At 47.7% G+C, this 143,648-nt stretch overlaps 1 protein-coding gene across 2 annotated transcripts; it reads left to right on the plus strand.

Annotated features, from left to right (window-relative positions):
• The first annotated feature begins 15,506 nt into the window (after positions 1 to 15,506).
• On the plus strand, positions 15,507 to 96,071 carry SYNDIG1 (synapse differentiation inducing 1). 2 transcript variants are annotated; one of them, XM_074926655.1, is made up of 5 exons: positions 15,507 to 15,960; positions 29,129 to 29,698; positions 43,480 to 43,617; positions 84,461 to 84,582; positions 94,391 to 94,490. In XM_074926655.1, exons 2-4 carry the CDS (start codon positions 29,219 to 29,221, stop codon positions 84,578 to 84,580), a joined length of 738 nt encoding a protein of 245 aa, XP_074782756.1. In that variant the 5' UTR covers positions 15,507 to 15,960; positions 29,129 to 29,218; the 3' UTR covers positions 84,581 to 84,582; positions 94,391 to 94,490. The 2 variants fall into 2 exon arrangements, with proteins under 2 accessions (XP_074782756.1, XP_074782748.1); XM_074926647.1 differs by lacking the exon at positions 84,461 to 84,582 and having other exon boundaries at positions 94,391 to 96,071.
• Positions 96,072 to 143,648: the final 47,577 nt, after the last annotated feature.

Genomic DNA, 143,648 nt, shown 5'->3' on the forward strand with positions numbered 1-143,648 from the left:
GAGAAAATGAGTTGGCCCTTCCTCTTCTCCCTGTAGATAGTGTAATCAGATTGCAACTTCCCAGTTAGGCTCCCCTCAGAGATAACAGCCAACTACAAATGGAAAGTGTGCCAGGGAACTTCAAGCTCCAGCCCTGATACATGGTGCAAATTAAATGCAATCTCACATCACCAGCAGGACACGTGTTCTTTGAAGTGACCCTCAGCGTACAGACACACTAGTAATGGCAAAAGGTAGATGGGAAGGTCAGCAGCAAAATTTCCTCTACTTTCAGTAGCTCCGTGTTTCTACCTACCACAAATGCGACTTCCCAGAGATAGAAACATTAAACAATTGCACAGACAGTGGTGTTGGCTGCAGGGGCTGGGGAAGGTGAGGGTCTTTCCTCCTTGCAGCTCTGCAAAGGGCTGAAGTCTGCCAACACCTCTGTCTGGCCAGGGCACTTCTCCAGGCAGGATGCTGAGAAGAGCAAACATCTGTTCCCCAAGGCCTGACTGACAGACTCTGCCATCCATCACAGCTGAGATGCTGGACACACGGTTGGGTGTAATGGTTGGTCCTTCACATTTTGAATGGACTGTGAAGAGGCACAATAAAAAGCACGTTACTTTCTGGAAGAAAGGAGCTCTTCCCATCTCACGCAACAAAGCTGCTGTTTGCAACTCAGTCATGTTTGCTATGCCATTCTTTCTCCTTTCTGAGCCTCCTCAGTGGTTACTTCTGAAAATCTGGCAAGACATCAGCCAATCTCATCATGGTTACATAGTTTCATTTCTCTCCTTCCCTTTTCATTGAAAAATATGTGTAACCATTGTAGATAACTAAGCAAAATGTACTGCCAGTTGGACGGTATTGACAAGGGATGGTTGTTTTTTCTTCTCCACCTGGACTTTTTTACCAGCTGAACACCATTCTGACTTCACACAGGTTTGAAACACTCCTCAGCACACGTGAAGGTGATTTTGAAGACTCTTGCAACAGTGGGTCTCCTCCGTCCCAAGAGAAGTCCTGCAATGCTTTTTCCCACCCAGTAACGGTCCTAGTGGACTGAAGCACCTGCCACTTAAGTAAGTAAGCACCAGCTCTCTGAAGTGGGGAAATACCTGAGAAGACATTAAGAGGCCACTAATGTAAACACAAGTAACACAGTTGTCACTTCCCCATATTTGCTCAAGCCAGTCTTGGAGGGGAAGGACGGCAGCTGAACAGTTGAGACTTGGCCGCTGCACACTGCGGTGATTTACTGCTGCGACAGTGTGTGCCACACCACCATTCCGTCAAGGCCCACGGGGATGGGGAAGGCAGAGCTGGCAGCGTACAGGGCAAACGCTGCTGCAGCTCCAGTTTTAAATACAGGCTCTTAAGTTGTTACCAGCGCACAACGGGTTTACAAGCCACAGTGCCGCATTAGGAAAAAACATCTCTAATCTTATGTAACAAGTCCTGAGAGGCGTGTTGCCAAGTAAGCACAGTTTAAAATCAATCAGGCAATAGCATAAAACATTTAGCACTTGGCTGCATGTTTCCGCTTGCCCCTGCTCAGCAGCCATCCTGGGACAGACACGGGACCTGTGGGAAGGGCAGGAAGAGCAAGCCACCACTTTGACACAGCCTCCCATCCTCAGCCAGCTCCAAGGACCAACTAGACTCTCAACCTTGGCATTCAGCTTGACTTGGTCCAGCAGTGAGGACAAGTCCGTACCCATGCCAAACTGCTGTGACCACAGTTACAATGCTGTAACTGCTACTTCTCTGTGCTCCTGTATGCTTGCTGTACCCAAATACAGGGTCCCCTGGGAGCTACAGCTTTGTCTCAGTGGAAACTATCAGTCTGGAGCAGACTGGTGCCAGCATCCTACAGTCTGCTCATGGGCCAAATCGATTCCTGGAGTAATACATTCCCTCCTGCTGTCTGTTGGCAGCATGCAGCAGCATCTCAGCTGGACCCGGGGCTCCTGCAAAGCCTACCTGCACACATCAGGTCTGTGTTAGCAGTGAGGTGATTTTTACACTTCCTTCCTGAAGAAATATAAAGCTTTGAATAAATCTACCCTAAAAGAAAGTAGATTCTGACTAGATACAAGGAAGAAATTTTTTTATGATGAGGGCGGCAAAACACAGAATGCGCCCAGAGAGGTGGTAGATGCCCTATCCCTGGAAACATTCAAGGTCAGGTTGGACAGGGCTCTGACCAACCTGATCTAGTTGAAGATGTCCCTGAGTATTGCAGGGCTGTTGGACTAGATGACTTTAAAAGTCCCTTCCAACCCAAACCCAAGCCATTGCTTCATGGCTGAGGTCTGGGTGGAATCACAGAGGAGCCATGGGAAAAGCAAAGCACCTGGCAGTAGGCAGGGCTGGTGGCATGGGATATTGCCTCTTACTTACACACTTATTCACTGTTGCCTTCAGTGCCTAATGCACATTTTCCTCACAGATGGTGGAAGCAAGTACAGCTTTTATAACATAACTGAAGCCATGGCTCATTGTGGACATCCCTCCTCTGAGCTGCTACCGAGGGGGTGGAATTTCTGGCCCATGTTTGCCCTGCTGTAAAAGCACTGGGCAACAGCTTGACGAAGGAACATCAACTGCACAGAGCATCTGCTCTCCTGCATAGGTTTCTTACCACGTCTTCCTGGCTCAGAAAGGTAGACTTGCCCTGGTGGCAACAGCTGCTGAATTACAGCCCGATGGAGAAGGATCATGTGGGTCAGTGATCACCGGTGGGAGAACAACAAAACTTCTATCTTTCACCACCCCAGCATTCTAAATAGATCTTCCTGAAGCAAACATTGATATAAATTCCTGATCACCCCGGGGGCTCAGAAGACGTTAAGAACTATCCCATTTAGAGAGTGCGTATCAGCCCTTCTACTTCATGCTGTGATGTTCAAGAATGAAATCCTGTGTCCTAATGTTAACTTCTGCAGATGAACTTGCAAAGGTCCGAAAGCCCATGAAATATCTATGGCTGACCAGTGCATTAGAACAAAACCCCACAATGACAAAGATAGGGCTCAAATCAAGTTTCCACAAAGACTAAAGTAAAAGCTAAGTGAAGCACAGACTTTTTCTACAAAAGGCTGCTTCATAGCATTCATGTTCATCATGTCTGACTTGTAGACAATAGCTATCTCTGTCACTTCTTGGCAGTGGCTCCATATCAGTCCAGAGGCCAGATAGCTATCACCACTTTTGTGTTGAAGTGGCACCTGAAGATGGACTGAGTATATCTTGCACATAACAAATCTCCATCACTGCAGAAGTGACAGAGATGTATCCACTGGTGGGAAAGGTTATGTTACAGAAACTTCAGTTTTGTTGAACAACGGCGTGTGACACTGTTTCAGCAGAGCTACAAGCCTACGCTGTTGAATCAGCCACAGTCACACTTTGTGAGCTGCTTTGGAGAGGCGAGAGATCTGGCAAGACCCCAGCAGAGTGGAGGGGGGATGCTCTGAGATCACTGCCAAAGGCAAAGGTCTGCTTTTAGACTGCAGCAGCTGTCCTCCAATCACAGCTGTGTCTGCTCTGGGAAAGCAATGCCCAGTTTCTCCTGGCCAAAATTCAGCTGCTGCTGACTCGTAAACACCACCCAGAACAATCCAGTTTCACTGCTGGTTGATCAGCCATGCGTGCTGTATGTCCTACAGCTATTGACAGAGAGACACCAACAACTCAGCTGCCCTTTATATGCTGCTTTCACAGATAGGAAACTTGCTTTCAATTCCACGGGCAGAGAGGCAGCACACAAAGCAGCAGCAGCTTCAATAAACTGCTGTGTGTGATGCATGACCTTCACATGGATACAACAGCAAGACAGGAAGAACCCTTTGGGTTCATCATCACAAGAGCACAGGCAGGGTGCATCTTTGACTTGGGCTTACTCTTTACAGCCTGTGGCCTGGGTTTTAGAACAGGTATCAAGTAGCCCAAGAACCATCAGTGTCAGTATGATCTCACAAAAGATGTAAATAATGCAGATTTATCTGGAAAGTTGGTACAGCATCTGGAATCCACACACAAATGCTTTGTGACCACAGCTGTGTCTCACTTGGTCTCTTTCTTGAACTCAGACCGAGGTTCAAAAGTTGATGTACAAGAACAATTCATGCAGAACTTGCTGAGGTTCCTTTTGGGAAAATACTTACATTATCCTCAAGCAATGCTTCCTGGGCAAATGTCTGCCAGACAGCCTCTGAACAATTACTATGGCCAGACTCCCAGGGAAAGGTATATAGAGCATACATTGCAGCTAGGTATCACACATGAAGATCTATCAGATGTTATCCTCCCAATGTGATTATGTGGATCCAAGACACTGAAATGCTAGAGGAGCAACTGGATTAGGTTGGAGACACACCACAGAAGTTACTAATGGTATTTGCCAGTTATAAAGCAGCACAACTGTACTTAACTCATATTGCAAACCAGACAGCAAGACTTGAGGAATTTGACGTGTTGAACAGAGAGCAGCTTATGTTTCTGGATGATGCACACTTACTCATATTCAGCCCTGCTGAAGCTCACCAGCAGCACCAGCCCAAAGAGATGTTCCAACCAGTGGCAGAGGCCTTGTGGTTACTTCTCTCTATCTTGGTTATATCAAGCAGCCAACAATTTGTCTTCCCTAGTGATTACATTTAGAACAAAACTATACTGAAGGGTCATTGTGGAGCATACTGCAGACCCCCAGGTCCAAGTGAATGAAACAAACTAATGATCCTGCTCTACTATTGCCCTCAATAGGAGAAGGGTTTTTTCCTTGCAAGCAAGGAGTGCTAGCAAGTGATTTTTGGAGAATACTCCAGCTGATACATGAGACACTTGGAAAATCTGCGTTTGAAGAAGCCAAGGCGTGACATTCTCTAGCAGCAAAGCAGTAGTGGGAGGAGAAAGGCCCTCTCACACATACCAAAGGCACACACTCCATCACAGTGTGAATGCCTCAGTGGTTTTTAAGTTTGCCTTTTCTTAAAGCTTCAGATATTCACAGGGATGAAAGATAAGGATTTCCTCAGGATTTCTGCAAGATGTTTGAGTACCTTCTCATCCCACCTTTTTAATTTGGCCTAAAAATGAGCCCATTTGGTTCACAGTGCATCCCAGAGAATGATCCCACTGAAATTCCTCGGATGCTTCCAGAAAGACATGAAGTCATTATAATGATGAGAGCGGAGGTGTTCAGACAGAGAAGAAAAGTGGACAAAACATAAACCCCTTACTAAACCACCTGAAATCACAGTCTCTGCAGTCTGAATCCAAGTCTTTTGGCATATGGAACAATTAGAATATAGTCATACATCTGATTTCTGTGTAAATGTAAAGCCAACTGTTCTTATATTTTATGCTTTTCAAAAAGTAGGGTTAGGATAGAGTCATATGCCATAGGATCCTTAGGGTATTGCCTGATGAAAGTCAGCCTAATCTCAGGAGCCATGCCAATTCAACCCCAGCTGAAGCTGCTTTACATGAAGTGCAAATGTCTTCTTCCTTGACTTACTTGTAGGTGTGTTGTAGTTGGAAATTACAAGAGCTTGAAGCTATTGAATAGCACTAGCAGGCCCCAGGAATCTTTGACTGACCAGATCTGAGGTTAGAGCTGCGGTTGTACATACCAATTTGGATTCAGTAACTGCTTTGTCAACTGTCTTGAGCAGACTGTGCTGATTTCTGCATTTTATATGCTCAGCATAGGCTGCTGTAAGTTTTCCTCTTGCTGATCAGTAGAAAATTTCCCTATGGGACCTTGCTCTGCATTTCCCTGGAGTAAAGGAGATTTTTGAACTCAAAAAGAAAAAAATATTTTGTTTGTATATTATTACAGTTCATTATTTATGAAGCAATGACTGCTACAAATTCCAAAGCTTAAACTCTTTCTGCCTCCCTTTTGGTAAATGTTACACAAAAATGTAAGAAGGAGGAGTGTTACTGTCCCAGTGACTCCAGTAATTTGTAGAACAGGTAGATTACAAGAGGTGGATAAAGATGGCAGATTACCTGCCTGCAGGCAAGAGGCATTTAATGGAGACAAGTTATTTTGTAAGAAAGAATCTTCACTAATCAAGCACAGGAAAATTTACAAGACACCCATAAAAACTGGTATAGTGTATCGGTATTTTGTCAGTAGAATGAAAAAGAAAAAGAAAATCAGTTGTCTAGTATCAAAAAGCCAGACATTTGGAGTTCAGAAGTATTGGGTTATCGACCCAAAGCATCTTTAATTGGTTAGACCCACAAATGTGGGAAGAAGCTGCTACTTTGAAGTGGATGCATGTAAAACAAATCCAGGGCAATTTTTTTCCTATTAGTTTACAAAGCAGTAAGATTAAGAGGCTTCTGTTGTTTTATTTAGGCCAAAATGCCTGGGAATGAATTTCAAAGCTGTCTAAGAGCTTTGGACACCAGTGCCACTCAGATCAACAGAAAACCTTGTACAAACATCCGAGGCAACTTCTCTTTTGTTTGTTTTTAATAAGGAAAAAACTTACCTGGAACATCTTTTAAGTTGAATAAAGATTTTTTCATTTGCATCAGTATCTCACTGTACACAATATTTAGAAGAGCTTTGAAATATGGAAGGGTTCTTAATCAGAGGCTGTGATATTTCTTCTAAAAATATGCCCCAAACCTTGAACACTGCAGTTTTCCATTAATGATGTGAAAAGTTGGAACACCTAAACATTGTGGAGAGAGGTTCAATTTTTCTTTTAAAAGCAAAAGTTCTCAAGGAAAACAAACACCTGCTGAAAAGACAAAAACCCCAAACCACAAAAACCACTTTGCAGATCCAGGTTTTTCCACACCAGACATAATATTTATCCCTCACTGAACCTCTTCAATAAACCTATCCCATTGCCTCCTGCACCCATATAATCTGTCTCATCTGCAGTGTCTTTCAGCAAGATGCTCTACAGATCTGCAACCTGTTGTACAGAGAATCCCTTCCCTCTGTTTGGAAACTTGGCACTTCTTATCTTCATTTGATGTCAGCTACGGTAGTTAGAAATCAGCCTAATTATATGCCAAGACCCACCTTCTTTGCTCGCCTCTTGCCTGAAGGCTTAATCAGCGTATCTCCCCTTTTCTTCCACATGCCCACATAAAGGCATATTTTATTCCCTTCATATACAAGAAGGGCAGGCACAGTTTACATACTAGAAATGTGGTCCATTTCCCAGTAAGCTCCTTCTTTCAGCTTCAGTGGATTTTTCAGACAGGCCTTACTTAGATTGCCCAGGTGAGATTCTGGCTTTCCTCAAATCTCTTGTGCTCTGCAAGCCGTCACCCACTGAATAATGATGTGTCTGGCATCAAGACACCCACAGTTTGAAAGGGCCATGGTATCACTGCAGTCATCCACTTGATCGCTTCTCCTGTCCATGGGCCAGACCTGCCATTTGGGGCCATGATGTGAAAGGTGCTGTGGATCCGGGTGGAGTCATCCTGCTGCCACAGAGGTATGAGCACGTTGGGAACCAGGCTGGAAGATGGGCAAAAGGCAGCTGTGGCCTAGAGGGCTTGAAAGGGGAGGACAGGGTGATGAACTCTACATCAGCTCTTTTCCTGCACACATAATATAGCATTTCTGTCAAAATAGATCTGTGAGTATTTCTGATGACTTTGGTTATAAAAGGATATAGCAGTGGCTAAGTGTGCCCATTTGGAAGAAATCACTAGCATGTTATTAAATATTTAACCTTCCAAATTTAATTCGTTAAATCTGCTGGGAGGAGTTTCCAGATTGCTTGCAGTGTGCTTTGGGAGCAGTTCCAGGTCAGCAGGGACTTTAGCCCTGTTTACCCTTACTCTGGGGCAGAATGAACTACATATAGTGATGATGATTTTGATTTGGTTTTCAGCTCTCCCTTTTTAGAAACAATGGCTCAGCTCCCCAGCCGGTTGTAAATCCAAGGCTCTGCAGTGGAGCTATTCTGATTTACACCAGCTGAAGGCCTGGCCTCTAGTTCAGAAGAAATGGGCTGCCAGTTTAATTACTTCATTCCAGGTATGGCATTAATAATATGGGTATAAATTTAATGCTGCTAAGTAACAGCAATACAGAGGATTTTGTCACATGCATGACAATTAATGTGTGGTGCATGATATTTCTGCTTCTCCTGAGTTCCCTTTTAAATGATGCTCCTTGTGATTTGAATTTCAAAGAGTACTTCCCCTAGTATTTCTCATTATTGGTGGTGACTGTTTGCAGGAACAGCTCAGTGCTGCTTTGTTGGCTCATCACTTTTGATTCCATGCCCAGATGCTAAGGACAGAAGCATGCAATTAATTTGGAAGCACAACTCTTCACTGATTTCAGTTGGGAGATTTTCTTTGAACACCAAAGGCCTGATCTGTCCCTTACTACCTTTAATATTGTCTTTACATGGAAAATGCCTTCCTTTTCCACGATAGATCTCTTGTGAGAAAGGATCTCAAAACTCTGCTTGCCTATAAGAATATACAAAGACACCAGCAGAGAACCATAAGCTATAGATGAACCCTTCACTATCATGGGGAAAAAGAGAATTGATTTGGGGGACACTGATGAGGAAGGTGAAAAGGACAAGCAGTTTGGGATCCAGACCTCTTCCCATGGACAGGAACGACAAGAGAAAAAGTTGCCTTTTTTTTTTTTGAAGATCATGCCTTTTTTCCCTGGAATGATAGAGGTCTTTGTGGGTCCAGAGTTCGTGAAGAGCTTCCCTACCCATCCCCAGGTGCCGTGAGCCTGAAAGCTCTGTCTAGGTTAGGACAAGTGGACTATTCCCACCTCAAAAGCATCTCCACAGTCATGCCATGAGCTATGGCACTCTGAACACAGCATGCAAACGAGCCTCGGCTTCTCGCATTGCACAGGGAAACAGGGAATTGCCACAGCACCTCTAAGGTATTTGTTAGGACATCTTCTTTGTGAAAAACCTGTCCTTTCTCTCTAACAGATACTCCAAGGGAGGCAGGTAAGCACATGGAAATTAATAAGAATGATAAATTTATTTTCCTCTCTGCATTTTAAGGTGGCATCAGTTCATTCAATGAGCATTCCTGACAACTAGGTATTTATCAGCTAGACAGATGAATTCCTGTAGTGAATCTAGTGAAATGTTTGTGGGACAATTCATCAAGGAGTATTCAAGCCATGTCTTCTCAACCACACTACTTACTAACCATAATGTCCTATCATTTTGCCCTGTCTTCTCAAGTTTGCCCTTCTACAAGTTTTCATATCAGTCACCCTCCTCCCCACCTATGAAACCTGATCATTTCTCATGAAGCTATCTGTAACTTTCATCAGCCTCTCACTCTGTTATTACTCATGTTCAGCATCTTCTCTTGTCATGTGCAGCAGTTTCCCATGGTCCAGGTCCCAAACCTGAGGCGAGGTCCCGTCATCTGCCTGCATGACTTCACAGGCCTTGTCCTCTACAAGCTCTTGGCAGACATCCTGAGAAGCAGTGGGACTGCATCCTTGACACAGGAGCAGCAGCAGGAAACTGGAGGTGGGAATCGGAACTTCTCTTTAGTTTCAAGGCCTGTTAGTGCAGAAGGGAAAAGGCTTTTTAGTTTGTTCCTTGTCAACCCCAAAGCTCATTCCTAACATTACAGGACGAGCACTGACTAGTTTAAATTTGCAGGATGACGGAGAACTTGGAAACCATCATGTCCTTCATGCATAGCTGCTGTTGAGACTTCTAAGCTATGAGGTTTCACCCACACTATGTAGGGTGCAGACAGCAAGAAAAAGGCCTGGCACTCTCCTTAAATCACAGTTGCCAAGGTGGAAATCATGCCCATAGGGCTCAGCTCAGCTATACTATTGGGGTATCCTCCTGCCTCCAGCTACTGCTACAGAGAGGTATAGCTCTCCTGGATGTCTTGTGACAAGTCCACTGACACTGCCCAGATGACGCAGGGCTTCTCCACAGGCCTGGGAATCTCTGTTTAAGGGGCTGAACCAACCCAATGTGACAATCTGAAATTCATTTAATTTAACTTAATGTCTGCCCAGTTAAGCATCAACATGCCCATATAAATCTAGGTCCAAGACCTCCAGTGGGACTAGATGCTCCCTGCACTCCCTTCTTTTCCTGTCCTGGCTACTTAAAGTATCATGTCTTTATGATATGAAGGGAAAAGACTCTCTTGCCATGTTTATATACATGTCCCTACATACTGGGAGCCTGCGCAATACTGTAAGACAAATAGTAGGTCAATTTTCATGGCACTCAGCTCCAGAGAAGTACCTGACTTAAACAAAGCAGTTATGCTGAGGTTTCACAGTGGATGAGAAGGTATTTAATGGGAGATGCTGAACAACTCAGGAGTTCCCTAATCGTATCCAAGGGGAACCTTTATCATCTCAGATACCTGTCTGACTCCGTTCAAGGTCTGTAGCACCTAAATATGACTACCAATGACTGGTTCCTTCCCTTAGAAAAAGTCACAAGGTGGCCTTGGCATGTTTCCTGTCTGACAGATGGCCACATCTCAATTAGCACTAACCTATGCCTTTCCTGGCTACCTTGGAAGGCCAGCAACGCAAGGCAGCACAGAAATGATACAGTTCCCTCTCCCTTGGAGCCATCCATACTGGTCAAGGAGCTGCCTTAAGCATTGGTGCCAGTGCTTGCTATGAGGCTTCCTGGAAGAATCCCAAAAAGTTCAAACGTGAGAACTGCATGCAGTGAGACGACGCACAGATGGCAAAATAAAAGCAATGCAATTTTTTTCTCTGAGCTTCTGAGTCTCTCAGCTCCTGGACATATGAGAAACTAGGTCACTTTAGCTGAATTCACGCAACTTGTCTGGAGCAAAGGAGATACAGACAATCCCTTCCAGAGACTGGGCTAAGGACTTCGGTATGTAAAAAGATGGTCCTGTCCCACTTTTGCTAACAGGTCCTTCAAAATTAATTTAGTACCAGATGTAAAGTGCTACACCTTCTTTACTTCATCCTCCTAGCAGATGATATCTAGCAGACACACTTTCTTGGTGCATGTTAGTCAAGGAGTGTCAGTGATTGCATTTAGATTCTTCCTCTGTTGCAAGTCAGCATGCATGTCCAGTTTATAAGAGTAAAGAAGAGTTTAGAGCAATGAAACATTTGATTTTGAGCTAAGTTACATGGTTCACTCAGCCAAAAAATTATATATTTTACTTTTCCATTTGCCATAAATACAGAATAAGAAAAAAAAAATGCTCAGCTTGGGTTAACCCAAGCTTTCATTTTTATTCTGGTTTCAGAACCACAAGCAAAGAAATCAACACAAACTTCAACACCCACACAGATCAGCCATCTCAGCTAACCCTTTTTTTCTTTCTCAGAAAGTTAAAAGCACTCCTGGCAACACCTCTGGGGTCTGATCCAATTAAATGGAAAGATTCTTCTCGCCTTTGGCAGGAAGAGATTACAGATTTTGGGCTACTTCCTGATTGCTCTGTACCATCACTCTGAATTATAATCAAGCAAAATGTAGTTCAGACCACACCAGTACCTATGGTGCCAGGATTTTCGACAGACAGAACCCTTACGTGCTGACCTGCAAGCCAAAAGCCCTGCACACTTTGGAACACAGGGTCCTACAGCCCAGCCATGTCCTATAACCAATGAAGAATTCTTGTAGTCCTGTAGATCTCTTTGGTTTGTTTTTTGTTTTTGTTTTTGGGGTTTTTTTTGCCAGCTCATTGTCACTGTAAATAGCAGCTCTCAGCCCTTCTCTCCCAAAACCTTTCCAATCCCCTCCATTTCCTTCTGCTAGCTCTGCATCACAGCAAGATCACCCCACAGCCACACCCCCAAATTGTTAAGGCTGAATGCATCGACTGGGTTACCTTACTTGAACTGACAAGCATTGCCATGTTAACTGGGGTCGGTTCCCGTTGAGCTTGAGATGACCTCGGGGGACAGTCTACTACCCAGCTATTGCTTTAGAGGCATTACATGACATTTCGTTTCTATGCAATGAAGGATGCTAGTTCCTGGACAAATAAGGAGTCATCCACAGGGCCAGCAGGAACCTTTAGGAGAAAGCTTGTAATGAAAAATTTAAGCCAGGTTCTTCTGCTGGAAGAAGGGCTCTCTCTGGGTTTTCTTTGGTCATCTAGAAGGTCTGGGCTCCAATCTTGTGCTGGAAACAGTGAGAAGGAGCAGCACTTTGCCCTCTCTCCTTCTTCCTTCTCTGGTGATAGGTGGTGCTGCTGCTCTTCCTAGAGCCCAGGGATGCTTGCAGGACACTGTCTTTCCACTTTCCTACTCGGGGTGTCCTGGCCTGCAAGAGCATAAACCACACCAGAGACCCTCAGACTTTGTTTGGACAGCTGAGGAACCCAGCCTCCCACCAGCTCCCATAAGCATTTTAGCACATCAACAGATCTACCAGCTAACAATGTTCCCCAAATCCTGATGGCTACCAACAAAGCTCACCCTCACTTCCCGCAGCATTTGACATGTAGTTTCCAAACACGGACTCTTTCCTGCTCAGAGCAGCTGTCTCCAAGGGCTCTCACAGATTGACTGCTAATGGTGACACAGAGCATCCAGAGAACCAAAGAGCAGGTAGTCAGTCAGGACTCCGCAACTCTGATCAGGTGCTGTTACGTAGGGTGCTTCCATGAGGACAGCAGTCAGCTCCTTGGTGAGTGTAAGTCCTTGTAACAGCCCTGATCAGAGCAACCAGCAGTGAAATTATTTCCCTGAAGCTATAATGATATATGCCTGCGAAGTCCCATCCCTTTCTTAACTTCTGCAAAACCCATGTTCCAATAAAAGCTGGAAGTACATCTTAAAAGCTGGAAGTACATCTCTGGTAATTTCTGCTTCCAGGTGGCATTTCCTCTTTACATCCTGCCTGGATGGCTCCCAGATACCTAGTTCCTCACAGACAGCAGGAGATCACAGGAGCCACGGAGGCTCCCAGGCCAACCTGGGCTGTCCTGCACCCTCCCATCTCTCCCTTTTCTTCAGGCAGCCTTGCCTTCCATTCTTCCTCTTTGCAAGGGTTATTCTTGTTCTCACTGTTCACCAGGTCTTTGAACGGTAGCTGGGGAGCAATTACTCAGATACCCGTTCTCAAAGCAAGAAGGTGTCCCTGGCTGCTATGTAGTTTGTCCTAGCAGGTTTCTGGCATAAACTTAGAGTAGCAAGCAGCCGCAGTGAGCCTCTAACACTCATCAGACCCCGGCGAGGTGGACTTTTCTTCCTCTCCTGCCTTGTCCCTTTCAAATATCTCTTCATGCAGTGCTCTGTCACTGCAGTGCTTTGCACTTCTGTCTACACAGAAGCTTTCCTACTGAGGTGCATCTGCATCAGACCTGGAGGGATGAAAAGTGCCTTTAGAAACCGAAATGAAACGTTAGTTACCATTGCTAGACACATAGCATGAATCTCCCCGATTTCTTCCCACCCACAGCTCTTACCAAGAAGCTGTGAAATGTGTTTACCTGGTGTTGAAGAGGACTCTCAGTGATGCCCCTAGACATGAAGAGAAACCCCATATCACAGACTAGTCTGCTGCAATTCACCTCACCATAAGTCCCATTCTTTGGAAACCTTTCTCCAAAAATCAGCAGAGTTCCAGGTGGAAAATAAGAGCTGCAAATACCAGAATCGAATCAGACATAGTCATTTGCTTTCCAGCATCAGGAACAGGCCAATTCATGGTAAGCTTAGTGCAAATAGAGAAATGGCATGAGTAACACTAGTTAGAGCACTGGTAAGCTCCATCTTGGGTAGTTTTTGGCAAGAGAAGAGAAAAAAGGCGAAGTATGTCCTGGTCTGTAGCAACAGTTACAACCACTGTGGTTGTTGGATTGTGATTGCTCCACTACTTACATTTTCGTGGTTCTGCTGCAAAAATCAACTAAACCAATGAGGCCTGATTTCCTCATGGACACAAAGGCCCGTAGGCTTCCCGGACTGAATGAAGAATGTGCTTAGTTTGGTGCAGGGAGAATGGGAAAGGTGGAGGAAAAGTGTTAGATAAAATGGTTACTTACCTGATGTCACTGAACCTCACCTTGCTGACAACATGGAAAACACTTCATTTTAGAAGTGTCAGAAGGAAACAAACAGGCTCACAGGATGTGGCTGCGTGGAAGCCAGAAAATTTGACTTAATGACCCAGAAATCCCTTCCCCGTCCCATTCTGTATAAGCGCCACATTTTCTTTTAAGGAAAAACCAACAAATCCATTTGGAAATCTTGCCACATTTCCTCCCATTTCACAAATACTTGTGTTCACTGAGGAACTGTATTTTGCCAGGAATTCACCATCCATCCAAGCCAGCTGATCTCTCCAATCAGTAGCAGTAATGCCTGGCGAGAAGAATTTGCACTGCAGCAGCTAGAAGCCATTTGGTTGCAAGCCAGCCCCCCTACAGTTTTGTTCCTGTACAAGCAGAACAGAAAGACAATCTTTTTCCTAAAAGTCTTACTCAGTAAAGTCATAATGAATGTGGTTTACGGGCTTCTATTCCCAAGAAAGAAGTTAAAAGCACTTTGGAGAATCAGGGTGATCATAATTTGGGGCTATTTTTTCTGCTAATTATGTATTTATTCTCTCCCAGTGCCTATTACATTAAGGAAGAAACTGTTTTCTGTAAGACACAAAACCTCCGTGAAGTCCAGAGCCAGACAGAAATGAACAAGGGACCAGATATTTAGATGGAGAGAAAAATCTTCTGTGACTACTGCTAGAAAACACTGTAAACAAAGTTAGAGTTTGGAAGAGAACTAAAATGTTGTGAAAGAGGGGAAAATGGGGCTGGAGGGATTTCCTGCTGAAAATCCTCAAGACAGGCTCAAGTTAGTTAATGTGTGTTTTAAATCTGAACATTCTCCTCCAGCAAAGATTTGGCATGGGTTATTTTGGGAGCATGAATAACAAGTAATCAGCAAGCAGGGAGAGAAAACAGCCTTAACCCAGGGAGAGAGGTGGAGGCAACAAAAATGCACCAGGGCTCTAAGGCCTCGTCTCTCTCTCTCCCTGCAGCGGGAAAGGAAAGCAGTGATCTAAACCGGGCATGTGATCTTCTGACAGCATTTTGAGCCATGGATGTTGAAGCATCTAGAAAGAAGTGGCGACAGAGCAGCTTTTAGGCAAATGAGTTGGCTAGCAGGCCTGCTGGGGATGGGAAGAGGAATGAATGAGCCCTGCTTACCCCTTTTATGTAGTTATTAGGAAAGCAGGGAACACCCCCTCAATGCTGCAGCATGCAGCCCGGAGCGCTCGTCACTAAGCTAAAAAATACACCACACAAATAAAGTTCTCCGGACCTGCTGGAGCTTCCCCCTCACCTCGGGGAGCTGGCGCCCCAGGCTCCGTGCTCGCAGGTGCCGTGTGCGGCTGGGGAGCGGCACCGGGGCGCCCCTGCGGCAAGGCACGGCGCGGGGGGCAGCCTGCGAGGCGGCCGGGAGGAGCCGCTGCCCCTGGAGGGGCGCCGGGCTCCGGCGGCTGGGGAGCAGCAGAGACCGCCCGGCGGGGAGGAAGGCCCTGGGAGGAGGAGGAGGCGATGGGGGGCAGATCTGGGAGGATTTGGCCGTGCCGTACCCTCCTCGGAGCGGGGGGGAGCACACCAGGAGATGTGAGACTGCTCCCGCTGCAGGAGGAAAGTTGGCCGCGCTGCCACGCAGGGCTGGTTCTCCTGCCTCCCTCCGCCTGCCTCCCTCCCTCTCGCTCTCTCTCCCTCCTCCTCTTCTTCCTCCTCCTCCCCGCGAGTTGAGCGCACAGTGCAGCCAGGCGGTGCAGGCGGCGCAGCCCCGCCGGCCGCTTGCTTTGCCCGGACCCCGGCCCCAGCCTCAGCCCCGGCCCCGGCCCCGGCCCCGGCCCCGGTCCCCCGCTGCCGGGATGCTGCCGGTCTCCGCGCCCGGGCGCTGAGCCGCCGCCGGCCCGGGAGCACCCGCCGCCCCTCCTGCCGCCCCCGGCGGGAGCATCGCGCCGCGGGTCACCTTGCAGGGAGGTAAGTGACAGCCCCCCCCATCCCCTGCCCTGCCCTCCGGGGAGCGATGCAGCACATTCCGCCCCCCATCCTCCGGAGCGGGGCCGCCGGGCACGGAGCGGGGGCGGGGGGCAGCGCGGCTCCCGCAGCCGCGGCGGCGGCGGCTCTCGGGGGGGAGCCCCGGGACGTGGGGCCGCCCCCGGGCCGGGGCGGCAGGGAACCCGCCCCGGCGAGGCGCGGGGGGGCCGCCCGCAGCCGTGTTCCCCGGTGCCCTGCTGAGAGCCGCAGTTGGCATGCCCGGTCTTGAACGGCGCTCCTGGCGAGGGTCAGGGGAGGGATCGGGCTTTCCCAGTGCCCTGGCAAGATCTGGGTTGGGGACGCTGGAAGGGAACTGTGCAGGGTTTCTCCTTTTCCCTTCCCTTCCTTCCGCAGGAGGAATCCCCTCCAGCTCACCGTGGCAGAGCATCTTTTCTTCCCAGCGCCTGGCCACCCTGCCAGTCCGTGCAGCCCCGGGAAGGGGCAGAGGGGCTGTCCGGGGGTGCGCGGCCCTGGGCAGGCTCCGCGGCAGATTCTGAGCCGGGGGGCAGGCGGCAGGGAGTCTGGGCTCCTTGCAGCCACAGCTGCCCTCTCCCCTCACCATCCTGCTCAAGAGGCGCCGGACTGAATTTGTTTTCCTTCCCATCCTTTAGTTTGCGGGCAGTGACGGCTAAGTTGGGGAGAGGGATGGTTTAGGCGAGGAGGCAGGAGTGGCCCCTGCTATTCAGTGGCGGAGAGGGGTGACCTTGGGTAAGTCCCCCATGCCTGCCCAGTCCTGCTGGGTCAGGTGTCACTACAGCATCCCTCAAGGGGTCAAGGATCCCTTCAGTAGGAAGAGACTGGTAAATGCATTGAGACCTTTCTGGAATTGGCACTGCAGGAGCACCAGCCTTCCTGGAGCAGGACCGCTAGCGCTCGACACTCCAGAGTGCGCTGCAGGAGGAGAGGTGCAAGGGGCTGGCGGCGGCAGTGGGTTTTGTCCCCCCATTAGAACATGGAGCTACCTAGTGGCAGGAGTTGCTCTGGAGAGCAATCTGTTGAACTGTGTCTTCAAAATAACTGGAGGGGAAGCTACAGCCTCTGTGTGTAATGAGAGAAAGAAGCCAGGAAAAGATCTAAACTTTCCAGGGAGATTAAATATTCAAATCACAAATAATTAGACATTAATCCCTCGTAAACAGAGCATTAACAACAATTAAAAGATGCTTTGATATTCTTAAACCCGAGAAGATGAGTTAACTGGTACTTTCAGGGGGATTATTGTGTTTTATAAAATGCAGTCAGAGCAGAGAATGCACTTTTCTACATTCATGTATTTAAATGACTTGCTCTTAATTATAGTTAATGAGCTATCGTTTTCAAAGTAGCTGCATTTAGATGCTCTCCATATTAGTTTCAAACTACCTCACTCCAAAGAATAAGCCACTTACGGTTTTACTGGCCAAGGTGACATTTTATTGGCAGTTTGGTAACTACGGGTTATGCCAGCATGTATATAGGATAAATGCATTTGTAGGAATTAAATGAAGTTTCCTTTTATTAAGTGGGCACACAGACATCTCACGCCACTAGTGCCATAACGCTCTAGAATAAATCTCAAACGCGCAGGAAGGCTCTTCGTTATACAAATGCAGATGTAATGCAGCATTAGTGTATATAGGCACCACCACAATACATTTAACTTGATGAAGATTGATTTCTGGGTTTAAAATGCTTTTGCTTCTGAGGATAGTATTAAAGAAAAGATGCAACATAGTGGGTTAAAGTTCTTCGTCTTTCTACTGTAAATTCATATCTGCAGACAGCTATAAATGCTTCTGTCCCAGAGAGTTTTGAATACTGCCTATGTGGTTATTAAAATTGCAGATCACATATGGGACTTCCAAATTTTGTTTTCGTCACTTTGCAGACTTGACTTTTACAGGTTATTGTTTGTACAGTGCCATTAGGAAAAAATGGAGAAGAATTGCAGAGGTTCAAACAGGAGGAAAATACTCTGTGTTCAGTTTGACAGATGTGAATTCAAATGTGAATAGTGTCTGTGTGTGTGTGTGTGTGTGTATCTGCTCCTGTCTGAATACACATCCTCTGGCTATAAGATCAAATGTTTCTGAATACTCTTTCTCTAGTAAAACTTGGAAGCTACTTTGAAGGAATGAGATCACAGCAAAATGCTTCTCTTCAGTTGTAAATGTCTGTGACCCTGAGGATTCAGGTGGAACTGGTCCAACTTGTAGCACCTAAGGATCAAAAGATTTTGTGCTTTGAATTTGCTGTCATAATATCGGAAGAGTGGCAAGCTCTAGTTATTTTCATTACACCAGCAAAGACTGCGTTTTAAAATGATGGTGCAGTACGTGAGAAGTACGAGCCCATGCGTGCCTTCAGCACTCTTAAGTTTTATACGTGTCATCCCTGTACATGTGTACCTGTGTATATGTATCTATATAAAACCTGAATGTGTGAAGTTCCCTCATTAACCATCCACCCAAATCCATGCTGTAAAGTATTTCTGTCCTTAAGCTCTAAGACTTTCATTCACTGAGGCACCAGAAGAATTGACTGTTCATATCAAGTTGGCATAATTTGAGCAGAGGTTTAATGGGGTTTATGGGCTTTGATTGAGTGCTCAGACCCCTTAAAAATCCCCAGGGAGAATGAAGATCTCTGAAATGGTGCTTGCAAATGGATAATTTGCTTGGAAGACAATCATAGCAAAATCAGATTCATCTCCTTGAGGGGGGACCTGCCCATCCTAGGCCCCACGAGACATCCAGCCAGATGTTAGGTCCTGCAGGACAGATGTACTCAGCGTGCTTCTTCAGGACATCTCCTGCAGGATCTGCCTGCTACAGGCAGTGGCTGATCCAGTCCTCTCCCAGTGCATGGCGCCCCACGCCATCCACCCACCTTCCAGCTCCTCATCTGGTGCTCTCTGCAACAAAATCATCTCCCTTCTCCCCACTGCATGTGGCTTGCGAGATCACGGAGGCAATGTTGAGTCTATGTGCTGCCAGCCAAATGCCTCTGCCTCTCATACAGAAATCTCTGAGGTCTGATGTTCCTTTTCCTCCCAGAGGGAAGAGGTTATAGGATTTTTCTTCAGGCTCTGGCAATGCCCCAAGTCTGATGGGCCCCATTATTCATTTCAGCTCTGATTTCTGCAGGGAAGGGTGAGTATGGGGTTAAGAAAGGTCTGTAAAGGTCAATGTACACCCACCGATGCTACCTTTCAGTGTTTTGCCCGCTCTGCGTGCCTCCAGCTACCAGTATCACTATGTCTAAATCACTTGTTCTGTAAAGCTTTTGTCCCACAGCGCATTCCTGGCTCTGCAATTCTTCTAGAGCCTGATGAAGCAAGGCTGATTTTATTGCCCCAGCAGTGGCTGCTTAATCTAATCATCCTCGCCTTGATGAACTGGCACTAGCAATTTTACAGTATCACAGAAGTGTTTTTCTAACAAAGTGACTTACAACCCTGGGGTGCTTTGCTTGGGGCAGATGGTACGGAAACCTTCATTTTGCACTAAATCTGCACCACCAGGCTGTCCTCTCTTTATTTATCATTCCTGCTTCAGGAATAGCTCAGATGCTAGCCTCAAGCATAGCGCTGTTGTGTTACACACAGACCACTTGTGAGGCAGGTGTCTTGTCCTGCTTTTCTTCCTGCAGGCAATGTGGAAACAGGAGTAGAGCCAGATGAGCAGGGTGTACACAAGAACCAGGTTCTGTGGGGGCTTGGCTGCTCATCAGGAATGAGACTTGAGGGAGTTAGTAGGGCCAGTCCTGGAGCCACATCTGGGTGTTACTGTCTGTCGGCCAGCCTGGTGACAAGCACAGTTAAACAGGGGTTTTAGGTTGAAGGGAGGCACTGGAGTTAGCATGCAGGCAGACCAAGAGGGCCAGGTGATGCTGTGATGTTGATATTCCTGGATGAGCCTCTCAGTGTTCATTTAGATGCTCTGTTGTGTGCGGCAGGGACTTTGCTTTGCTGCAGGTTTCTACAGGGCAGAGCATCAGGTAGCTTCTAAGGTGGAGAATTTGAATTCTGTTGTAACACAAGGCAGAGGTTTTTTGTGGTAACCTAGTTCTTCCCAGACCTTTAAATCTAGATTGACACTCAGAAACTATCCAGACTCTCTGGCATAGCGACGAAGAAGACTGAAGCATTGTATCTTTTCACCTGAGAATGCGGCTTGTCTATAAACAGGCAGCAAAGCAAGCAGTTCAGCTGTGCAGAAGTTTTCACTCTGCAAAATATGAGTCATGGTTAAATCCACAAGAGCAGTAGTTCTGGCCCCAAACTCGGCATGGTAAATGTGGGTTTGAGTCAAGTTTTCCCCAGAAGCTGGAGCAGCTCTTGGGCAGAGCATAAGAGTGCTCTCCACTCTATGTAAGAGAGTTGTAGGACTCACTTTGCAAGAAGTTTTTCTCAGTGAGGGCACTCTGAACAATTAAGGATGCAATTATACACCCCAGAGAACAGCTGTATTCACTTGCTTCGAAGGTGAAAGGCAGCACAATCTTCTGCTCTTTGAGTTGGCAAATGGATCCTTCAGCCTGACCACACTGCTGAAGGTAGTGACCTGAGCTATTTCGTTATGTGTCTTTCTGTTTAGTATGTATGAATGTTAGTTTTATTGTGCTGGACATAATTGGAGAGTTTTACAGAACAGTTTTTCGGGATGGATGGAGGGAGAAGAAATGTCAGCTTAGCCTTCTGCTGGAAGAGATACGTCTTCTAAAGAAAGAATCACTCCTCATGACTCAATCTCCCCCGTTTGAAATGGGGGGCAGGGGGCTCAGAGGGTTATGATGAGGCTGGATACGTTTGGGGTTCTCAAATGGTCCTACTCTGTGGTATTAGAGGCCCTCTGAACAGCAGTGCTGCAAAAGGCCCCGGTGATACAAGCTGCTGTGAAGGCATCCTTTGCTGTGCCTGCTACTGGTAGCCAGGCTCGGAGCAGAGGGTATATATTTGCAGCCAGGAAAGAAGGAGAAGGCATGACAGAAGCCTGTGTTGGGGTTGTGCACAAAAGGCTTTGCTCATGTGGAGATGCAGTTAGGTCAGGATCCAGCTGTTTTATAGGTTCGCACTGAGCTCACCGGCCACTTGGTCAAGGCTGATGCATAGCATTCATGTGTCCAGATGCAGTTAGGTAGCTGATAATAGCTTTCCAACACCAGGCTCTCCCCAATTGCATTGGTGAAATGAATTTCTCACTTAAAAAGGCACGGAGCCTGACTTTTGACTGGTTTAACTTTGCAAAGTAATTGCTGTAGGTTGTGCAGATGGCAAGGTGGTTTTATACTGCTGCCTTCCACAACAGGCAGGGTTATTTACATTACGGCCAGGTGCTGTAATTCAGGTCAGTTATTTATTAGCTGGAAGGTGCAGTTTTGTTGTCAAATGAAAAAAGTTGTGAATTTGGACTGAACTCAATAAATAGTTGAGGCTGTCAAAATTAGTTGGGAAGGAGGATTGCTAGGAAAGCCTGAATGTGTAATTTTTTTTTACTGGAGGCAAATTGAGGCAAATTGAACTAAAAGCCTGTTCGTTCAATTAAAAATAAATAGATGAAACATCACATTTCATTTTGGCTCAGGCAAGATGCTTCCATCTGCTCAGAAGGAAATATTTTGTTGCAGGGCTAACATTTTATGTTTTAGGTCAACACAAGGTAGTTCCTCCTTTCTCCCCCCCCCCCGCCCCCCCCCCCCCCCCGCCCCGTTCTTTGGTTCAGCTACTGAATCAAGCAATCAGTTATTCAGGCAGATCTAATATGCATATGTTAATTGTTTCCACATTTAAATATACCTCTGGACAGGCAATCAAGAGACCTGGATTTTATTTTCAGCTCTGCTACCATGTCTGATGTGACCTTGGGCGTTTCACTGTATTTTGAATCCCTCCTTTTCAGGCCAGGCCAGGCCCATGTCTCACAGTGGATTTGCTGCATATTGGTTATACTAAAATATCATGAAGGTCTTCTGTTTCCACTGTTAGCAATTAAACATTTAGCTATCACTAAAGCATGCATTCCTAATTTTCCCAGTGCGAGTTAGTTGCATTGCATTATGAAACTCCCTGTAGTTTACTTAATAGGTCAAAAGGAATTTCAGCTGCTGAAATAGCAGCATTCCCTTAAAACAAAACCTATTTTAATGAGTCCAGCTAAATCAAAGGAAAATACAAGTGGGAAAGGCTTTTTCCTTCCTTTCCTTAAGCATTTCACTTTGTAATTAGCTCTCCAGATCCATACATTGCCTGTGATTTCTCTCAAACAAAAGGTCCATATGTGTTGTTGCAATTTCTTCATGTTTGAAATACCTTAAACCATGTTGAAGCCTACTGCATTATGCATTAAAAACTCCCTCATACCTGAAAGCTTGCACCAGGAAATCTGCAGCCTCCAAACTTGTCACAATCAGCCTCCACCACCTCTCTTTCACCAGGCTGCATCTCTCACCATTTGGCTTGCCTGCTTTTCCAGGCAGCTTTCTCCCCTCTGCCTTCTGTGTGCTGGCAGTGTAGGAACCAGTATCAAACCCAGCAGCACTTTGTTCAATCTGGTAGTCATGAGGCTGCATCTGTTTCTGCTGGTGGCACAGCCCTGCAAGGGGTGGCTGTTGTCCCTTCTTGCCATGCTGGCATTAGGTTTATAGTCATTGAGGGGTTGGCAGAAGGATGTGGGAGCAGTGAATATCTTGTTGGGAGCATGGGAGACAGGTGGGAATCTGTTAGAAGCAGAGAGATTTGGATCATAGGGTAACTCAAGTTGAAGGAACCTCAGGAGGTCTCTAGTCCAATCTCATGCTCAAAGCAGGGTCAACTATGGGGTCACAGCAGATTGCTCTGAGCTTCATCCAGTTGGGTGTTAAAAACCTCTGAGGATGAAGACTGCACAACCTCCCTGCACAACCTTTTCCAATGCTTGACTGTCTTCATGGGGAGAAGATTTCTCCTTCTATCCAAGACCTCCATGCTGAGGCACATGAGCTCTTTGAGCCCTTTCTCCTGGCTTATGCTCTGCAAGATCTGCAGGGAATGGCAGCAGATACAGCCATAAGCCTGATAGCTGTTGGGCATTCTGCCTTCAGCCTCTCCATGGCTTGACTTAATCTCTGAGTTTTCCTGCCAATAAACCAGGCCCTTTGGGCTTGTGATCTCTGGTCTGCTTGCGTGAATGTCTTGCTGACCTGTTGTGAGGAAAGGGCTGGGGCTTTTCAGCTGTAGTCTGGTGTTTCAGAGGTAACTGAATTGCTTCTTCACACAGGAGTTTTGGCTGGCAGGGGTCTCCAGAAGGCTGAAACACCCTGAGGGTGTGCTAGAGCTGTGCAAAGGGGAGACCCCCATGGAGGCTGGAGAACAACAGCATCCTGCTGAGTCACAGAAGAGCAAAGGAGTTTTGGGATGGTCGGCAGTAGTAGACCTGGCTTCTGTTCCTTATTTGCAAGAGCCCAGGGCACAGCGTTTAGCTGTTCTCTCCTTGCCCTCTCTACAGCTTGCATTTCTCTGTCTCACACCCTTTGCTTAATTAGTTTGTCAGCCACTGTCATCATAGCAGGAGTCTGCGGAACACCCAGCGGAGCGTAGCTCTCATTGCAGCTACCATAGCTGGGCTCTGCTGTAACGTAAGTGATAGCTTAATAAGCCACAGCATTGCAGACTAAATATCTTGGCACTAGTTGCAGCTTATTATTTTAATAAGAAAGAGAAAAAAAGAAATGCAAGAATTTGGAAAGAATAAAGGGTATAATAGTTAATGGCTTCACTCTAATACCAGAGACCTGGGTAAAAATGTCTTAATCCCCAAGGTAAAAATTAGATTGAAGTTTGATCTACTATTTGTCAATAGCTTGAGCTTGGTTTTCCCTTCTGGTTCCAGCCTCAAGTCTGAAAATGTAGAATTATTTCTGGTCAGCCTGAGTACCAGTGAGTGATTTGTGGGGAGAAATTCAAACTGTGCCAAGACAAATGAAACCTGAATCAAACCAGTTAAATTAACTCTGCATCTTGGAGCAGGTTGAACAGCTCTGTTATTTAAAGGGCTCTGATGAGTTTCATTTTCCTGTCAGCATCATTCTGAAACCTCGCTGCGGTCCTAGGTAATGAGAGTGGCTCTTTTTTGCTTTGAGTGTTGGCTCCCTGCAGAGAAGGCATCCTGCAGTTGTCTCAGGTAGTCTATCAGAGGTTATCTGCTCAGTCATGCTGCCGTCCAGGATCCTCTGGGCTGCGGTTTGACCTGGAAACTGGGGCAGTCTTAATTTTAGGACCTGCCTGTGAGTCGCAGACATGTGAGCCTGGCCCAGGTCTGGTCAGTGAAAGCTCTTAATGAAAGGATGGTGAATGAATCCACTTCCAAGCTGTCCTTGCAGGCAGGATACAGGCTCTGAGCCATTGCATAAGTATTTGCTGCTTTTGCCCCTAAGCATCACTCTTGGGCACACACCGCTGTCCATTGCTCCTACATCTGAACCCTGGGAGACTTACTTCACCTGCTTCACTCATCTGAAGGTTAGTATTAAACTGAGAGGGTCTCCTCTGTATTTTACAGGGGTATTGTTACTCCAAAGGGAGACTGAGCCCACTGGTCCTGTGCACCTTGCATAATTGCAGTTAATTTCTCCCAAGAAACATCCTCGAGTGTCTACAGTAGGTGAAATGAAGTCCAGCCTTTGAGTCTAATTCTCCCACCAACTCCAATGTAGCAGCACATTACAAAGGCCTTAGAAATCTGATTTAACTCCCTTCAGCCAGTGGTTGGGAAGAGAAAAGCCCAGGGGAGGTTCACTTTTATCCATGAGGACATGAAATTTCATTTCTGGCTGACAGTGCTCTTAATCCTGCCTTTTTATTGATGAAGAATCTCTGGGAACCTCAACTGTTTCTCAGTTTCCCTAGACAGCAATTGACCTTGTTTCAGCTATGCATCAAAATGCACTGGCAATCAAGGTGCTATTGATTTAAACCTAATGGCCAGCCACTCAGGAATTTCACCCAGAAAAGAAAAATCAATGCCACCTTATCATTATTATTAATTTTATTTTCTGTTAAGATATTATAATAAAAAGGCATGAGAGTCTTGCCAGCTCCTTATCGTTAAGCAAGGCCGAGAACATTGGGACAGGCTCTGGTAAGGTAGCCAGCCAGCTGTGGATTGAAATGACTCTAGGGTTAAACAGTTTTCCTTGATTGCATGCTGCCATCCGTGTCCCTCTCTGATGACCTTCCCCAAGGCATGTGAGTTGCACTGCTGTGTGGAACTCTGGAGAGGATGCCTTGAGCAATGCATTAACCCTATTACAGGAGGAGTTCTGTGTGGGAAGGATGTTCCCTGTCTTGCCCTTGCCTCATTTTGGATGTTTTCTTCCCCCCTTCCCACATCCCAAGGGGAAAGTGTTACTCAGAATCTTCAAGACTGGTTTACAATGCTGGTTTAAATGCACAGCAGGTAGGCACTGCACAGATAGATGCTTAGATCCATGGTAGGACTGAGCAACACCACAGTCTCCTTCCTGTCTAGTGGGTGAGGCTTGCCAGGATTCATCCTGTCACCCATAGGTTGAATGGTCCAACATCGACTGTGTACGTCTGCCAAACTCTTACCTGCCAAAAAAAGGTGATTTTCTCATTTGGGCTTCTCAGGAGCATGCAAGGCACTTATTCACTGCAGAGTAGGTATTGTCTGGAAGAGGGTACAGGCTGAAGCCAGGCTATGAGGTGTGACAATACTTTACTGGTGTGGGTGATTAGGGATGATGCTTGAGCCTGTAACGTAGTTGTTCCCAGTTCTTGGGATGGTAGAGATATCAGCCATAGCGTACCAAAGCCATTGTGAGCAGTCCTGGTTTATGTCTTTTGCAGAATGTTATCTGTCAGCACTCCAAATGCTTTGGAGCCCAATCACATTTTGAGATGATGTTGAGTCTCTGGCCTCCTTTTAATCAGCCAGAAGGACTTGGCTCCTTCATCACATAAACTGGTGGACACTGAGGAGCAAGGGATGGTGTGGGACAGTCCCGACTCCTGGTAACACTGACATTCCAATGATGTTCTCAAGTGCTCCTGGGTCTCAGGTCATTTAGGCATACTAAAGCATTTTCCCCTGTGGCCTCTGCTTACTTTTCTGCTCTTGTTGCTGAGAAGCGTGAGAAGAACTGAAGGATGATTTTCATTTCTCATTACTTTGGAGTGTTTCCATGAAAGTGAACTTTGAAGAGATGGGAGTGACCCTTCCTCATAATCCATCCCTTTCAAGATGACCACCTAAAGCTGCATGAGGAACATGTACCAGTCTGCATAGCAGCTACGTCTGGTGTCACTGTGCCTGTAGAGCCTCTCTTGCACCCATTCAAAGTGAGCATTTTCCGTGAAGACAGTACAGCTGTCAGAGGAATGCCTGGAGTGAGACCTGTGTTTCCAGAGCCAAACCTTATTTGGATAGGCAAGTACAGAGACAACATGAAGGGAATCTGACAGCGTAGCTTGGAAGCACGCAATAAAGCTGCCTTGAAGTGGCATTTTCCTGAGAGCTGCTAAAGCCAGACAATACCCATTTGTTGAAATTATGTGATGGCATTGAGTTGCAAGGCCTGACCCAAGCTTTGCTGCAGCCATTGATGCGGTGACCAGCTACTGACCTCTTCATCCATTTTTCTGGGAGGGAACCTGCTTGATTTGTGCATCTTTTTCCAATTTCTACTACATCTGTGGCATATTTCTGCTGACCATTTCAGTTTGTTGGGACAAACAGCAGGGCTAAGAATGGGTGCGAGATGGTTTACAGTTTTGGGTGAAGTCTCTGGCTTCAGTGAAATTTATGGTTGGTTCACATGTCAGGGAGCCTTGCACATTTTTCAAGCCAGCTCAATGGGAACTGAGCAAAATCTCCCGACAACTTACTCTTCAATTGATGAGTTTTTCTCAGCTTCTGCCTGTGGTGATGCACTTTCATTTTGTTTCTTTAGGAGGGGCAGGAGGAAGAAGGGGAACGTTTGTGGTCAGGCTGTTGGAGACACAGCAGAATGGTCTCCTAGGCAGGTGGCCCCACCCAACCTGGGTGTTCCTCAACTGAGGTTGTGACTGGGTCCCACCCAGCCTCTGAAGCCTCCTAAACAGTGAAACTGTGACAGCTTAGCAGCCCACAGGATGTCTTGCAGGTTGCCAGCGCTCGTGGGGAGAGGTGGATGAAAGATGGTTGTTCTGCAAGCACCAGTCCTGAGGCAAATGTCAACATGTTGGCCTGCCTCCCACTCTCCTTTGCTGAATGTCGCTTGCTTTCTCCAAAAGCAGCTCCACCTCACACCAGTACATCTGTGCTGGCACAGGCTGCTGTTACCCCACCGGGAGCGGGAGGAGGGCATGGTCCTCTGTTCATTTAGCACAGGCATGGTTGCATATGGAAATGGGTTTTCCTTGGAAAGGCAGGTCACCTGCTCTCACTCTTACCTGCTGCAAAGAGATTGAGGGCTTTGGAACTAATCCTTTTGTGAAACTGAGTCCAAACTTCTAAGCTAATCTGCAAATTAGTTTAATTTTGCCAGCGGGTTCCTCAGATTTGGGACTGAGAGCCATGTAGTGTAAATTCCATGGGATCCCACTGTGGTGTATTTTCACTTGTGTAGCTTCCTGCCAGTTCGCAGAGGACAAGCACTCAACTGTTTGACAACACAGTAAAATGGGGTTTATATGTGCTAGACTAAGTGCTGTGAATGAAGACATTGCAGCATACTTTGTTAAGCTCTCTTGTATGTTAAACAAGTTTCTTGCTTCATTTGTAGTGTAAGAACAGAAGACCAGCTCTTACAATGGTTTAAAGTACCTCTTGCAAGCCAAAAGGGAGACTGCAGTCTGGTGTTATTTAGAGGGAATAAAATTAGGCTTTTACTAGCCATTGGTCTGTTGGAGGATCTCTGATATAAAAGGTGAAATAGAGAGAAAGCATCAACTAAAAATAATATGTATGTATGTATGTTTGTATGTGTATTCTTGTTTTCCTTCAGGCAGCACACTGGGGATAGGTAATCCTACCTTAAGAATTTGTCCTTAGAGGATTTAATATATGTAGCTCTTTGAAGCCAAGAGCATTTTTGTGATTGCTATGGTCAGGCCCAGAAACAAAACCCTGAGCTCGTTGTTGTGGCAGTTACATCCGTATTTCAAAAAGCATTTTCCTTTGATTGCACTGGAGCAAAACTGGTGTCCAGGTGAGAAGGTGTTCGGGCTGGAAAAAAGGTACTTTCAGCCTTCTGAACTATCCCTTGATTTCGCATATCCTAGTGCAAAGCACACGAAACAGAACCAGGCTGGTGCTCTGGTGAGGCAGAGGACAGCTGTTGTTCCTGCACAGAAGGAGACAGCCAGCTCCTGGGGCTCAAGCGCTGTGCCTCCAAGTCTTCCAGGTCAATCTGGATGGGGATGGCCATGCTGATAAACCCCATCGTAGCCCTTCAATCTGTTGTCCTGGAGCAGCCTCAGAGGCATTGGAAGAAGTAGGGCATCCAGAGCAACACAGGGGATTCAAGACCCTGTCCAGAGGAGTTTTAATTCCTCTGGATCAGATCTGATCTCGCCTTCAGGTAGTGTTTTCTCAGTTGATTTGAAGAGCACTTCCCTACTTCTTTTCCTTCAGCTGGGTTTTTGAAGGGTAGCAGAGCACTTGCCAAGGGTGAAGGGTGGCTGCATAGACTGACAGCTGAACACACCAGCTACCTGCCCTTCTCAATTGCAGTTTTCTGAGAACTGAAAATGGTTCTTTTATCTTCTATCTTTGTTTCCCCACACACACACCTCTTACCAAGAGTGTTGAAAGGAAAGGGACGTTGTCCCCAGAATGACAGTGGTGTACCGGTGGGAAGATGGAGGAGGCATCATAGCCCTTCTCTGATGGTGTCTGCCATTACCAAGACATCTCAGGAAGTCCTCTGTCACCACACATTGTCATCCGCTCCTGTTCACCCCATGGATTTGGGGTGGGTTTGTTTTGCCTCTCCAAGTGGGGATATATTTGGAGAGCTAGGGCAGGGTGTCTGCATATGTGGGGCTATATGTCCTTGTGAGGTGATACCAATGGCAGGCTGATTTGGGTGCCTTGATATGTTATTCATTGCCTTTGTCCTCACCTTGTTATCTGTTCCCTTTCTTCATCAGGAAAATGGGAGCTACTGCCCCAGTGTGATGTGTCTCTAAGGTACAACAAAATAAAGACCACCTGTCCCACTCCTTCAGACACCTCCCAGTATGGATGGCTTAGTTGAGCAGAACAGCGTGATAATGCATAATAAGATTGCTGAAGCCGGGAAAAGGAATGGTTTAATTAATACAAGGAACTTGGTGGCAGAGAGCCGAGATGGTCTGGTCTCTGTGTACCCGACCCCCCAGTACCAGAGCCACCGAGCAGGCAGTCTTTCCTCTCCGAGCTGCCTGGAAAATGGCAGGAATGACCCTGTGCAGCAGCTCCTGGACCCCAACATGCTGCAGCAGACGGTGGAGTCTCACTACCGGCCCAACATCATCCTCTACTCGGAGAATGTGCTGCGCTCATGGGGCGAGAGCATTGGGTCAGAGTGCTGTGAAACTACCTTCATCGAGGATCGCTCTCCCACCAAAGACAGCCTGGAGTACCCGGACAGCAAGTTCATCGATCTCTCAGCGGATGACATCAAGATTCACACCCTCTCCTATGATGTGGAGGAAGAGGAGGATTTCCAGGAGCTAGAGGTCAGATGTCATTTGGGCTATGGGGGGAAGGCTGAGGGGAGGAGGGCATATTTAGGGTTAAGTATACAGCTTCCAAGAGCTGGTCTGCTTGGCATCAGCTGTATCACCCTCTTGTCCAGCCAGGACAGTGAGCAATTGCTTATTTTTATTTGCTAGGTAAAGTCCCAACTCTGTGGAGACTAATGGCAAAATTCCCACTGGCCCTGACAGAGATCAGCGTTTCCTTCCTGCCTCTGAATATGCTGGTCAGAAACTGAAGAAGACCCGTGTGCTAAAATGCTGTGTAGGGTCGGGGCCAGGAACATTTGTCCATGTACATGGAGCTTGTCTTACTCAGCAGACCAGCTTTCTTCTTACTTTCTTCTGACTTGAGCTGGGCACGAAGCAGATTGTTCTGCATACTGGCTCAAACATAAAGCATTTCTGTCTCTGAACGAACACAAAATCAGAAGTCTCTGGATTTCAAGCTGCAATGAATCCCATGTCTCTGAAATAAAAGATTTTTTTTCTGATGGAGTGAAACACTTCATTACATCCCAAATGCAATGTTTTCTTTTAGGTTCCTGTGATTCATTGATTGCTCACAGTAAAGTAAGATGCATTTTGTTCTCCAAATGGGGCAGACTGTGGAAATCAACTTCATTCTTTCTTAAATGATGCATTTTTTACTTTAAAAAATCTTTTTGGTTTTGGCTGAAACCAGCTGCCCAAGCGTGGCGCAGATTTGTGTTTGCCAGTGTGTGTGGGAGTGGAGGGCATGCATAATGCTGCAGATCCCAAAACTTTCTCAGGCATTGGTCAGAGACTCCTAACCTAGGAAAGACCACTTGGCTGTCTGGAGCAAAGCCATAGCTTCAATTCAAATGTCCAAGCCGAGATTGAGAGACTGTTTGCTCATGTTTCTCTGTTGCAGGAATTTTCTCCACCGAGACATAACAACTCCTAAAACTTCTATTTTCACCTCCTGTAATACCAGTGTTTCACCCTGTGATCAGCACAGGGGCAACCCAACAACAGCCTGACTTCTCTTTTATTCTCTTTTTTCTCTGTATTGATAAGGTAGGAACAGAGAGGTGTTTTTCCCAGTGTGTGCCAGTAACACAGTATTCAGTGGCTCCACAGGGAGACAAAACGTTTCTCTCTGAGGCATGTGAGGGTGTTAGCTCAAATCACACCCTTCTACAGCATTTCAAAATTGGCTGTGGGAAGTCTCGTTTGCTTAATCAAAACAAAATCCCTAGCTGCTGCCTTTTTGCCCTAGTTTTTCTCATGTAGTAGTGATGCAAGTGACTGCAGCAGGCAAGTAATTGCTTAATGGTGTTATTGACACATCTGGCCTGACATTTAGGCAGGAAAAAAAAAAAAAAGTCTCCCTTTTGTCAATCCAAATCCAGCAAGACCTTTTTTAGCCAATTGTTGGAAAATAGGCTAAAAAAGACTGAGAGTATAAGCAGAACAAGAAAACACCATTTTATACCAAAAATATTTTCCCTTTTCTTGGTGGGATTTTTAAGGTGCCTTTGCAATGTAGGACCCTCGATCTGAGTGTATCTTTGAAGTGGTACTGTAGGAGCTTATCAGCTTTTCATAAAGAATATTTGTTTCTAGAAAACCAGTTGCAAAACAAGGGCTGAGGAAAGCGGCTTCATCCTTCCCTTTCCCAGATCTAAAGAGGAGAAAGGAGAGAGCCTTTTACAAATTTTGGTGCCATGCTGTGACAGTGTGTGCATCATTTTCCATGGGTCCTCCATCTTTCTGACCTATTTCTCTGGACTGTAGACTCCTGAGGTCACACGTGTCCCTTCTTAAATGGGTGTGCTGCATCTGGCATTGCAGATTCCCAGCCTCACTTGGGATGTCACTGTGCTAATAAACTGAGAGGTGTATGGACAGCCATCCTGACCTGCACATGCAAAGCGCTCAGAAGAGGATGACATTCACAAAGTACGCAGGCATGCGTCTTCCCCTCTTCTGTATCAGGTTTTCTCCTCCACCATAAGAGTGGAGCGAGGGAGGAGAAAATGAAGCAAGCTCTGGGGAAGGACCTGAATGGTTGGAAACATGTGCATTGCTAGAACTGCTAGAAGTCTCTGTTTCTGGCCCAGTATCAGCCTCCATTGCTGTGCTACTTGGCCAACCCCGTGCAGTGCTGCAGTTTTCACACTTCTCCGTGAACCAGACCCAAATGACCAACCTGCTGAGCAGCTGCACTCAGCACGAGGGCTCTCAGGATGGGGAGTAACTTTCATCCCAGGAAGGTCCAAATTCTGCAGCTGTGCAGAAAGATGGGGAGGAGAGGAAAAAAGCATTTAAAAACACAAAACCAGAAAAAAAGTTGACTGCTGTGTTGTGCTTTTCTGGTTCCTATGTGTATCTATGTGGCCAGATGCATGAGGGCCTCCTGGACTTGGCTAGTACAGAGGTTCATTAGAGATGTAGCTTCACGTGTTGAGACTTCAATAGTAGAAGAAAAGTATTTGAGGACAGCAGCCACTGAGTATGGGAATGAACCATGCCAGATTGTTAACTACATAAAAATTTGCTTATCTGTCCAAATGAGAAGAAGCGCACCTGAATCACACAGCGTAAGTCTGGCACACTAGAAAACTTTTTTTTTTTCCCACCAGTTACTGACAAGAAGCAAATGCTTTTTAAAGTTACTAATAGACCTGAAGTGGAGTGAGAAGCTTTAGTACCAGGACTAGGAGCAGAAGTTAAAAGGAGAGCAACGAGAGAGGGTGCAGAGGTGCAAGGTTTTGCTTACCTACTGTGAGGGCCTTGAAGAATTTGATTCTGCCATCAAGGATGCACAGCATGTTGCTGAGCATCTTGCCACATTGACTGTCATGCTGCAGCTGCTCAAGGGATGGAGCTGCTTAATGTAAGAGCAGATGAAGGCTCAGTTCTTGTAAGGGTTTTTTGTTGTAATATACATGCTTTGGCACTTCTTTCTGGGAGAAAATTCTAAAAATATCCCCTTTTTGCAAACATTAGAAAGAAGGGATCTTTGTGCAGAAGAGATGTTGTGTCTTGAAAATGGAGGGTTACCACCTGTTCTCCACATGTTAGGGTAAGGCAAGTGGATTCCCAACTCAGGCATCTCAGTAAAATGCCTTCTGGGAAACAGAACAGCCTTGGGGTTGTGAGTTTTTCTCTTCCCCCACATCTCTCTAGCACTGCCTGTCTTATTGCAGAGTGCCTGCCTAGGGGTTTTCAGGATTGGGTGTTTAGTTTCTTAGAAATGCAGAAAAATCTAACTCATTTCTTTGTAGTGATCCCCTCCATGTAATACTTGCAGGAGTCCATGGACACATGCAGAAAATAGTTTTACTACTGGTCAGTGTGTTTCTGCCAGAGTTTTGTTTTTGAAGAGTTGGTAACCAGAAAGGTGGTTGTTCTCTTGCAGAAAACTTCACCGCAGAGGAAGTTTCTGAAATAAACCTGGCGAATTTCACTGATAACAATTTGGTTTTCATTTGAAGAGCTGACCCAGACAGGCTGCAGGGGTTACTGCCGTGTTACCTGTCACGCCCTTCAGGAGGGGTCTATCCTGCTCAGGAATGTCTCTGACAACTTGCTTAGAAGGAGGAACCTTCTTCCATCCCCAAGCCCAGTGACTCTGAAGAACCTGGGAGATGTAGCAGAGGAGCAGGAGACATCCTAAGCAAGGGTCCTGCACACTGCTGCAACAATGTGGCCATGTTTAACTGACTGATTTTTTTTTTTTTACTAGCAGTGTTTCTTAGGTCCTGATGTAATGTTATTCAGACTGCCTACAAAAATCATAATTGTCTGGAGGGAAAAACATTTCTGAAACAGCTCTCATTAGCATATACAGCCCCACTTTGCTCTGGCAATTACCAGGCATGAAAGCAGAAGGCTTCACATTCTGTCAAAGCTTTAAACTTCTCTCTTCGGTGCCTATCCCTGAAATCAAGTGCTTCCCTATTTAGGTCTCTCTGGTATGCTTATAAATATCTTATGAGTTCTTTACGCCACAACTAATGGACAGACAACTTGTCAAATGTGGCGGCAGTGAAATATTACATGAGTTGCTAGCTGAAATACCCTCCTGTTAGAGTTCATCTGTAAATGCAGTGCCACCTTTCATACAGAAACGTCATTTGTCATATTACACTCCTGCTAGTTTTCCTCCTAACCCCTAGATAGATGGCTTATTTAGAAAAATCCAAGCTATTGATGACAGCAAATTGAATTATTCATGTGTCGCATAAAAGAATGCATCTGAGCTCTCTCTTAAAACTTTTTCCCAGCAATATCTAAAGCAATCTCTGAAAATGAAATAAATAGAATGTTCTGAGGAGTGAAAGAAGAAAGGAAATGTAGTGCTTTCAAGCTAAACCTTCCTTCTTATTTTCCCCTACAAATTGCTGGATGCTGCTGTGAAACTCATCCCCTGGACTTGAGCATAGAAATGTAGAGACAGAAGGTGGATCCTAAGCTGTCCTGTTCTATCTAACCTCTCTTCTCAGTGTTCCCAAGCCCCTCCTGGCTGCGTCTCTTCTGCAGCGTGAAAAGAAGGCCCTGGAAGGGTTTATGTGTGTCGAGCCCCACCACATGTTTTTTCTCTCAATGCTTCCAGCTAGCACAGGCTTGGATAGTCCTGCATTGCACTGATAAGACCTGAGGTGCTGTGTCCTCAGACTCCACAGGAAATAGGTGTCAAGAAGGCATGTTTGGACACCCCCTTGGGGAGCTAGCATGGTGGGGTTCCCTTCCAGAGAGCTCTGGAGTGTGGGCAGAGAGACAGTTTGGTGCAGATGTGGGAGGCTGTAGCACAGATGACATCTGAGGCAGATCTTGCATGCTTCTTGCTTGTGTGGCCATTTTCCTTCAGGGTCATGCACCTTGTTTTCACTAATTAATTCACTGGTCATTGCAGTGCTCTTGTGAGGTGGGAAGCTGTTTTTTCTGCACCTGGGGAACTGAAGAAAATGGTGGCATTAAATGCCCAAGCACAGCTAGGGTTGTGTTGTGGATCTGGGAATGTCATTTTGGTTACTTGTCTCGTAATACATGCTCAGAAGAACACAGGGACAAGGGATAAGGTCAGGGAGAAATATGGAAGCATTTGGACTCAGACTGTCCCAAGTCTGTGAATTGTGTTAGTTTCGTTTGGGTATTCGGGTGGCATGCCAGTGGAGAAGAACGCTGGAAGGACTGCACAAAACTGACTGGCAAAATGGTGGCAGATGTGTTTCAATGTAAATAAATGGAAAATAGTGTATTTATGGAAAAATAAACTAGTCTATGTGAACTCAAGACTGAGCTTGTAACTGTGAGCTGCAACTGAGGAAAGACTGTGGAGAAATCAGGTCAACAGAATGTTGGGTATCTTAAAGAGCGGTGTTGAGAGCAAGACAGAGCACTGGCAGCATTTTGCCACTGTATTTTGCTTAGTGCAATCCACTTTCTTAAGTGATTGTGGTCCCCACTTCTTAAGGGCATTGTGGAGATAGAAAAGGACAAGGAAAATGATCAAGTGGAAGTAGCAGCCTCCTTACAAGGAGCGGTGAAAAAGTTTGGAACTCTCCATATTGTAGAGAACGTGGCCAAGGGGTATATGAGAGGGTTGCCCAAGATCATGAAAGTGAATGATGAGGTGAGTGCAGACCCACCATTCACCAAACCTGCAATATTGGAAATGGGGGACATTTGAGGAAGATAGCATGGAATTGGCTTAACATAGATAGCAGAAAATTGTTAACCCACGGGGTAGTGAATACTTGGTGACTTGCTGCCACAAGAGGTTATGGCAGATCAGCAGGTTCGAAGGGGATTAGTCAGATTCATGGATAAGGAATCCATAAACACATATTAAAAGGAATTCACAAAGCTTTTCTTTCCAGTACCTCTTACACAACAGTTGTGGGTGCTGAGGGAGCAGAAAGGATGGACTGCAAAGTGTTCAGGTTTATGTCATGTCCTGCTGCTGCTGTCAGAGGCAGAGGATGGGGCTCAATGGGCCATTGGTTTGACCCCATAGGGCACAGTTTATGTCCCCAGATTCCTTCACAGGCGCATTATTAACAGGTTACAAGAGTGATTACACTTCATTTGCATTTGATTTATTTTTCTCCCTTAAAGGAGAAGCCACTGGAGTCTGGCAGTGCTAAGCCCTGCCAAGGGATATTAACCTTTATTAGCCAGCCCTAGGTGAAGGGAGCATGGCTGTGAAGTCACCTTCAGCAGTCTGCAAGTGCCCTGCTATGAATCTTGTTAATAGCAGCCAGAGCCCAGAGCAATTCCCATTCTCATCATCACTTCCCAGAGTTTTCAGACTGATGATATGCAATGAGGTCCCTGGGCTCCAGCCCATAAGTGGCAGGAGCTCTGGATGAGCTGCACAGTCATTTGCAGAAGGTGGGAATGGGGCACACTTCTTTGCGGACTGTGCTACAAAGGAATCTGTGTCAGCTCTGAAACAAAAAGAGGACAGTCATGAACGGCCACCCCACCTGTCCCAGCTTGAGTGGTGTACTGCTACTCTTCCTGCTGAACGGGCTCAGTGAAGAGGGGTATCTCCCTAATCTTCCTCAACAGGCAGTGTTGAGACCGTCTTCTCTGCAGGAACCGCCTTCTCTGCTCCTCCTGGCAGGAACCCCTGTGTCTGCAAACTGTGGAGGTCTTCCTCTCCCTGAGTGGGAGCCCTGAAGTGATATCCCATGCCACGAAGAATAGCATTGATGAAGTGCATTGCATTCACTGCAGCTTCACCCTTCTCAACAGCTGCCAGCATAAGCTGCTGAGAGTCACTTCTCTGTGGTAGCCACTGTCCCACCTGCAGAGACAGGAGCATGCCACGGTACACATGTGCCTTCTCCATGAATTCAAAGGGTTGTTGGCAGCCCCTGTCACTCACACAAAGATTAGGGATATTTACTTTATGGCTGTGATTACTGCTCTCCCAGAGGAAGAGTGTGATTTACGAGGCTGGCAGCTGGCCCGTTTTAGTATGGGTCTGTTTATTGCTGTCTGTAGTAATCCCCTTCCAGTTGCAATGAGTTGAATGCAAGTTACCGATGAGCTATAGGCAGACTGGCTGTGGGTGTCTAGAAAACATCACAATCGAGATGCTCAAAATCCAGGGGGACAGGAGGAAGAATGGGCTTGGATTGCTGCATTCGGGGGGTTTTGTCCCTGATACATACTGGTTTTGCAAGGTTATATATGAAAAGCTTTCCAAGCAAGGAGAGACCTCTGGGAGCCCATTCTGCAAGGCTGGCTGCTCAACTGACAAAGCAGTTTAGACTGAGAGGTGTGGAAACGAAAGGAGTTGGACCACGTCAGGTTTAGTGGATTATGGATCTTTAAATACCTTTAAAATTGAAGGGAAGCAACTGCAAAACTCAAAACAGTAAAAAGAAATAAAGAGGCAAAATAAAATAAATAAATAATACATTATCAGGACAAAATCCCATGATGGCAACAGGTTTTAGAGGTATCACCTCTTGAGTATCCGTCAGATGCTGCCCAGTGAGTGTGTTGAGGCAGAGCAGTGATAAACCACAGCCCTTGGTGGGAGGGTTATCATCCAGCATGCGATCTTCAATGTCTGCTGCATTTAGATGAACTCAGACTGCTTGCAAAAGAGCAAAGGGATGCAGAGTGCTGGTCAAAATATGCCCTCATCATGTTTAACTGCATTAGTGAAACAGGCATTGTGTGGAGGGAAACAGAGCACATGTTATCTTAGAGTGGCATCATGTGTTGGTCTTTGTCAGAAACAGATCACTGAACCATCTGGATTTGAAGCAGATCCCACACGGCCACACCAGAAAATAGTTTTGTATGCAGTCTGTGTGTGTTGCTGAATTGGTTGCTTTGAAGGAAAAAAGGAGTAATACCAAAAAGGCAGTTTCCTGAATATCCATCAAAGGTTGCTGACAGCTGTGGTTCACAGCAGACCTTGTTGTCTGACTTTTCCAGTGTGCCTAGCCTTTTAATACTGGAAGGGACTGTGTGAATGTCAAGTCCAGCCTCTGGTATGTCGCAGGCAGCCCACAGCAGGCTGTCTGCAGAGTCTCTGTTCACTTATAATGTCTTGGTTGAGGTAAAGCATATAGCTTTTAGGGATAGCTAGCCTCAATTTAAGAAAGGGCTTCATGTAATAGAAAATCCATTACAACTGCAGAAAATTGTTCATCACCATCTCTGTTAAAAATCTGCACCTTGTGTCTGTTCCTCATCTGTTCTGCTTTCAGTCGCTGGGGTTTCTTCTGCTTTTCTGCCAAAATGAAAGAGCTGTCTCTGATCAGAAATTATCTACTCATGCAGGCACTTACAGACTGATGAAATTGCATCTTAAATTTATCTTCCAAGTCAAGTTGGCTTCTCTACTTTCTTCCTGTGTAGATGATTTTCTGTGGCATTGATGCATGTACCTGCCTTCAGATTCCTGATTTTTCCAACATACTTGAGAAGTGGGGGTACCAGAACTGGACCCATTGTGTACATGTCTGCAGTACTGTACCTTTCCTTCCCTCTCCATGGGAAGTTCGTTCGTCCTGTGGTGCATTACAGAGTAAGTTTATTTTCAGCTTGCTCTTGACTGAAACTCTGGTCTGGTGGTCCTTCTTGAGGCTGCTGCCTCATGAAACACAGTTCAAAGGGCACGCCCTGCACTCAGCACTGTGTACAGCCAGCCTTGATCTGTGCCAGCTCACTCCTGCTCCTAAGCCACGGTCCTGTCAGGAATGGGGTGTCTACCTGGTTCCGTATCCCATCTTAAATACCCTCTTCTCTCTCCATCCATTCTGCACTCATTTGCTGAGGAAGCATTACTATCAGCTGAAACAGCTAGTTGAATTTCATGGACTAAAATTCATCGGTGTTTCAGCTTCATTCCATCAGTCTCCAGGGTGACCGTGTTTGTGGTTATGTTCAAGGCTGACTTCTTACACAGGTCATTTGGGAAGTGTCAGAAGCACTCCCCTTGAATACAGAGGTCAAGGTTTCCTGCTGAATTGTCTAGCACCCAAATTCCAGCAGCTGCAAAATCCCACATACTCCGGGACTGGGAAGGGAACGTCCCTTCTCCCAACAAAGTTGATTTCACCTCTTCATCCTTTGTCACATCGACAGTTTCTGCAGAAATCTGATTTATGTCCTGCCCACATTGCATGTGCATAATGCATTTAAGGGTGCAGAGATGTGCACCATTGAAAGACATGCATAAGACATAAGACAAAGAGCTTGTGTGGGGGTGTCCCAGGGGGTGTCCCAGGGGGTGTCCCAGCTGGTTCACCCAATGAAAGCCTTCCCTCTGAGGGGAAGCAGGCCATTGTCTTCCGATCATTTTCCTACATCAACAGGGGAAAAAAGGGAAGGGAAGGGAAGGGAAGGGAAGGGAAGGGAAGGGAAGGGAAGGGAAGGGAAGGGAAGGGAAGGGAAGGGAAGGGAAGGGAAGGGAAGGGGAGGGGAGGGGAGGGGAGGGGAGGGGAGGGGAGGGGAGGGGAGGGGAGGGGAGGGGAGGGGAGGGGAGGGGAGGGGAGGGGAGGGGAGGGGAGGGGAGGGGAGGGGAGGGGAGGGGAGGGGAGGGGAGGGGAGGGGAGGGGAGGGGAGGGGAGGGGAGGGAAGGGAAGGGAAGGGAAGGGAAGGGAAGGGAAGGGAAGGGAAGGGAAGGGAAGGGAAGGGAAGGGAAGGGAAGGGAAGGGAAGGGAAGGGAAGGGAAGGGAAGGGAAGGGAAGGGAAGGGAAGGGAAGGGAAGGGAAGGGAAGGGAAGGGAAGGGCTGCTTCCTTTTTTTGTCATTCACTGTAATCAACATCTGGGCAGGGTGCTCTGCTTTCTGCAGGAATTCATGCTCCGGGGACATGTCCTTTGGGGCCCCATCTCCTGGTAACTCCAGTCTTGCCTGCACTCCTGAAGTCACCTCTACCTCCTAACAGCCCCAGAAAGGCTTGTGGATAAACTGAGACTGAGATTGCTTTATCCTGTGCTGTCTTCTCATCTGAACTCCAAGTGTGTTGGCGAGGAACACACAGCAGTTGTCAGTGAGGATGAGGAGGGTTTTTGTTATTGTAATAACTGGTTTTGCTACAAAGGATCCATTGGAAGCAGAAAATCCCCCCACTGTGTGCTCAGTAATTTCAGAGATGTGTCATTTCTGCTACAGGGCCACTTGCACAAGTATCTGTTCTCACAGCAGCACGTTGCATGGGCTGCAGAGAGCACAGCTCACTTGGCAAGGGGAAGGACTGTGGACCTTGCTGAGATGACATCTTTCATGTTAAAGCACAAAGATGTGTCTTCAAGTCAGACCCTGACTTGCAGTGGAAAGGTGCTGCCTTCTGTAATTACTCTCTGTGCATTGTGGTTAGAAGTGGTTGTGCAATTGCAGTGAAAGCTGCTGGAGCCAGATGTCATGTCTGAAAAGGGGTGAATCCCTCCATGTCCTGGAGAGACTGTCAGCTGCTGCTGTTCCTTGACACTCCATGACCCTTCTTTCTCTTGTCATTTACGTGATTGCAGCTGCATCAGTATGTATTTTGCCTTGTTTCTTCCTAAGATTTTTCTAGCATCATGAAGACAGTAATATCATTTGACCGACAGGATAGAAGAGCTCTGTTCTAAGAGGATAACTTGATTGTGTTTTAACCAGCTCAGTAAAAAGCCTGGAGTAACTGGGATTTGTTAGGAAAGTAACTGTGAAGGATCTTTGCTCCAGTGATGAACAGAGTATATGAACCAAGAAAGGGATGCTCTTTGCCTGGTATTTTTTTTAGCGGTTGCACAAGCTCTCTTTTGATTGTTTATTGTTTGGTTGAAGGATACACTGGTGGGACACCTGTAGAAAGAAAAACCTGATAATTCAATACTTCAGATTGCTTAAACTCATCTAGCTTAACATTAAATAAAGAAAAGTTTGTCTGTGCAGTCTAGCTTACCACCCAAACCTTGAAAATTAGTTGGTTATGCTATTCCCTAACTTCTGCAAGAGTTAAAAGCTTTCAATCAGGTTAGTGAAATTATGATGTAATTGTGAAAAGTTACATGGAAATTTATAAAGACACTTAAACATGAAAGGAGCAGTGTTGTGGACAAGAATATTAGTGATTTTATAGGATTAGTCTGCTAACCCAAAGTGACTGTAATTGGGCAAACTAATTCTGTCTTCTCAGTAATTCTAACATCCAGCTCCTCCAGTGTCAGGATGCAGCTCTTGCAGAACCAGGAAATGTGAAGGCAGACAGCTAAGTAGTCAAATTGTCAACAGCTTCCTAATATCAGAAGGGTTTCTGGATAGGGAAGATCTCTCAATCAGTTCAGGATTGGGTATTGTGTGGTAAGAGAGAACATTAGAGAAGAGGGTTTGCTTGGAGAGTCTTTAGCTGGGAGGGGTAAGAGGTACCTTTTGCTATTTGATTTCTTTCTGTGATTTATGACTTTCCACCCCCGCCCCTGCCCTTCTGGTTCGTATCTGGACTACGTGATCAGGGCTTCCTGATCAGAATTATACTATCACTCTTGGTGACTGACATTCAGGTCATCTGATGCACTGTGTACTACGGGGACTTTCCCCATCAAAATGGCATTCACAGTGTAACTCTACTATTCCATTAGTATGAGCCTATAGTGACTTAATCTTCCCCAGTAAGGGTTTTTATCGGATCATACAATCATTTAGGTTGGAAAAGACCTTTAAGATCATCAGGTCTAACCATTACACTAGCACCGCCAAGTCCACCATTAAACCACATCCCTAAGCACCACCTCTACATCTTTTAAATACCTCAAGGGATGGTGACTCAACCACTTCCCTGGGCAGCCTGTTCCAATGCTTGACAACCCTTTCGTGTTGACATAACGAAGAAAACTTCCACATTATCCTCTTGCAATCTAACAGCCACATCTGCAGTCAGCATGGAAGCTATCATCTGAGATGTCATGACACCACCACCCAAAGAATGATTAGTCTCTTTGGAAAGCAGCATAACTGATAATTTTATGTTTCTGCACTTGATCAAAGTTATCTAGAGAATTTTTGCCCTGTTTCATCTTCATCTGCAAGAAAAGGCAGTTTGAAATATCAGACAGGTGTCTCCACAGATACAATGCTAGCACACTACTCAGTAAGGAAGTGGGAAATGAAAAATTATTTTTTGTATCTTATCTGTCATGAAGCTCAGGGAAGAGGACTGTTTCAAGACACCATTTCAGCAATGTTGTGGATTTCCTCCCTCCCCCTCTCTCCTCTTACTCTTGAAAGATTATTGGTATTAAAATTTACTACCATGGCGTGTTCTGAAAATTAAAGCAGAAAGGGAAGCCACCAAGCTCAAACACTGTACACCAGCATGAGCAGGTGTCCCTTCAGAAGTGGGTTTTGTTGAGTTTGTGCCGAGCAGAGCTTTGTCGCTTCTGATGAGGCGTCAAGACTCCTGACACAGGCAGGAGTGCTCTACGTGCTGGTGTTCACAAGCACCGCACAATCTTAGTGCGTGGGACCTGCCTGGTCACCCCCCCGTCCCTCCCAGGCCCCTCTGGTCTGTGGCAGGTGCTTGGAAGCAATATCTTTCAAAGCAGACTCTGTGTGAGCAAGTGATCAGACATGCCATCTGGTGGGTTCTCCAAATGGGTCAGCTTGGGAGGCAATCCCTTTGCCCAGTGCCACGTCTGTCAAATATCATGAGGCTGCCAGCATTTCCTAGGTCCTTCTTACTTGTGTCTCACTGGTGGCATGTTCAGAAACTTACCTTCTTCCACATGTGTTCATTTTCCTGTCTTGGACAGTCAGCAGCCTGTTCAGGAGTTTCTCACTTGGAGCTCACTGGTAGATCAACGTCACTTTAGCAGTTGTTCTGGCCAAAGGCCAAAAGCTGCTGAAGAGGCTGCTAAGTTTCTAAGAGGGACACAAAACCCATGCCCCAAAGGGTAAGTTTCTAAACATGACACAGGTTATCTTCCTTTTGGTGGGATTTTACACAGCATTTCTCTTACAATCAGTCAAGAACATGCAACTACAAAAGGGTTTTTTGAGAAGATTTTTGGCCACGTCTTCTCAGGCTGGAGGTGCTCCCAGGGTGAGTTGTAGAGCTCTGCAGGACCCTTCTTGTACCAGTGCTGTAACTATAAAGCCAGGAATAACCACAGCGTCGGTGCCTGTTGTGCTAGGTGCTGCTCTGCATGCAGTAAGAGAGGAGAGCTGACTGTGCCGCTGGCTGGGCTGGCTTCCTCAGGTGTCGGTGCTGACAGGGCAACTGCAGTCCCAGCCTTCAACTTGCAGAGATAGCCCTGCCTCTGAGCTGTGCTCCCACTTCTCTCCTGTTTGATTTTGGTAAGGGTTGAGGTCTCTCAGCCTTCCCTCGGGGTGCTGCTAAAACAGGGGGTTAGTGCCCTGGTGAGCATTTCAGCAGGGCAGGGAGTAAGGTGTGCCACATCCACAGTCCCAATCCTGAAGTCCTTCTGAAGGATGCTGCCAGCTGGTGTGGATGCTGCAGGTGTGCAGGCTAACTCCTGTGGTCCTGTCACTGTGGGGCCACAGCAGAGCAGAATGGGTGCACAGGCCCTGATGAATAGGATGCAAGTGCCCCCAGAGCTGGCCCTGGATGGAGACCCCCGTGTGGTAGAGACACCAGGATGGATCACCAGAAGGCTTCTACCGTGAGTGCTGGAGACCTGTCTCAGTGTTGAGGAATTGCACTGGTGTGACTGGGGAGAGTTTTATGGGCAGGTGATCACAGCATTGGCCCATGGCAGAGGTCAAATAATGATATCATTAACCCGCACCTCTACACTTCTGTCTCTCTTCCTATTCCAGAGCGATTACTCAAGTGACACCGAAAGCGAAGACAATTTTCTGATGATGCCACCAAGAGATCATCTCGGCCTCACTGTGTTCTCCATGCTCTGCTGCTTCTGGCCATTGGGCATTGCTGCCTTCTACCTGTCTCATGAGGTAACATTAAAGCATCTCCTCCTAATTCAGAGTTTTGCATCCATGGAGTAGCTATCACTACACACCATCAATGAAAGTTCACCAAAACCCAAATGTGGGCAACACATTCTCTAGGATAGTGGGAGGCGGTTAAACCGTATAGTGTCTTTCCCACCTTGATATGTCTCTGTGATAGTGGTGGTTGTCTTGTGAGATACTTTGCTGGGGGAGGAGTCTACAAAATATTTTAGGTTTTTAGTTAACAATGGTCAGGTTCCATGTCAGGTTATACAATGTCCAGCCAGGGATTTTCTGTGGACATGACTTTTGAGTGCTATCTCAAACACTTGTATTTCCCATTGGGAACACTGATCTATTGATGCCCAAGCTGATCACTTGGAAAAGCAAACCAAGTAATACCCTTCCAAGAGTAGAAAAATAATTTATGTTCTGCAGAGTTGAATTTGCTTTCCAGGAACCATTTCCTTTTCTCCTGAAAAAGTGCTCAGTCTTGTCCAATTTTAATATGGAAATACTTTTTACCAGAGAAGTGACAGTGTTTTGGTATGTTTCCTTCATGAGACTGGCTTGCTGGTTTGCAGCCTGTGACTAACTAACAATCACCTCATGCCCCATCATTTGTTTCGACAAGTATGTCTTCATAAGTGCCTGCAGAGTAATTATTGAGTATTCCAGTTTGGCAGATAATGTAATGTGACAGAAAAGAAGTCACACTGGAAGTTTCATCAGTGTCTGCAAGGAAATGTTCACTTATATTTCTATCTACTGGTGGTAGCAATGCCTATTGCAAACTGCAGTCTGTACTCCACAGCGCCAAAATCATTCACCTTCTTGCCTGTCTTTCTAATCTGCCGGCTCTAAACAGCACTGGATATTTGTTAAGCTGGAGCAAGCACTTCAGATCTGAAGAATTCTAGTCCTCAATATTAAAGAAAGAGATACAGCACTACCATTTTTTGCTTTAAATCAAGTGTCTGTCATTGAAGGAGGAAGCCTCTGAGACAATTAAAGTTTGTCTGGTAGAAAATAACAAGTTTCCTTGTTTGAGCACTATCGATTTGTCAAGTTTGTGTCAAGGGATTTGCCTGGTGATGATGACAGTAAGAAGTAAAGCATCAGATGGGATCCACATGCGCTTTAGTATCCTGCCGTTTGGTCCTTCAGGCAGAGCTATTTGCCAGCAGTTTCAGTGGCCACATCTCTTCACACTTGTGGACTAGGCAGAATTTTTCACTAATGCTGCAGCCAAGGAAGGGTTGAGAGTTTGTCACCATTATCAGTGTGCTTGCTCTGTGCTGGGCAAAATAGCGTGTTCATTAATTGCCTGCGGTAGCATTCCTTCAGGAGGCCTGGGGATTGCTAGCTAGTTTTATCTAAGCAATGAAAACACAGCACAGTCCAATAAATGAAAAACAAACAACATAATTAAGTACTAAAAAGCAGTATGTCTGGGAAGTTAAATGTGCTGAGAGCCAGTGTATGAAGAACAGGGCATCCACATTAGCTATGAACTGATCCCAGGGGCCAGTGTGAATCCATAACACTCTACTACCTTGATAGGAGCATAAGGAAGGTGGAAAAGGCCACACAAAGGCAGGGGAAGATAATGATATTGTGCTGAAGGATTTAGGCACTAGAAAATGGAAACCTGGGTGTTGTTTGGTTTAGCATAATAATGGAGAACAACTGAATGTGACTACTGAAAACTAGGAGCTGTCAGCAAGAAAGGTCAGGCAGGTGCTTTGCTTTGAGAGACGGTGAATCAGTCTTTGCTGGTTGACCCCTTGGGTGCAGCAAGGCAAGCGGTGCCTAAATCCAGCCAGGAGGAAGGACTGTGTTTCTGAGGGATTTTGACTTCTGTTTTTTGTTTTTGCACTGGGGGTAGAAATCTTTTCATCTCTCCCCACTAAAAAATGGTAATAGTAATACCACAACACCTTGCATGCTCCTTTCCTCCGGTTTCTCCTCTTAGCTCTCTGCAACAGCTGCATCAGCTGATAACTCATTTCCCAAATCTCTTGCAGAAAGATGGTCAAATCCATGCTCATCCTGGTCTAACACAGGTGCATCAGTCTGTCTGCTCCCCGACTTCCCAGGCAGGTACCTTTGCTACTTGCCTTCCCCTCCAGCAGGTCCATCACACACCTGAGAAACCACGAGCCTTCATTAAAAACTGGCTCTTCTGCAAAACCCCACATCCAACACACTGGCATTTTCCAGCGGAAAAATGAAACTAAAATTAAGGCCAAAACCTTCTGTGGCTGAGAACTGGTTAAAATATATGGTATAAACCACTGAAGTCCTGCATGTAGCTAAGTTAATACAGACAGTAGTATTGCCTCATACTTTGGAGGATAAACCATTCAGAATGATGTTTTATACATGAGGTAGTAAAACATTGCATGCTATTAGCATGTGATTTCTATTTATATAGGTCTTTTAACTTAAATTCCTGAATAGCATTTGAGATCTCTTGTTAATACAAAAGGCTAGTCTAACATTCCCTGTCCCTTATCAAAAGTCACAACTATAACTAGAGATTGGCACTTGCATTCAAACCTTTTTTTTTTTTTTTTCCAGTTGCTTAAACTCTTGAAAATGTCATATTTTCAAAAGTCTCCTGGATAGTTCTACCAAAAAGGCCCAGTCTGGGAAAAAATTGTAACGGATAGGAACTTCAAAGTTGGTGGATGGATTCTTTGTGCCAGAATTAGCACTTGTGGTGAACTTTTTTTTAAAGAACAGGTCTCCTTTAGGTGTGCAATGCATTTACAGATGAAGGCCTGCTTTGCAGAAGATATATTTGCAGTACAGGTCAATCTAAAGGGACAGGTGCTTTCAGTTTATTCCTGCAGCACCTGGCAGTACATTTACACTGCATATGTCTATGTCATGGTTCAAAAGAATTATACAGGGCTGGATGCTTTAAGGTTTCGGAGGTGGTCTTTACAAACAGAATGATTTATTTTTCCCTATGTTCCATAAAAGCAATGGGCTTCCTTCAGGGGCTGTTTCTGCTCTGTGGGGGACTTAGTGTTTCCACCAACGCTCTTGCCAATATGCTGCTGACTTAGGGCTTTGGAGGCCATCTGTATAGAACGAAGCAGGTGTGCAGGGTCTGCCTGTGTAGTGGAAATGAAGATGTGCATCAGGTTTAGCTGAGCCAGCAGGGAGGACCAGTGGATTCAGAAATGCACTCTATGAAAGCAGGAGTAGGGCATCGCCTGGTCACCTTCCTATCCCAAGCAATGCTGATTGTTGCTGCTTTCCATCTTCCCGCAGTAAAACAGAGAGCCTGAGGCCATCACTGTGTTGTATCCTTGCTTATTTACTTTCTTCTGTTTTGATCTGTGTTTTAGTTCCCACAAGACACCCGCTGCTTGCTCTCTCAGCTACCAGTAAATCTCTCGGGACGAGGCCGTTTTCTTCCCATGTATCCTGTCTTCCATCACGAATGCTTCTTTGGACTGTGAGTCCCATTGCCTCACAGACACAAGGTGTCCTCCTGGTCACACTGGAGTCATGCTAAGTGGAGTCCAGGTCCCCCTCTTGCCTGAGCCAACACAGCTGAAATACAGGGGCTTTGCACACGCCAGCCATTCAGGTGACCTGTCCACAGGCCACTGCTTTAGAGTAACCTCTTAAGAGGGATAATGTCTCTGAGTACTAGATTTTTAACAGTAAATGGTGTTTATTGGCTAATTTTCCACTTTACTACAAATGGGGCATATGAGTTTTCAGGCTTGCAATTTTTTGGATTAGCTACTTTCCTAACAGTTTATAGCTGAGTCTGAAGGGCTGGGTCAGAGGGAGTTTTGTGCAGTTTGCAGGGAAGCCTTTGTAGAGGAAAATGTAGAAGTTGCCTGCCTTTCACCATAAAATTATTCTCCACAAATAGTGTCTGACCAGAAAAACATCATTATGTTTACTTTTTCGTAAATCTCCATCCTCTGGAGTCATGCAGGTACCTCAGTTTTTCTTTTTTACAGAAGTTTTTAGCTTTGTAGATTGTAGGCAAGTCTGAAGCTTCCTAAGTCAGAGAAAGAAGTTTAAAAAAAAAATCTTTTTGTCTTGTCAAGTTTGCCATTAAACCCATCAGATGATTTATCGGGTCCTATCAGGATTTCTGCTTGGTGGGGGCTGATATCCTGCAAGGATATTTTTGTCTGAATCCTCTTTTTCTTCCTGCGTTTATTTTTAGGAAAGAGAGCAATACCGTGGCACACATTTCTTTCCCTTCTGTAAAGAGATTACTTATGAGAGACCTAAGTCTGTGCTGCTGTGAATGAGCTTCACTTTGTACCTGCTGTCTTGTGGGACGCGGGTTGTCATGTGGAGCCCTTTGCCCCAGGTAAGTCCCCACCAGAGCATCTGAGAAATGCCAGCTGGGCCAGACAGAAACGAGAGTGTGTACAACACCTCTATCCACCGTCTGCACAACCTCCATGGAGCTGTGTCAAACTGGCATAGACATACGCTTGAAAAATCCCACTGGACACTTCTCAGCATGCTTAGGTGCTCAAATAGCCTCCAAACCCACCTTCCCCCCCAGCAGCATGTGAGACCTGCCAGGCCGCAGGCTGCAATCCAAGTGCGTGACAGCAGTTGCTTCCCGTCTGCTGCATTTACTCCATGCTGTAATTATATACCTCCTTCACATGGTGATCGAGGGACACACGGCTCTGCAATTATTTCCCCAGCCCATGGATTGCTTCAGTGGGCACATCTCCAAATACCATCTCTCGGATATTTTTTTTGAAGAAAAATAGGGACTGCGTGCTGGGTGAAAGGGTTTTCTCCAGTTTTCATACAGACATGAGTCACGGGATCAGGCAAAGGAGTAGCCTGCCTTTCTTCATGATAACTTCAGAAACGTTTGGTTACTTTCTATCCAGTTTTTCAGAGATAGAGACTTTGAAAAAACTATTTAGACATGTTTCAGTGGTCACAGGGGAGAGGAAAGAAATAATGTTCATGCCTCCCTGGGAGGGAAAAGACAGTGTGAACTTAATCTTCATCAGAAACCAGAGATTAGGTGCTCAGCACAGATAAATGTATTCCACTTCCTTTGCTTTTCTGCATCAGATTTTGACATCTAGCCACTACTGTAAAGGACAGGGAAATAACAGCCATGTATTATCTATTGTTCATTCACTAGAAATGTGGCTTATAGTCCCCATCTCAATGGAGAAAACCATGAGACAGGACAGGAGTGTGATGTGCCACACCCCACCAAACTGACTGGTGGTGCTGGTAAGACCTTTCTGTGCTCTGCCAACTCACCCTGGTTTTTTTTTTCCCTTTTTGCCCCACTTTTCTCAATTTATAATCCATAGATTATAAAAAATGATGTCCACAGCACGACCATATGTTTGTACTGGTGATGCTGCATCCCCTTGTATCTGAGATGAAAAGGCACAGGTGAAAACAAAAGCCTTTGAGTATTTTTCTTGTTACACGTTCAGTAACAGGCCAAGCTTTATACTTGCAAGACATGCTGGTCAGCATTGCTGAAGCAATGCTGGCAAAGCAGGCAGTGGGCTTTTGCGTTTTCAAGAGGAGTTGCTGATTTTTCGGCACTGTATCACTTCTTGGACTAAGTAGTGCTTGTACAAAAGAGTTGACTGTCAAAAGGAGCTTTAGCCTCCACAAATATAACATGAAAAAGTAATTTTTTTGGTGTCTTGGGCCATGATATCAGATCACAGAATCCCTGAGTTGAAGCTGGGCTGTTGTTTCGAGTCACACTGCTTGGATATAGAGTACTGGGTGTGTTCTGGGGCTACCTAGCCCTGTCTCTGCTGTCGGTTATGCAAGCCTTAGGCTGTCTGTGCTGATCACTTGAAAAGCAAATCTCTTGAGTTCTTTGGCTCTGTGTGTGCTTGTGAGTGCAGGCATATGCAGGCACCCTTCTGATGAAGTTTGGTGGTCTTTGAGCTGTAAAAGGTTATGAATAAAACCTCCAGACAATTAAACCCTCTTGTGTCAGGAAGGAGTCAGAGGAAGTCAAAATTAGTTCCTCTTCACATGGAGCTGCTAAGAACTTTTGTTGCAGAAATCATCCCAGCAGAGCTCTATGCCAGTGTCTTGCTGAGATGGCCAAGGGCTGACAGTGTGGCCACTGTCCCTGCATTAGAGCCCCAGCCCTGGGAGGTCCACTACTCACTGGTCTGTGTCCCAGTTGCAAGGTAGATGGCAGGCACCGTGACCTATGGGTTCCTCTGAACCTGTTTCAGTCTTAATAGCTGATGAATGCAGATTCTGTTTAGTTAATACTTACAATTTCTTGACATGCCAACTCTTCAGCTGGTGAGAATTGCTTCCCCTTCACTCACTTCTGTGGGGAAAATCTGTCTTTGTCAGCTCTGTCTTACAGAGGAGGGGACTAAGGCAGGGACTCACACAGAGAGTCAGGTTCCCCGACCAGTGCAGTCCATGCTTACATATGACTTCACCCCTAGGTGCCTGTGGCTTTCAGACCCTCCTGTCATGGGGCTTAGCTTCTCAGTGGGACGAGCTGTATGCTCTAGGACTTTTCTTCAGTAATCACCTTAAGAAAGAGCTGAGTTCTTCCAGCCACATTCATAACACAGGAAGAGCTGTAGAGGACTGTCGTGTTAGATTTCAGGCCTGAAGTTTGGCAAGAGATTGAAATCACTGAAAACAAGGTTTTATATGAGTCCATGTGGGGTGAACATTGCTTGCAAACTGCTCGTACAGCTCTGCTTGCAAACTGTCTCTGTATATATGTGCATATGTGTGCACTCCTGTTAAAACACAGTGCTTGCAAGGATAAGCACTTCAAGATCATTGAATGGCACCATAATTTTAGCTATCACAAGACAGCTGTCTTGTACTTGCATATGGCTCTTAAACATGCATATCTTGTGCTTTGACTTGCATCTGTAGCCAAGCCTAGGTCTGAGGAGCATGGCCTATGCTTGATCACTTCTAGCTGATGGCTCTTAACCCTTGTCTACCTTGTCCACGCAGGGGGTTGAGTCAGGGGTTGCCTGCATGTGACACAGGCATCCTGCCCTTGGCAGGTCTGTAGACATGACTGATACTAACCTGAAGGTGGGTCTGACCCTGGGGAGGGAGCTGTGCTGTGCACACCAGTCTCCCTGGGCTGAGCAGCACAAGTTGGCCTGTGAGCAACATACACAAGCTCATTAAACTGCTGACCATGTGTGTTCATTAGACACAGGGGTAGAGTCTGTTAGAGGAAAACATTTCATGCCAGATCCAGCAGCTCGAGAGGAGTGAAGCTGCTTCTGCTCCGTGTCCACAGGTCCAACCAGCAGCAAGGCTGAAGATGCACTCCCAGCAGGCACAAACACACAAGCACACATACACACTGTGTACATGGTATATTTACATACAAACGTGGCTGACCACACACATCACAGAAGGACACTCGGAGTACTCAACAAATGCAGACAGCACCAGCAGCCTCATTCTACTCCTCTCACTGTCTGAGCAGAATGGAGATCCACTAGTGGGTATATCTTTCTATCTACACACACATATATATGTATATACACACATACATCTGTACAATGTAGATCCCTTCAGTACCTGGGCTCAGGCATCTAGTCTGCCCAAGTAGCAAGAGTGATGATCCATCAGCCTTTCTGAGGAGGAATAAAGGGCATCAAGGAGAGGGAAGTATGCTTTGTTGGATGGAGAAACTGAGAGTAGGAGAGAGGCTGTGATGACCAGAGTTAACTTAGGATCATGGCATGGGATGCGATAGCTTTGGTAGGGCCAGCTTACTCCTCCAGGTAGGTCTTGCTTCAAGAAAGGCAGGTTAGAGATTTCCCCTGTTGAGAAGGATTAAATGTAGGATTGCATGAATACTGCAAGGGACTTTCTCTGCCACTGCAGCTCACACATGGGCATGTTCATGAGGCAGGTGGTTGCAGCTATGTGTCAGGCTCAGAGTGAAAAGTAAATGCTTGGAGGATGATTACCTGGGCCAGCAGAGCCCGTGGGGCATGTGGAGCATGTGCATGGCCAGGGCACAGACAAGGCTGTATTCACAAGGGCTGGTCTGCAGAAGGTCTCTGCTGGCTGCCTGTCCACACTCCTCCCCTTGCTCCCATTAGGCAGATGGCAGATCTGCTAGGCAGAGGATGGTAGTGAATAATGAGCAGCACAGCCTGTGCCAGCATAAAATAACATGGCTGCTGTTTTCAACTGCGATACAGAGAGAAACTACCCGCTGAAATAGCCAGGAACATATCTTGTTGTGTGAGGGTGCTGGGTCTCTTGTTCCTGGAAGAGCAGCTCTGAAATGGATGTCCCAGGCCCCTGATGAGGGACATTTGGGTGACATACCTTAGCTTTGCAAAAAACTCGTCACATGGTTCAGTACATTCAAGGTTTGCAACTTCTGCTCCTTTCAGAGGAGAGGGAAATCCTAGTCCTGGACAGAGTGGCAGGAGGATGTCTTGTGTCCCTTTGATTCCCCAGGGTCTGCCTCAGACTATGACAATAACTCTGAAGTGGGGTTTATACAACTACCAGCACCTGTAATTCTCTGCTTTCCAGGCAGGAGCTGGCTCCCAGCCAGTGGTTTGAGTGTGGGTAGACTTTGCTCATGCCGACTTTTCCCTTTGGGGTAGGCACCTCCTGAGAAGAGAGATGTTTGTTCGCACAAGAAAATGGCCATTTAGAGTGCATTGTGTGTCAGCAGCTGCTGATTTCAGTGCACTGTGGGTGAGGTCTTGGGCCAGGGAACTTTATAAGTGTCTTGTGTAATTTCCTCTTCATTCCTCTTTGTCCTTTTGATCTTGTGGTCACATTTCCAAGTCACGAACTACAGCTACAAAAAGGGATTAGATTAATGAATGGCCTGATTGCTTTAGCCCTTAAGCTAATTTTAAATAATTGGAAAGGTAGCTGGCAAATAACATTCCCTGGAGAGTTTAGTTCATTATGCAGGTATTTAATTTACAAGAAAGTTTGGGACAGAAGAGACCAGCTCAAAATCTTTGAGGAGATGAGGAGTCTTTTCTATTAGCAAGAACATCCTGCACAATGGAAAACTTTGTACATGAATTGTTCCATACCAGACATTTATGCCTCACACGGTATGCTGAGCCAGCCAGAGCCCAGAGCCATATCAATATAGTCATGCTCCAAGGGTGTAAAACATTATTCCCTCCTGACATCCTCTTTTCATCCTGGTGTTACTTTTTGTTGCTCATCTATTGGCTCATTATTTCACAGGCTTGCAAGACAGGGAGGGTTGTTTCAGTGCAGAATAATGAACCCTCAACAGGTTACTTCATGCCTGCCACTAAGCTTGTTGTGCCTGTAGTATTCACAAAATCATTCAGAAGCCTGTTTGATATAGGCATCTGAAGAGTAGGGTAATAAATCTTCCACAGCAATTGAGCGGGGGGTTAATACCCCCTTACATTTAGGTGATTCTTGCTAAGTTTAAACAACTTTTTAGTCTTAGGCAGTTGGGTTTTTTGGTACTTTTAGTTTAGACAACAAGGATGCTTTTTTGTTATCAGGGATATGGAGATATGGAGTTAGAATTGTTAGCATGAACATGGAGGGACTTTTGTTAGTAATCCTCGCATGTCACAGATAAATATCTGATTTTTCACACCTGCAAAGGTAGAATGTTTAGGATGGATTATATTCCAGGAGAGGACAGAGAAGGGGCATGCTTCCAGTCCAAGGGCAAAAACAGGGCACATGATTTTGCACCTCCCTAGTAGGTTGCCCTGCTCAAAGAGACATGAGAAAATAAGAGACCCCTTGCAGATCTGGGAATGGAACATGGTCCCCCCATTCTGGCTGTCCCAATGTCTGCTGCAGTTGTCAGGAAAGCCAGAAAGCTTTGGATGCTGCTTCAGTGGCTGCTTCAGAAGCTTGGTGGTAAATGTTCTCCCTTAAATTCTCCTGTGGCAAGGGGAATGGAGTGTGTGTCTAGAATAGTTCTTCGGTTGCTGTTTATAAAAGACACCTTTCTTTTGTCTTGCACTGTGACAGCACCCTTTTCAAAAAAAAACAAACAACCCAAAACAAATGAAAGGAGGCACGCACAGCTGAAGTTTAATGTATGCAGCATTAAATGAATGGATGTTTTCAGCAGCAAAGACTTAAGGTTAACCTTTTTTCATTTTACAGAATACTCAGGTATTTTTCTTCTTCTCGGAGATCAACATCATGTACCAGAGGCCCAGAGCTAAATTCTAATCTTGAATATACAGCTTGCTATCTCTAAGCAGCTGTTCTGGTGAGGGTTACTGAATTACTACTTTGTTTGGATGCACAGCAAAGTGAATTGATCACTTCTGATTACAATCTGCATATTTCTTTCAAATGGGCTGCAGAAAACCACTTGGAAGTGAAGACTTGAGTCTAGTGATCTAGGCTCCCAAAGATGCCTGACAGACAATTCTAACTCCTTGTTGAATTGACTGACTTCCCAGCAGCAAGAAAAAAAAAAAAGTTTTTATATATTTATTTTCTGATGAACTACAAGAATCAGCTGAAAAGAGAGAGACTAGGACCTGCCTGTAGGTGTGCAGTTTGTATCTAAAACTGGGCACTGCATTTTCACAAGTAATATCTATGCTCTTCAGCCTAAAATAAATACTGGATTATCCATCGTATCAAACTAGTTGAGTCTTAGGACCCACTGCAAGGCAGAACCTTGGAAAGGAATGCAGCTGTTTTATAAACTGATAAAATATCTGAGATAGGAAAGGAGAAGACTTTCCATTTTCAGCTGTTGTGCCTGAGCAGCATGTACCTCCAAAGGGGTTATGCACTGAGGTTTTCCTTCAGGACAAACAGTTGCTATGTCTGTCCTAGCAGTGAGCTTACACACTTCCCCACTGAGTGCAAGGGTTTCTTCAAGTGAAAGCTAAAACATACAAAGGAGTCATATGATGGGACCCCGGAAGGTAGCATGGTGAAAGGCAGATTTCTGTTGCTAATGGCAGTGTCTGTAAAGTTAAGCTCTGTGCCAGTCAGAAGGCTTGAGAGCCAACAAGACCAGTAAGAAATAAATCTTTCCCATTAAAGTAGATGGAGAGATTTCACTTTGTTCCCATGACTCTGGACAAAATATTGAGCCCAGCAGGAACAGCTTCCCTGAGACAGCCACCAGAAATTCTAGACAGCCACTAGAAATTCAGAGGTATACAGATATACAGATACTGTCTTCCTTCAATAGCTCTGGCCTTGATCTGTAACAGTCTTGATCGGTCTCTTATCAGTCTCTGTGGTGCCCTTTTTGCAGCCCTTGTTTCATTTGTGCCTAAAATAGTGGAAATTTTTGTCTAAGAAGTGAATGATTAGTTAATTATCTAATATTATTACATTGTTCCTAAACACTGTTTCCTAATCTAAACAATAGCATTTGCTGGAAGCTTTGCCTCCAGCTGTATCCACAGAGATAGACAGGACATTAAACTGCACCTACCAAGACACATGATGTACTGCTGGTAATAAAACTAATGTAGTATTTATGTGCTTGGGGAAAAAAAACCCACCAATTTTTTCATATTGTGAAAATTGTCCTTCTCCCTTCCCCCATGCCAGTTTAGTATTAAAATGCACTTGTTATAGGGCACGATGAGCAACAAGTTATAAATGGAATTCCACATTTTGGCATTTCTTGTATTATTTCCAAGAAGTGTGGAAGAGTCATGGTTGCTTGGGTGAATGCAAGTCCACGCATGGAGGGACTCAGCTGTGTCCAAGAGGATGGACGAAGCAGAGGTGAAAGAAGAGGGGTCAGCATCAGACAGGAGAGATGGAATTGTCAATCCCTGCCTTCCTTGGAGTGAGTGCTTTGCCATCGTGAAGTCCAGGAGAAAGGATGCAATTCGAACCAGCTGTTACCCAGAATTCCCAGTCCCAAAGATGGCCAGTGGATGTTAGTGAGGTGAGGTGTATCACCATGAGGGAACTCTCCTTATGGCTATGTCTCTAGCAGGGGGTGTAGAGATATGATGGTGGGAGCAGGAAAGACTGTATTTTTCCTTCTCAGGTCTGTTCAGGGAGCCTCCTTTGGCTAGGATTTGGACTTCTTGTTCCTCAGTCATATGATGGGGGATCTCTAGAAGGAATCATGTCCCCTTTCACAATGGGGACCAAAAGTTGGTGGAGAATTCCCTGTGCACAGTTCAGAGCCTAGTAGCTGCTCCCAGCACTTCCCTTCCCTACAGCAAGGACATGCTACAAAAGCTGAAGGTGGTCCTTGGGCTGATAATGGGCAGAGTAACTTCCAAATCCTCTCAGGGTGTGATAACCTAGGAAATGGGATTTGGTGTCCAGAGACATGTGGGCCTTTCAACTGATTTAAATAGTAATTGTCCCAGCCTGGGATTCTTGGATTTCATTCCAGATGCCACACTCAGTAATTGTGCTGAATGTGTCCTCATTCCTTGACCTTGTTGCACAGATGGCATTGTTCTAAGCAGGTTTCTACAGACTACAACTAATTAAGCAATTAATTAGAAGCTTGCACTTACACAGAAGCTATTGTAAAGCAATAAGTTCAGTGGCCTTATGGGACCTTGCCACAGCATTGGTCCAAAGCTTCAGTGCATCCACCCAGTCTCAGGGTGAACCACAGCTGTTACAGTTGGCCTCAGATTAAGCTGGACTCACCCTGAGCATCATCTGGGTCTTTCCTGGTGTGTCTGATGGATGTGTCACTTACATTTGAAAGCTTTCCTTTGTTAAACGTGGTGAAGACCGCCCTGTCCTGTGATGTTCAGTGTCTATTCCTAAATAGCTGTGAACACAAATTTCTTGTTTCCCAGGACTTTTAGTATCCCCGCAATGAATATGAATGTTTACATCACATGGGCATTGGCTCCTATTCTTACCATATCTCACTTTGTTCTGTCAACACTTTATCATTTTCCTCCCCATCAACTTTGTTTAAAGTCTTTAGATACTCTGATTCTATAACTGTGTCGTAGAAGTGATGCGTTGTGACTCCCTCCCTGCTTTCTAATAATTTCTGTGTTGTATAATACCAACAAAACCATAATACACTCTTTTTATGTCTCGTGTTCGGAAAACAGATCATCATAGAGGGTTCCAGTGCATGTATGCATTCTTGCTGGAAAAGGAATGAGCAGCATTAGTTCCCCTTCATTTCTTTATTAACAGCAAGAAATCTCAAAGAATTTCAGGGCATTGGATGCAGCCTGGGGAATTGGTAACATTATTTGCCTGGTTTTCCCTCATGAACTGCAGGTGGAAGTTTATGTTCTCTGTACATTTCTTAAAGTTGCTTAGCAGAAATACTGAGAAGAATGGAGTGTCATTTAAGCAAAATTCAAGGTAAGCTCAAGGAGCAACTTTTTACTGTGGCATGGAATGTCTCAGTTCAGGGTTCCTCTATTCTTGTGTGAACATGAGACCCAACACAGCCATACACACTATGTATAAATGGGGCGTAACAGTGGCTCCCCTTCATTGAGGGAACTGGGGTCTCAGCAGCAAAAAGGCCTTCATCTTAGAAGAAGATAAGAGCATTCCTGCATCTCCTGATGATGCAGCTCTCTGCAGGTGATGCCTTTCTCTAGGATCCCTCACATCCATAACCGTGAGGCACCCAGGACACCCCCTTCTTGGGCAGATGACTACTTCCAGTATTCAGGAAAGGGCAGTTGAGTAAAACCAGTGAATTTCTGCAGTGTTAATGATTTCTAGAGGTTCCTTACCTCATCAAGCAGTTTTGCCACTATGCTGAGAGGAGACAGGGCTCATTCTGGTAGCAAGAACAAGGTGTGCTAGGAATACTGCAATGACAGCATGCTCTTGCTCTTGGAAGTATCTGTACTTTCCTGGACTTATGGTGATTGGACCTCTAACATATTTGATAATGACACAGGTTTCAGTTGGGTTTCTTTTATCATAGAATCATAGAATCACAGAATCATTCAGGTTGGAAAAGACCCTTGGGATCATCAAGTCCAACCATCAGCCCTACTCTACAAAGTTCTCCACTACACCATATCCCCCAGCATCTCATCTAAACGACCCTTTGATCTGTCAGGGCATAAAGCAGCAGTAAGTACATTTGAAAGCTGCCTGTGCCTCTGCTAGATTTGGCACAGAGGTGGCTTGTGGCACAGCTTTGCCTCGGAAAAGGCTGAGCCTGAGTCTTGCTTCCTCTTCATTTGCAGAGAGCAAAAGGAGGGGCATCTACTGATTGACTTTGGAAGGGGACCATTATTAAGACACTGGCGATTGTACAGCCTCACTTTCCCTGCTTTGGTCTCCTTGCAGTCAGGCTCTGAATGCTTTGGTGTTGCTTTCTCTGCCCCTTGGGTCCAGCACTCCTTGAATTGCAAATTTCCCATTTACTGTGGCCCATGATAAATGAACAATTCCATCTTCAAAACCCATTAGGGATTAATTGCAAGCAGAAGTTATACTGTTTTAATTAAAGCAGCATACTTCAGGCAGCCCATCCCTATAACGCAAGCATAGTATCAATGTCCTTTATACCAGTGAAGATCTTCCCAGATACAAGAGAATGTGTAGAAGGGAGTAATCTGTCCTGCAGGAAGCACAAATATACTGGCATGCTCTGCTACAATTAGCTTGAAAGAGAAAACAGTGTCCTGCTGGGTGCAGTTATACCACCTCCAATCTATAGGTTGAACTTACTTTCCTCTTGTGCCATCCTGAATGCTGCTGGAGTGATGGGAACCATATAAATGACAGTGCTGGAAGAGCTGAAATGGGGACACTGGAGTGTGGCTGTGTCAGAGGGGAAATAAATCTGCCTTTCATGATGTGCTGCACACAGGGAGCTGTTTTTCTTGGGGGACATGAGCAGAGCAGCCCAGTGGAGCTGATGAGCCCCATGAGGAGCAGATGTGGCAGGGCGTGTTGATGGAAGTGTGCCGCTTGCAGTGCTGAGACCAGCACCTGTCATTTGATGCACGGGACCTTTCTGCTTATCTTTAAACCTCACGGATCACATTGAAAACCACTGGGATTCAAGCTGCTGGGTTATTCATCAGCACTGAAAAAGCAACCTTGTATTCATTAACCACTTCATAGGCAAAAAGTGTCAAAAACAAACCCATGGGGGATCAGAGATTTTTGTTCTCTCTGGTCACCTGGCACATCAGAGAGGGCCCCCTAGAAAAGACGGAGGCAAGAGTCAGTTGGTGGTGTGGTATTTCATAGGGATTTGGGAAGGTTTCTGCACAGCAAAGGCAATCGAGGCTTTCAAATGGGACCTTCATGGGGGTGCAGCAACCAAAAGTCCAAACTAGTTCTTCAAAAAGCCGAGGGGGTTAACAGTGGGAAGGAGGAGAAACAGCCATTTCCTCTGCACAGGCCAGGCTTGCCGATGCAGTCAGGCTGATCCCACCAAAGGCTGTCTTTAGGTTGGGCTCCAAACCGTTCCTTCATGATCCCATTTCTGACGTTGCTGCCTGCTTCCTTACTTCATTTCCAGGCTTACAGAGCTGGGAGCTTGGGCTGGAGCCTCCAGCCATTCCTCCCTCCTGGTCTGCCTCCAATCTCACATTATCTCCTTCGTCGACCTGCAGGACCCACATTTCCTACCCAGCCTTAACAAAGACATAAACAGACATATGAAGGAGCTCACACTGTTGCATTTCTGCTTCTTAATTTGGTGCCTTACTCCACAGCCCTCACGTAGGGGTATCCATCAGAGTAATTATCTGAGGTTTAGAACTTTAGATGTAAGAGATGTCATGGTTTGGCATCAAGCCAATAAATTCAAGATGTCTTTAGGAGAAAAAGGGTCAAGCAGTAGGAATCTGAACTGCTCTTAACATTGCAGCTCTGACTTGCAGCTCCAGTTGGAGCTGGGGGAGCTTCTGTTTTGCTTTTAAAATAGGATATGTGTGAAGATTATGTTGACTTACTGTTTGCCATAATGTGATTTGGGGGAAATAGCTGCTTCCGCTCTTATTGGGAAGTCAGCCAGACCTGAACAAACTCACAGTGAGCAATGTCACAGTGAAACCTGGAGCAGAGATTCCCGTTTCCCTGCATTTGCTGTTTTGTTAGAGAGCCCTGCTATTATCATTAAAAAAATTTCTCCCCTTCTATAACAGCTCCCTTGTGGATTTGAGGCTGTAATGTTTTTTGTGACCACAAAGGAAACAGCATGTTTGAAAATTATTTGATAAGGCCAAAATAATTTACCTCCTACCAAGTGTGACATATTTCGGCAATTGCTAATTAAGCTGAGAGATTGCTGTCATAGCTCTGTGCAAAGGAAAATCACGACCTCTGTGAAATCTCTTTGGCAGAATGTGCATCATCTGCTATCTCCAGTATGAGCACAGGGTGGTGACAGTATTGTTGACATTAAATCACCCTTCCAGTATGTTCAGCTTCTCTTTTAATCTACCAGCCTGTACCTCGCCAACCTGGAGTCTTCACTGTATGTGCTTGCATCTGTTGGCAAAGCAAATAAGATTATTCTTCCTACCAATTGCTATGTTGAAGATCAAGGGTAAAATGTCGAAATACCACCATTTGTAAACTCTGGAAAATATGTGAGCTGCTTATCCTATTCGGTGTCCAGTCCGGAGACATTTGTTGTAACAGTCAAGAGGGTATGTGCTTTCCCTTCTCCTGCAGGGATGTGTCTCTGTGCCAGTCCATGGGCTGCTGAGAACAACTGCTTTTGCACTGTATGGCTGTGTCATTAATAAGGAGAGAATTGGGAGATTGAAGGCAATGGTGCTACTGCAGCTGTTGACAGCTATTATACATCCCTGCCTAGTATTTCTTTTGCTGAACAGAGATGGAAAATGTTGGTTAGTTCAGATCTTTCTTGGGCATCCAGGTTAGGGAACCCAGAGCTTCCATTTTAGGGTGACCAGATGGAGCAGGGAATTATACTAATGTCAATACTGAGAGTAATCTGAGGGTAAAACTTATGTAGGCTATATCATACTTCTTTTCCACACAAATTTCCATTCATCCCATGAAAATGGTTTCTTGGTGATCTCCCTTGCTCAGAGGCATCAGGGAGCAACAAGATCAGGGCTACCCCACAAGGGAAGAGGATCAGGGCACAAAAGGTAGCAGTAAGGCAGGGCAGTGTCCTCATCATCACAGGGAGCAGCCCCACAGCACCTGGCTGTAGAGCCCATTGCCACGCCACACTCAAAGCCCTGGCAACAGGTACCTACCCTTCTACCTTTGCAGAGACTGGAGAAATGATGTTTGGAGCATAAGGTCTCTTACAGACATGGATCACTGATTTGGGAAGGCATTCCTGTGTGTAGGGGTTACAGATAAGGTGAGTTGTAATATCTGGACTTTAAAGATGACACATATCGTAAGACCTGAAAATCTTCTTGGCCATGAACAGTTCAGAAGAGTTATTCAGCAGCAGGAGCAAATGGCCATCTACTCCTTTAAACAGGAGACCTGCTTGCTACATTGCCATTTTGGCATATCTTCATACTTGGTCACAGAGGTAGATTAAGATGATGCCTTGCAGAGTTTGGTGTCTGGTGTCTGCTTTCTACCCTCAGCCTGTGCTTGTGAACGCCTGAAAACAAATTGCTCTTTCAGCTTGAGTGGGAGATTTTGTGGTAGAACACCTGGAGATGGGATCAGGCTGTGCAACAACTAATGGATGAAGGACAGCTCTGGAAGGGTGTGAAGTGCCTTGGTGTGAGTGGTGAAAAGCAGCAAGGACAAAGGGAGACTTCTCTAAGGAGAAAAAAATAAAATCTGACCATGTGTGGGCATTCTGTCCGTTTGATTAGGAAGCTCTGGCAAGGTAGGGAAGGCAGAAGCCCAGGTAAGACGCAGTGTTTAGGTATGACATCTCTGCAGTTAGTTGTACAGCCCTGCAGCTACAGAAGTAAACACCGTGTTACATATAGTAACTTTTCATTTGTTCTTTGCACCACGTGCAAACCATGGAGTGTTTTGGGAGACAAGCAGAGAAGAAAAACCAAAGCAGCAACCTTGACATGAGCTGGGAAGTTCTTTCCTGCTTGCCAGCATTTTAGTCATTATAAAAGGGACAAGTCAACTAATACAACCTGTGCTTGCATTGAGATGCTCCATCTCCTCTCTCCTCACGTAAAGTCTCAAGGGTCAGTGAGCTGTCAGAAGTGAAGGGGTAGTCTTTCAAGAGGAGGTGAGTTACACTCCAGTATCCCTGTACTGTCACAGCAAGCATTTAGAGATGAAACTGCAGCTCTTAGCTGATTGCCATTGTCTGTTGCTGTGTCTTTGTCTCAAACCCCTTCTTCTAGCCAGACAATACTGCTACCAATATCAGAGCATGGGAGAAGCAGAAAAAAGACAGTGCTCCTCCTTCTGTCACTCTTGGCAGGTTGTGATCCTCCTTTTCTGCAGCAAAGACCTGGAGCAGGGCTGAGGTTAGGAGGTGTCAGGAGGAAGCAGGCTGTGCTGGGAGGAAGGGCTCCTATGCTCCAAGGCAGTGGAGAAGGCAGAGGCACGTGCTGGCAGGGGGTTGACCTCCTGTCTGTGTAATGCTCATGAATGATATGAAGTCCTTGAACCAGCTCAGGACCCTTTGCCGGTGAATACCACTTCATGTGAAACTATGTGTCACTGTGAGTTTTACTGTGCCGTGAAGTCCGCTGATGAAAATCCTGACTTCTCACCTTAAAATGAAATAAGCTAGCAAGAGTGGTACTCTGAAAGGCATCAACAGCCATGCCAAGAAGATCTCACCAGGGCATTTTAGCCATCCCAGCAGGACAGAATGTTCAACTAAACAGCCAGAACAAAAAACGCTGCTATAGGCTGCAGTTAAGTTTTTTAGTTGCTGTTTGGATGTATGTATGGCCAAGACATTGCTGATTCGTTTGTGATGACTGAAATTCTATTATTTGCTGAAAGACCAAATTGTTCTGCTTTCTGTATACAAGAAAAAGCCTCTTGCTTTTCTCTGGTGAATTGATTTAGGAGAGAGGGGAAACGCATTTTGGAGAAAGCAAGTTAAAGATTTTTTGTTAATGATAAGTGGCTGAGCATAATTCAGTTTATTACTAATTCCAAAGAAAGGAAACAGAACCATGATGTCATGTCTTTTTAGCTCCATTCAAACGTTTCATCTCCTCTTTTTCTGACTGAAATGACTCATAAAATCATAGACATTAGGCATAGCAAAGACCTTTAAGTTCATCTTGCCCATCTGTCTGCCACCACCAAGTTGTTATTTAGAATGGTAAACAAGAAAACTATGTTAGAGACAGACACAATGTTCTCTTAAAGAATGGGGAGTTCTAAGATATTCTTTAGTAATTTGTCTATATCACCCTGGGTCTGAGACCAGGGACCATGAAGTTAATGCAAATAAAGCCAACACCACATGGTGTCAAGTAAGGCTGAAACAGATCTCGCCTTTCTGGACTGAAAGAGTCTTTCCACAGGGAAAGAGCTTGTTTCCACCCCTACCCATAACCCCCCGTTTCTTCTTGCTTCCATCATTGCCCACAACTGCTTTGTCATGTGTCGCTTTTGGTGACTTCCTTTTAGATTTAATGGATTACTTTTCAGAGCTACTGGTTTTCATGAACCTCTGGTTAATCTCACTGGGAACAATAAAGCCCTAGACCATCCCTGATGGGGGGCATCTGACTGGAAACACCTCAGGTTGAACAGTCAAAAATACTGATGCTAGAAAGAAAGGCCGTCTGCTGGAAGTCTGGAGTATGAGAGGCAGGCCTTGAAACAAAAGCTGGCGGAGGAGAAAGGGTCTGTTAATTGCACCTTTGTACAGAACCTGGCATACCTGACCCTGGTGCCCCTGAGCCAAGGCTGAGGGATGCATGTCAAACCACTGCTTTTGTGGGGGGCAGGGACCATACTTCAGGGCTACAGGGTTGTGGCATACTAACTCACATGTGGGGCTCCTAAGTGCAGTACAGGCAAGTGGTATATTTATTCAGCAGGTGCATTGCAGCAGTACCTCTCGGTTAGGAGCTTAAATCACACGCAAGCCAGTCATACTCCCTGCCTTTCCTCCTTACTCATTCATTACTGCTGTTCTGACATCTCTGCTGTCACTGATGACTGCAATCCTAGGTCCTCTGGCTGCTGTCCTGAGAGCATTTTTGCAGGAGCTGGCAATACAGCTTTGCATCAGCAAATGCCAGCATGTCCATTTGGACAGTGCTCACTTGTTTTCTGGCCACATGTGTTCTCCAACACCATGAGAACCTACTGGAAATCGTTATCTGCAGGCCAACATGTGAAGACCTAATGATGTGCATCTATTCTGCTCTCAGGACGCTTGACAAGTTCACTCCCAGGATCACTTTTGCTGTGGCCTCAGCAGCCTTCCCTCTGTAGCAGGAGTGACTGAGACAGCCAACCTCCTGCTGAGCCACCCCCATAGAGATGCCCTGACTTTTCTGATTAGCTGTCTGTGGCAGGGATCTCTCTGAGAGCTTGCTGCCTGAGCCCCTGTGAGGAAGGATCATTAACATGCAGCCTGCCTACCTGTGGAAAATAGTATCTGTATACCTAGCAGTGAAGGATAACCAAATCAACACCCAGTCGGACTCCATTAACATGGCCCTCAGGAGGCAAATGCCTCTTAACATGGAATTATGTGCCACTGATCATTGCAGCAGCCAGGGCTCGTGATTGGTTCACAAGCCAGTTTTCCTCTAGTGAAATGTCTTCCCGCATCTTTCACAGCAAGTGAATCTGCTTCCTCAGAGGCAAGGGTGAAACAAAGAGTTGTCTGTGAGCAGTTTCCCTGCAGGTGCTGCAAGAGGCACAAACATCCCCAGTTTCAGAAAAATGCCACCTGCATCCTGGATTGCAGGCATTCCCATGCAATGGTATATGTACCACTGTTTTGCCTCCTCCATAGCCCCAGGTGGCAAAATGGACAGGAAATGGGCTGAAGGCCAGTTTAGGGTCCCCCCAGAACTCAAGACTGGGTTACAGTGACCTGCCAGCTCAGAGTGGAAGCCAGTGGTGCAGTGATGAACTCCACCAGCTACTGATCCATGGTGGTGTTGACGCAGCAGTGCTGGGAAGTTTATGTACAGGTTAGGATCAGGGAACTCATTTCTCATGCAAAACCCCAGCTAGGAATAAAGGCAACTCCTCTGGGATCATTAAACCCATTTTGTCATGGCTTCATTCACCTTCAAGTCAAGGGTAACACTTGTCTTGGCACTTCCTTTGTTTGTCTTCTAAAATTTCTTGAGTAAGTCTGCTTATATTGGGAATGGTTGTGCCCAGAGATACCTCTGCTCCCTTCTGCTAGCTGTGCCCTATCCTCAGAAAATCCCTTTCACTGAATCCCTTTCAGTTTCTCCTGACCACAAGGAAATGTCCAAGCAGTAACCACTGGCTAGCCACTGTGCACATTTTTGGGATTCCCAGTCAAGCATTTGGGGTTCCTACTCTCCAGGGCTTAGCTCAGCCTCCAGCTTCCAGGTACCTCCAGCAGGAGACAACTGAGGAACTTTTTGGGATGACTTTGTTTAGACAGTCCTGTGGGACTCTGCATCAAAATAAGCGGCTGGTCTCCCAGCCAGCAGTGGCTGTTTAGGCCACTTGGGTTGGGGAGTGCAACTCAAGCAAAGGAGAAGTCCTTTCTGTTATCTCTGCTAGTGAAGACATGCCAGGAAAAGCCATAATGGGTCCCTCTTGTCTTTGACAGTGCTGATGATGCTCATTTTGGATCACCATAAGGGAACATTACATGGCTTTATATTTGTGATTTACATAGATTGCATTGTAGAGGTTTACAGTCTAATATATGCATTTGCTGCTCTGTTGAGAGTTGTAAAGAAGAAAATCATGTCATAAAGAGCCTTCTGGTCCTGACATAAAATTCAGCATAATACACATTATTATCTGTGCCTGTGCCAGCCCTTCCTTCTTGCTGTTGCCTACATTTACAGTGTGTGGCAGTGTTACCAGCGCCTGAAGGCCAGCTAAGACTCCTCGCTGCTGTAGAGCAGAGCAGAAGAAAAGTCTGGAGAAGAGTTGAACAGGAAGAAATATAGGAACACTTTCCAAGTATGTGAAAGACAGGTGCAAACAAGGAGGGAATAAACTTTTCTCCACATCCACAGTCCTAGGTTGCAGTGAGGCAGGTCTGGGTTTGGCTTTAGAAAAAGCTTTCTAGAGGTAAAGAGGGGGAAATGCAACCACTTTACTTGGGCAGAGACTGGAGAACAATTTAGATCACAGTCTAGAATGGCTTTGCAGCCTTTATAGGCAGAGCTTAAGATTTCTGCGAGCTTATAATTGTTTTTGCTAAAGCCCTCTCTTATACCAGTATGTTATGGACTGGAACTTATTTATTGACGTGCCTCTACTCTGTGCTCCGGAACTAATTTGTGAAAAAACAGCATAGTAATGTTTAATTTCACACAGCAGCAATCTATCTCAGTCTTAAATTACTTTACTGTTTACTTGATAACTGGTGTATTTGCAGCTTTTTCCAAACTAGGCTATTTATAAATCTTGGAGTGGGCAACTACTTGCTCTCCTGTTGATTGCCACTCAGGTTTGTTAGAAAGCATAATGCCAGCACTCTTTCAAGCCACAGAGGCAGGTGGATGGGGCTGAAAAGTAGCTTGTTTCTTTGAGGGCCAGGGTAGAGTCTGCAGTAAAGACCCAGTGCCTGTTTCCTCCCACCATTAGTTTCTGCATTAACCGGAGCAAAAAATAATTTTCCATCCTGACACGTCTTTCCACACTTCAAAAATTTGCCTTAGGATCGCATTCCAGTTCTGAACTTTCGATGCTTTTCATGAAGAGATGGGAAAGAGGTGGGTCTGATGAATAAAGATCAATTTGCAGATCTGGAGAAGCTGCCTTACAATGCGACAGTTCTCTGTTTGGCATAAAAAAGTTCATTTAAGACTCTAGGGTTTAGTTTTCAATTTATGTTCTGTACTCTGTTTCTGAGTAATGGGACAGATTAGGACTCTGGGCTGATTCCTTCTGAATTATTCTTGTTATCTGTGACCTGCTCTTTGTGCCATCTACACAGTCAGACTTTGTTCAGTTCCCTTGCTTTCAGGTATATTGTTCGTCTCTGCAGGATACTCTTAAGTGTCACTTCTTCCTGCAGGTTTTGTGTCCTTTGATTGGTGAAGCTAATCTCAGTGAACTGACAAGAGAGCTCTGTCACATTTGTAACTTGCTTGGATTTGCTTGGTCTGTTGTAATGCAGAAATGGTATATAATACAAATATTATTTTAGTGACTTTCGTAGATGGTGAGCTAACTGCTTTTGCAGGATTGTTGAGTTCAAGACTGTATATTTTTGGAGTAACATTTACTTATTTGGTGCTTTATTGTATTAATCACCTATACGTTGAAAATAAAAGGTAGTTTCCTCCAGCAGGAGGAAAACTGCCTTGTGGGTTTCTTAATATCCAGTGAACCCATAGTGAATGACTAAGAATAGTTATCAATTCATGCCAGCAGACTGAGTTGATATATTTATGGCCATCAAAAAACGTTTGACAGATAGTCCAAAAGCGGAGTGTTTGCTTTTTTTGTTTAGCTCCCTGCAAAAAAGAGTTTAGCAATAAGAAAAAACACTTTGGTGAGAATGCACTAGGCAAAGCAAAACAAAAGAAAACCCAAGTTTGCAGCTAAAAGTCTACATGTTTCCATACAGAATCACTTTCCTGCTTTATATTCATTTTCATGAGTGTTGGCAGGAGTTCCCACAGGAGCATCCCAGAGCTTCCTGGCCATGGTGCATCATGGTGGAGAGACAGTCCCAGTGAGGACACTGGTCCTCAGATGGGAGCGAGATATTTGGCAGGCTAACTGCAGCTCCTTGGAGCAGCACTACAGCAGAGTGTTGGAACAGAATTATTTTCCTTTCCTCAGCACTTTTTTATACATCTCCAGGAAAATCTTCATGGAGAACAGTCATGTTCTGTCAAGTTCCATATACAGGCAAACAAACATAAAATACATTGAGAGAAAATTCCCAGCCAGGCCCTGCTGTTTGCTTCTCTAAATCTAAGCTTCTGCCTTGCAAGTTTACTGGTGGAGAAAGGGCTATGATGAATTCCCCCTCAGCGGTCTGTATTTCTGGGCTGTTGGGGCTATATATCTATGCCAGCTGACAGCTATTTCCTCCATTGCAACTTACCCACTTACAACAGCAGCACTTTAAGTGTGTGCTCCACTAGCAGTCACAGCTATTTTCATCGCCCTCTTTTGCAAATTCTGCATTCTGCACATCCCCCTTTTGACATGCACGTCCTCTTCAGCCAGATCATGCAAGCATACAGCTGCTTTTGCAGCACCCCTATCTGGAACATTGCTTCAAATTACAGAAGGCAGATATGTTTATTAATATTTAAGATCTGTCAGTGACTGTATTAGCTAGGCTGATGGTTCTGAGATCTTCACTGCAAAAAGAAATTAACAAAGGAACAAAATGAACAAAGGGATCTGAGATCTCTAAATCACTGCTGTTCCATGGCAACCTTCCTTGAAGACTAGAGGACTGTTGAGGGGAAATAGCATTATGTCCTTGCCGTGCCCTTTTACACTTCCCAGGGTGTCAGGTATAGGGGAGCCTTGACTCACTTGTTGTCTTGTGTCTGTTTTTCGTGTTATGCAAGCTCTTAGTTTTTCCTTGTTCAGACTTGCTGATGGACTAAACAGTCATCTTCAGCTTTTTTGTATCTCAAAGAGTGGTCTCTCCTCCAAGCCTGGCAGCATTAGAAGTAAGATTTTCAAGGATTCAGTTCAGCACATATGAAATGACAGCACTACATTCAGTCCTTCTTTGCGCACCAACAAGGCAGCCTGGACACCGTTTGGACTTTGTTTTCTAAGATGGAACCACAGAATCTAACTTGCCTGGGGGTGTCCTGTCCTTGGACCACCTCAGATTTGCCCCACAGATGGCATATCTCTGTTGTACCACTGGGGAAACTGGGGGAGCACTGGCAGAGATATCTGGGAGATTGCTGCTTGGAAGAGGCAAGCACTCACTCCACCAGCTGTGCAGACTGGGTGAGGGGATGACAGAGAAGAGCCTGGGGAAAGAGCAAGGTTTGTCATGTACCTGCATACAGGTGCACCTGCAAAGTCTGCCTGCCTGTCCTGCTGCTTCCTTCCCCAAACCTATTGTCAGGTTTTTGTTACCCCATGAGGACTCTTCTATTGCTTTCCCTTAGCAGGGACCATGCTAGGGACCATCTGCTGTATGAGTCTGCCAAGGTTGCTTAAGCTCATAGAGGGGATCCTAGTTTTTCTGAGTCACACCTCACCAGACCTCCTGAAAGACTTGATGCACACTGGCCCTCCATCTCCCTTCGCCTCCTGCAGAAGCCTGTCCTGACCTCTGTGTGCATGATGGGAGCTTGAGAAACCCTCCATGTACCTCTGCAGCAAGCAGAGGTAGCACTGCACACTGAGGACATGGACAAACTCCAGTGCAGTTTAGGCTGGTGCTTACCACTTTTGTATCCTCTCCCAGTTGCAGCTGTGCCTCATCACCAAGTATCCTTGCTCTGGGGAGCAGCCATTTCCATCAGCTTATGCTCAGACACCAGTCAGAGCAAGAGCAGGTCATTCCAACCCAAGGCTGTTCTTTGTTCTGCTGTGTGACCTGACATTTTGCTTTCCCCTTCCTCCATGCACTGCGCTCTGAGATGACTGATTCAAAGGATAGATCCTGTTCTTTGAGGCAAGACCCCTGACAAGACGTGTTAGTGTCCTTGCAGTTGTCTAAGGCAAGGCTAGGGGAAGAGCTGGTGCAAGCACCGAGAGGTGTGGCTTCCCATCAAAGTGTGTTGCTAAGTTCCCCAAACAGCCCTGGGAGTGTGTCATTCTCTGTGTGGGCGAGTGTAAAAAAACTGTTTCAGAAAGTTTCAAAGGAAGCTTAACAACAGTGAGAAGAGCTGCAGCTCCATGCAAATAGCCCAGGCCCATTTGCAAAACACGAATGCCACCTCCGGTTGGCACGGAGATCAGCTGACAATGGCAGGAAAGCTGTAATTTCTTCCCTAAAAACGAGAATGATCCTCACTCAAAATTTCATCCAAAGGGTTTTGAACTCTTTTCAAGGCTGGTATCTGATTTACAGTGATTTTATTTACATCAGACATTATATTATTATATTATGCGTATATGTGTCCAAGTACGCATAGGTTTATATGCACCCAAGATGTCCCGTTGAAATTAATTCCGACGAGGGTTGGATGTGCCCCATGGCCCAGCCTCAAGATTCAAGCACAGGAAAAGCTGAAGGGAGTTACTCAGATTTAAAACTGTAAAGTGGATGCTGAACCTGGCATGTGGGCCATGCCCTGGGTATCCCAGATAACTCTGCCCACGAGACTAGTGATGACCGATGTGTTGAGTCTTGGCATGGCACTTTCCCAGAAACTGTGAGGATGGTGAGGAGGTCCGTCATCCAGTGAAGTGGGAACCAGCGGATTAGACCACAGTGACTACATCCTTGCTAATAAACTGAATGTTCCCAGGGCTGTTCTCTGGTGCTGAAGCCTATGGACAAGCATGGTCTAGGCCCATTCTACTCTCTTGCCTTCCATAAAGGTCACTGCATCAAAGATGAACATTGGGAGTGGTCCTGCTCTGCTCTAACTCCTTCACCATGCAGCAGCAGCATCTGGGACACTGATACCTGTCACAACCAAAACCACACCAAGGACTTTCCTAATTATCTAAAAGTGTGAACATTTCAGTTCCAGTGCCAGAACATTAACAAGGATTTTCTAATGCAATAGAAAATTATAAAAATAAAATCTACACCAACAGGTGCAGACCATTTGGTTTCTGGCTGCTGTTGCCCTTGTTTGATGGTGCTTGAGTCTCTTGTTCTCAGTGGGTAGTTCTTAGAGCAGTTCATCATCCCTGTGTGCTCCCTCTGTTTATCTGTGTGCTCCAGTTGCACATGTGACTCTGCTTTTCTTTGCCCTCAGATGTGTCAGTGAAGCAGGAACAAGGCAAGGGAAGGATAACACCCCTGCCACTGGCCACTGGTGCTGGTGAGACAGACTCAGTGCTGGCATTTCCATGGGTTTGGGAAGGTTGCTGTAGGGCAGGGTAGAAGTCAGAGTTGACCAAATGCTTGGTGTTTTTCTGTATCAGAGCATCCTTGCCAGTCCACTGTGTGATTGAATTTGCTAGTAGGAGATTTTTGGATATAACATACAAATGACAACAAATTTCAAATTCCAGAGAAGTTAAGGGGCATCAAAGAGGGCTGCTATTTATTGTGGGCTCTTAATTGCAGCAGGCCTTTTTATCTTTTTCAGTCTCTTGCAATTATGGAGTAGGTCCCAGTGCTACGGTTCATAAAATGATTTCTCTCTCTTTCACCCCCCATGTCTTTCATTTTCTCTCTCCTTCACTACAGTCTTGACTGGCTTAAGCAATTAGCCACCCCTGTCCTCTCTGCATTTGACACTGTTCAACTCCCAGATCGGCAACTATGTGTGAAATGAAAATATCAATGCTATCCTAACTATCTGCATGTGAAGGGGAAGTACGATTGACCTCCTTAACAATTGGTATAAATGCAGGCTTGGTCTTCAGGGAACAACCTTGACTTCTCTTGCTTGGTAGCTCTTCTCCTTCCAGAGACTCAGCTCCAGTCCCTGTTTGTCCGAGAAGAGCGGAGTAAACACCATGAGACAGCAAACAAGTTAGTGGGAAGACTGTAGACAAGATTTTCAATCTCTTCTTTACACTTTTTACTTGCAGGACGTGGTATCCAGGTTTGGCACATGGAAGCAGGTAAACCCGGATCCACTCAGGGAATGGCAATGATAAGATCTCAGTCTGCCATATTTTCCATACTGTCACAAACAGACTGCTCTTCAGTCACACACCTTTCTACTTTAGAGCTAGACAGGTATGCCTAGGCATCAGAAAAAGCTTCACATGCCTGTAAAGCATCAGGTTTTAAACATCTTTGCATTCAAGCCCATTATCCAATGCAGTAACTACCACCCATCCACCATATTAACTCATCCATCTGATTTCAAAAGTAGAACTTCTGGTAATCAAAAAAGACTCTGCTTTCTGACATCAGAGTATCAGCCTTGATTTCTAGTTTATGCATCCCTGAATTTTCTTGAAGGACCTTCACATGATTTTGGTTTGCAGACACATGTCCTGGGTGCTCAGGCTGGCTCTACATAGGTAAGCTGTGTTGCTGAAGCCTTACTTTCTGAGAGAGGAGGGCATTCATCTTCCAAAAATGCCACTTTATATTCCTCAGCAATCTTGTGGCACCTGGCATGGACAAATAATTAAAAAAAAAGTTATTACTGAGGTAATTTTGCATTATTTTTAAAAGCAGAAACAATGAAAGCTGGCAGATTGTGCATCCTTAGACCCTGGGGAACCCTTCCAAGAGCTTTCTTGCTTGCTCACCTGTGCTCTTGTAGCATGTAAAGAAAAGTACATATTGTGCTCTGGCCCTTTACAAGCTAGGAAAGAGCTTGGCTGGAATTAATAAGTCAATTAGAATGATGAAAAATTTTAGCAGCAGTTGCAACTTAAATAACTATATCCTTTTCAAGAAGGAAACCAATACGTGTTATTAACCAACTGTATTATTAAACTATTGCCCAGTATTTACAGTGACACTGATGTTACACTGCTGCTGTATCTGTCACTCATCCCCTCCCTTTAGAGAGATCTAAACTGTTTCCTTCTTTCCCTAGACACATCATTCATTTCAATGTAATGCAAGTGAGTATACAAACTGAGACCCTTAATTATGATACAGACCTAAGAATGTTCCTAACGTTACTGTTGTGTGTAGCTGGCCTGAATTCAGTTATTCTACTACCTGAAGCCAAGCACTGGTTAAAAATGCTTTCTCCCCTTGAAAGCCACCATGCAAATACACATACTTTGTAAAAGCTGGGAAAAAAAGAGAAAAGTAAATTATTGAAATTCCATCCACTCACCATAATTTGAATCATGAGCTCTCTTCTCTTCTTAAAAAATTATGCTTTTAAAACTGGTGTTTCTATGCAGTGATGAATCCATATGTCAAAACTGCAGAAATGGACTTAACTTTCAGCCAGCCACAGAATGGTGGCAATAGTCAGTTAATAAAATGCATAAACAAGTCCTGATTTTGCAAATACTTGGCTTAGCTACTGGCTGGGGTTAAACCACAACATATATTTAAATATTGGCAGGTATTAGTGGCCATATTTTGGCTGCTCAGTATGTGTCAATAATCTGTTGTGCAGATGCTTTTTCCAAGTCCATCCTCATCCTCCAACTGTGGAAAATGATGTTTTGTCACTCAGCTTTAGGATGGTAGAACTGAGAGGGTAGTTTCTTACAGAAGTTTTTCCTCTTTAAGTTAAATCACATTATAAGCACATATACTTGCACTGATGCAGAATGTGAATATGGAATTCTTATTCAAGGTCAAGAATGGGACATTTCAGTGCACATTGTTTGAATATTAGCTTCTATAATTGTCTCACTAAACTCGGTTCACCTTTCACCTGCCTTTAGGCCATGTTGGGTGTGTTAGTGGTCCCCTGCATTTACATCCTGAAGAAACCAAGCTTTGCATCAGAACTGGATAACCTCAGGGCTTTCTTCCAAATGTGAGATGGCTCCTGCCCTTGGAAGTTCAGGCACAAACTCCTTCCTGGCTTTCTTGCAGCAAAATTAAGCTGTTTATAGGAAGTGCTCCAAGGAGGGAGAATCTCTCTGCTCTGTGGAGGGATGCCAGTGGGGAGGGACACTGGGCCATAAAGGTCACTACTGTCATCTACCTCTTCTGGGTTTACACAAGTCTTTATTCATACCCTCGTTTGCTTGGATTTCAGTAATTTCAGCAATGCCTATGTCCAATTTCCTATAGTTACTACATTCTCTTTTATATATATATTTGTTTTCCAAGTGCCAAGCAGGACCTCATGGCACATAGTCTCACACAAATGAGATGCATTTCAGCTTTTATGCTTTGCTGTAAGCATCACTCCACCTTGCTTCCCATCTTTGGCAATACCATGTGCATGTCCCATCTCATCTGCCTGTACATCAGAGAAAAAGTGCTCACCGGGACTGAGTAGGTGGAGGTGTTCATGCAAACATGTCAGGTCCTCCCTCCCCAGCCTCCCATATTCCCCCGAACATCTCTGTTCTTTGGACAAGGAATTGAAAACTTTAGAATTTTTACTGGAAATTGCAAACACAACATTAAATCACAGTAAAATGTTAATGAAAGTAAAGAAAGAAGTTGGGTGTGAGAAATGCTATCCATAGGTGAATATTCTTAGACATGAAGAGGTTGATATTCTGTTACAGAAACCTTTCCAGCAAAGCTCAATTATGGATTAGCTTCACATTGTCCTTGCTACTATGAAAGGAAAACGTTTCTTTAGTAGAAAGGGGAAAATTGAGCACTACTCTTGTCTGTAATTGAATTAGTCAGTCTGCCTTTGCAGTTGCTGAAGTAGGAAATCCAGTGTTAGAAAGGTATTCTCATCAACATATAATCCTGAACCATAAAAAGTCACACATGGACAGTTTGAAGAGGATTATCATTTCTATGTACACTCAGCCAGCTCCTCTCTGCCACCCCAGCCGTATTAATCAGTGATTTTCCAGACTGAAGGTGGGAGAAATCAACAGAGCTGACCCCAAAACGAGAACAAATCTACAAAGGAATAAAGATCTAAAGGGCTTCTCTAAGGAACTTGTTCATAGTTTCTCAAGCCACTGTGAAGTGTCCCATCCATTTCAGCTGGCTTCAGATCAGACCTCAGAAAAGCCAGAACTGAACAGGATATCTTGGGGAAAGGATCTGAACTCAGGACTCCACTTGGAGCCAGTCAGTAGACCTCACAAGCCCTGTTGCTGACAAGTATCAAAGAGCAACCATCCCTCAAAGGCTGTAAGACTGGTGACCTAAATTCACACCCCTCCATCCAACTTGTGTGCAGGCCCACAATGTCATAGGGGTGTCAGATGCTGCTGCATAAAAGGCATGTAGACAGCACAATGATGGATGTAAATCAGCCTTGTTCCACTTAGATAGGCACAGCTCCCTTGTTTTACCCTCCCAATGGCACTACTGCAAAATCAAAACCTTTATGAACCAAAGAGAGAGGGAGAAACAAAACAAAGAACTGTCTGATAAGATATGCCCTTGCACTAGCACTCCAGTGCTTCAGAAAGCCAGTGTTTTCCTCTGGAAATAATTTAAGGCTCCCCAAAAGCACTGGGAATCTGAAAGAAGAGAGTAAGATAGCTTCAAATTAGTAGACATCCCTTTCATTACTTTCCTTGCTGTGGGGAAGGGCCAGAACCTTAGTTCTCTCACACGAAGTTAAAGAGAAAGCAAAATGATTTTTAAAGAGCACTGAAGTGACTCAGCCTAATTGCTCCAATGGCAGCGATGGCAACTGAAACACCCTTGAGATTGCTGTCATGACCTGGTGCTTTGCTCCAAGCCACATGCTTGCAAATAATAAACCCACTCTTTCTACCTAGTGAAGGGATCATTTGAACGGGGACCCATTTCATCCTGATGACAAAGCTTCTTCTATTTTCAGTATTGATGTTTTTCTTTCTGTGGAGCCATGTCACTGACTGTGTCTCAGCTGGTTCACAGTCCACACACTGTCCAGACCAAAAGTGGTGATGGCCAGAGAAGCGCCCACCTAGATGTGCCAGAAAGCAGCTCCCCTGCTTTAGTACATATGGGGGGTTAAAGGGGCACTGTTCATTACCCATCACCTGGTGAGCAGCTTAGCAAGGTACCTCTCCAGCCTGGCTGATCCTCAAAACCATGCACATGTTTTCTCATTCCCTGTGAAGATCCTGCACACCCAGTAACTCATCCAGTTTTTCATCCAACAGAAGACATTACTGTATGAACCTTGATCACTCATGCCCATTGCTACATCCCTGGCCTTGTCTGGGGTTAAGTCTCCTGTCTGCATTCCCAGGAGCCTGGAAAGCACTTTCTCCGGTCCTTTGTGTCCCACTGAGGTGAACTTCCAGGTGTGCCTTTCCTGCCAGGAGGACACATTGCCCCCCTGGGCCTTCTCAGGAGAAGAAGCAATACAAATACTGTTAGCACCCTCCCATGGATAGTTCAGCAGCTCCAGCTAGCCTGAGTTAAAAGCACCACAGAACTTGAGTGAGGAATCTGGTGGGTCTGAGTCAGGACACAGCACTGGAAGAGAGACCAGTTCCTTTCCTTGCAAAGATGTGCCCCAAAGCATGATGCTGTGCTCCTTTACCCAGCTCCTCCTGCACTGTGGAGGGAAACCACATTCACAGTCATGTACGTCCCTCAGGGCTGAGCAGAGCGGCCCCTGCTTGACTGTAATTGTTCATTTCCCATCACATGAACTGGTGGCCCCTCATCATCCTTTTGTACCTGGGCCAAGTATTGGCACATGAAAGTTGTCTGCTGGCAGTAGGGATCTGACCTCATTGATATCTCACTGCTGGGCTTAGGACCCCCTTGTGTTAGGCGTTACAGAATATGTTAGCTCTACAGAATATTTTTTTCTGCAGATTTCTGTCACCAGGCTCCACAACATCCCGTTTCCCCTGCCCAGGTCTCTTTGGCATGTTACCTAACACTGAACTGCAGAAAAGAAATTTCAGTCTATAGTCCTGTTCAAGAGGGGAGGCAGCACAGTGGAAAGGTAAGGGCCACATCCAGCCCACTGTGGAGTTCAGCACAAACCAAGGCTTCTCTTGTGGTGTGCACACCACTAGCAATCTGTCCTGTGCCCAAGGCTGCCAAAATTATAAACAGTTGTGTCTCTTTCACACCACCTTCCAGGGATGTCAGGAGGCCCTCTGTCTTCAAAACCTCCTGTTTCTTGGCACTTCACTCCTACCTCATTGTCCCAGATGTCTCCGGACACATATAAGTCCCACTTTCTGCCCTGTACCAGCCAGTGGGACGTATTTGCTCACGTCCCCTGAAAGGGTTTCTTCAAGTGGATACTTTTCTCAAATGCTCCCTCCCGCATGCAGACGCCACAGAGCATGTCTTAAGTCTGTCTCAGCTGGAGGTTTGAAATGTCACAGAGACATTTGCTGAGGGAGTCAGGGACAAAGTCATGCAGAACCCACTCCCATCAGGAGTGGTTGACCTGTGAGAGTGACTTCCCACCTCTGGAAGTTTTGCATATGGGGCTGCTGTTTGCACAAGGAACCACAAGGTAACTCCACTGAGCAGGAATAACTCTACCTGTAATTATACTGGAAAGAAATATTTCCCCCATCAGCAGACAGCTTTTCTGTAGCAGGAGACAGAAATGTAAGCAAAAGTGAAATATATCTTACCTGACTCAGAGTGTTTTTGTGGCTAGCATTCTTGCTACTGTGTGAACTTTGTCTCTGAATTGAAAGGGAACGAAGGCTCAGAGAGCACCCAGTAATAATATTTGTATCCTGTTCCAAAACGGGTTAGAGCTTGGCCTTGTGCTTTTTTCTAGTGAAGGAGGGAAGTGTGGAAAATTATCTTAGGTGTCATTAGGGTGATCTTGATAACATTTGTATCTTTTTACTGCCACCAGCACTTGTCCAGGACAAGGATCCCTATTGTGCTAGCTGCTCTACAAATCAAAGCTAACACCTTGGAAATGACAAGAAAAATGCATGACCCTGTCCCCAAGGGCTTACAGCTTAGAAGAAGTGAGAAACAGACAGAGAGGGAGCAGAAGGAGACAGTGGGGTAGTGCTGGTCACCAGGGCAGATGGTTGCTTTAGACCTCTGGGTGCATAGCTATCATGAAGTCATTTAGCACTGAGCAAATAATGAAAACAGTTGTTCATGAATATTTTAGTGGAATATTTTCACAAAGGATGTATTTCAGTCATGAAGTATGTATTAGCCCAGTGGGGCAGAGATGAAAGAGAGAGAGAGAAGGGGGAGGAGGAGAGGACAGTGAGCAAGCTCTGAAATAATTAATTATAAAATCCCTCCCCACATGAACAGCTTCCTGATGAAATCTTCTGATGGACAAATGCAACAGAGATATAAGACCAGGATAGGCTTTGTGCCTCACTAATGCAGCCCTCCTTTTACAGCTCCACTGTTGCACTGTGGAAGATGTTTAAGCACCCACATGGTTTATATCTCTGCATCTGGACTTCCATCCTGCTTACTTGCTAGCACCTCTGGATGTGGCCCATCCTCTCCCATATCCTTTTGTGTAAAACTGTTGCTGCATGAATCAGATGGATCTGTTGCTGGTCACCTCTCCTCACCAAGCAGTAAGAATTGTTCTGAGGAAGCTCTGAGGACTTGGTCCCCAGGGGCAGACCAGATCTCCTTCACTACTGTGCTCAGGAACCCACCCAGGAGGCAGGTTTTGACAAGTTTGACATTGACTGCCCCTTCCCTCTGTCCCCAGTTGGCTGAGCTCTTGCAAAAACCCTGGTATGACCAAATTCAGGACACGTGGCCTGTGAGCTGTCCGATCCCAAGGCATACTGGTTCCTAGCCTGTGCCCATTAGCTCAGGATGCGACGCAAGTTGTTGTCCCTGAGCACTTGTTCTCACAAGCTGGGGCAGGCAGAGGGCACTGACCTGGGTAATGTCAGCAGCTCAGCTGATGGGTGGCAACTCATGCTGTAGTAGCGTGGCATGCTGATTCCTGCCACAAAAAGGCCATGGAGGATTTTCAACTGGGTTTTGCAGGAAAAGCAAAGGCAGACTTACAGCATTGATGGCAGACTTACAGTATGTGATGGAATAGTCCTGGACACGAGATGGCCAAACTAGAGGGACTTATATGTGAAAGGTATTTTCTCCGTAGTGACTGTCATCCTGCCAGATGCCCACTGGGTAGCACACTCAGCTCCCAATACCTTTAAGGGAAGGTGCTGAAGAGCAAGAGGCAAAGTCCTTTCAAATCAAAGGGAGTCTGGTCTGACTCCTGAGGTTTGCATTTCACTGAACGAGTCCTCTATTCAACTGGAGCGTCCTGCCGAGGCTTTTATCCCTCTCACAGAAAGACTGTGGCATACAGGTCAGATCCTCCTGCAGTGACTGTGCTTGTGCATTCTCTGCCTCTCTGCAGTGGTCTCACTCAGTGCAGGACATGCAGCCAGGGATACGCACACAAATACACCGCCCTCCTGCTGACAGGCACCTGGCATCTGCAGCAGCCACTCTTGAGGCTTGACCTGCCTGCTGCTAGACAAGTTAACTGGCTGGAGAGGGGAGCTTTTGATTTTAATTTTTCATTACTTCTGGCAGACACAATAATGCCAGTTAAATCGTGGGGAGCAAAATATTTGCTATATGTATGCAACAGAATTGAAGGAGAGGGAAAGAGAAAATAAGCAGACTTCATGTTCCTGTTTGTACACTCTGGAATAATTTGATATTAAAAAACTTGGCCAGGTTGTTGATGACCCCTCAGAGCCACTAAGAAGGTTCCTTATTAGCAATCTTTGCTCTCCCTGTTGGACAATGAAGACTTATGTTTGTATGCTAATGGATTTCCACTGAGGAAGAGCCTTATCCCTGTGGAGCAGTTTGTTAAAGGCAGAAGAGACCTTTGGGATGGCCTCTTCCTTCCACCAGTTATCAAAACAGCAAATATTCTGACTGGGGGCCCCATGAATCAAAAATAAAATGGTCCCAGCACACTAATGTAAAAATTGCTGAAGCTCTGCTCCATCCTGCTCCTTTCCCTTAGTATGGCAATAGGAGATTCAGGGAGCAAGCCTGCATCAAGAAAACAATATTATAAGGTAGTTATTGCAGGCATTACTAAGATGCTGGAGGAAGAGAGAATACCAAAGCTAGAGGATCCTTGAGGATACATGTCTCAAGCCAGTTTGCTTTCTTCCTGTGGGCAGGAAAAAGAGGTATCTCAGCATGATGCAGGCATATTAGCAGGATGTTCTTGCTATCATGGAGGTGAAACCAGCACGGCTGTGCTGCAAGACCTGCAGGTGTCCCTCACTCTTTTGCTTAAGGCTCTGCAGGTGTGGGGTCTCACTGGTCTTTCTGTGACACCAGCAGACAGACTGGGTTGGGAGAGGCTGTTATTAGTTCTGAGGCAGGTGACTTGCTCCTCAGCAGCTGCTTTTGTGGAGAGCTCCCCTGATCTATCATCAACTTTCTGCCCTGTTCACTGTGCTGCAGAAGTATGAGCAAAGCCTCTCCAGATCACTCTGGTTGCCGCTGGGCTGCTTCCAGCTGCCCACCCCTGGGAAGGTAGTGCTTCTGCCTGGATGTCTTCTATACACCCACGCCCCAGCTCTGCAGAAAGATTTTTTTCATGCTGAAACATTCATCATAAGAATGCAACGTATGGCACTTTCCACCCTTCAGACAGCCTGCACCCATTTAAAAGGGTGGAGATAATGTCCACAAAATACCAAAGCAGGGTTGCTGTTTGGGTAGAAGAAAGAGAGGATGAACCACAAGCAGAGGGACAAGAGGAGCAGAAATGAGTAACAGGAGGTCGAAGGGGAAGAAATCTACAGGAAAAGAGCAAGGGCTGAGATAAAGCCCTTTGGTAGATGCCCCACACTTGCAAGCCTTGCACTATAGAAACACAGGACCCTCTGCCTTTTGTAGACAGGAGATTAGGGGCTGGTATCTGCTGGCATGACAGCACTGCGATGTGTTATTGCTGGAGAACATGGAGTTCTTGTCTTGCAGACGCTGAGTCATAGGAAAGACAGAGCAGTCATTTCAGGGTGTTGACAGCTTAATACAAGGTTAGACCTTCCATTTCCATGCCAACAGCACTGGTGACAAATACAAATGAATTGTTCCAGGTCAGCTGATACACTTTCCCTGTAGTGAAAAATAAGATCTTGTTGAGTTGTCCTCTACTGAGTATGGAGTTGAATCAAGAGATGAGCATGTCCTCCAGTTTCTTCATCCTGTGCAGAGGTGTTACTGGCATTAGTAGATGCTGGTGGGTGTTTGGGTAGGATGCTTGTCTTACAGCACGTTTTTCCTCCTTATTCATTCTTTCCCTATCCAAGGATGGTTTTGGGGGCTATACGTGGAGGGTGGAGAATGTCTTCTTTGTACTGAAGTGATCACACCATGTAATGCAGTTTCCAGATCTCTCCCCACAGTATGAGCAGACTAGCCAGGAATAATTTCCTTAGTACTTCCCTTCTAGCCTAGATGTTTTCCAAGGCACCAATGGCAGCTTCAGGTCTGCATCCAGCAGCAGGCACAAAACACCCCATAGTTCCAGACCATCTCTTCTCAGGAATTTGTTCGCTTGAGGGTTACATTTATGAAGCAGCAACATGTGTTGGTTACTGGAAAGCAATTAAAAACTGAATGAATAATGACCAATATTGGAGACAAATGAGAATTTATGCACCACAGTTTTGTTGATTTGTTGAGATTGTGTGCATATATATATGTGTATATATATATATAAAATAAATTTCAGAAAAGAGTTGTTTTGAGAAATTTATTGTCTCAGAAGGTTTTCAAAAACATTTTGAAAAGGTTGGAAAATCCCCTGTCAATATATTTTCAAGCAGAACAAAACCAATCCCTTTTTCCAATTGTAACAAAATTTTTGATTTGAAAGGTTTCATTAATGTGTAGAGAAAAAAACAACCACCAAACAAAGAAAAGCTCAAAAGCAATGTGAAATATTTCAAAACTATGTAAAGTGCTTAACTTAATTTACTTTTAAAAAAATTTTGATAGCACAGATTTGTGTTTAACATTTTTTGACACTGTTTTCTGCCCTTCCCATAAAGAAATGTCACTTCTCATGTTCAGTCCCTTGTCTCTATCTGTGTTTAATTTTGAATGCAGTTTGAGTTGTTTTAAAAGTATGAAAAGATCTTCTATTCCTTTTCTTCTCCTCTAGAGCTTTCATAACCTTCTTCCTGACTTTATATCTTATGGAATGTTGCGGTTGTATTTTTTCATGGAACTTTGGTCAATAATTTTTTGCCATAAATAGGACCTATTCTAAGAGCAGTGACAACATTTAAAAAAATTGAGAAGGGAAAAGAAAGAGATATAAAATTAATTAAATTTTGTTTTAAAAGAAGTATGTTGATCAGAAGGGCAAAAATCCACTGCCTTATTTCCATACTTGGTAGCTCAGAAGTTTCTGTTAAAAATGGTAACAGAAATCTGAGCAGAAAGCTTAAGGGAGCCAAGTTCACAGGCTTTTGTGTACTTCAGTCAAGAACAAACATATTTTTTTGGTCAAAATACGGTGACTTCAGCTTTTGTACTAAATAGGTGAAATTTTTATGTCACCAAAATCAACAGTCCTTTGTTAAATAAATACAGGGATACCATATTAGCGTAATGGATCAGCCGAGCACGTGACCCTGCATTATAAACCAACAGTGTTGAACCCTCCTAAGAATAGATGAAAATTCTGGGTCAGACCAGGTGTCCATCCAACCCAATAACCTGCCTCTGGTGGTGGCGTATGCAGGTAGGAAGAAAGGATTTTAAGAACAGGGTAAGCATGTACTTAGGCAATACTTTCATGATGATGTTCCCAAATAATATCCATGATATGTGAATTGATAAAATTTTAATGATAAATTCAGAAATACAACTTCTAATAGAATTTTCCCTTTGAGACAGTCCCTTGAAAGAAAATACTTTGGTGCTGTGTTCAAAAAAGGAAAATAAATACAGTTTCAGATCTCCAGTGTCAGAGGTCTCAGTATATGGAGAATGAAGCATCAAAAAAAAAACCCCAAGTATATGCAATTGAATGAAATGTTTTACCTGACCAAACCAAGACAGTTTGTTTTATGTAGGGAAGAGGTGCTAATCATTTTAGTCTGAAGAGAAAGGTAACACATCAAAGTTTTAAAATCAGAGCAATATACCTAATTGTCTGCCAGAAAGACTTAATTTTGCCCAGGGCCATTCTCTGTCACAGCTCACAGGACTTTGAGATACCTGAAACAAGACTTTCATGACACTCCGCTGGATTTGCTGCTGTCTTCTGGGCTTGGAGCCAAAGTCAAGAGACAGGAAAGTGCTGACTATGAGACTAGGGAGCTGCTGCTGATATTGTGGAAAGGTGCTGGGTAGGAAGAGAAGGGACTGAAGCTTGAGTCCTGCTTTTTTGAGCCTGGCCATCTACCTACTGATATGCAAATCCTCAGCCACCACAAGTCACAACAGCCCTACTGAGCTGACCTTGGTGGGCTTTTGGTCATAGGGATAAAATAGCATTTTCCAATTAGAAGTATGTAAAATACACAGATATCTCCCCAGAAGATCCTGCAAGCTCAGAAATGCTATAATTTTGAGCTGTTCTGTAGCAACATTGGATCAACATGAATGCTTCCAGTGTCTCCAAAGGACTGAGAACCTGGTCTACTGGCATTGTCAGGAAACGCTATTTGACCTCATTCCTGGCCACATGGAAAGGCAACCCCCTGATGTTTTGTTCAGACTGGACTCTAAGTGGAGTATATCCCCTCTGAAGGTATTCTCCTTGCAAGAGTGCTGCCAGATCATCAGGCTCGTAATTCCTTGCTGTTGTCTCCATTTATAAAGCAAATCCACAAACCTTTCTGTCATACTGAAGAGATGGTATGTTAAAGCACACACAGCCTGTGACTCTGCTTGCCCCTAGCCCAGATTTTTTCTGTTGGATTAAATGTGCTGGGAACCCAAGAAGAGCTTTCTTCTAGCACGTGTTTGTCAGGCATTTTGCCCATATCCCACTCAAAACAATCCATGGAGTGTCTTGGAGAGGCAGGGTTAATGCTCTGTATTAATCACCCCTCTGGTCATGCAGTCCCTTGTGTCTGTCTGCTAAAGTCAGTTGCATCACTTACGTTGCCTGTTCGGGAGAGGGGGAGAAAAGAACATTAAGGTTTAAAGAGAACAAAGAAGCAATGCAAGTGAAAATGCAGGTTTGGAGGTTTGTTCTCAGTTTCGTTGTTTTTGTGGACTTTGAGAAAGTAGAAGGAATGGAAAGGCGAGAAGGGGTCTCACATGAAAGAGGTAATCTTCATCATTTGATCTTTGGTGACTCCGTGGACATGTCTGAAGTACCCTATCAAAAAGTTGAGTTAATTCAATGAAAACATGCTCCTTGAAGGAAGAGGATTAGGTTACCTCACATTCACTGTCAGATGCTTTAGAGTCCACAGTGCCTGGTAACTTCTTACTTTACTAGTTAACACATCAGATGACAAAATTTTTCTCAGAAATAGCTTGGGTTGGGTCTCCTGCCTAAAAAGATGGCACCACAGCATTGGTGGGAATCAGAGGAATCCGAGTTTGCAGATCTGCAAACTGGTCTGGCAAATGGTACCCCAAGAAACAATCCTCCAGAGATGCTTCCATATAACTGATGTGGTACCCACACCATGTGCTGGGGAAAAAAAACTGTCCTAAGGAAACCAGGCTCTGCCAACAACAGATCAGAAAGAGCTACTCTGAATGTCCTCAACATATGAAATAGGGAGTAGATAAAGGACAATGTAACGCAGACCACATGTAGAGAAATCATGGGTGTTTGTAATACAAAGCTGAGAAAGCTACTGATATCAACAACCAAGAGTGTATCTTATATAAGAGTTCTTAATCTTATCCCAAAACCCATTAATGGCCTATTGATAAGAAATTGTATAATTCACTTAAATCTCAGAGGTTTAGTTTCAACTCAAATAGGGGCACCTGCAGATGAGAAAATTGAGAGTTCAGAACTGGAGGAACTAATTCTCTGATCAAATCTGTTCCTGCCAGGAGAAGAAACCATCTCAGAGACACTTTCAAACCTGGACTGTCTGTGACTCTCCCCATTCTTGTTCTCCCCCCAAAATGTGGCTCAGGCTTCTCACTTTTTTGTCCCACCAACCCTTTCTTGTCTGTTCCCAGGGCAGGAGGTTGGTGTTCAGGGCTGAGATCCTCTCTGGCAGCACTGGGCAGCATCTTCTACCCTTTCTTCTGCTGTGTGACTTGTGCTGGAGAGAGAAAAGATCAGGGCCACTGCAGTGAAGGTAAAGTATACACTGACATGGTCTTCCTCTCATCACAAATGTGAAAGAGGACCAGAGGCAGATAGAAGGAACCAGGACAAAACAAAAACAGGTCACACCAAATGTCACAGAGCTGGTGCCTCACCATGTTCCTCTTGCTTGGTAATGGGGACATTTTGAACTGCCACATAACGGCCTACTCATCTATCCCAAGAGATAGCAAATTGGGCCAAAATGGTGAGCCCCCAACTTGGAGCTAGGGATTGATGCCACTACTACACATAAGACACATGCCCATATGACTGGGTGTGGGGTCATGTGATCAATGCTCATGGAAAGAAAAGGTCCCAACAGTGAGGTCTGAGATCCACAACTACCCAGGTTGGGACCATGCGCTGCACCATCATACAAATGGAGTTGGAGTGTCATGCAGCAGTAGGGTTGGGTGTGGACAGAGGGAATCCACTCTCTACACCAACATTACATAACAAGATAGAGGTAGAAATATACGAATGCAGCTTTTTCCAAAACCTATCTCCAGCAGGTCCATCAGCAGAGCCCAACAAAGTCATTACAGGACTTTAAAAACCCTGTTTTTTTCTGTGAAACAGAGAGGAATGTTTGTGTATAAACAGATTGACAGTTGAATAACCCCTTGCACAACTTTGTACAACTGTCAAGACTTCACAAAATCACAGAATGATTGAGGTTGGAAGTGATCTTTGGAGGTCATCTAGACCATCCTCCCTGCTCAAGTAGGGTCAGGTAGAGCAGGTTGCTTAGGACCATGTCCAGTGGAGTTTGGAATATCTCCAAGAATTGAGACATCACAGTCTCTTGGTGACCTCTGATACTGATCACACACCAGATCCAATATCAAGAAACTCTGACAGGTCTGAAATGCAGACTCATCTGTGGCACTGTCCAGTCAGTCCCAATACAGACCCTGGGATGGGTAGGGGCACCACGGGCAAAAAGTACCTTGTGATGTCCCCTGAGCTGAGTGCAACTTCTCGCCACTCACAAAATTGAATCTGAAAAATAGGTATCACTACCAGATTTCCCTTCTTGAGTAATGCTCACATTTTAAACTCTGTGTCTTCAAAGGAAGAAACAAACAGCCATCTAAGTGGGAAAAGTAAAGGAGTCCTTTGGGACTGAATTGGTCACTAATAATTGGTTGATAAACTTAAGTGGTATCTAGGTAGCTGCATCCAACCTCTAGGCAGATGTATATGTCTATGTGTGTGGACACAAACCCATGTCAACTGTGTGTAAGTCTGTGTGGGCATATGTCTGTGTGTGTGTAAACTAGGGTTCACCACATGTCACCTTTCTAAATTTTCTTCTCCTTCATCACAAAATGGCAACATCTGTTTAAGGGCTAGAAGTAGATTGGAGGGGGAAAATAATCTTAACATAAACATCCAAATTCCTGTATATACCAGGAAAACAGAATTGCCCTCATATCACAGGCTGAGGTCTCATTCTCTCAAGTGCAATCAAATGAACTGCTGTTGCTGTGGAGCTTGTCTAAAAACATCTCTCTGCATTCTGCTCATTCAGGCCTTTTATGCCTGCTGTTCTCATTATTATGCTCTTGTTTTTCCAAGTGTCAAAATCTCATTCGGACATTTATAGTTTTATCTGCACTTCAATACACAATCAAACGCCACAGGCAGCACCAGCCGGGGACTGAATCACGTCCTCGCCTACGTCATATTTTCAAATTCCAGCAGAAAACATTGATACCAAAATGACCCGATGGCTGAAACCCAGATGTTATGAGAGTTGATCATGCGGAAGAGGCAGACTCATGCTGGTCTCCATTTATACCATCTTCTCCCCATTCACACTCTCTTCTGAGCCTTTCATGGGTTTCCAGGAATAAATATTGTTCCCGCTACATCCCTTTCCACCAACACAGCATCATTTAATTTGGTGGCAGTAGAAGTCCTATTACTCAGGCCACTTGTTTTCACCTGCTGCATTTTGCCAAGGCTGGAAGTTCATACGCTGTTGCAGGGCAAGAAGGTGATGCTCACAAAGGAAATGCCACTTGGAGGGCTGGATGGAGACAGGTTAGGTTAAAATGCACATGGACTTAAAGTGCAACACAAGAGACTACTCCAGAGACAGTATGGTCACCAGCCTGTCCTTTCTCACTTGCCCTCACATAGGTCATTGTTCCTACCTGTACTGGGTTGAGCCTGTTGTTTGTTTCACTGCCCTGCTGAGCAGTTATGGTAAGGAGGTCAAGGAGGTATGGTTAAGGCAGGCCAGAGGGGCTTCTCACGGGAAGCAGCAAGTGTCTGCTCGGAGGCACATTGCACAGTGCTGTGCTCTGGCCACTGCAGGCCCAAGCTTATTTATTAGAATGAGGATTCATTGTTGAAAGAAATCCTTCAGGGGTGGTTTTTCACACTGGGTTTTGTTTTGTCACTCTGAGGTGCAGCAGAGCACTTAGGACATCTGGCAAGAGCTTCGAGCAAAGCAGCAGCAGCAGCTGCATATGCCAGTTTATTCCCTCTCCATGAAACTCTGGTGATGTCCCTGTATCATCCTTTTGTCACTGCTACCCAAGTACTCACAGTATCTCAGCATTGTCCTAGGGGAAGCTCTATGTGGGCTAGGCATGTACTGTCTCAGGGTCCTTATCAGCTATTCCAACTGTATTTCAGTGCTACCAGACAGGGAGAGATAGGGATATGATCAAGATCTTACACTTTTTATCTTATAAATGCTCACTTTGGGGTTGATTCCTCACTGAAAGAATGACGCTGATCCTAACCAAGGTATGTAGTTTTTACTTATCAACACTGGAGTGTGGATGGGAATTTCCTGAAGATGATCCAGCAATTGGTTTTGGACATTGCAGTCTGCAGGCTAGATTAGACAAGGCTGGATGCCTTCCTTTGAAGAGGAAAAGAAACTTAAGCATCGGTAGAGATTAAGTCCAGCATTGGACCTGGAGGTTTGTGTATCTATTCAGAAATGTCTGCATTTCAGGTGACACCTGCTCCCCACAGTAAGTTCCAGACAGGTAATATCTGCTTGAGATTCATGTCCATTTCCTGGGCCAACTTCCTAGCAGAATGATGGAAACCTCTAGAAGAGCTCTTTGGTACCTAAAAGGCAAGTTGCCACAGGCTGAAGTTTCTGTTATACTATGGGCATAATGGAGTTTGCAAATGCCTGACAGAGCAAAGCACCATCTGTCATTTATTTAGTTTATCATTTCTGCCTGTGGAGCTGTTTGATGGGACACCGTTATCCCTTTGATGCTCTCCTCAGGAGTGAAAAGTCTCCTCCCACGTCCCAACCCCTATGCCAGGTGTCTGCGAGCCCTGTGCTTTCCCTGCTGATTGGCATCTCCATGCTGTCATTCATGGTCCAGAGGTAAATCCTGACTTCACCTTTTCCCCATCTGTATCTTCAGCGAAGATTCTATAAAGTCTTTTTCTCACCATCAGTGAAAATATGTGGTGTAAGACTGAAGGTATATTGCCCAGAAATGTGAGATCAGCAGAAGTACAACTTGGGCAAGTTAAAAACAGTAGCTAGGGCTTTTGACTAGAAGAAAGATAGGAGAAGATACTATAGGAGCAGCATTTTCTCTAAGTTACTCCTCATTCTGTGACATTTCTTTTTTAATGTCACTTGAAGAAGTAAGACTCAGGGTCTGGCCAGTGGCTGCATGGAGCCTGTGTGTCCCTGCTCCCTGCTGGCCTTTTCTTCCCATGACGTGGAAAGAAATCCTCCCATCACCTGACCAAAGGGGCAGAATACCCTCTTCTCCTCCTACATGGAGCCATTCCAGCTCTCCATTCTCAGGGAGATAAGGCGGAATTAATAATTGTGATCAATGTGTTTCTTGTTTCCAGATACAGTGTACCAGAAGGTATTTTGTGAGTATGATATATGAGTCACTGTGGAATGCAGGAGCACTTTTTGGCCTTGCAGCTATGGAGGTACAGTTTTCATCTTCTGTCAGCCTATAAAACATGCAGCCCAGAGACATGATGAATATGTTTTGCAGAAGCTCAAGTGGAAACTCCAGGGAAGTTCCTTGAAAGTGTTTCTAAACAACAAGACATTCATTTTGTTAGTTAAACAAAGTAAGATAAACCTTCCAGATCTCCTTACCGCTTCATTGCCTGCCCCTTCTCACTTTTCTGGCTTACTTCCAAAGCCTCTAAAGAGAGGATTGACTGGGGGCTGGTATTTGCTCAAGCCCCTGTTTTTAGCTTTGAAGTACCCAACCTTCATCACAACCTGTGGCAGTAGCAGGCAAGTTGATAGTCACATCTGGGCATCCAGAGAACACAGGCCAAGGGAAAACCAAAAAGCAGGGGTAGTCCAGGGACACAAACCTTTTGCAAGAAAAGTATCCTCTGGCTGTGCAGTGAGGGAACTTGCCTGGCGCTATGCGACGCATTATCCCCTACTCATAACTCATCCTATGTCTTGCACTTGTCCCCTGCTCTGTTTATCAAAACCTGTTGGTCCTGCTGCTGCCCAAACTCTAGTAAATTGGTTCATCAATCATCTGGCTCCCAGCCACAGTCTTGCCAGGGAAGGGAAGAAGTGAATGGATAGAAGTACTTAAAACTCCACAGATAATACAATTTTGATTAGAAAAAGTGCTTACTTCTGCAGCCACGTTTAAGTACATTAGAATAGCTGTTTGTATTCCTGACTACTTAAATTAAGGCACTTATCTTGAAGAGGCTGTAGTGAATCAAGCCCTTCATTAGCAGGGCAGTTGGATCTTCATTCTTGCACCATTCTTGCTGCACTACCCTCCAAAGTCAAGCATGATGGGCTGGTTAATACGAGCTAGGTATTCAGCCCAGAATATTCACAGCTGGGGCTTCACTTTTCAGGGCAAAGAAGTAGCAAAAGCAAATATTATTTTAGTGAGTACAGAGCTCAGTCTGCAAAGAGGAGCTCACAGAAATCCATTTCCAGGCTGGGTATGAATGGCTGGACAAACAGTGACTTTGTATTATTTGTCCTGTCAGCGCCAGGATCTTGGCAAGGGTCCTGGTGGTGCGCATTACCCTATCCCCATCTCTAATTGATCAGAAACGCCTGGATGGATGCAGGGATTTATCATCTTAGGCAAGACTTCTGTGTAGATTGGGGTGCCTGTGGCACCAAGGGCTGGCACACAGCATGTCCTTCACAAGCACTGTGGGCATCCAGGATGGGGCTGTTCAGTGAAAGTGGAGACTGACTTGCGGAAGCATGACGGCACAGCCTCTAAGGTTATAAAGTAGGTATGTTTATTCAGCACTGAGGCGCACGGGGGATCACTCCACCACAAACATGCGCGCCTCTCATGGCACCTTGTCTTGGCTTTATGCTACAAAGCATCACATATTCAGAATACACCTATACATATGCATAACCTATCCCTGCTTCATATTATAATGACCTTCAAAGTAATTTTCATATGTTCCGCCTCGGTCTCCTCCTAGTTGCGTCTGTGCAGTGTGTCCCAGTGGCCATGGGCTGGGGTCGCAGAGATGAAGTAGCTCCACTTCCTCACTGTTGAACTTTTTACCTCAGTTTCTTGAGCAGTCTCTGTAGCCTCCTGGACTCAGGCCGGACCAAAGGGTTGGTTTTGACCAGTTTTTAGGGCTGTCTTCCTATTCCATCAAGAAGCGTTCTCTCACAGCTTCCATTAATCAAAGTTTCCATGTTGTCCTGCTCTCTGGCCCATCAACTATGATCTATTATTCTATTTAAACTTAGTTTTAACTAATGCGCCTCTAGCCCCTAGCCTGATCTCTAAGTCTTCCATCTTTATCCCTAAACTAAGTTATACCTTCATTACTTGAGTGCCTAATTTCTATATCCTATTTGAATTTCCTAGCTCCTCATTTCAAGACAGCATCAGTCTAATACATCCTGCCTTGCACTAGTTTGCAGACTAGCACACCATAAATGTGACCTCATTTTTAACTAAAATTTGGTGGGATATTTTTCTTACTCAGTATTTTTAGCTGAAATACTTTCTTTTTTTTTTTTTTTTTTTTTAAATTAGGTAGAATGGATTTTTGTGGGTTTGTGTTTTTTGTTTTTTGTTTTTTTTTTTTTTTTTTCCTGAGGAATTTTAACTACAGTGGCATTGTAAAAACATTTATCATTTGACCCAAAAACATGTGTCAAAAAGGAAGACTGAGCTTGGTTTTGATGCCTGAGGTTCCAGTGTTGGGTTCACAACAGGTATCACTCTCTGTGCTTGCACCTATTTTGGCTCTGGAGACTGGAATTGCTGCATCTGCTTGTCTGTCTGTGGTGTTTGATTGCAGACTTAGGTGACCAGTCTTTCTCAGGAGACAAGTTTTATCTTTCAGTTAACAGTACCCAAGGTACAGACACCATGAAGACAAGTGAACAGCCTAACCACTCTCTGCATTTGGATGTCTTAGTTTCTTTTTAGGTTTAATGTCCATTGTTTTCACCTTTTCTTCCACATCAATAAAAAGCTGGTGAGACTAGGTCTGACTGGGATCTTTGATCTACATCAAAAAAATCAAGAAAAACTGCTTATTAGTTGCCAGATGCTAACCTATTAGAATTGGCCTCAATTGCATTTTGTGTAGCAACTGTTTTCCAGCTCTGTTTAGCTTAAACCTGCAGAAATGCTGTAATTTGCATATAGTGACACTGGGGAGTAATGGGATGGTTTTGCTAATTAGGGAATAGCAACAAATAATTTCCTGAGTAATAAGCAAATCCTTTCAGACTAGTCTTACACTGATGGAGGATGGTTTCTGTGTTGATGATTCCTCTAACTCAGTGGAAACCTTTGTAAATGGAATAGAGGAATGTAAGATTGTCCTTCCCATATGGCCTCACCAATGCACTCTACATTCAGAATTCAGTATAGGAGGGATATGATTTTGCTATGTCACAAAATATGCATTAGGTTAAAAGGAAAAAAAAACCATGCTCAGATTAGGTAATTTGTAGGAAGCTAGAACTGTGAAAGTGCAGGCCTGTTCCCCAAGCAAAATCAAGCTATATTGTAATGACAGGAGCTGCAAAATTCAGCAACTCTATGGCAGCACATGACTAATACAAGACATCTGGTTTTGGCTGGGCTGAACATTTTAATGAGAAACTGGATTTTCACCACAGGTTCAATCCTTTCACAAAATTCAGGTCTGTCCTCACAGAGCTCATCAGGAAAAAGATCTGTTCTATGGGAGCAGGTTTGTCACTAGGCTGAAGATCCTATCAGGAAAAAGGCTATTAGTGCTTGACAGATCAGCCTTCTGAATCCTTTTGGGTCGCTCGACATGTCATTTTGGATAGATCCGACCTCTTTTATTGAATCAGTCAAGACATACTGTCAAGTTTTCAGATTATTTGACATTTTGGTTAATGGTTTCTTTTCCCTTTGAGTTTCCATCTGTTTTCAAGTGAAAAAATACTGGTTTGAAACTGTAAAGTTTCATTTAGAAGAGGTCAACCCAAAATGTTGCAGAATTTTCCATAACATAATGTGACATTTCAGAAATGTCAAGTTGAAATGTTCCAGCATTTTCAAACTTTCCCTCCATTTTGGGGGTTGAAACTGTTTACCTCAGAGTATCCAACAGCTCAAATAGCTTCAGTGCTGTCCATTTACCTTCACCTGACAAATTCGATCTAACTTCAGTGAATAGGAGCCTCTTTGTTCAAACCTTTTATTAACGCTATGATGAGTAGCAGATGCTTGAAGAAAACCTTTGAGGAGAGCTGAATGACCAACTCTTTCTAAAGGTTTCTCTGCTTTCCTTGCCAAGACTTTTAAGTGACCCTAACAAATATGTCCGTGATCCCTAAAGGCCCTGGCATTTTTCTGGAAAAGGCTCTTCTTTTGGGTGTTTGGAGGTCCCAGAGAAGAAGCTCATGAAATTCCTGGTCATCCTGCTGAGAGGCCTGGCTGGACATCCTTTGCAACGTGGATAGGATGCCCTCCCCACCCAAACTGAAGGACGTGACACTAGGTGTAAACCTGGGAGTTGTTTACATGTTGCTGTTTGGAAATGATAACTTTCCTTTCGCCTGCAGCCTAATGTCTCTCTCTTTTACTACGTATTGTTCAACATTGTTTCTGCCTGAAACATTTATAAGACATTATGCTTAAAAAATAAGGTTGATGAATGAGAATAGATGGTTTTCCTAATAAAGTGACTGACAGAAGGCCAGAAGCCATTTTTTCAGCATGGAAGCTTGTCATTTGGCTGCTGTAAATTGCTCTGAGAAGCAAGATAGTAAAAACAAAGGCAAAAATAGAGCAATAGATTACACTGAAGCAGAAAGTGTCCTGGTAAATTGAGCATTTGTGGAGAAATACAATTAAAGCATTACAAATTCCTCACTCATTGTAACAAGGGAACAAAGACTTTCTCAGAACTTACGGAAGTCATAAGCTTCTACAAGTCCTTTTTTGTAGGTGACAGATTTGTAACTGCCTGCTGGGTGACCCATAGTGTGGACATTCACCTTTCATCATGCTGCAAGACTGAGACCCCCTGAAAGGGCATTAGGTGATCTTGTCAATGGGTAGATTAGTCCTGTCCAATTTTAGATTTCCTTTGCCTGTTTTGAGCAGGGATTTTGCTTTTTTTCTTAGATCCTGGCCTCAAAGGCACCTGGAAGGGTGTGTTAGAAAAACTGATATTTGAATACTTCTCAAACTCCATATGTAGCTTTCTGCAGTGACCATCCCATTGATGTCAAGTGTGACTGTGGGATCATCACAGGACACAATCCTCTCAGCTGTGATTCTGCTTTCTGTGTTTGTTATTGACAGCTGTACTAATCAGCTGTAACTTTGCTAGATTCCTTGTATTCGAGCCAAAATGCCTGACAAATAACATTGGGTACTCCCGCTGATCAGGTTCAAGGCATCTGCTTGGGTATGCAAAGCTACATAGAAGATGTGATACAATTACCAGAGCTTTGGATTAGTCTTCTGAGTTAACAGGAACCATGGCAAGAGACAAAACCCAATTTAACACCATCAAAACAGAAACTCCTCTTCCAGCTGACACATCCAGCTGAATGCACCACCAAGAGAGAAGAACATGATTCCAACACCAATGGCCCCACTTCAAAGTAGCACTTAAACATATGTGTCATTCCTCTCATAATCAAGGGAACTGCCCTGCTCGTATGTGTAAGTGTTCATCTACTTAGCTCTGATTTCCTAGGTTTTTGTCCTGCACTAAAGCTCAAGCCTAAGGTAGATGCAAGGTGGTGTCTGGCCTCTTTGTGGTCCTGAACCTGTGCCAGTCGTTCCACCTAGTCAGTATGCTCAAAAGCACTGCACTGAAAGGTGAAATTTAGCCCCTCTTGCCCTTGTCCAGGTAAGAACAGATCAATCGTTTCAGCTGACTTGGAAGAACATTTTTTTGCAAGTGGCACTTTTAGAGGGATTTTCCCACATTACCTTTCTCACCCAGGCTGGAATCCAGCCACCTCACAAAACCAGGATTGTATCTGTGTCTGGAGGGGAGATGTCAGACCCTTGGCTCACAGTCCATCTGTCCAGGGAGGCTGAGCCATCTCAGGAGTCATCATGCTGCATAGTATTAAATCCTGAGACATGCTTAAGCTTAAAGGCACTTCAGAGTATCACTTGAGATGCCATTGATTCCATTATCATCCTAATTGTGCAAATAACCTCATTTGGCTAAAAAAGTATCTGATTTCCAACCAGTTTACTGTCATATCCCCAGGATCATGTTTGAGCCAATAATTGATCATCACATTTTCATTTCCAGGCGAAACAAATAAATAGATTGTGTTGTTGTATATCTTGCAGACAAACAAAGCAGTAGCCAAGGGGGACTTCCACCATGCAAGCTCCAGCTCCCGACGAGCGCTCTTCCTGGCTGTCCTGTCCATTACAATCGGAACTGGCATCTACGTTGGGGTTGCCGTGGCTCTTATTGCCTATCTGTCCAAAAACAATCATTTATGAGCCTCAGGAAAGGGGGAGAACCAGCCACCCGGCGCCCGCACTGCAGAACTCCCAGCAGATCAGACTGCATGATTTTCCAAAAAGATCAAGAGACAAACATCTTCCGGGGGCAGGTACAGGATAAGATGGGCTTGTGCATTATTGTAGGGTGGGAAGCTGGCTGGGGTGGGGGTAGCTCCACCATTTGTGATGCACAAGTCTTGCTTCTCTTCATGAACCCCCGTACAAGAAAGAAAGAAGGAAAGAAAGAGAGAAAGAAAAAAAGAAAAGGAAGGAAGTTGGGGGAGGTGTGAGGAGGGTTGTTTTGACGTTGCCTTCTTTGCAATATGGTGTTTACAAGCAGCTGGCAAACTGAGCTGTTCTCTTAATACCTTCTTGGTGACCTGAACTTTGCAGCCAGCATGAGCTTGTCCTTAGTTTGCTTGTTAAGCACGGCACTGAGATCTGGGAAAGCATGGACAGTGTCTGGTTCTCTGAAAGAGCAATATAACAACAGGAGGAAGAATATGTTTTCTTTTTTTTTTGAACGCAGGACTCATTTGCCTAAGAGTGAAGCAGAGACCTCAGCGTAGAATGGTATTGCCTACTCTTCTTGTGTGGGTAGGTTTCCATGGAAGGAGAAAAGGAAATAAAAAATGTTTTTTCTTTCCTTTCCTTGTTTTTGGATTAAGATGTGACCCACAGGCCCACCCCAATGCAGAACAGCTGAGGTTACTGCATGACTTGGCTCCACAGACTGAGTGTGAGGTCGAAGTAGCATGGGATCCGTTGTAAAATGAATTCCTCCATCCAGTCACATCGTGATAACAGCACATTCCTGTGGCATATTGCTCGTCTGGGTTGCTCCACCTTACCATGGAGACCTGCATAGCAGTCAGTGCAAGAAACCTGGGGGAAAAAATGCAAACTGAAATACTAATCAATTTTAAATTAAAAATCGTGGTAAAGCATGGGAATTAACCAGGGGAAGGAAGCTTCATGTATTTCTGGGGTCCTGCTCATACACAGAGCAGTGAAGGAGACCACTCAGATTGCAATCTCACAGCTCATCCGTGGACCAGGGACACAGCATATCCATGGAGAGACAAGCATGTCCATCGATAAGCAATGGTACATTGTAAGGCAATTGGGCATTGCCCTTACTTCACTGACTGAAACAATAAATTTATTTTCTTCTTTACTCCTTCCCCACAGTCAACTTTTTATCTTTTTTGACTTACAGATGTACCATTTCATCCCACCAAGGGTGTACCAGCATAGATATATATGTATCTACATATGTAGATATACAGAGAAAGAAACTGATCGAAACAATAAGCATTTATTACTCACTGCCTTGTGTTTTACAAACATAATTTCTTTACCCAAGAATGTCATCAAAGACCATTTTTTCCAATTCTGTATTGTGTGTCAGCTTTGCTCTGGGACAGTTTTTTTCTCCTGTTTTGGGGTTGGCATTACTTTGGTTTTAATTTGACTTTTTTTATTTTAGGGGGGAGGAGGACAAACACATCCAAAACTATTTTTCTGCTAGTTATACGGTTTATTAAAATACATGGTATACAGCTGCTGATGCTCCGTGTGACACTTTCTTTGGATGGATGTGAAGCGTCAGACTGAGTGAAACTTGCCCCAGTACCCCAAGTTCAGCTACCTGGAGGAGTACCTGTATGGACCATCCCGTACTGTACCTGGACTCAAAAGCTGTCACTGACAGATCTTCTTTTGCATTGATTTGTTGGGCTTCAAACTAAGCCTGTAGACTAGCAATGTACTCCTAGGCATTTTCATCAGCTCTCAGACATTGCTAAAGCTGAGGGCCCAGTAAATGCAGTTTTTTGGCCAGGTTGCCCTGTTAAGGTAAAGTCAATTCTATGGTTCTTCCCCTTCAACATTTTTTTTTTTTAGCAACTGCCATGGAAGCCCCTTCTCTTTGAAGTGTGGCAGTAGTGGGAGGGTGTGTTAGTCCCCACTCTCTATTTGCCCCAGTGAGCAGCATCTGCATTTGAGTAGGTGAGGGACAAGGGCATAGTCTGCTGCCTCCTTATTCTTTAAAGAGCATCCACAGGGTTTCTAGATGTGGTGCTTTCAGCAGGCTCTCCAAAGCAGTGTGTGTTGCAGTCCTTGCCTCACTTGACCTTGGAAATCAGGTGGCTGTGACTGCTTTGGTTCACATTTGCCCCATTTCAAATTGTTCTTCCCGCTCAGGAAAAAAAATGAAAGTTTTTTTCTTGGTTGTTTTTAAGGGTGAAATGTTGCTAGACATGTCTGAATACAAGGTCATGTACACTAGGCCTGGACGTATGTCAAACATATATCTCAGTCCAAATCTTATTTTGCCTTAGTTCATAATGGGGTAATGCCTTGTCTGAGAGAAACCTTGTCTGAGGCTAGGAAAGCCCTTATCTAACAAGCAGACAAGGACTGGAAATACTGATTATTTAACTTAAATGAAGAGATTCCCATCCTTGCCTTTTCCCGTTTATTTTCCATCTAAAATAAGCACAAAGACTGGGAGAAAAGGAGGTGCAGCAATATGGGGCACATCACCGTCAGCTACACTTTCAACAGCACTGCCATGTCAGTCTCATCTGAGGTACAGCACAGGGGCCCTGCAGGATCCCAAGGGCTTTGGAAGAGCTGGCTGGTCCTATATGTTCAGGTGTGGGTATCTCCCTCTGCCTCATGCTCCTCAGCAGCCAGGCCAAGGTCTTGCACTGTTACAGGGCAGAGATGCAGCCCTTCCACATGGTGACTCCTACGCTAGTCAGCTGAGTAGGGGGTGTGCATGGCTGGAGGTCCTTGGAGGCTGCATATTGGTGGGAGGGATCAACTTCCAGCAAAAGCTTCATCCTTTGCCAGCAGAACTCTCATCTCACTCAGCCTGCGGGTGACATCCAGGCTGGGGAGCGTGGGCTCCTGTTCATCTACCACCACCCTGGGAGTCTTTGGGGGCCATATAGGTCCCATCCAAGACTCCAAAGCTGAGCACCATACAACAACAACTAATCCATTTGCTAAGTAACTCAGATTTAACTGTGTTTGGATGTGGTTCACCACAAGAAATGAGAATGATAATGAGTTTCAGGCTGGCACTCCCAGGACATCACCTTACCTCTGTGTGAAGGCCCTAAATGCCGTGGCATGCGAGATGTGCAGTGAGACCTGTCAGCACACACATTCACTTTTGCAACACACAGGTGCCCAGAGAGCTTGAATTTGGGCAAGGTAACACATTTCAGTTAGGACTTGGCTTTCACCACGGGCTGCTGTGCTTTGCCCCTGACACACAGATCAGCCCAAAGAAGCCCTGACACACAGCCAAGGAAGTGGATTGCTGCGTGTAATGTGCAACTATGTCAGCATGATTTGTGGGGAATTAGCTCTTTCTATCAAAGGCTGAACTTCGGAGCACATGGTATTGAAGAAGAATCTTAGATTTTTCATTTAAAAAGGACGAAACTAACATTTCCTAGTCCTGATCTGAATTTAACCTGGAGTTCAAAAAATTAGAAAGCAAATACAAAGACACTAAGGTCATTCATTATACATGCCCAACAATAAGAATAATACTAAATGCCATTTTTAAACCAGTCTTGTGGTTGATTTTAAACCAACCTTATGATTTTTGATAATGGTTGTGGAGGCTGAATATTGACCTGACAGGCAAAAGCCAGCTCTGGAGCTTGAAGAAACATTTCTAGATGGGCAGCTTTAAAAATGCCATAGAGATCTTTGCACCTAGCCTTAAAAATAGCATCCCAAACTGGGGAGTGCAGGCTTGCATGTCTCCAGGAACCCCCAAGGGACAGTAAACAGGAGCAGCACTGTGGGAAAGACCTAGCAAGAGCACTCCTGAGAGCATCACCTGGCTGAAAGTTGAGGATGTGCCTCTGTGCTGCACACACAGGAGCAACATGGGGCTGGCACTTGGCATGGCGGTCCAGGGGGGGTGAGCAGGGAACTTAGAAGGGGGTTGCATCCCAGGGTGGTAGACCTGGGCCTCGCTGCAGCCCAAGGTGGAGATAAAGCTGCTGTTGATAGCTTTCACGCCTTAGTATGGGTCCAGTTTGCTGAATATCTACTTCATGGATATTTACCCAGGCCTGTGGGTTAGCCAGGAGCTGAACAAGGACCTGTCTCTTCCTCAGGTGAGTGGTGTTGGCATGGCCCACTGCAGCATCTCTGGCCAGCAGAACAGATACAATCCTCTAAAGAAAAATCCATGGCATGAAGACTAGAAAGTGCCACTGACACCAGTGCTGCAGTCTGAGCTTCTGCTGAGCAAGGACCTCTGAAGCTGGGTAGGACAGGTTTGCTCCTCAGTGTCAGGGAGGTTCTAATGAAAGGAGAGATTTGAAGGAAATGCTGCAGAGGTAGCATTTGATTCCAGCTTTCCTCATCTCAGGCTTTGGAGTTGTCACATGCTGTGATGTGGCTGAAGCGGAGGAACTGGCTCTGAGCAGGGGCAGCTGGTAGGAGAGCAAGAAAGACCATGCAAGAAGGACCACAAGCAGTATGCTGGTGCCATCTCACAGCATACAGGAGGATGCGTTCGCCTTGCAGGATTCTTTTCCTGCAAGAATATCTTCTCGGTCTGCAGTGGGCTGTCGGTCTCAGTCCAGCTGGGATCAGGGTGACACGCAGAAGAATGACAAACTCACATCAGTTTGTTGAAGGGGGGGCATTGTCAAGAGCAAATGCTGCTGCACTATGTGCAAGCTCCCAGTTTGTTATGGCCTGTTTACATAGGTTCATTTTTACTTTTACATCCTACTGACCTTCAGGTTTTGCCTGTTTACTGCTTACATACTCACCACACTCTGCAGGTGGTGTTTTTTACTGCTGTTTTTCACACAACACGGTGTTACATAATGCTGCCTCAGTTTCCCACAATCATTCTTCTAACCTCAAGGTCAGTTTACATTTTGCTAACCACCAGTTTTTAATTCCCACAATGGGCTGTGAGGCGCTGATACAGCATTTCAGCTGCTGCCTTTCTTAACATTGGTTCTCAAAACACTGTCCACATCATCTCACCACACCAGACTGAGGATACAGCTATAAACTTCCACCCAGCTGAAACACTGACGCAGCCTTTTGCAGAGACAGAATTTAGGACCTGTGCTTTACCTCTGCACCTGAAACAAAACTTTTTTGTAGGTTTGTGGTGTGTCCTGGGACAGCATCCTCAGGCCAGCACACTAGTGGAGCCATCACGGCAGAGAGGGGCTTGACCCTCACAGAGCTGGAGGAGCAGAGCAGATGACACCTTGCAAAGATGTATAGTTTCACAATAAATCGGTGCGCATTCACACTCACACAAGGAACATAAAAATCTTTCTGGTTTACGTGCATCCAGGGCTTCTCTGAAGAAAGAGAGGCTCACCCTGATTTTGAGTGTGCTATATATCTCACCATCTGCTAGAATACTCGGAGAAGATGCCAGCTGTGGAAATAAATTTCTCTACTGCATCTCAATACCTCTTTCCACATCAACTTGGGAGATGTGTAAAGTCCTGCCATCCTGATGGGCCCAGCTAGAAAGAGAAACATGGTTTGGGCTCTCATATGATACCTGTGAGCAAGAGGAACAGGAAAAACCAAAGGTAAAAGTGATGCCTTGGGCTGCCTATGTTCTTGTTTGATGTTGATGAAAACCTTAGGCTGACAAAGTCAGGAAACTCCTTTTCAAACACGCCTGGGGGGGACGAATTTCTAGACTTTTTCAGTAGCAGAAGGGAGGAGGGTCTACGTGCAAATGAAATCGCAAGCCCCTGTTGCTTAAGCTGGAAATACAGGTCTGAAACTGAGCAGCCATGTGAGATTCATGTCCTTTCATTCACAGAGAACAACCTGTGTGACCCACATTTCAACTGAAACCATACCACCAGCTTTTGCTTTCTGAGTACCAGCTCCAAACTACTACAGGCCATGGGCTGACAAGCATTCCACTGGTTCACATGTATCAAAAAATAAGATGTGATGTTATCTTGCTACATATAAACTCTGTGTCCGAGCAGGTCCCATCTGTCTTACCCCAGCAAGAATAAATCTGGCATGACCTTCCTATTGTGTGCTCAGGCAAATTTGGCAGAAAGACCAGTATGTGCATCTGCCTTACGCAGATGATGTTGGTATTTCTGAGTGATGCCACAGTGCACAAACCTGTATGAATTGGGAAATCACTGTCAGATAGAGGAATATCTTCATAAATTGCTATAGCAATTACTCCTGCTGTTTATAGCCTTACCATTCAAGACTGGCTATGAAATGTTGTCAGCAGTTGTTGAACTAAGAAAGCATTCTGCAGACTATCATTATTTATTGTTGGCTGCTTGTTGCTGATGGTTATTTTCTGTTTGTTATTCCCTCTGTTATTCCCTCCTTTGGGAAAGGAAGGGTTGTGTGACCAGGGAGGAGAGACAGGGGTCCTACATCTGCTGTGCATGTTTGATTGGAAGAAGTCAGGAGGAAGTACTGACAGGTAAAGATAGAACCTTGAAAGCTTACTTACCTATAGAGGGACACCAAGAAAATAACTCTGGGTGCTTTTGTTTTTCAAAGCAGCTTTCTGAAATTGAGTTAACGTACCTGTCATTCGGTTCATCTTCAGCTTGCCCCTTCAACTTACCTGTTATTGAGAAGTGATTGCTACTTTTATGCTCTCTCCAGGCTTAAAGGCAATTTTATTTTTGATAAATATCACTTTTGGGGTAGCAGAGTGTTCTGCCCTCATGTGTTTGGACACAGGGAGATCCTGTGTAGTTTACAAAAGAACTCTGCCATGCCAGAGAGAGGAGAGAGAAGCCAGTCTCCCAAAGACTACAGCTTCCCTCCCCTTCTGAAGTGAGAACTTCATCCCATATTGGCTCAATCGGGAGGTATCAAAGAAGTGGCACGGATATCTTTACCAGATGACAAGCTGTAGTGATAACTAAGATTTACTACAAGGTAAAATATTGAGCTGTAAAGTCCAGGGTTGGAAGGCTTCAACTTAATCATGTAATGTAGGATGTCACTGTGGATTAACCTCAAAAGATGCATGGGGAGTTCTGGAGACTCACTGAGAGGGAAGAAAAAAACCCTCTTTGTGAAAGTCTCAGAGCGCAAAGGAACAGAGAGAGTCTCAGCAAATAATGCACTGGGTCAGAGACTAATTACATATTACATCTGCCATCTGACGGGATTTCATAACCCCCTGATACCTCCATTGATTCTCAGTGCCTTCATTTAGGAATCTTCCTAGCCTTGAGCATCTTTTATTGCTGTCAGTCTGAAATTAATTTCTTCCTCGCAACACCCACCATACAAGCTAGCTTTCAAGAGCTCTGTGCTGAGGCAAGGAAGAGGGCATAGCAAGGCTGCTTGGAAGCATCACTACACCAAGGCTGGAACAGATGGGGGGCAGACACCAGCCTGCCTGCCTGTGACAGTGGCAACCACCGTCTCTGGGCTGGCTGCCATGCACCCTTCACAGCTTGGGAACTGCCACCTGGTGAGCTGCAAAGGAAATTCACAGGCAGCCAACAACCAGTGTCTCCTCTGTAATCTCCCCTTAATTTCTTCCCACATCAGTGCATACAATGATGGCTGGCTGGAGGGCGTTCCTAACCTGAGGGACTTTTTAAATTAGTAACTATTTTCAACAGCACTTGACAGAAGGTGTGGACATCTTTAATATAATTAAGTGGCCATAAACCTCACAGTAAGGAGCAGTGCAGCAGAAGAGATACCAAACCACTGCCCTCAGAGAAAGGGCACAAAGAGAGAGTGCACAGTGTATTAGACATCAGAGAACATGCACTCAGGCTGCTAAAAGCTCCAACCAGTGGTGGAGCTTCTGTCAGAGTGCACAACAGGCAATGATACACGCAGCTTGCAGAACAGGTTTCATTAGTCTCAGGGTTTGTTACACTTGCCTGTTAGCAGCACAAGACCACAGGGTGAATATTTGCAAAAGGGCTGAACCTAGGAGACCTTGTTATGTGCCTGGTTTCTTCAGTGCAAGATGTGGTTCAGGTAGCTAGTCCTGGGCTCAGCCAACTTCAAATCCAAGACAAGAGGCAGAGATGGAGATGCACAACAGGAGCAGTGTCAGTTTTCTCAACTAAACTAATCCAAACCTTTACAGCACCCTGCACCAACTCTGCTTTCTGTATCAGCACAGCACTAAAGATGCTCTTCTCCAGCTGCGTGGCTTTGCTCACAGCTGCTGCATTACCAACACAGTGTGGTTCTTCAGGCAGTCTGGTCACTGCAGCCCATGGTCCCACTTCTCTTGTACAACGAAGAACATTGGGTTTTGCTTCAGACATCATGGACAGGACTCAGTGTTGCAGACACCAGGATCACAGCTGTGTTAAGGGAATGAAAGCAGGAGCTGCCAACACCATTGCATTTTATGGTGATATTGTGAGGACCACATATGTCTCATATTTATTGATCATGAGGCAGCTCTGCATGCTGTGGTCAGAAGGTAGGTGCCACTCCTTTGTGCCATCACACTTCCTTCTTTGGACATGTCTATGTGTACTTATGACAGGCTGTTCTAGACATTTCAGGGTATAGCTGTCTGTGGAAGGAAGCAGAGGGGTGGGAAACAGCTCTGGGATGCAGATTTTATGAGGTGGGAGGTAGGAGCAAATCTGTAATTTACTACATCCCATCTGTGATTGCACACAACCTCAGTGCCATGTGCCTGGGATGAAGGCCACCTTCTTTTGGTCGATAACTCTATGGTGGGCTGTTTTACTGTGGACAAAACCCTCCCTCTACAGACTTTCCCGACAAGTAACAGATTGTGCTTGTGCAAAAGTAAAGCATCTGAAGTGATGCATCAGGTGGATTACACTGGCCTTCTCTTCCCAACACAGGGTCAGGTATTTGCATACCTTATAGATTCAATTTGTCCTTCCAGACAACTCAGAGGCATGCCCCATCTTTCAGACTGATGCCACTTCTTAGTCAGTGCCATAGATGTAGACATACATGCGCATACATACACATACAGGTGTATAAATACATATACATACGTATATACATGTACATGTGCACATACATATCCACATAACACATATATGTGTATGTGAAATACCAAACAGAAAGACACAGGGAAATCAACTGACTTGTTCTCCACCAAGAGGAATGCTGCAGTGGATTTCAACAGAAAAAAAACCCAACAATACTGATCAATAATCATCTACAAAATGTACAACAGATCATAAGAGCTAGGCTTTGCTGCTTCCCTGCTAAATGCTTTTGAGTCAGCTGTTCGCTGCTTTTTTCTCCGTGTTACCTTTGCCCAATACATCTTTTGCTAGCATTGGGTGAGGGAAAGCTGATGGTTGTGCATGAAAGTGGTACTGACACATCCTTAGCAGCATGCTGCCCACTATTTTGCAGCAGAAAGGACCCAGCCACTAGGAAGGCAGGTCTTGTTGGCTACGGTTTCCTCTATGTGTTTAGATAAGCCTCAGTAGAGTCAGTACTGCCTTCCAGGGACTGGCAGCTCATCTGAGTGGTCTACCAACTCTCTGGAGTCATCCTGTCATCTGAAATCTCTAGGAATTAGAGATGTGGTCTGCATTTAGGACCATAGAATAACTCAGGTTTGCAGACACTTCTGAAGGTCTTCGCTCTGGCCTCCTGCTCAATGCCCTGTGCTTCAGCCCCCAACCAGCTTGGTGGCCTCCACTGGACTCACTCCAGCTACACAACTGGCTCTTGTACTGGGGAGCTCCAAACTGGGCAGGATCTCATCTACTATAGTGCCAGCACATTCGTTATTTCCTACTCATTTAAGACGTATCCAAGAGGCAAGATTGATCACAATAAATAAACAAATGCTTAAATGAGCCAATATGCAGTCTAAGTAATATAGATTTTCTTTCAAAAACAGATTCATGAAGAAACAGCTTGTGTTATTACTGAAGTGCTTTGGTTATTAGCAACTTAAAAGCTGTGACAGAGTAACAGCCTCAGCAAGGAAGTGACCATCTTTGAGACCAGAAAGAACATAGGTACAACTTGCTACACTGACATAAAGGAAGTGGCATGCATGCAAAAATACTGCTGGACAGTCAGCAAGCAGTCAGTACTCAAAGAGGCTGACTCTCAGAGGTCTCTAAAGCATGAATATGGTCATCAGCATTGTGCTCAACCACCTCCTTGGGCCAAAACAAGTGGGTTTGGGGGTGTCCCAGCTGTGCCTAGCAGAGATGGACTAGTCAAACAAGAAAATCTCACGTGAAATGTTAAAATAAAACGGTCTGCAGAAAAATCACCCCCATTCCCAATGTCTAGGTAGGGCAGGACCTTCCTCTTTCTCCAGGCCTCCATCCACACTTCCCTATGTGGCAGCAAGGTCTGCACAGTCCCTTGGGATGGTAGAAAATCCTCTTCATCTCTCACAGTGAAGGTCTGGTTCTGCACATCATTCCCTCCTTCTTTACCTGTGTCCTCATTTAGGTTGGCTGCAGATCACAGGCTGTTTCCCAGCTGTGCAGTGCTCTGTTGCGCTCATGGAAGGTGCAAATTCCTTGGGCCATGGCACAGTAAAAAGGGCATTTTCCTCCTGCTCCCAAGCCCTTCTCAGGAACAGTGAATATCATCAGCTACAGATGCTAACCTGCCAATCTGGATGGGATGAGAAGCATCCTAGATCCAGTGTCCTGTCACCTTCACTACCTGTAGCCAAACCCCATGGCATGTCTCTTGAATCCCACCAGCTGCTGTGTACCCCACCCCATCTCCGGGGTGACAGTTACAACTCCTGTTTAGAATAGGGACAGGAGCAAAATTTCTATTCCAGTGTTTGATGGTCCACCCTTGAGGAAAAAGTCAGTATGAACTACTGCACTGTTTTCTTTCCTCAGGATCTTCTGGCATATGTGGTTAAGGCAAAAGTCTACCAGCATCCTTGTGGGAAGGATGATCCTAGGAATATTCTGTCACAACTGTTGATTTCTACTCTTCTATGTAACACTGGAAAGCCAGAGGGGTTGACCTGCTGGATTTCAGTCAGAAGGCTGGGAATCCCAAGCCACAGTTCCCTGTGCCCCCGAGGAGTGGTCCGACGGACAATGGGCTCCAGTAGCTCCAAGAAGCTCCTGTGCCACCGTTATGCAAGGAGCAAATGTTGTTGGTAGCCAACAGTAACCCACAAAACTGAAACATGAAATAAGTAAAATAAAACATCTCACGAAGGCCAAATGCTTGCTTGCATGCAAGAGGAAAAGAACTTTTAAGATGACACCTAACAGTGGCACTTCTGAAAACACTTAAGTAGAAGCTGCAGAAAAAGTAATATCTGAAAGCAGTTAGGCGACCTGAGCCTTGAAAACAATGATTGGCATGGAATCTGGTAGCAGACTAGGGTACTGCAAATCCTTGTTATGCCAACTTCCCTCATCACATCAAATCTGTGGAGACCCTCTCTAACCAAGAAAGGAGACAGACATGAAAATGCAGGCAGTACCTGATTCACCAAATAATAAATTTTTACATGTTAAAGCAGAGTGATCCACATATACACATTGTTGCAAGGCTCCTTTCCATTCTGGAGGGTCAGCGAACCCCTTGATAAACCACTATGTATCGTATTATATGGGCCTGTAGAATGTTGCTCCCACCCCAACACTACACACAAATATATCTGTTTCTCCCATTTCTTCATATTTTTGTAGGATCCTGGAAAGGAACTGAAATGAGTCTACCCATTACGACCTGTCTTCACCTTCCTTTATTATTTCATTTGATTAATTAGTTCATGTGACCATTTCGGGTGCCTTGCCTGTGAACTCTTATCAGTAACTTCTGAGCAGCAAATGACTTGTTCAATCAACAAATAAAAAAACCCTCCAAAAACCAAAAAACCACCAGGCAACTTTCCTCTTCCTGCTGCCCTCCAAGAAAGGGACCTGTTGGTATGCTCTTGGTACAGAGCAGCAACTAGAGCTGGTCACATTTTCTAATAATTTTATGTTTGCTTAGAACATTTTTCATCAGAAAATGCCATTTACTCAAAAGGAAACCTTGGCTGTAGGAAGATGTTGGTTTCAAGGGCATTTTAAAATTGAGAAAATGAAAAGTGGAGCCCTTCACAATGGCAAAATATTTCACAGTAACCTTTTTGAGATTTAACGCAGGCTATTTTCTTTTGTAATTATGGTCTCTGAAATATTTGATACTGATCAAATAGAGCTCCAGCTGTAGACTTTCCTGAGTTCCAAGCCCAGGTGCATTTTCAGACTGCTCTTCCTGTAACAGATGCCTGGGCCTTCCTATTCAGGCCGTTTCTGCAGTCAGACTTGCCTCTGCAATCTGGAGATTAGCAGGAGCAACTGATTAGGAACCCATTCCCAAATTCCCAAGCCAAGGTGCTGCTGGCACACTGAGGAAGGCACTGAAGTGCCATCATCCCTTGTCATCATCAAGGGATTGTCAGCTGGGAGGCAGCTTAGGAAGATCCCTTTGGCTGCAGGTACTCTGTGCATACTGCTGTACTGGCCCTTCATTTACTTCATCACCAAAGCATAGTAAGAGGCATGAGCATTTGGGAGGAACTCAGAGCAGGGTGTGACAAGTCAAATTGGGGTATCTTCCACAAACTGAGCTGCAGGGTGCTGAGTATTACTCACAAGATCTTTTAAGATTGCATTCTTGTTTTCTTTGGCAGGGGAGTTCTCTTGAAAATCAGTTTCCTTTTATGTTCACTTTCTCCCTTATCCATTAGCACAAATTAGCTTTTCTTCATTCTTCCTTGGCTTTCCTTACCACACACACTGTTGGACAGCTTATTCATCTGGAATCTGCCATTTGCTAACTGATCTGATTAGAGTTAATTACTAATTATTTGTATTACTACAACCCTGATGTTATACGCACCATGGGAATATAATTTAATTACAGCATAATATCAATCAGATGCATAAATTAAAATGTTTTAATATGATCCCATTTTCTATTTTCAGTTGTATGAGCTGCCAAGCTCCAAGGAGAAAAAAGCTGTTGCTCCAGGCTGTTCTGCAGTGAGAAATGGATGGTTCTCCCAAATCAGGTGGAGGAATGGGGCTCACAGTTCCCAGGTGTGGTTATCTTTAAGAAGAATTCTTCCTGAAAGGATTTTTAACATAAAAAGCTATGATTGTTCACCATTTAAGTTCTACAGTGTCTAGCAGCAAATAGTTTTACAGGGTCTATGAAGAACTACTTCTTTGTATTCACTCTGACCTAGAAAACAGCTGGATCTTTTGCTAGAAGTAGAAATGCAAGACAGTCCCATTATGGCCTGTCCTTGCCATTCATCATTCTTCATCTCGCTGACAAGTCATCCCTCATCCATTTTTTTTCCAGCCAAAGAGATCTAGGCCAGTTATCTTTTTCTTTGTGCGCAATCTGGTGTGTAGCTTCAGGTCCTTTCTGAGCCATTTCAAGACAGGGGAGGAGCACTGCACGCACTATGTGAGATGGTGGACAGACCACTAACACATACATTACGCAATAGACAAGCAACCTCAAGAAAGCCAAATATTCCCCGGTGCTTATAAACTGGCATATTTGTAGGGAGAAAATCTTGAAGGGGTGGTGAGGGATGCATCTTATCCATATATACACACACACATAGACATATATATATAAAAACCTGCTGGGAGGAAATGAAGATGACTGAGCCAGGCTTACTTGAGAGTGTCTATTGAGAACACCAGAGATGATGGGCATAAATGAAAACAAAAAATATTCCACCTGCACATGAGAGAACAGATTGTTCCTGTCAGGGTGGTCAAACATTGACAAGGTTGCCCAGGGAAGTTTTGAACTCTCTATTGTTGGACATACTCAAAGACCAAGGGTACACAATACTGGGCCTCTGATCTAGGTAACCTTGCGTGAGCAGGCAGGTTGGACCAGAGGACCTCCACAGGCCCCTCCCAGCCTCAGCTGATGCTGTACAGCCGATTGCCTATGTTACACTATGGAAGATGTAGAATTCCTCTCTGATCCACAACTTTCCACCTACAACCAAAACAGTAGTAAAGATTTCCTCCATTTCAAGTGCACGCTGAAGGCTCTTCCCCAGGGAAAGTCTTTCCTCTGTCACTCTGTGGGCACAGCAAGGCCAGCCCCGAGCCTCACGCACCATCCGAGGCCACCACCGTCCTCCTGTGGCCATGAGCAAGATCTCAAACTCCTTTTCCACTGCATTGTTAATAAAAATGGAAGATGCACATGGCACTGTCTGTTCCAGAACAGTCGCAGCTGTTCAAAGCTTTCCGTGCCCTGGGCTGGTGCTTTTCAGGACCAGCTCCTGCGTCAGCCTGCACCCAGGCCGGCGACAGCTGTATTTCATGCAGGTAACTCAGGTTTAACCCTTTGTCCCCTGAGCATCCGCACAGGCCCAGCAGCATGGCAAGGCACAGTGGGCTGCGTTGGAGCAAGCTGCTCCGCTGGACTTGTGGCAAATGTTGTGTCTGCATCCCTGCCCTTCTGTTCTCCCTGCAGGGTCCTGCTCAATACAACGAGCTGTTCTCCCTGGAAATGACCATCGTGGTGAAAGGCAGACTCCACTGCGAGCCGTGACCTTCACCCACTGAGCAGCCAGCACAGCCAGGGACACACGTTTGTGAGAAAGGCCCTCCCCACGGCAAAAAGGGGATCCATGGTCAGCTTGGGATGCCGTGTGTCTGCTGTGACTGTTGATACTGCGCGATGCCTTGGTTAAAACAGAAGCGATGAAGAGAGTTAAAAACCTGCCACTTTCATGAAAAATGCAGGAAATCTGAGACTTTGCAGGAAAAAAGCAGGAAATGGGCATCTTTTGGCTGTTTTAGACTCCAACAAGAAAGATTATGGGCCCGCGTTTTGCTGATTAGGGATACCAATTAAACTCAGACACCAGAGTGAAGAGAGCAGGCGTATTTTACTGGCAAAAACTAAATAATGTAACAGAATAATACAGAAAACATGCACAGTAAGAAAAGGCAGAATCGTGCACTTAAACAAATAGGAAAATACAGGGTAATGCCTCAAATCATTGCTGCCTGAGAGAGACAAGAGTGATTAGGAAAGATCCATCACCACTTGCACACGTTACCACCATCCAGACCCGCAGATGCTGGGCAGCCCCGGTTACAGCGAGGGTTTGGAGAGCCCGTCCCGGCAAGGGGGAAATCCGATGCGGTGCGTCCACCCGTAGCTGAGGCGTCCAAAGTCGCTGTGAGCGGGTCCAGCCTTATACACCCCCAAATCAGCAAGCCAGAACAGCTGGCACCTTTGTTTTGGGCGGGAATATCGGGTTTCACTCTCACATTAGATTCCCCCAGAGCCTGGCCAGGGCTCAAGGGAGAAGCTAAGGGAGTTGCCCTGCTTATCTAATTTATTTATTTATGTCCTCTTTGGAACAAGGCCACCCGTCAGGTCCCAAGGCCGGACAGCCGGCTTCATGGCCTTCTTCCCTTGCCTCTACGCGAAGAAGAAGAAGAAAGATACATCCAGGATAGACACAGACATGTTTTCACTACATTCGTCATCAGTAACGAGTCTATGATATCTAAGCTACATCTGTCATTCATGAGCATACACTATTTCATTAATGACTACATACTAAGTTAGCAGCTTGGGCTCGGGGCCTGTTGTTCAGGCTTCAGTACCTGAACACTTTAGCACTTTTTACATCACTAGAGGTGGTTTGTTACAGCCTAGTACAATACCTACCAGCACAATGGTTATCAGTTACAAAACATACAGGATTCATCTCTAGGTCAAGTCGGGCTTGTGCCTATTGTCCAAGCCTTAGCACTTCTGCCCGGTGCTTAACGCTTCAAGGGAAGTTCAGCACGCTGGGAAAAGGGATATAAGACCACTCTGCTGGACACTGTCTGCACTGGGCTAGGCTGGGGTTGGAGAGCCTGGGAGGGTCTGTGGGGCCCCAGCTTTCCCGCGGAGCTGGCTGCGGTGGCTGCTGCCGGTTCTTTCCTGCAATGCTGACCGCACCCACCTGGTGGGGCTGTCCTCGGGAAGGGCACCAGAGCTGGAAAAGCCCCTGGAAGAGGGGCTCTGGAGAAGCTCTTCTCCAGAGACTTGCCAGAAAGTCTCCAGAGCATCCCTTTTCCAGCCCATGAGATGCTCTGTGTGGCAAGGGAAGGTGCCCATTAGTCCACAGTCCTGGGCAACCTGGTCCAGGTGACCCTGCCTGAGCAGGCAGGTTGGACCAGAGGACCTCCACAGGCCCCTCCCAGCCTCAGCTCTTCTATGGGATTCTGTGCTTTGGTTTGGTTTTTTCTATGGGATTCTGTGCTTTGGTTTGACTCCCCAAGCAAACCGAACCCAGCCCCGATGCCTGCTGGAAAGGATTCTGGGACAAGGGATGATGATCCCAAACTCCTCCGCAAGGATGCGTCACAAAACAACTTCTGCCTCGTCCAGAATATCATATGGCACACACAGACAGAAGGGAGAGAATGTCCTTTAATTGTGGACATGAAGTGCAGGAGCCCGGGAGTCACAGGGGTTCAACCACTAACAAGAAAACAGCACCTGCAACGACAGAGCCAGAAAGCACTGGTAAAGCCCCAAAGGCAGGAGCAGGCACGGCTCGGTTCCCCTTTCTTTGGGAAACACAGTTGACAAGGAATTGTTGATATCCCAGAAGAGAGCTGCTGCTGGCCTTGGCTCCGTGGTGGCTCTGCCACCTTATCCCCTCTAAGGTAATGCCCTTAGAGAGCTGTGCGTGTGCAGAGGTGCACACTGCCCCCCCCTGTGCCACACAGCAGGGCTCCCCTTGGGAGCTTCCATGGGGTAATTTCCAAACCCTGCATAGCAGCATCCCTCACCGTGCCTTGCCAGTCAGTTGGACTGACTTAGAGCAGTGTGGAGAGTTGGCAAAGATGAGCAACGGAGCCTGATACACACCTGGGGCTCCTTTTGCACCTTCCTGCTTATTTTTTTTTTTTTATTTCTGGCCCTTCTTTTCCTCTCTTCTCTCCTCTTCTTTGCTTGGTGGCGTGGCCTCTCCTCTGTCCAGGTCTCTTCTCGCTTTCTTTTCCTTTGGCCGTCGTTTTCCGGGACAGAGCCTGCAAACCTTTCCATCCCACAGCATGATTAAATAGGTAAAGCCAGGATCAAGTGGAATCAGTTTAGATTTAACCAAAGCTGACTCATTTTACCTTCCGTGCTCTGTGAGGCTCTTCAGTTCTTCTGCACATCCCAGGGAGTCTATCGTGGTCTCAGGGGTGTTTGGAGACAAAGCAGCGGGTGCCTAAACCAGAAATTTCATCATTAGCAGGCGGCAAGGGATGCCCTGAAGTAGTAAGCAACTGCTTGGCACGCTGCTGCCTTAGCTCTACAGAGGAGATCCCTCTGGCTGGCTTGCATCAGCCCTTTCTTCCAAGGGTCTCCCTCTGGAGCACGATGTTCACGCGGGGCTGTGACAGTTCTTTTGCGGGGGCCGTTCAGCAGGGAGCCTGCGATCCCCTGCCTGGCAAGGAAAGGCTTTCCCTCTTCCTTCTGCCAGAATTTCTTCTGCCCTCCCAAGACAGAGCTCTGTGGATGCCCACTTGGTGCAATACAACCTTCTGTGGTGGGAGGCTTTGCTTTTGAAATCTATCTTTCTGGGGTGTTTTGTAGGTATTTCCTCTGATTAAGTACAGGCTTAAAGCATTGGAGAAAAGACCTTGCCAGTTTTACTTACAGTGTATTATTCCATGAGGGGAAAAAGAAAATGCAAAGCCACACGAGACTGAACGCCGGGAAGAGGCACAGCAGCTGCTTGGAGTCAACAGGGACTGCCCTGCTCCTACCTAAGACACACTGTTGCAGCGCTGGGGGAGCTGCCGTACCTCCGCCTTTTCTGCTCCCACGGCCGCGTCTCCCCCTGCTGCTCTCCGGGGGACGAGCAGAGAGTTTGGTGCATCCAGGAGGGCTTTTGCCTGGTGCTCCGCGTCTGCTCCGCCCGCAGGGCCGCGCTCCTTTTCCAACGGCAGGTCTGGAAAGCAAAAGCGTGTGCAGCAAAGTGACTTGTTGGAAGTGGACAACAGCTAAAGCAAAACCCACAGGAAGCCCTCCCCCTGCTGTCTGCTCAGGCTGTGACAGCCCTCAGTCCCTCCTCACACCTGTGGATCTGTCCACGGGCTCTGGTGACGTGCGGCCAGCCATCTCCTCCCCAAAGATGTCGCTGCCGTTCTCAATGAGAAATTCCACCAGCAGCTTCACCTGCGCACATCAAAGCCTTGGTTTCAGCGCAGGCGTCTGAAAACGTGTCAAGCAGCCTTTCCCGCCGCTGACCCTTGCTTCTGCGCAGAGGGCTGAGGGGCTGCTCTTCCAGGCAGCCACCCACCCCACCGGCATTTGCTCAAGAGAGGAGCAAGCTCTGACGGCCCAGGCGGGCTGCAGCCAGCCGGTCAATAGAGCGTACCTTCTCGGTCACCTCCAGCATGGCCTCGAGCGGGAGCAGGGCCTCGTCGGGTGGGCCCAGCAGGTTTGGCCCCAGGCAGATGGCCAGGTTGGCGGAGGTCATTCTGCTGGTGGTCACGTGGTGGCCAATGCTCTGCAGGAGCGAGAGCAGCCGCTGGAGGAGGAGGAGGTGGGCTGCAGGCAACTTCTCAGCCACCCTGAGGGAGCAGGAACGCAATGTTAAGGAAGCAGATGCTGCCCACAGCTGTCCCTGAGGCTTGCGCAAGGCAGGTGGGAGCCAGTGTCTGTGTTGAGCCACTTTCCAGGTGCTCTCAGGCAGCCATCAGGGCTCCCGTGCTTCAGGAAGAAAACACACTGTTGCTTCCCAGCTCCTGGTTTCACCCAAGCCCACGCAAGGGAAGGCTCCCTGCCCATGCCCTTTCCCCCAAAATGCAACCGCAGCCCAGCAGATGCGAGCTGCCAGAAAAGGCAAGCTTCTAGGGAGCCCGTCCCTTTGCAGGCAAGTCCCAGGACTCTGCCATCCCTACTCAAGAGGCAGGCTGCTGGCCACACTTACACTTTCAGGGCTTCCACCTTGGCCTCCTTGCTTGGCCTCTCCATGGCTCCCATCCAGTCCTGGTAGAGGCCGACGACCAGGAGCTTGCCGGGGATGCTGCGCAGAAAGTCCTGCAAGGCCAAGGGCTTCAGGTGAGCCTCTGAAGATTCCAGGCCAGCCAGGAGCTCTTCCAGCTGCAGGGCAGAAGCGCTCACCTTCAGGACGGCAGCCAGCAGGATCTCAGGCTCTCTTGCCAGGTCCACATCTGCGCCGCGGTCCAGGGTCTCCTTGAGGTTGCGAAGCTCTGTCGCGCCGGCAGCTCTGCGGAAGATCCCCTCCGTCGACGGTCCTCGCCGGTGCAGGATGTCCAGGAGCTCCTGCGGGAGACGCAGGAGGACAGCTGCTTGGCTGAAGCAACAAGTGAGGGCAGAGGCCAGAGCTCTGGCCCAGGCTGGGCTCCCTCCCCCCGCAAAGGGCCTGGGACCAGCAGCGTGAGGCGTGGGTGAAGAGCCCAGTCCCCCAGCCAGCCCCGGAGCCGCTGGGGACGCTGCCTCTGGAGCAGCCGGGGGGAGGGCTGGGGCCCCCCTGTGCAGGCTGGCCTACCTGGATGGGCCGGGGCAGCGTGCCGGCCTCCCCGCAGAGGGCTGCCAGGGGCTGCCCAAAGAGCGCCCTGCTGCAGCCGGAGCCCGCCTGCCCTGGCGCCGGGGCAGCGGCCGGGCTCTGCCGCAGAGCAAAGGGCCAGGGCAGCCCCCTCCTCCTCCTGCTGCTGGTGCTGCTGCTGCTGCTGCCACCGCTCCCCCCCGCTGCAAAGGAAAAGAGAGCAAGAGCCCGTCAGTGGGAACCGCCAGGCCAGCGCTCCCGGAGCCTGCCCTGCCCTGCCCTGCCCTGCCTGCAGCGCGGTGCTGAGCGCTGCGGCGGGACGGCACGGGCAGGGAGCCGGCAGCTGGAACCAGGGCTCTGGCTCGGCGGCTCCGGCTCGCAGCCTCCTGAGAGCCGGCGGGACAGCGGGACAGCCCGGCCCAGCCCTCGCCCTGCCCTCCTCCAGGCTGCCAGCAGCAGCAGAGGGAGGCTCCCTGTCCCGCAGAATCACGTCCGGCGGCCGCTGCCCAGCGGGTGGGTGTCCTCGCCCGTCCAGGTGACGTCCGTCCTCCCTTGGGGTGCCCAACCTGCAGGGTGACACTCAGGGAACAAGGGAGCACGGCTCCTCCCGGCTCTGGCCGAGGAGCAGGGACCCCTCTGCCCGGCTCTGGGGACAGAGCTCAGGCAGGCAGCACCTCGAGTGCTCAGCACTGTCGAAGGCTCCCGAGCGCTCCGCTCTCTCCTGCTGCAGCGTGATGGGCACCGGTTTCCTCTGGGCAAAGGGCAGCAGCAACAGCATCCTCACTTGCGCAGACGTGCCGGTCCTGGAGAAAAGGCGGCCCTCCCTGCCCTTCGTCCCCAAACTCACCTGGTGAGCGGCAGAGTCGCCCTCCATTGGTAGTTGGGGCTCTTGGAGGCCCTTGCTTGGGATCAGCCTGCAAGAACCAGGCTGCGCTTAGAGAGCAGCCCCGCAGCAGAAAGGGCCACCGGCCAGCGGCCACCCGGCACCAGCAGCCTGAGGGCGGCAGAGCGGAGACCCTCTGCCCTCCCGGGCTCTCTGCCTCACGCGCCAGGTTTCCTCCCAGCACCACCGGCGAGGACAGGCGGCGTTCCTGGTGGCTCCCCAACCCTCTTTGCTCCTGGGGTGGCTCTTCAGGACCCTCCTGCTCTCCTGCACAGGCTCACCCCACTCGCCGCACATCCTTGGCACCCCGGCACAGCCAGAGGCAGGTGAAAGGCAGCCATTCTCACCTCTGCCTGGCCCTCCACCAGCCTCTCCAGGCTCCTGGCGCTGAGTGTCCTCCACTGGGCAGGAGAGAGAGAGTGCAAGGAGGTGAGCAGCGATGCCTCTGCTGCTCGGCTGCAGGGCCAGTGCTCGGGGACAGCGGCCACACTAGAGAGACACTCACGGCGTGGCGTCGGCTCAGCTCCTTCTGCAGGAGTTTGATCGACGGGACGTCAGTCACTCGTGCTCCCTGGGCTCCTTCGGGTGTCCTGTGCACCGGGAAGGGAGCGGGAGAGAGCTGGCTGAGCCCCAAGCCACCTCTTCTCCCTTGTCAGGCGGCTCCGCCTGCGAGCTGCCCGCAGCCGTGGCGGCGGCTCCCCCCATCTGGGGAGCTGTGTTCCCCCATCCGGCTGCGCCTGGAGCCCCCCCCAAGCTTACCCCAGCAGCTTGCCCACCCATAGCTGCTTCAATTCCCGGGAGCTGCAGAAAGAAAGGACAACCAGCGTCAGGCCCCGCTGCCCCTCAGCCCCTGGGCCCCTGCAGAGCCTTGCCCCTTGGCAAGGGCAGAGGGGCAGCACGAGGCCCCATGGGGCAGGACAGGGCTGCTGCCCAAGCCCTGGCTCCCTCTGTCCTGCCAGAGCCGCTGCTCCTGCCCTTGCCTTGTGGGGACCAAAAGGTGACCGGGGGATGCAGGGTGTGGAAACGCACCCCCATCCCTCCCTGCCGGCGTGCTGCCCGCTCCCTGCCCAGGCTCTGCCCGGGGGGCAGAGGCCATTCACAGGGTGGGGTGGGCACGGTTGGGAACCTCTCCTGCCCGGCCGTGGGACGTGGCCCCACCACTCACCCGAAAGTGGCAACGCAGGTGCCGCTGGGCCAGACGAGGAGGATGGAGGTCCTGTCCTCCTCGCTGCCTTCCTCCTGCTCCTCTCTGACGTCCCCCGCTGCCTCCTTCCCGCTGCTCAGCACCCACAGCTGGTCCAGGGCCAGGCGGAGCTGTGGGCGCAGGGTGGTGCCGCGTCTGCCGAGATGAGAGACGGGCAGTGAGCTGGAGGTGGCCGCCTTGGGGTGCCCCCGGGCAGAGCCCGGCCCCCACCTGCCCTTGGGACGGACGTTGGTGCATCCGGCACCAAGGCCCCGGGGCCCGGGCCTGGTGCTAGTGTGGCCCTGACCTGGTGCCAGGACCAGGAATGGGGGAAAGGCAGCTGGGCTCCGAGGGTCTTACTGCAACTTGGCGACGACCAGTTCGTCTTGGAGGAGGAGAAGGCGCCTCTCGCTCCTCTTGCGGCCCCGGGTCAGCCGCACGTCCGTGCTCAGCACCGCCTCGGCCTCGGTGAGAGCCTCCCTGCGGAGCAGAGAGCGGCGGGCATGAGAAAGGCCGTGGCTGCGGGGCCCGGCCGTGCCCGCCCGTCCCCGATCCGCGGGGGGAGCTCACCTGGAGCGCCAGCAGCAGTTGGCCTGGCCCATCCTGCCCGGGACAGGAGGACCCTCGCTCTGCACCGCTCTGGATGCGGCCCAGCCGGCGACAGCGAGGACGGAAGCGGGGTGCCGGTGCCGGGGAGCGCCGCTCGGCCTGGCCCTGCCTCCTCCCGGCGCCGCTCCGTGCCAGCACAGCCCCGTGCTGCCGGCTCTGGCGGCTGTTGGCTCCAACGGACCAACGCTGGGCCCAACGGAAAGTGGGCGGGGCCTCGGGCTGGGGGTTCCATCCAGCATGGCCCTGGCTGCCTTGCCCTGGGGAGCCCAGAGCAGGACAGAGCAGAGGGGAAGGACCCCCCCTCCACCTGCTGCAGGGGTTTGCCTGCTGCAGCCCAGGAGGCACTTAGCCGCCACTGCCCCAGGGGTACTCTGCTGGCTCCAAGCTGGTCAGCCTCGGGTCCACCGTGACCCCAGGGCTCTGCACAGCTGCCTTCCAGCGGGCTCTCCCCCAGCACATACGGCTCCAAAGGCTTCTTCCTCCCCGGGTCCAGGGCTTTGCTCTTCCCTCCTCCCCTTCTTCGACGACAGCAGGTTTCTGGCAGCCCCTTTCTCCAGCCGGCCAAGGGCCCTCCGGTTGGCAACACAGCTCTGGGCTGCAGGAGCCTCTCCTCCCGGTTGGGTGCCCTCTGCAAGCTGCCTGAGGGTGTGCTCTGCCCCACCATCCCATCCGGATCCCTGAATGCCAAGAGGACGCGCATCGTGCGGCGCACGGCTTTCGCGGAGGATGATTGGCAATCGAGGGGGAAAATCCACTTGTGTGTGTGTGTGTGTGTGTGCGCGCGCGCGCGTCTTAGATAGGCGGGGCTTCTCCTTGTCATCCCTTCCAGCCATTAAAAGGTGTACAGGCTCCCTCGTTTTCCATTTGAATGTCACACCTCTTGGCAGTACTGACCTTACCTGTAACGTTGCATCAGGCCGTACTCTGGCACAGACTGTTAGATAGCAGGCAGCCTAGATCAGGAGAGAGCAGATTAGCTGCATTGATGGTGCTAACCCCAGTGACAGGAGGCTGCAGCTAGCTGTTGAGCCAAAGGCTAAAACTCAGAGGTGTCTGTTGAACTCCGTGGGCTATTGATTGAATTCACCACGTTCCAGAAAGAACAGGTACAGGAGAAAGGCATATTCTATCTTGACTGCTCCAACGCGTGTTGGAGGAGGTGTGAAGGGAAACCCTCCATGCCCCTCCGCCCACTCCCTTCCAAGAGAAAGGACTAGAGAAAAAAGATGCAACTTCTAGAGCAATGGGGCTTTTAATAGCCATGTAAATTTCCCTGCAGCGTGCCCATTCAATGAGCTACTTTGTCTGACACTCTGCCTTACATGGTACCAGCATAAGACTCTTCCCGGAAAAATTAAACCAACAAAAAAAATGCTGTACAGCCGATTGCCTGTATTACGCTATGGAAGATGTAGAATTCCTCTCTGATCCACAGCTTTCCACCTACAACCAAAACCGTAGTGAAGTTTTCCTCCATTTCAAGTGCGCGCTGATGGCTCTTCCCCAGGGAAAGTCTTTCCTCTGTCACTCTGTGGGCACAGCAAGGCCAGCCCCGAGCCTCACGCACCATCCGAGGCCACCACCGTCCTCCTGTGGCCATGAGCAAGATCTCAAACTCCTTTTCGGCTGCAGGAGAAGAGTTGTTAATAGAAATTGGGGATGCACACGGCACAGTCTGTTCCAGAACAGTCGCAGCTGTTCAAAGCTTTCCGTGCCCTGGGCTGGTGCTTTTCAGGACCAGCTCCTGGGTCAGCCTGCACCCAGGCCGGCGACAGCTGTATTTCATGCAGGTAACTCAGGTTTAACCCTTTGTCCCCTGAGCATCCGCACAGGCCCAGCAGCATGGCAAGGCACAGTGGGCTGCGTTGGAGCAAGCTGCTCCGCTGGACTTGTGGCAAATGTTGTGTCTGCATCCCTGCCCTTCTGTTCTCCCTGCAGGGTCCTGCTCAATACAACGAGCTGTTCTCCCTGGAAATGACCATCGTGGTGAAAGGCAGACTCCACTGCGAGCCCTGACCTTCACCCACCGAGCAGCCAGCACAGCCAGGGACACACGTTTGTGAGAAAGGCCCTCCCCACGGCAAAAAGGGGATCCATGGTCAGCTTGGGATGCCGTGTGTCTGCTGTGACTGTTGATACTGTGCGGTGCCTTGGTTAAAACAGAAGCGATGAAGAGAGTTAAAAACCTGCCACTTTCATGAAAAATGCAGGAAATCTGAGACTTTGCAGGAAAAAAGCAGGAAATGGGCATCTTTTGGCTGTTTTAGACTCCAACAAGAAAGACTGTGGGCCCGCGTTTTGCTGATTAGGGATACCAATTAAACTCAGACACCAGAGTGAAGAGAGCAGGTGTATTTTACTGGAAAAAACAATGTAACAAATAATACAGAAAACATACACAGTAAGAAAAGGCAGAATCGTGCACTTAAACAAATAGGAAAATACAGGGTAATGTGTCAAATTGTTACTGTCTGAGAGAGACAATATTTTATCTGTTAACCCTAAACCAAAACCCTATCATAACACTAGTGCTAACCCTAACCCAAAATATAATCTCCCTAATGCCAACCCTCACTCTAGCCCTAAATCTAACCAACTTTAACACTAATGTTAACAGTAACCCTAGCACAAACCCCTAGACTCAACCCTAACCCATGCCCCTAATCCTGAACTTAATGACGCTATCCCTAAACCTACTGACCCAACCCCTGACCCTAAAGTTAATCCCAAACCCCAAACCCTAGTTGTAATGGCCCTAACCCTGACACTAAGGCCCCAAGACCCTAAAACTTGTCCTAAGACCCTAAAACTTACCCTAAGCCTAACTCTAAGGCCTAACACTAACACTACACTTAACACTTACCTTAACCCTTAGCCTAATGCACTAACCCTAATTCTAAACCTTAAACCGTGATCATAACCCTACACCTGATCATAAACTTAAAGCCCTTACCCTAATCCTATCCATGCTGCAACCATAACCTTAAGGTCTTAATGCTAAGCCTAAGCCTAGCACTTAATCCTAAATCACTATAACACCGATCCAAAGGCTGCAAACCCAAACTACCCTGACCATAGCCACTAACCCTAAACCTAAAACTTGCCAAACCCTAACACTAAGGTTGTAACACTAACCCTGAACAATATTAAACATTACCCTAAAACAAACCCCAACCCTAAAATTAAACCAAAGCATTAATTCTTAAACTAAACCTAACCCTAAACATAAACCTAGCCCTAAACTTAAAAATAACTCTAAGCTAACAAATATGCTAACATCTAACTTTATACTTAATTTAAACATAACCCCTAAGCCTTACCCTTAATGCCAAGCATACCACCTGGATCTAACCCTGTCCCACATTCTAACGCTAACCCTAAACTTAAACCTATCCCTAAAAATAACAATAAGCTGAACCATAAACCTCACCCTAAGCCTAAGCCTATCCCTAACCATTAACCCTAAACCTGACCCCATCAGTAACCCCAATGGTATCGCTAACCCTAACCCTTAAACCAAATTATAACCCCAAACCTAACCCTAACCTAACTCTAAACCTAACACTAACCATAACCCATTAACACTAAAATAACACTTGCCCCAACCTCAACCCACCAATCCTAACCCTAAACACTAACCCTAACTCTAAACCCTAATCCTAAAGTCCCTAATCTCAACCCTAACCGTCACGCACGCCCTAACCCTAACCCAAATGACTAAACCTAACCGCCCTAACCCTAAACTGCCACTTGTTATTTTAAATGTGTAACCCTAATGTTTAAATTGCAATTGCCACCCTAGCCCATAACCATAAGTAGTAACTCTAAGCTGTAAGTGTGATGATAAGCCATACCTGTAAGTTATAAGCATAAGTTGTAAGCATAAGTGCAACCTGGAAGCAGAAGCAGAACTTGTGTTACCCACAATAAGAACTGGAAAAAATTAGGCATTAACATATCTGTAACCAACAACCATAAACTAAAAGTAGAATTTGTAACTGTGAGTCTAGTGTAGAGCAGTAAAGCATAAGCAGAAGTTGTAACGGTAAACATAAGACACAGCTATAAGATGTACCTGTAATCATAACCCATAACCATAAGGCAGAAGTACAACCTGTAACTGTAAAGCAGGTTAAGATTACTCAACAGTAATCTTAAACTGTAACTGTAGCTGTGACCAATGACCAGAAGGCATAACTGTAGCCCACAATGACAGTCTGTAAACATCAGGTGTAACTGTTATAACAAACTGTACTGATTACCTGTGGATTAGGGTTAGGGTAGTTGGGGTTAGGGTCTTTAGGGTTAGGGCCATTAAGGTTAGGGCAATTAGGGTTAGGGACTTTGGAGTTAGCGATAGGGCCATTAGGGTTAGGGAAGTTAAGGCCATTAGGGACTGGAGCCATTTGGGGTTTCGGTTAGAGTCGGGGTGGCGTTAGGGTTACTGATGCCTTCAGGGTTAGGGTAAGTAGGACTAGTTTTCAGGTTAGGATCATATAGGGTTTGGGTTAGAGTCGTTTGGGCTGTTAGGGTAGGGTCATTAGGGTTAGGGCCATTGGTGTTTAGTGTTAGGGCCATTAGGGTTAGGGTAATTAGGGGTAGAGTTAGGGGTGGGATTATTAGCATTAGGGTTATGGCCATTAAGGTTATGTTTAGGATCATTAAGGTTGGGGTTAGGGTTAGGTCCGTTAGGCTTAGGGATGTTAGGGTTAGGTACAGGGGTTAGGGTTAGTGTCTTAGACACTAAGTATTAGGGTCTAATACTTAGGCTTAGGGCCATTCTGTTTATGATCATTAGGGTTATGATCATTAGAGTTAGCACTGGAGTCAGGATGAGGGTTAGGGTCATTACGGCTAGAGCGAGGGTTAGAGTCAGGGCTAGGATCATTAGGGATAGGATTAGGGTTTGGGTTACAGCAGGGTTGGGGTTAGGGAAAGAGAAGCCTGTAGTGTTAGGATAGGGGTATTTAGGTTTAGGGTTAGTAGTCAGGGTTAGGGCCATCAGGGTTAGGCTTAGGGGCATTAGTGTTAGGGTCTTTATGTTTAAGGTTGGTAGTTACGGTTAGGGTTTTTAGGGCTGGGGTTAGGTCCACCATCCACAATCCACCATCCCACAATCCACCTTCCCATCATCCACCATCAGCCATCCACTATCCCACAACACACCATCCACCATCCCACAATCCACCACCCACAATCCACCATCCCACAATCCAACATCTACCACCCACCATCCTCCTTCCAACCATTCACCATCCACCCTCCACCGTCCACCCTCCCCCAATCCACCATCCACCATCAACCATCCCACAATCCATCATCCACCATCCGCCATCCCACAAGCCACCGTCCACCACCACACCACCCACCATCCATAATGCACCATCCATCTTCCCTCTTCCCACCATCTACTGTTTACCATCACCCAATCCACCATCTACCATCCACCTGCCACGATCCACCACCCACTTTCCCAACATCCACAAACACACAATCCACAATGCACCATCCACCATTACAGAGAGCTTACATTTTGTCAGCGATAAATTAAAACCCGGTTTGAACTGCGTTACTGCTTGCCTGCTGTTTAAAAGCACTGTGGAAGGCAGATGCTTTTTCTATAAAGCTCACCCTTTTGTTTTGTTTGTAGGTAACAGTTATTGTCTTCGGAAACAAAACTGACCTTCTCAAACAAAGGCAAGTAGAAACAGAAGCAGCACAGCAATGGGCAAGGGCTGAGAAAGTGAGACACTGACAGATTGGAAAATACTGCTTGAGCCCTTCAGCTTCTTAGCCAGCAACCTCTCCCAGTGCCGGAACAAATCAACATTTCCCTTGCCTGGAAGGAAGAGCAAAGGGAATAACTGATAACTAAACTACCTTAGCATTGTCTGCTGCTACCAGGTCACAGCCTAAGTCCTTTCTGTGCCATTTGCTTCTCACAGTTTCACTTAAACCAAGAATCTCATCCAACAATAAAACCAGCAAGTTTATGACTAAGAGGCATCCTCCCTTCTCACAGACTTAGCTTGAAAGTCACTGGTGGGAAAAGCCTTAAAAAGCACTTCTGAGAGGTGTTGTCTTGGAACAAGGGTTACAGAGGAGAGAGAGACAGGAGGATGCCTCTCGAGCAGGGGCTTTGATTCTGCCTGGATACAGCCATGTTGAGGGACAAATCAACAAGCCTGTCATTAAGCAACCCCCCCGCAGATCTATCGCCTAATCTATAGCCACAAATAGTTCTAGCTGCAGTAAAAACATTCAATTTGGAGAGAGGGTATGTTTGAAATAGCAACAGTTCTTTTACCTGGACCTTAAACCATGACACAGGACATTTTGATGCTGCAGGAGCCGGAGGTCGGTGTGCTGCAGGAGAAGGGTTTGGGGCAGGAGGAACAAGTACCAGCAGATTTAGTGCTGAACTTCTGCTAGCATCTCAAAGGAAAAAAAAAACCCAGCAAAACCCCCAAACAATCTTGTGGGAGATCCTAGAACAGACCTATCCCAGCAAGAAACGTTGGCAAGGTCTGGAAGGCAGTGCTTTCCACTCGGGAACTTATTGGTACAAAACAGAAAAGCTCTCAGAGCAATCATTTGGCTCTTTTAGTCTCCAGCAAGAAAGATGGTGGGCCCGCGTTTTGCTGATTAGGGATACCAATTAAACTCAGACACCAGAGTGAAGAGAGCAGGCGCATTTTACTGGAAATAACAATGTAACAGAATAATACAGAAAACATGCACAGTAAGAAAAGGCAGAATCGTGCACTTAAACGAATAGGAAAATACAGGGTAATGCCTCAAATCATTGCTGCCTGAGAGAGACAAGAGTGATTAGGAAAGATCCATCACCACTTGCACACGTTACCACCATCCAGACCCGCAGATGCTGGGCAGCCCCGGTTACAGCGAGGGTTTGGAGAGCCCGTCCCGGCAAGGGGGAAATCCTACGCGGTGCGTCCACCCGTACCTGAGGCGTCCAAAGTCGCTGTGAGCGGGTCCAGCCTTATACACCCCCAAATCAGCAAGCCAGAACAGCTGGCACCTTTGTTTTGGGCGGGAATATCGGGTTTCACTCTCACATTAGATTCCCCCAGAGCCTGGCCAGGGCTCAAGGGAGAAGCTAAGGGAGTTGCCCTGCTTATCTAATTTATTTATTTATGTCCTCTTTGGAACAAGGCCACCTGTCAGGTCCCAAGGCCGGACAGCCGGCTTCATGGCCTTCTTCCCTTGCCTCTACGCGAAGAAGAAGAAGAAAGATACATCCAGGATAGACACAGACATTCGTCATCAGTAACGAGTCTATGATATCTAAGCTACATCTGTCATTCATGAGCATACACTATTTCATTAATGACTACATACTAAGTTAGCAGCTTGGGCTCGGGGCCTGTTGTTCAGGCTTCAGTACCTGAACACTTCAGCACTTTTTACATCACTAGAGGTGGTTTGTTACAGCCTAGTACAATACCCACCAGCACAATGGTTATCAGTTACAAAACATACAGGATTCATCTCTAGGTCAAGTCGGGCCTGGGCCTATTGTCCAAGCCTTAGCACTTCTGCCCGGTGCTTAACGCTTCAAGGGAAGTTCAGCACGCTGGGAAAAGGGATATAAGACCACTCTGCTGGACACTGTCTGCACTGGGCTAGGCTGGGGTTGGAGAGCCTGGGAGGGTCTGTGGGGCCCCAGCTTTCCCGCGGAGCTGGCTGCGGTGGCTGCTGCCGGTTCTTTCCTGCAATGCTGACCGCACCCACCTGGTGGGGCTGTCCTCGGGAAGGGCACCAGAGCTGGAAAAGCCCCTGGAAGAGGGGCTCTGGAGAAGCTCTTCTCCAGAGGCTTGCCAGAAAGTCTCCAGAGCATCCCTTTTCCAGCCCATGAGATGCTCTGTGTGGCAAGGGAAGGTGCCCATTAGTCCACAGTCCTGGGCAACCTGGTCCAGGTGACCCTGCCTGAGCAGGCAGGTTGGACCAGAGGACCTCCACAGGCCCCTCCCAGCCTCAGCTCTTCTATGGGATTCTGTGCTTTGGTTTGGTTTTTTCTATGGGATTCTGTGCTTTGGTTTGACTCCCCAAGCAAACCGAACCCAGCCCCGATGCCTGCTGGAAAGGATTCTGGGACAAGGGATGATGATCCCAAACTCCTCCGCAAGGATGCGTCACAAAACAACTTCTGCCTCGTCCAGAATATCATATGGCACACACAGACTGAAGGGAGAGAATGTCCTTTAATTGTGGACATCAAGTACAGGAGCCCGGGAGTCACAGGGGTTCAACCACTAACAAGAAAACAGCACCTGCAACGACAGAGCCAGAAAGCACTGGTAAAGCCCCAAAGGCAGGAGCAGGCACGGCTCGGTTCCCCTTTCTTTGGGAAACACAGTTGACAAGGAATTGTTGATATCCCAGAAGAGAGCTGCTGCTGGCCTTGGCTCCGTGGTGGCTCTGCCACCTTAACCCCTCTAAGGTAATGCCCTTAGAGAGCTGTGCGTGTGCAGAGGTGCACACTGCCCCCCCCTGTGCCACACAGCAGGGCTCCCCTTGGGAGCTTCCATGGGGTAATTTCCAAACCCTGCATAGCAGCATCCCTCACCGTGCCTTGCCAGTCAGTTGGACTGACTTAGAGCAGTGTGGAGAGTTGGCAAAGATGAGCAACGGAGCCTGGTACACACCTGGGGCTCCTTTTGCACCTTCCTGCTTATTTTTTTTTTTTTATTTCTGGCCCTTCTTTTCCTCTCTTCTCTCCTCTTCTTTGCTTGGTGGCATGGCCTCTCCTCTGTCCAGGTCTCTTCTCGCTTTCTTTTCCTTTGGCCGTCGTTTTCCGGGACAGAGCCTGCAAACCTTTCCATCCCACAGCATTATTAAATAGGTAAAGCCAGGATCAAGTGGAATCAGTTTAGATTTAACCAAAGCTGACTCATTTTACCTTCCGTGCTCTGTGAGGCTCTTCAGTTCTTCTGCACATCCCAGGGAGTCTATCGTGGTCTCAGGGGTGTTTGGAGACAAAGCAGCGGGTGCCTAAACCAGAAATTTCATCATTAGCAGGCGGCAAGGGATGCCCTGAAGTAGTAAGCAACTGCTTGGCACGCTGCTGCCTTAGCTCTACAGAGGAGATCCCTCTGGCTGGCTTGCATCAGCCCTTTCTTCCAAGGGTCTCCCTCTGGAGCACGATGTTCACGCGGGGCTGTGACAGTTCTTTTGCGGGGGCCGTTCAGCAGGGAGCCTGCGATCCCCTGCCTGGCAAGGAAAGGCTTTCCCTCTTCCTTCTGCCAGAATTTCTTCTGCCCTCCCAAGACAGAGCTCTGTGGATGCCCACTTGGTGCAATACAACCTTCTGTGGTGGGAGGCTTTGCTTTTGAAATCTATCTTTCTGGGGTGTTTTGTAGGTATTTCCTCTGATTAAGTACAGGCTTAACGCATTGGAGAAAAGACCTTGCCAGTTTTACTTACAGTGTATTATTCCATGAGGGGAAAAAGAAAATGCAAAGCCACACGAGACTGAACGCCGGGAAGAGGCACAGCAGCTGCTTGGAGTCAACAGGGACTGCCCTGCTCCTACCTAAGACACACTGTTGCAGCGCTGGGGGAGCTGCCATACCTCTGCCTTTTCTGCTCCCACGGCCGCGTCTCCCCCTGCTGCTCTCCGGGGGACGAGCAGAGAGGCTGGTGCATCCAGGAGGGCTTTTGCCTGGTGCTCCGCGTCTGCTCCGCCTGCAGGGCCGCGCTCCTTTTCCAAAGGCAGGTCTGGAAAGCAAAAGCGTGTGCAGCAAAGTGACTTGTTGGAAGTGGACAACAGCTAAAGCAAAACCCACAGGAAGCCCTCCCCCTGCTGTCTGCTCAGGCTGTGACAGCCCTCAGTCCCTCCTCACACCTGTGGATCTGTCCACGGGCTCTGGTGACGTGCGGCCAGCCATCTCCTCCCCAAAGATGTCGCTGCCGTTCTCAATGAGAAATTCCACCAGCAGCTTCACCTGCGCACATCAAAGCCTTGGTTTCAGCGCAGGCGTCTGAAAACGTGTCAAGCAGCCTTTCCCGCCGCTGACCCTTGCTTCTGCGCAGAGGGCTGAGGGGCTGCTCTTCCAGGCAGCCACCCACCCCACCGGCATTTGCTCAAGAGAGGAGCAAGCTCTGACGGCCCAGGCGGGCTGCAGCCAGCCGGTCAATAGAGAGTACCTTCTCGGTCACCTCCAGCATGGCCTCGAGCGGGAGCAGGGCCTCGTCGGGTGGGCCCAGCAGGTTTGGCCCCAGGCAGATGGCCAGGTTGGCGGAGGTCATTCTGCTGGTGGTCACGTGGTGGCCAATGCTCTGCAGGAGCGAGAGCAGCCGCTGGAGGAGGAGGAGGTGGGCTGCAGGCAACTTCTCGGCCACCCTGAGGGAGCAGGAACGCAACGTTAAGGAAGCAGATGCTGCCCACAGCTGTCCCTGAGGCTTGCGCAAGGCAGGTGGGAGCCAGTGTCTGTGTTGAGCCACTTTCCAGGTGCTCTCAGGCAGCCATCAGGGCTCCTGTGCTTCAGGAAGAAAACACACTGTTGCTTCCCAGCTCCTGGTTTCACCCAAGCCCACGCAAGGGAAGGCTCCCTGCCCACGCCCTTTCCCCCAAAATGCAACCGCAGCCCAGCAGATGCGAGCTGCCAGAAAAGGCAAGCTTCTAGGGAGCCCGTCCCTTTGCAGGCAAGTCCCAGGACTCTGCCATCCCTACTCAAGAGGCAGGCTGCTGGCCACACTTACACTTTCAGTGCTTCCACCTTGGCCTCCTTGCTTGGCCTCTCCATGGCTCCCATCCAGTCCTGGTAGAGGCCGACGACCAGGAGCTTGCCGGGGATGCTGCGCAGAAAGTCCTGCAAGGCCAAGGGCTTCAGGTGAGCCTCTGAAGATTCCAGGCCAGCCAGGAGCTCTTCCAGCTGCAGGGCAGAAGCGCTCACCTTCAGGACGGCAGCCAGCAGGATCTCAGGCTCTCTTGCCAGGTCCACATCTGCGCCGCGGTCCAGGGTCTCCTTGAGGTTGCGAAGCTCTGTCGCGCCGGCAGCTCTGCGGAAGATCCCCTCCGTCGACGGTCCTCGCCGGTGCAGGATGTCCAGGAGCTCCTGCGGGAGACGCAGCAGGACAGCTGCTTGGCTGAAGCAACAAGTGAGGGCAGAGGCCAGAGCTCTGGCCCAGGCTGGGCTCCCTCCCCCCGCAAAGGGCCTGGGACCAGCAGCGTGAGGCGTGGGTGAAGAGCCCAGTCCCCCAGCCAGCCCCGGAGCCGCTGGGGACGCTGCCTCTGGAGCAGCCGGGGGGAGGGCTGGGGCCCCCCTGTGCAGGCTGGCCTACCTGGATGGGCCGGGGCAGCGTGCCGGCCTCCCCGCAGAGGGCTGCCAGGGGCTGCCCAAAGAGCGCCCTGCTGCAGCCGGAGCCCGCCTGCCCTGGCGCCGGGGCAGCGGCCGGGCTCCGCCGCAGAGCAAAGGGCCAGGGCAGCCCCCTCCTCCTCCTCCTGCTGCTGCTGCTGCCGCCGCCGCTCCCCCCCGCTGCAAAGGAAAAGAGAGCAAGAGCCCGTCAGTGGGAACCGCCAGGCCAGCGCTCCCGGAGCCTGCCCTGCCCTGCCCTGCCCTGCCTGCAGCGCGGTGCTGAGCGCTGCGGCGGGACGGCACGGGCAGGGAGCCGGCAGCTGGAACCAGGGCTCTGGCTCGGCGGCTCCGGCTCGCAGCCTCCTGAGAGCCGGCGGGACAGCGGGACAGCCCGGCCCAGCCCTCGCCCTGCGCTCCTCCAGGCTGCCAGCAGCAGCAGAGGGAGGCTCCCTGTCCCGCAGAATCACGTCCGGCGGCCGCTGCCCAGCGGGTGGGTGTCCTCGCTCGTCCAGGTGATGTCCGTCCTCCCTTGGGGTGCCCAACCTGCAGGGTGACACTCAGGGAACAAGGGAGCACGGCTCCTCCCGGCTCTGGCCGAGGAGCAGGGACCCCTCTGCCCGGCTCTGGGGACAGAGCTCAGGCAGGCAGCACCTCGAGTGCTCAGCACTGTCGAAGGCTCCCGAGCGCTCCGCTCTCTCCTGCTGCAGCGTGATGGGCACCGGTTTCCTCTGGGCAAAGGGCAGCAGCAACAGCATCCTCACTTGCGCAGACGTGCCGGTCCTGGAGAAAAGGCGGCCCTCCCTGCCCTTCGTCCCCAAACTCACCCGGTGAGCGGCAGAGTCGCCCTCCATTGGTAGATGGGGCTCTTGGAGGCCCTTGCTTGGGATCAGCCTGCAAGAACCAGGCTGCGCTTAGAGAGCAGCCCCGCAGCAGAAAGGGCCACCGGCCAGCGGCCACCCGGCACCAGCAGCCTGAGGGCGGCAGAGCGGAGACCCTCTGCCCTCCCGGGCTCTCTGCCTCACGCGCCAGGTTTCCTCCCAGCACCACCGGCGAGGACAGGCGGCATTCCTGGTGGCTCCCCAACCCTCTTTGCTCCTGGGGTGGCTCCTCAGGACCCTCCTGCTCTCCTGCACAGGCTCACCCCACTCGCCGCACATCCTTGGCACCCCGGCACAGCCAGAGGCAGGTGAAAGGCAGCCATTCTCACCTCTGCCTGGCCCTCCACCAGCCTCTCCAGGCTCCTGGCGCTGAGTGTCCTCCACTGGGCAGGAGAGAGAGAGTGCAAGGAGGTGAGCAGCGATGCCTCTGCTGCTCGGCTGCAGGGCCAGTGCTCGGGGACAGCGGCCACACTAGAGAGACACTCACGGCGTGGCGTCGGCTCAGCTCCTTCTGCAGGAGTTTGATCGACGGGACGTCGGTCACTCGTGCTCCCTGGGCTCCTTCGGGTGTCCTGTGCACCGGGAAGGGAGCGGGAGAGAGCTGGCTGAGCCCCAAGCCACCTCTTCTCCCTTGTCAGGCGGCTCCGCCTGCGAGCTGCCCGCAGCCGTGGCGGCGGCTCCCCCCATCTGGGGAGCTGTGTTCCCCCATCCGGCTGCGCCTGGAGCCCCCCCCCTAGCTTACCCCAGCAGCTTGCCCACCCACAGCTGCTTCAGTTCCCGGGAGCTGCAGAAAGAAAGGAGAACCAGCGTCAGGCCCCGCTGCCCCTCAGCCCCTGGGCCCCTGCAGAGCCTTGCCCCTTGGCAAGGGCAGAGGGGCAGCACGAGGCCCCGTGGGGCAGGACAGGGCTGCTGCCCAAGCCCTGGCTCCCTCTGTCCTGCCAGAGCCGCTGCTCCTGCCCTTGCCTTCTGGGGACAAAAAGGTGACCGGGGGATGCAGGGTGTGGAAACGCACCCCCATCCCTCCCTGCCGGCGTGCTGCCCGCTCCCTGCCCAGGCTCTGCCCGGGGGGCAGAGGCCATTCACAGGGTGGCGTGGGCACGGTTGGGAACCTCTCCTGCCCGGCCGTGGGACGTGGCCCCACCACTCACCCGAAAGTGGCAATGCAGGTGCCGCTGGGCCAAACGAGGAGGATGGAGGTCCTGTCCTCCTCGCTGCCTTCCTCCTGCTCCTCTCTGACGTCCCCCGCTGCCTCCTTCCCGCTGCTCAGCACCCACAGCTGGTCCAGGGCCAGGCGGAGCTGTGGGCGCAGGGTGGTGCCGCGTCTGCCGAGAAGAGAGACGGGCAGTGAGCTGGAGGTGGCCGCCTTGGGGTGCCCCCGGGCAGAGCCCGGCCCCCACCTGCCCTTGGGACGGATGTTGGTGCATCCGGCACCAAGGCCCCGGGGCCCGGGCCTGGTGCCAGTGTGGCCCTGACCTGGTGCCAGGACCAGGGATGGGGGAAAGGCAGCTGGGCTCCGAGGGTCTTACTGCAACTTGGCGACGACCAGTTCGTCTTGGAGGAGGAGAAGGCGCCTCTCGCTCCTCTTGCGGCCCCGGGTCAGCCGCACGTCCGTGCTCAGCACCGCCTCGGCCTCGGTGAGAGCCTCCCTGCGGAGCAGAGAGCGGCGGGCATGAGAAAGGCCGTGGCTGCGGGGCCCGGCCGTGCCCGCCCGTCCCCGATCCGCGGGGGGAGCTCACCTGGAGCGCCAGCAGCAGTTGGCCTGGCCCATCCTGCCCGGGACAGGAGGACCCTCGCTCTGCACCGCTCTGGATGCGGCCCAGCCGGCGACAGCGAGGACGGGAAGCGGGGTGCCGGTGCCGGGGAGCGCCGCTCGGCCTGGCCCTGCCTCCTCCCGGCGCCGCTCCGTGCCAGCACAGCCCCGTGCTGCCGGCTCTGGCGGCTGTTGGCTCCAACGGACCAACGCTGGGCCCAACGGAAAGTGGGCGGGGCCTCGGGCTGGGGGTTCCATCCAGCATGGCCCTGGCTGCCTTGCCCTGGGGAGCCCAGAGCAGGACAGAGCAGAGGGGAAGGACCCCCCCTCCACCTGCTGCCAGGGGTTTGCCTGCTGCAGCCCAGGAGGCACTTAGCCGCCACTGCCCCAGGGGTACTCTGCTGGCTCCAAGCTGGTCAGCCTCGGGTCCACCGTGACCCCAGGGCTCTGCACAGCTGCCTTCCAGCGGGCTCTCCCCCAGCACATACGGCTCCAAAGGCTTCTTCCTCCCCGGGTCCAGGGCTTTTCTCTTCCCTCCTCCCCTTCTTCGACGACAGCAGGTTTCTGGCAGCCCCTTTCTCCAGCCGGCCAAGGGCCCTCCGGTTGGCAACACAGCTCTGGGCTGCAGGAGCCTCTCCTCCCGGTTGGGTGCCCTCTGCAAGCTGCCTGAGGGTGTGCTCTGCCCCACCATCCCATCCGGATCCCTGAATGCCAAGAGGACGCGCATCGTGCGGCGCACGGCTTTCGCAGAGGATGATCGGCAATCGAGGGGGAAAATCCACTTGTGTGTGTGTGTGTGTGTGTGCGCGCGCGCGCGTCTTAGATACGCGGGGCTTCTCCTTGTCATCCCTTCCAGCCATTAAAAGGTGTACAGGCTCCCTCGTTTTCCATTTGAATGTCACACCTCTTGGCAGTACTGACCTTACCTGTAACGTTGCATCAGGCCGTACTCTGGCACAGACTGTTAGATAGCAGGCAGCCTAGATCAGGAGAGAGCAGATTAGCTGCATTGATGGTGCTAACCCCAGTGACAGGAGGCTGCAGCTAGCTGTTGAGCCAAAGGCTAAAACTCAGAGGTGTCTGTTGAACTCCGTGGGCTATTGATTGAATTCACCACGTTCCAGAAAGAACAGGTACAGGAGAAAGGCATATTCTATCTTGACTGCTACAATGCGTGTTGGAGGAGCTGTGAAGGGAAACCCTCCATGCCCCTCCGCCCACTCCCTTCCAAGAGAAAGGACTAGAGAAAAAAGATGCAACTTCTAGAGCAATGGGGCTTTTAATAGCCATGTAAATTTCCCTGCAGCGTGCCCATTCAATGAGCTACTTTGTCTGACACTTGCCTTACACGGTACCAGCATAAGACTCTTCCCGGAAAAATTAAACCAACAAAAAAAATGCTGTACAGCCGATTGCCTGTATTACGCTATGGAAGATGTAGAATTCCTCTCTGATCCACAGCTTTCCACCTACAACCAAAACCGTAGTGAAGTTTTCCTCCATTTCAAGTGCGCGCTGATGGCTCTTCCCCAGGGAAAGTCTTTCCTCTGTCACTCTGTGGGCACAGCAAGGCCAGCCCCGAGCCTCACGCACCATCCGAGGCCACCACCGTCCTCCTGTGGCCATGAGCAAGATCTCAAACTCCTTTTCGGCTGCAGGAGAAGAGTTGTTAATAGAAATTGGGGATGCACACGGCACAGTCTGTTCCAGAACAGTCGCAGCTGTTCAAAGCTTTCCGTGCCCTGGGCTGGTGCTTTTCAGGACCAGCTCCTGGGTCAGCCTGCACCCAGGCCGGCGACAGCTGTATTTCATGCAGGTAACTCAGGTTTAACCCTTTGTCCCCTGAGCATCCGCACAGGCCCAGCAGCATGGCAAGGCACAGTGGGCTGCGTTGGAGCAAGCTGCTCCGCTGGACTTGTGGCAAATGTTGTGTCTGCATCCCTGCCCTTCTGTTCTCCCTGCAGGGTCCTGCTCAATACAACGAGCTGTTCTCCCTGGAAATGACCATCGTGGTGAAAGGCAGACTCCACTGCGAGCCATGACCTTCACCCACCGAGCAGCCAGCACAGCCAGGGACACACGTTTGTGAGAAAGGCCCTCCCCACGGCAAAAAGGGGATCCATGGTCAGCTTGGGATGCCGTGTGTCTGCTGTGACTGTTGATACTGTGCGGTGCCTTGGTTAAAACAGAAGCGATGAAGAGAGTTAAAAACCTGCCACTTTCATGAAAAATGCAGGAAATCTGAGACTTTGCAGGAAAAAAGCAGGAAATGGGCATCTTTTGGCTGTTTTAGACTCCAACAAGAAAGACTGTGGGCCCGCGTTTTGCTGATTAGGGATAGCAATTAAACTCAGACACCAGAGTGAAGAGAGCAGGTGTATTTTACTGGAAAAAACAATGTAACAAATAATACAGAAAACATACACAGTAAGAAAAGGCAGAATCGTGCACTTAAACAAATAGGAAAATACAGGGTAATGTGTCAAATTGTTACTGTCTGAGAGAGACAATATTTTATCTGTTAACCCTAAACCAAAACCCTATCATAACACTAGTGCTAACCCTAACCCAAAATATAATCTCCCTAATGCCAACCCTCACTCTAGCCCTAAATCTAACCAACTTTAACACTAATGTTAACAGTAACCCTAGCACAAACCCCTAGACTCAACCCTAACCCATGCCCCTAATCCTGAACTTAATGACGCTATCCCTAAACCTACTGACCCAACCCCTGACCCTAAAGTTAATCCCAAACCCCAAACCCTAGTTGTAATGGCCCTAACCCTGACACTAAGGCCCCAAGACCCTAAAACTTGTCCTAAGACCCTAAAACTTACCCTAAGCCTAACTCTAAGGCCTAACACTAACACTACACTTAACACTTACCTTAACCCTTAGCCTAATGCACTAACCCTAATTCTAAACCTTAAACCGTGATCATAACCCTACACCTGATCATAAACTTAAAGCCCTTACCCTAATCCTATCCATGCTGCAACCATAACCTTAAGGTCTTAATGCTAAGCCTAAGCCTAGCACTTAATCCTAAATCACTATAACACCGATCCAAAGGCTGCAAACCCAAACTACCCTGACCATAGCCACTAACCCTAAACCTAAAACTTGCCAAACCCTAACACTAAGGTTGTAACACTAACCCTGAACAATATTAAACATTACCCTAAAACAAACCCCAACCCTAAAATTAAACCAAAGCATTAATTCTTAAACTAAACCTAACCCTAAACATAAACCTAGCCCTAAACTTAAAAATAACTCTAAGCTAACAAATATGCTAACATCTAACTTTATACTTAATTTAAACATAACCCCTAAGCCTTACCCTTAATGCCAAGCATACCACCTGGATCTAACCCTGTCCCACATTCTAACGCTAACCCTAAACTTAAACCTATCCCTAAAAATAACAATAAGCTGAACCATAAACCTCACCCTAAGCCTAAGCCTATCCCTAACCATTAACCCTAAACCTGACCCCATCAGTAACCCCAATGGTATCGCTAACCCTAACCCTTAAACCAAATTATAACCCCAAACCTAACCCTAACCTAACTCTAAACCTAACACTAACCATAACCCATTAACACTAAAATAACACTTGCCCCAACCTCAACCCACCAATCCTAACCCTAAACACTAACCCTAACTCTAAACCCTAATCCTAAAGTCCCTAATCTCAACCCTAACCGTCACGCACGCCCTAACCCTAACCCAAATGACTAAACCTAACCGCCCTAACCCTAAACTGCCACTTGTTATTTTAAATGTGTAACCCTAATGTTTAAATTGCAATTGCCACCCTAGCCCATAACCATAAGTAGTAACTCTAAGCTGTAAGTGTGATGATAAGCCATACCTGTAAGTTATAAGCATAAGTTGTAAGCATAAGTGCAACCTGGAAGCAGAAGCAGAACTTGTGTTACCCACAATAAGAACTGGAAAAAATTAGGCATTAACATATCTGTAACCAACAACCATAAACTAAAAGTAGAATTTGTAACTGTGAGTCTAGTGTAGAGCAGTAAAGCATAAGCAGAAGTTGTAACGGTAAACATAAGACACAGCTATAAGATGTACCTGTAATCATAACCCATAACCATAAGGCAGAAGTACAACCTGTAACTGTAAAGCAGGTTAAGATTACTCAACAGTAATCTTAAACTGTAACTGTAGCTGTGACCAATGACCAGAAGGCATAACTGTAGCCCACAATGACAGTCTGTAAACATCAGGTGTAACTGTTATAACAAACTGTACTGATTACCTGTGGATTAGGGTTAGGGTAGTTGGGGTTAGGGTCTTTAGGGTTAGGGCCATTAAGGTTAGGGCAATTAGGGTTAGGGACTTTGGAGTTAGCGATAGGGCCATTAGGGTTAGGGAAGTTAAGGCCATTAGGGACTGGAGCCATTTGGGGTTTCGGTTAGAGTCGGGGTGGCGTTAGGGTTACTGATGCCTTCAGGGTTAGGGTAAGTAGGACTAATTTTCAGGTTAGGATCATATAGGGTTTGGGTTAGAGTCGTTTGGGCTGTTAGGGTAGGGTCATTAGGGTTAGGGTTAGTGATTAGTGTTAGGGCCATTGGTGTTTAGTGTTAGGGCCATTAGGGTTAGGGTAATTAGGGGTAGAGTTAGGGGTGGGATTATTAGCATTAGGGTTATGGCCATTAAGGTTATGTTTAGGATCATTAAGGTTGGGGTTAGGGTTAGGTCCGTTAGGCTTAGGGATGTTAGGGTTAGGTACAGGGGTTAGGGTTAGTGTCTTAGACACTAAGTATTAGGGTCTAATACTTAGGCTTAGGGCCATTCTGTTTATGATCATTAGGGTTATGATCATTAGAGTTAGCACTGGCGTCAGGATGAGGGTTAGGGTCATTACGGCTAGAGCGAGGGTTAGAGTCAGGGCTAGGATCATTAGGGATAGGATTAGGGTTTGGGTTACAGCAGGGTTGGGGTTAGGGAAAGAGAAGCCTGTAGTGTTAGGATAGGGGTATTTAGGTTTAGGGTTAGTAGTCAGGGTTAGGGCCATCAGGGTTAGGCTTAGGGGCATTAGTGTTGGGGCCTTTATGTTTAAGGTTGGTAGTTACGGTTAGGGTTTTTAGGGCTGGGGTTAGGTCCACCATCCACAATCCACCATCCCACAATCCACCTTCCCATCATCCACCATCAGCCATCCACTATCCCACAACACACCATCCACCATCCCACAATCCACCACCCACAATCCACCATCCCACAATCCAACATCTACCACCCACCATCCTCCTTCCAACCATTCACCATCCACCCTCCACCGTCCACCCTCCCCCAATCCACCATCCACCATCAACCATCCCACAATCCATCATCCACCATCCGCCATCCCACAAGCCACCGTCCACCACCACACCACCCACCATCCATAATGCACCATCCATCTTCCCTCTTCCCACCATCTACTGTTTACCATCACCCAATCCACCATCTACCATCCACCTGCCACGATCCACCACCCACTTTCCCAACATCCACAAACACACAATCCACAATGCACCATCCACCATTACAGAGAGCTTACATTTTGTCAGCGATAAATTAAAACCCGGTTTGAACTGCGTTACTGCTTGCCTGCTGTTTAAAAGCACTGTGGAAGGCAGATGCTTTTTCTATAAAGCTCACCCTTTTGTTTTGTTTGTAGGTAACAGTTATTGTCTTCGGAAACAAAACTGACCTTCTCAAACAAAGGCAAGTAGAAACAGAAGCAGCACAGCAATGGGCAAGGGCTGAGAAAGTGAGACACTGACAGATTGGAAAATACTGCTTGAGCCCTTCAGCTTCTTAGCCAGCAACCTCTCCCAGTGCCGGAACAAATCAACATTTCCCTTGCCTGGAAGGAAGAGCAAAGGGAATAACTGATAACTAAACTACCTTAGCATTGTCTGCTGCTACCAGGTCACAGCCTAAGTCCTTTCTGTGCCATTTGCTTCTCACAGTTTCACTTAAACCAAGAATCTCATCCAACAATAAAACCAGCAAGTTTATGACTAAGAGGCATCCTCCCTTCTCACAGACTTAGCTTGAAAGTCACTGGTGGGAAAAGCCTTAAAAAGCACTTCTGAGAGGTGTTGTCTTGGAACAAGGGTTACAGAGGAGAGAGAGACAGGAGGATGCCTCTCGAGCAGGGGCTTTGATTCTGCCTGGATACAGCCATGTTGAGGGACAAATCAACAAGCCTGTCATTAAGCAACCCCCCCGCAGATCTATCGCCTAATCTATAGCCACAAATAGTTCTAGCTGCAGTAAAAACATTCAATTTGGAGAGAGGGTATGTTTGAAATAGCAACAGTTCTTTTACCTGGACCTTAAACCATGACACAGGACATTTTGATGCTGCAGGAGCCGGAGGTCGGTGTGCTGCAGGAGAAGGGTTTGGGGCAGGAGGAACAAGTACCAGCAGATTTAGTGCTGAACTTCTGCTAGCATCTCAAAGGAAAAAAAAAACCCAGCAAAACCCCCAAACAATCTTGTGGGAGATCCTAGAACAGACCTATCCCAGCAAGAAACGTTGGCAAGGTCTGGAAGGCAGTGCTTTCCACTCGGGAACTTATTGGTACAAAACAGAAAAGCTCTCAGAGCAATCATTTGGCTCTTTTAGTCTCCAGCAAGAAAGATGGTGGGCCCGCGTTTTGCTGATTAGGGATACCAATTAAACTCAGACACCAGAGTGAAGAGAGCAGGCGCATTTTACTGGAAATAACAATGTAACAGAATAATACAGAAAACATGCACAGTAAGAAAAGGCAGAATCGTGCACTTAAACGAATAGGAAAATACGGGGTAATGCCTCAAATCATTGCTGCCTGAGAGAGACAAGAGTGATTAGGAAAGATCCATCACCACTTGCACACGTTACCACCATCCAGACCCGCAGATGCTGGGCAGCCCCGGTTACAGCGAGGGTTTGGAGAGCCCGTCCCGGCAAGGGGGAAATCCGATGCGGTGCGTCCACCCGTAGCTGAGGCGTCCAAAGTCGCTGTGAGCGGGTCCAGCCTTATACACCCCCAAATCAGCAAGCCAGAACAGCTGGCACCTTTGTTTTGGGCGGGAATATCGGGTTTCACTCTCACATTAGATTCCCCCAGAGCCTGGCCAGGGCTCAAGGGAGAAGCTAAGGGAGTTGCCCTGCTTATCTAATTTATTTATTTATGTCCTCTTTGGAACAAGGCCACCTGTCAGGTCCCAAGGCCGGACAGCCGGCTTCATGGCCTTCTTCCCTTGCCTCTACGCGAAGAAGAAGAAGAAAGATACATCCAGGATAGACACAGACATTCGTCATCAGTAACGAGTCTATGATATCTAAGCTACATCTGTCATTCATGAGCATACACTATTTCATTAATGACTACATACTAAGTTAGCAGCTTGGGCTCGGGGCCTGTTGTTCAGGCTTCAGTACCTGAACACTTCAGCACTTTTTACATCACTAGAGGTGGTTTGTTACAGCCTAGTACAATACCCACCAGCACAATGGTTATCAGTTACAAAACATACAGGATTCATCTCTAGGTCAAGTCGGGCTTGTGCCTATTGTCCAAGCCTTAGCACTTCTGCCCGGTGCTTAACGCTTCAAGGGAAGTTCAGCACGCTGGGAAAAGGGATATAAGACCACTCTGCTGGACACTGTCTGCACTGGGCTAGGCTGGGGTTGGAGAGCCTGGGAGGGTCTGTGGGGCCCCAGCTTTCCCGCGGAGCTGGCTGCGGTGGCTGCTGCCGGTTCTTTCCCGCAATGCTGACCGCACCCACCTGGTGGGGCTGTCCTCGGGAAGGGCACCAGAGCTGGAAAAGCCCCTGGAAGAGGGGCTCTGGAGAAGCTCTTCTCCAGAGGCTTGCCAGAAAGTCTCCAGAGCATCCCTTTTCCAGCCCATGAGATGCTCTGTGTGGCAAGGGAAGGTGCCCATTAGTCCACAGTCCTGGGCAACCTGGTCCAGGTGACCCTGCCTGAGCAGGCAGGTTGGACCAGAGGACCTCCACAGGCCCCTCCCAGCCTCAGCTCTTCTATGGGATTCTGTGCTTTGGTTTGGTTTTTTCTATGGGATTCTGTGCTTTGGTTTGACTCCCCAAGCAAACCGAACCCAGCCCCGATGCCTGCTGGAAAGGATTCTGGGACAAGGGATGATCTCAACTCCTCCGCAAGGATGCGTCACAAAACAACTTCTGCCTCGTCCAGAATATCGTATGGCACACACAGAGAGAAGAGGGAAAATGTCCTTTTATTGTGGACAGCAGGAGCCCAGGAGTCACAGGGCTTCAGGCGGCAACGGGAAATCAGCACCTACGACGACAGAGCCAGAAAGCACTGGTAAAGCCACAAAGGCAGGAAGAGGCATGGCTTGGTTCCCCTTTCTTTGGGAAAGGGCAATTGTTGGTATCCCAGAAGAGAGCTACTGCTGGCGTTGGCTCTGGGGTGGCTCTGGCCCCTTATCCCCATGGGTAATGCCCTTAGAGACCCGTGCATGTGCAGAGGTGCTCAGTGCCCCTGTGCCACACAGCAGGGCTCCCCTGGGGAGCTGCCACGGGGTTATTTCCAAACCCTGCAGAGCACCATCCCCTCGCCGTCCCTTGCCAGTGACTTGGACTGACTTAGAGCAGTGTGGAGAGTTGGCAAAGATGGGCAGCAGAGCCAGGTACACAGCTGGGGCTTCCTGATCTTTCGCACCTCTCTGCTTTTTTTGCGGTCCCCATCTTCTCCTCTCTTCTCTTCTTTGGCTGGCGGCATTCCGTCTCTTCTGCCCAGGCCTCTTCTCTCTTTCTTTTCCTTCGGCTGGCGTTCTCCTGGGGGGAGCCTGCAAACCTTTGCATCCCACAGCATGATTAGATAGGTAAAGCCAGGATCGATTGGAATCGGTTCTTGATTTAACCAAAGCTGTCTCATTTTACCTTCTTTGCTCCGAGAGGCTCTTTGCTTCCCCTGCGCATGCCGGGGACTCTACCGTGACCTCGGGGGTGGTTGGAGACAAAGCAACGGGTGCCTAAACCAGATACGTTCGTCATTAGCAGGCGGCAAGGGATGCCCTGAAGTAGTAAGCAACTGCTTGGCACGCTGCTGCCTTAGCTCTACAGAGGAGATCCCTCTGGCTGGCTTGCATCAGCCCTTTCTTCCAAGGGTCTCCCTCTGGAGCACGATGTTCACGCGGGGCTGTGACAGTTCTTTTGCGGGGGCCATTCAGCAGGGAGCCTGCGATCCCCTGCCTGGCAAGAGAAGGCTTGCCTGCTTCCTTCTGCCAGGATTTCTTCTGCTCTACCAAGACAGAGCTCTGTGGATGCCCATTCGGTGCAATACAGCCTTCTGCGGTGGGAGGCTTTGCTTTTGAAATCTATCTTTCTGGGGTATTTGGTAGGTATTTCCTTTGATTAAGCACATGCCTAAGGCATTGGAAAAAAGACCTTGCCAGTTTTACTTACAGTGTATCATTCCATGAGGGGAAAAAGAAAATGCAAAGCCACAAGAGACTGAACGCTGGAAGAGGCACAGCAGCTGCTTGGAGTCAACAGGGACTGCCCTGCTCCTACCTAAGACACACTGTTGCAGCGCTGGGGGAGCTGCCATACCTCCGCCTTTTCTGCTCCCACGGCCGCGTCTCCCCCTGCTGCTCTCCGGGGGACGAGCAGAGAGGCTGGTGCATCCAGGAGGGCTTTTGCCTGGTGCTCCGCGTCTGCTCCGCCTGCAGGGCCGCGCTCCTTTTCCAAAGGCAGGTCTGGAAAGCAAAAGCATGTGCAGCAAAGTGACTTGTTGGAAGTGGACAACAGCTAAAGCAAAACCCACAGGAAGCCCTCCCCCTGCTGTCTGCTCAGGCTGTGCCGGCCCTCAGTCCCTCCTCACACCTGTGGATCTGTCCACGGGCTCTGGTGACGTGCGGCCAGCCATCTCCTCCCCAAAGATGTCGCTGCCGTTCTCAATGAGAAATTCCACCAGCAGCTTCACCTGCGCACATCAAAGCCTTGGTTTCAGCGCAGGCGTCTGATAAACGTGTCAAGCAGCCTTTCCCGCCGCTGACCCTTGCTTCTGCGCAGAGGGCTGAGGGGCTGCTCTTCCAGGCAGCCACCCCACCGGCATTTGCTCAAGAGAGGAGCAAGCTCTGACGGCCCAGGCGGGCTGCAGCCAGCAGGTCAATAGAGCGTACCTTCTCGGTCACCTCCAGCATGGCCTCGAGCGGGAGCAGGGCCTCGTCGGGTGGGCCCAGCAGGTTTGGCCCCAGGCAGATGGCCAGGTTGGCGGAGGTCATTCTGCTGGTGGTCACGTGGTGGCCAATGCTCTGCAGGAGCGAGAGCAGCCGCTGGAGGAGGAGGAGGTGGGCTGCAGGCAACTTCTCGGCCACCCTGAGGGAGCAGGAACGCAACGTTAAGGAAGCAGATGCTGCCCACAGCTGTTCCTGAGGCTTGCGCAAGGCAGGTGGGAGCCAGTGTCTGTGTTGAGCCACTTTCCAGGTGCTCTCAGGCAGCCATCAGGGCTCCTGTGCTTCAGGAAGAAAACACACTGTTGCTTCCCAGCTCCTGGTTTCACCCAAGCCCACGCAAGGGAAGGCTCCCTGCCCACGCCCTTTCCCCCAAAATGCAACCGCAGCCCAGCAGATGCGAGCTGCCAGAAAAGGCAAGCTTCTAGGGAGCCCGTCCCTTTGCAGGCAAGTCCCAGGACTCTGCCATCCCTACTCAAGAGGCAGGCTGCTGGCCACACTTACACTTTCAGGGCTTCCACCTTGGCCTCCTTGCTTGGCCTCTCCATGGCTCCCATCCAGTCCTGGTAGAGGCCGACGACCAGGAGCTTGCCGGGGATGCTGCGCAGAAAGTCCTGCAAGGCCAAGGGCTTCAGGTGAGCCTCTGAAGATTCCAGGCCAGCCAGGAGCTCTTCCAGCTGCAGGGCGGAAGCGCTCACCTTCAGGACGGCAGCCAGCAGGATCTCAGGCTCTCTTGCCAGGTCCACATCTGCGCCGCGGTCCAGGGTCTCCTTGAGGTTGCGAAGCTCTGTCGCGCCGGCAGCTCTGCGGAAGATCCCCTCCGTCGACGGTCCTCGCCGGTGCAGGATGTCCAGGAGCTCCTGCGGGAGACGCAGCAGGACAGCTGCTTGGCTGAAGCAACAAGTGAGGGCAGAGGCCAGAGCTCTGGCCCAGGCTGGGCTCCCTCCCCCCGCAAAGGGCCTGGGACCAGCAGCGTGAGGCGAGGGTGAAGAGCCCAGTCCCCCAGCCAGCCTCGGAGCCGCTGGGGACGCTGCCTCTGGAGCAGCCGGGGGGAGGGCTGGGGCCCCCCTGTGCAGGCTGGCCTACCTGGATGGGCCGGGGCAGCGTGCCGGCCTCCCCGCAGAGGGCTGCCAGGGGCTGCCCAAAGAGCGCCCTGCTGCAGCCGGAGCCCGCCTGCCCTGGCGCCGGGGCAGCGGCCGGGCTCCGCCGCAGAGCAAAGGGCCAGGGCAGCCCCCTCCTCCTCCTGCTGCTGGTGCTGCTGCTGCTGCTGCCGCCGCTCCCCCCCGCTGCAAAGGAAAAGAGAGCAAGAGCCCGTCAGTGGGAACCGCCAGGCCAGCGCTCCCGGAGCCTGCCCTGCCCTGCCCTGCCCTGCCTGCAGCGCGGTGCTGAGCGCTGCGGCGGGACGGCACGGGCAGGGAGCCGGCAGCTGGAACCAGGGCTCTGGCTCGGCGGCTCCGGCTCGCAGCCTCCTGAGAGCCGGCGGGACAGCGGGACAGCCCGGCCCAGCCCTCGCCCTGCGCTCCTCCAGGCTGCCAGCAGCAGCAGAGGGAGGCTCCCTGTCCCGCAGAATCACGTCCGGCGGCCGCTGCCCAGCGGGTGGGTGTCCTCGCCCGTCCAGGTGACGTCCGTCCTCCCTTGGGGTGCCCAACCTGCAGGGTGACACTCAGGGAACAAGGGAGCACGGCTCCTCCTGGCTCTGGCCGTGGAGCAGGGACCCCTCTGCCCGGCTCTGGGGACAGAGCTCAGGCAGGCAGCACCTCGAGTGCTCAGCACTGTCGAAGGCTCCCGAGCGCTCCGCTCTCTCCTGCTGCAGCGTGATGGGCACCGGTTTCCTCTGGGCAAAGGGCAGCAGCAACAGCATCCTCACTTGCGCAGACGTGCCGGTCCTGGAGAAAAGGCGGCCCTCCCTGCCCTTCGTCCCCAAACTCACCCGGTGAGCGGCAGAGTCGCCCTCCATTGGTAGATGGGGCTCTTGGAGGCCCTTGCTTGGGATCAGCCTGCAAGAACCAGGCTGCGCTTAGAGAGCAGCCCCGCAGCAGAAAGGGCCACCGGCCAGCGGCCACCCGGCACCAGCAGCCTGAGGGCAGCAGAGCGGAGACCCTCTGCCCTCCCGGGCTCTCTGCCTCACGCGCCAGGTTTCCTCCCAGCACCACCGGCGAGGACAGGCGGCGTTCCTGGTGGCTCCCCAACCCTCTTTGCTCCTGGGGTGGCTCCTCAGGACCCTCCTGCTCTCCTGCACAGGCTCACCCCACTCGCCGCACATCCTTGGCACCCCGGCACAGCCAGAGGCAGGTGAAAGGCAGCCATTCTCACCTCTGCCTGGCCCTCCACCAGCCTCTCCAGGCTCCTGGCGCTGAGTGTCCTCCACTGGGCAGGAGAGAGAGAGTGCAAGGAGGTGAGCAGCGATGCCTCTGCTGCTCGGCTGGAGGGCCAGTGCTCGGGGACAGCGGCCACACTAGAGAGACACTCACGGCGTGGCGTCGGCTCAGCTCCTTCTGCAGGAGTTTGATCGACGGGACGTCGGTCACTCGTGCTCCCTGGGCTCCTTCGGGTGTCCTGTGCACCGGGAAGGGAGCGGGAGAGAGCTGGCTGAGCCCCAAGCCACCTCTTCTCCCTTGTCAGGCGGCTCCGCCTGCGAGCTGCCCGCAGCCGTGGCGGCGGCTCCCCCCATCTGGGGAGCTGTGTTCCCCCATCCGGCTG

Source organism: Athene noctua, chromosome 1, assembly GCF_965140245.1.
Source record: "Athene noctua chromosome 1, bAthNoc1.hap1.1, whole genome shotgun sequence".
Lineage (NCBI taxonomy): Eukaryota > Metazoa > Chordata > Aves > Strigiformes > Strigidae > Athene > Athene noctua.

What these genes read in the sequence shown, in the direction of transcription:
- SYNDIG1 (XM_074926647.1), top strand. Translation starts at nt 29,219, where the DNA reads ATGGATGGCTTAGTTGAGCAGAACAGCGTGATAATGCATAATAAGATT. An exon ending in AGGATTTCCAGGAGCTAGAG is followed by an intron (nt 29,699 to 43,479) that starts GTCAGATGTCAT and finishes TTCCTATTCCAG; the next exon opens with AGCGATTACTCAAGTGACAC. An exon ending in CCTTCTACCTGTCTCATGAG is followed by an intron (nt 43,618 to 94,390) that starts GTAACATTAAAG and finishes TATATCTTGCAG; the next exon opens with ACAAACAAAGCAGTAGCCAA.